General features: G+C 40.2%; 1 protein-coding gene and 1 long non-coding RNA gene across 2 annotated transcripts; one reads left to right on the top strand and one right to left on the bottom strand.

Moving 5' to 3' along the window:
- The first annotated feature begins 25,900 nt into the window (after window positions 1–25,900).
- On the top strand, window positions 25,901–26,419 carry LOC146639115 (uncharacterized). Its single transcript, XR_014906890.1, has 3 exons — window positions 25,901–25,957; window positions 26,051–26,228; window positions 26,315–26,419. It is a non-coding gene; the product is annotated as an uncharacterized LOC146639115 (long non-coding RNA).
- Window positions 26,420–34,860: 8,441 nt separating this feature from the next.
- On the bottom strand, window positions 34,861–83,421 carry pcdh19 (protocadherin 19). The gene is made up of 5 exons (XM_085373368.1): window positions 81,221–83,421; window positions 78,360–78,690; window positions 56,867–56,925; window positions 54,905–55,077; window positions 34,861–35,484 (listed from the first exon to the last, which is right to left on the bottom strand). Exons 1-5 carry the CDS (start codon window positions 83,365–83,367, stop codon window positions 34,925–34,927), a joined length of 3,270 nt encoding a protein of 1,089 aa, XP_085229494.1. The 5' UTR covers window positions 83,368–83,421; the 3' UTR covers window positions 34,861–34,924.
- Between the last annotated feature and the right edge of the window lie 60,758 nt (window positions 83,422–144,179).

Below are 144,179 nucleotides of genomic sequence, written 5' to 3'. Positions count from 1 at the left end.
TAAGTGTATGAAATAGCTGATCACTATAGCTTCTGGTACATATGTATGACATACAATCATTCAAGCTAACAGACAAAATAAGCATTTCCAGTTTCCAGTGTCGGTGCTCTGACTATTGACTTACATGTAAATTGCAGATTGAGGAAGTTACGAAAAGTTAAATTGTTCACTTTCTACTATTTAGTATTGATATTTAACTCTAAAACGTCAAATTAGCTAGAAAATTGGTTTTGGAACGAGTATGGGAATTGGTTAGCGCCCAACCATCTGAGTGTCAGTTTCTTTTTTTTTTGTCTTCAAGGAGGGAAAAAGATCACTGACAACAATAACCGAGAAGACACAATCCCACCCATCAGTCATTAAAAGCCATCGATTTGTAACAGCCGCTATGAACGGCTTCAGATGAAAATTGCTGCAGCAATTGATCCGTCAGCCTGCTGTTAACTACGTACAGAACATCAGTCCAATCAAGTACAATTGAGAGATGTTTAAGGATATAGCCTTCTCCCAGAGAGCCTCACAGACTATTACTATCAACACGTCTTCAGGTAGCTCTGCTAAATAAAGCTGAGAAATAATTCCCTGCTAAAACCTTTTTGAGTAAAAATTCATTGCACAGTATAATTAAAGATTATTATACAAATGATAATTGATTACGCTTCAGGCCACATTTTCAAGTATGATTTTTTTTAATTATTGTCATGTCATTGGTCATTTTAACAGAACATTTTAAAGTAAAATACTAAACTTTTCATGTTTCTCAATGATTAATATTTTATGTTTTAGTTCTAAAAGATAAAAAGCTTGACACAATAGCATCAAGCCTATTACATTAGCATTCTTGGTAAATATACTAATTGTAGAAGCAACCACGCATGATTTTATATGTTGAGCAGAGATGTACATGCAGGAGAAGCTAGTGATGATGGGACTCATAGGAATCTGAAAAAATAAACAGGTACCCTAAAGGCACACCAGTGTCAACTTATTCTGAGTTTGTTTCTGTGTAAAAGGCAGCATAAGCCAGCACAAGCACTCACTGATGTATTTGGGGATGCCAGCAGTTTTATGAGTGCACTACTTGTCAGTTTCTGTTTGTGTGACATAGACTATCAAAGTTATGAGAAAGAGAGAAACAGTGAGAGAAACAGATTAGGGTAGCCAACAGGGGTCCTAGGGAGAAACTGTGATTAGTGTATTAAGCATGCATCAGAGTCTGTCCCAGCTGTCTTTGCAGAGGCAGGACATCTAGATAAATAGGTTTAATAACCCTGTATTGCGATAGAGGAGCAACAGTTGTTTCCCATTGATGGCTTAGGGCTATGACAGACATACCCACCAACCTTTAGAAAGCAGTATGACGACCCCGTGTCCTTTCTATTCCAAAAGCTTGTGACCCATTGACGGCCTGGGGACAATGAACCAGCAGTACCGGTGGGAGAAGCCCATGTATGTTAAAGGAACAAAGCCCCGGCTAATGCATTGCCTTTTCTTTTCAAATCCTGGTGGGGATACTCTGACCTTCTGCCTGTTGTTCCAAGATGGTGAAAGCACCAGCGGTAAGACACTGACTTCTAGAGCCTTGTCTTGAGTGTCCCAACCCCCACCCCCATTCAACATGCAATTTAAACTTGAGAATTGTTGTCACCAAAGTATATGCAAAAAAATCTGATGATATTCCTGTATGACAAAGTACAAGGCAATTTCAATAAAGTATGATGTTTAAATAGCCTACATTCCGACGTTGTAAAGGAGACCATGCAAATTATTAATCAAAGCGCCCCGAGAGGCCCCTCTCTTTTGGGTACAAAGAATCCATCACAATCCAGCACACCTATATGGAATGCATCGATTCCACATGGTGGTATTTGTTCTCCAACACGTTTCATTAAACCTTTGAACGTAGATATAATCGACTTGAATAAGAACAGCTTGCTCTGTGATTTTAAAAATAAAACCTGCTCTTTGAAAGCCAATTTACATCACTGCTGGGTAACTGCGATTTTTCTCATGCCATCAAATGATTAATGGACAACTTAACAGACAAAATCAATTAAAAATAGATACATTTGAAGTAAGCAAAAAATAGCATTTAACACAGTGTCATTGGCAGTTTTTCTGACCTAAAAATAGGTTCATTTATCTTAATTACAAGAAATGAATCCTTTGAAAATATGTGCAAAGGAACAGTTTGAATATTAAGAAAAAAAATGTTTTATTTTAACACAATAGAAGTGTAAAAACATGTATTGTCCACTGACATCAAATAGATATGAAGTGTTCCAATCTTACTTTTCCAACTTCTCCAGATATTGACACTCAAAAAAAGCAAAAAGTAATCTCAGTCATCTTCCGCTTTCTATATACCCTCTATCTTTCCCCCCTTTTTCTTCACAAAAGACGGATTTGAGTTGTTCAAGTGATAGCTTGAGTGATGGCCATCTTGGGAAATGAAATATTTGCTGAAACTCTGTGCCCTTGAAAGTTAATTCACAAGAACACAGGAGGTATTGCAGAAACCGTGAAGGATGGAAGTAATGGGTTTTCTATCTTTGTCAACCTTTCTCTTGTTTCTTTGGCTTTACTTTAACATTCATTTAACGTTCTGAATACATATTCTGATTAAAAACGAACTTGAAACAAATATTTTTGACTAAACTTGGTTACACAATGCACACATATCGTTAAACAGCTATAGATTCTGCAGTTAATTGTAACTATTTTGAGGGACTCTTACTAAAAGTGTCATTCCTTTTTTTCCTGCATTAATGTGGCCCTAGAGCTAAAGCAATTAGCTGGTCAGTTACCAGAAAATCAGCAGATGATTTGCTACTGGATTTTTCCATACATTCCACAGTTATAGCTTCTCATTCTTAATCAAGTTGGACTTGAACTTATATTGGATGTTTCTCTGCTTACATAAATGGCTTTGACAGATATCGCCGACACATTATAATTAATTGTTATATGATAGGAGTAGTAGGATCTGTTGAATCGAATCATTGTGATGACATTATGCTTTCTTACAAAAAATGGAATTTACAGTATGCTGCCAGTGTTGGGGAGTAACGGAATACATGTACCGCCGTTACGTATTTAAAATACAAAATATGAGTAACTGTATTCCGTTACAGTTACCGTTTAAAAAGGTGGTATTCAGAATACAGTTACTTTGTTGAAATAAATGGATTACACGGCGGTACTTCCCTGTTTCATATTGTGGCGGGTCAGGACTGTTTGGGTTTGTTTGACAGCTACGTTCTGTTGTTCCAGGCGGCAGCGTTACGGTTGCCATGGTTACAGGGTGACGCTCTCTCTCTGCGTGTTTCCTGGGTGAGAGAGGCCTTTTTGTTGTTGTTGTTGTGCTAAGCTAACAGGCAGAATGCTACAGGCATAGCTCTAAAGAATGTAGCATCATGGGCAGTGTAGTCCGTGCTGCAGGGAGAATGGACTGCCATACACGTTATGTGTCTGTGAGCGAGGGAGGGAGAAAAAGAAAAAGTACGAGTTGTCATCGAGCAAAAACGGGAGCTGGAAACATGTAAATATAATAATAACCACTGCAGCCAAGAAGAGAGCCTGACGAGCCCAGCTGTAAGTAAGCTATTAAGACTCGACTGTACACTGTGTTCGTGTTTTCCTCCGAAAACAATAAGTTCCGTTGGAGCAGTCTTTCAACGCCTCTCTCTGTCTCTTGCTAGCAAAGTTGACCCACACAACAAAGTAGAGCTAGTTTTCAGCTACGAGCCGACAGGGACCCCGCCGTATTAGTCAGAGGTCCCTTTACTACAGTTCGGAGCCGCGGACCTTCAGTAATAGTAATAAATCACACAGCAATAGTACATTCACGTAGTTGTAAAAAGCATGATAATATATTAAGTATTCCATTACGTTACTGAGAGTAACGTAACGGAATACATTACAGAATACATTTTGGGGCATGTAATCTGTAATCTGTAATGGAATACATTTTAAAGGTAACCTTCCCAACACTGGCTGCTGGAAGTCAGTTTTTTTATGTTATGTGAAGGATGATGAACATTTCCTTTTTGCATGGTTCAGGTTTGGCCAAATGTGCAAGGTGATGGATCCGTGGTATTTGGAGATAATTTTGCTGATTGGTAAATCTAAATCTTTACTGGTGTCTGCTACGTTTGTTTACATAAGAATATTTTAAACATTACAACTTTATAAACAGTAAATCAACTCTATATGTGTTACAAATATGTTAGGAAAAAATGTGTCAACAACAGAGGCTTGTACAACATACTAGCTGCCATACAAACGAACTACCATCAGTGAGTCCATTCTATTCTATTTAAATGTAAGTTACAATTTTGAAGCCTCAATTCACCATGAGGGCAGCTGGCTATAACGCATCTAAGCTGAAAAAATGACTCTTTCCAGTTCTGTGCAGCATCACAATCAAAAAATTCACTCAAATGCACATCTCTTCTAATACCTCTCTCATACTAGCCAGTGTCGACTGTGCAGTTCTGCTTAGGCTTATGTTTTACTGTAAAAAACATGGATGCAAACCTGGCCAAAGAGTGCTGCTACCTGTACACAGCAATGCTTTTTAAGAGACTTAATAGGCAAAAGTCAATCTAAAAAACAAACAAAACCAAAACACAAAGAAGCTAGTGCAAATCTTGATGACAGTACAGGCGTTGTCACTTTCAAAAGGCACATGTTTGTTTGTTTTTAGTGTTTTATGGTATTCCACAGAGGGACATATCAACCATTTATCTAAAAATAATCTTCAATTCCAGGTTTATACTATAAAATCTTGAACAATTGTTTGTATGCACTAAAGGCATGGAGGAAAACAAAACAAAATTATATTTATTGTGGTTGGACCTCAATGATGTTTCACTTCAGACCCATTTTCTCTTTCCAGACAGCCAATTGTAGACCACAGACATGAGTAATTGGCCAAAAGTGTCAGTGGTACATCTAAACCAGCTCTTTGTTTACACTTACTCACTTTTTCAGCTCCTGCAGATGCAACAGCAGCACAGTGTTCTAGGATGTAATTGCAAAAGGTGAGAGGGCCAAGGCTCTCAGTGAGGCACATAGTTGACTCAGAGGTGACTGCAGTCCCTACAGTTTGAAGACCTGTCTGCTTGAAAGGGAAGTTGACCCAGACAAGACAGGAGCCTCTCTTTGCCTTGTGGAAAGCAAGTGGGAGGGCAAAGGTCACCTCTGTCTGCCCACATAGCATTACTAAGACCTAATAGCAAATTGTCACCATGGAACACACCTCAGCTGCAAAGAGATGTTTCAGGGACAAAGCCAAACACGAGCTCTCCAAGGCTGGACAGTCCTTGCCAATGGGGTTGATTCCAGTGGCATAGTTTGTGGTCTGGTTTTCAGTGGATAAAGGTGTGAAAGGTTCCCAAAGCACAGCCCTAGTTCTTTTTATACTGTACTGCATGTTCTTACAGGTCAGAAAAACTCCAAGCAAGAATTTTGGTTTAACTTGTGCATATTTGTTACATTTTATTACTGACTATAGTAATTACCATTCTCACTTTTCAAGGTCTTATCACCATTCCATATGACTAAACCTCATTTGGATTTGAGAGTCCTAGGACCATATTTGTTGTAAAAGTATATTTACTTCATTGTTTTATTTTGCAATTATTTTTCATGCAAAAGACAGATTTTATTGCAGATCCAGAACTATAATTATAGTCTATCTGAAGTGTATCTGATTATTGATGCAATAGAATTTTAACTAGTATGTTCTACAGATCTTTGTGGAGCTTGTAACGTGTACTGTTGCGCAGTACGCATTACAAGGTCATCACATTACAAGGCCTGTGACACAATTAGGGAAAAAAAGTAGATTGGAGACCTCCTGGGACTTTTCTAACTACTGGTCAATTGTAATGGGAGTTTCAGTGACCCAGGAGTAATTATTTTAACAGCACTATCATGTTGCTATTTACTTTATTTTGCATTTGATAAAGTACAGCAAAATGAAGACAAAATAGCGAAAATTAAAAAAAATATTTAACACAATTATGTGCAGTGGCCTTGTTAGACAATTTGCAGTCAATTATCTTAAAATGACATTTAATCATGCCAATTAGTTAATGTCAGATTTTGATGCACTGTATATTTTACTACAACAAATTAATTTCTCATGGAGGAGTAATGTCCACTCCCATTATTCTTGCAGTTTCATTTTCAACAAGTCAAGCACCCACAAAAGAAAAGTAGCTGAGTCTTACAGTGATCTCATGATATTCTGAAACTTGACTGAAGAAATATAAAGAATGAAGAATGCTCTTTTTTTCACATGACATTCATACCTGCACATAGAGCTGGGCGATAGAACGATAACGATATGTATCGCGATATAACTTTTACTCGATAGAGAAATTAAGCTATCGCGATAGACCTCGCCGCTCTTGTCCTCTTTAAAATAAATAAATAAATAAATAAAAAAATTAAAAAAAAAGGTCAGCCAATCCAAATTCAGTAGCGCAGAGCCGAACCAATCACAGCCGCAGCGTCACGTCGCGTGACTTGTTACATACAGCACAAGTGCCAAGCCGCACGTGTGTTTGTTTGGGAAGCAGCCAGCGCGTAATGGAGGAAATGAGTGTGCCGACTAGAAAAATCAACCGAGCGTGACCGAAGAGAAAACAGATGGTGGTTCCAATTAGGGCTGGGCCATATTATACCGTTCACGGTAATACCGGTATAATGTTAGGCAACGATAGGAAAATGAAATATCGCGATAGAATATGAGTAAAACGCGCATGCGCAGTGCCTTTGTTTTCATACGCACATGGCCGATTGTTGAGTGAAACAGATGAACCAGAATTGGTTTGTAAAAATGGTGCAACTTCCGTGATGTGGAACTGGTTTGGTGTTTGTCCGTCAGATACACGACAAAGCACGTTTTTTTGCAGAACATGCAAGCGGCCATCGTTATTGTCGTATTTGTCGGACTAAGATGCCCTTAAATCTGGGAGTAATCTGGGTCCTAAACTCCGTATACTTCAGGTCAAACGAACACTGCAGCATCACTAAGAGTTAAAAACTGTCTAAATTCTTTCATCTTTAATAAAACGATCAGCATTGCTGCTTTACCAGGTGTAACTATGAAGTTTAACTTCCAGGCATCCATGAAAACAAAATGTATTACATTTAACGGAGTTAGAAGTTAGCAGGAAGCTAGCGGAAGTTAGCTCGCTAGTTTCGCTAGTTACCTAAGCATGATATTGCATGTTCTGACTGAGAGATTTCTGAAAAAAATCAAACGTACAGCTCTGCTATCACTTCCAACATAAATGAAGACAGGAAACTAAACAGCAGTGACGTTTGTAGGGTTACTGAAGTTGGGCTAGCTGGTATATAATGATGTGCTACGTGATCGCTAGCGACACAGCTATGTTAGCATAACATAAACAGTGAAGCTGGAGGACGAACACTAACACTTTTCCACTTATAAAAGTTAACGTGAAGGTTCTTCATGGTTAGAGACAAATGCAATCGCATGGCAGGATGCTGTAAAAGGACCAATCTTCAGTCAGGAGAACAACTGAGATAATCCATCCACAATACGAGGTTAGTCATTAGTATACTGCAACAACATGGGAATAGAGCCGCTGCCAGAGAATTCAACATTAATGAATCAATGGTACAGAATTGGAGGAAGCAAGAAGAATGAGTTTAATAAAGTTTGATTTATCTGACAGCTTTGTTTCGCTTAATGTGCCTTATAATCCCGTGCACCTTATGGTCCGAAAAATACGTACTGCACACTGCAGTTTAATGTTGCAAAGCACCTATTTTTAACTTCAGTGGATATTATACATGGTTATGCTCAGGATATGTCAGCCCATTTCTACTGGAAATGCCTTTTGGTTAAACTTTCAGCAAGGAATTTGCATTTGCACTGTTACATTTTTATAAAGCTTTAATGTACATAAAAACCAGCTTCTTGTTTAAGTGAAAATAAATGGAAGGTTGTCTTTTTGCGCTAGTAATGTTGTGGAGTTGTATTTTGTCTCGCATCAATTATATCGTCAGTTATATCGTTATCGCAAATTTTCAAATATATATCGTGATAAATATTTTTGGCCATATCGCCCTGCTCTAGTTCCAATGCCGGAGAGATTGTCGAACGGAAGAGCCATAGAAGTTCCGTAGGGTGAAGGTATTTCGGCTATTTCAAGTCTGACAAAAAACAGAGTAGCGTGCACTGTAAATTGTGCCGAAAGCAAGTCTGGAAATACAATAAACTGGTGCATGCGTCACACTGCGCCACGTTATTGTTTCAGTGAAATGAATTTCTACAAGACTGTTACTGTTAATTCTACTCTCTGCAGTGTTTACTGTCCCTCCACACATACGACTCGGTTCTGCTTCTATGCCCCAGCTTTGTTTACTTTTTCCCACAGAGGCTTCTAGACTTCTGATTGGCCAACATTTCTGCACGGTTAGGAATCTAGCGCCACCTGCTGCTTTGGCATGTTCATAGCAGCGTTTTCCTTCATTTCTGCCTTTATGTGTGGACGGGATTATTTTTTTAAAACGAAAACGGAAAATCTCCGTTTTCAAAAATACCCGTGTACGTGTGGACGTAGCCTCAGTCTCTGACTGGAAGCGCTAATTCGTCATTCGGCTTTTGTCAGACTAAAGTAACTGTTAAAACTGTTTAAAAAGCTCAGCTATACAACAAGGAGAGATTGAGAATTTCCTTTTAGTTCTCAGTTTATTTGATATTGACAAAAGTTAGTCAGTTTTGTCTGTTCTTCTGTAAAACAAACTAAGATTTATTTTTAGAATTAATATTTTGTTTCTAAGTGGAATTGACAATTTAGTCTGTTTCGTTTGCTCTATTTTGAAACTTAAACGCTTTAGCGGCTGCCTTTTGTGTAGTTTGTAATATTTGCCTTTATTTATCTGAAAAAGTCTCATGTTCCTTAAGTACATCTACCCTGTTGAACTTATTATGGGAAATAAATATTTAAATAAAAACAAGCTGCTGATTATTTCACATTTTACTTGTGAGCAACGGCACATTTAAATCTTACAAATATAGTTATTTGGCTTATATCGTGATAGATATCGTTATCGCCTGAAATGAAAAAAACATATCGTGATATGAAAAAATCTCATATCGCCCAGCTCTACCTGCACATAAAAGAAACCTAAGGATGGCACCTTCTGCTGCTGAAAGAAATCAAGTTGAAAAAGCTAGTGTGGTATTACCACAAATTCCTGCACAAAATCTCAGAAAAAAGTAGCATCATGTTAATGGAAACCCCAGATAGCTTTACTCCATCAATACACTGGGAACAAGGTACACACTTAAGCAATATTAGGAAGTAATTTGGCTTTATGTAATTACACAAAGTTGATCAAGTACAGAAAAATACTTTTTCAGTAGCGAAAATAATCTTTTGTGCAACATTACACACACTTGTTGAAAAAAAAGTTACATGTGTTCAACTCGACCCTCGACCTGAATCCTCTGTATATTTGGTTAAATTCCCCTCCACAAAATATTTTGATTTTTCAGTATTTCAGATTCATAAATACCCCACTGTTTAATCAGATGATAACTGGAGACATAAATATCAAAAATAAAAACTAAATGGTAGAAATAGAAAATTAAATGTAACAGTTTAGAGTTTTTTATGAATGTAGTAAGTTTTGTCCTGTCCAGTTTACTGGATACTTACAGTAAAATATATATACTATCCCATACTTGCTGTGTGTGCTAACTACTATGGTTGACATTATGCATATTGTAACGTATTCTGCTGGAACTGCATTTTAGTTATATGTGTAGTCACATCACAGAATCTTTCTAGGTTTGACAGCCAACAAACAAAGAGGGAAACCAAGCATATCTTACTTACAGCATAATTAAAGAGAGTCTGTCTGAAAGACTGCTGCAATTCACAATCACCTGAGCTCTAAGCAGTGCTACTTCACTCATGCGAGCAAAGGTAAAAGATTTTCAAAGAGCAACCACAGAATCACTGAGCACAACAACAGACTGACGTGACAGTCTTGTGGAAACAATGTCACATTGAGAACAACCAATATAAATATGCAACACAGATTTCCCAGCACAGGCAGCCCCACGGACGGCTTTTGGGATTCTCTAGCTACCTGTATGGAAGTCATGAAACCCCTGTAGCACCCCCAATGATTTTCCATGATTCATTAATATAATTCTCATTTTTTTATTGTGTGAATACTATAATTAAAAAATAAAATAAAATAATATTTAGACTAAAACACAAAAATATTTCATTTAACCCATTGGCCAACTGGTGTAATAGGTGTTGAATTTTTGACCTACGCCCACTTAGTTTTTTGGTTTAGCAGGTGCGTGTGTCATAATGGATAATGTATGATGCCTCAGTTAAAACCTGGAAATGAGATTTTGCAGAGCTCTACCTGCTGCGTAAAAAAAGAATAACATGCACATGCTATCACCAGCCCTCAAGAGTTGCTCTCCCTAATGAAGCCCTACAAAGATGCATTTATAGGCTTGTACTGAATTGAAAAGAACATGTTTGAGACTTCCTATCACATCAGTAAGTGTGCCATTTGAAAAACTACTTGGAAAAAGAGCAGTGGGGACTCTTGAACCGGTAACCTAGCACTGCTGGCAGTAAACACTGCCCCTGGACTGTGACAAAATCATCAATGTCTTTGCATTTTCAAATGACAAATATATATTTTTTGTAGAGGTCTCATGGTAAGCCTTTTATTATTTTCTTTCTTTATACTGTTGCTTTTGGTGGTTGAGAGACAATTTCCTAGGGTCTGTTTATGTAGGTAGGGTCACAAATCTTATGTTTCCATGTCAGACAAAGAAAGAAAACCCTAATTACCACAGTCAGTACTGATATGTGAAGGTGTGTGCGCATCTATGTGTGTGTTATGGGTGTAGCAGTAGAGTGCCTAGCATATTAATGGTAAATCTTACATTTCATAACCCGCTCATTAAAAGTCAAGCAACCTCAGAGTACCAGTAAAAAGACCAACAAAAATAATCTGTGACATTGCCATTGCACACCACACAGAAACCAGTTATGCTGAGCATTGAATAAAGCACAAAAATTAAAAAGTATTTATTCCTTTTCCTTTTGCAAACATATCTATCCAGTCTTCAAAGTCATTATGTTTACACCAGTTTGAAACCGTGATAGCTCAGAACAAACTCTGCACTAATATAATCTGAGCGAGTCAAAGATGAGACTAGGAAAAAAAAAAAAAAAAAACCACAGACACACACAAAGAAAAAGAAATCCTTCTTTCTCTAACCTGCAACAGGTTAGAGATGAAATGGCTCCTCAAACAGCTATAAGGCTGCAGGGCCTTTTTTCAGAGTCTTTTTTCCTTGGTTAGAACTGATGAGATGCCATCACCATTTCTCCAGACTCCACCATCACTGTGTGCAAACAGCTTCTGCTGGCACAGTTCGTCTTGTGGCTTGTCCTGACTCTTGGCCCATTCTCTGATTTTTGCTTTATCTGACCCTCGAGAGCTGTCGTTTACAAACCTTGCCAAGCAAACACTACTTCCATTGCTGATGATAGCCCTGATGCTGGCAGTGGGACTAATGTGTCTGCTTCAACTCTACCTCTATCTTTACTACAGATGCCTGACTGTGACTATTGCTAGCAGCGACACTAACTGATGATGGCACCTGTTGCTCATTATGTGATTTCAGAAGTTCTCACTACTCTGCAGTGTTTCTAACTGAAAAGCTGAAGTTTGGGACTCATTTTTCATTTTAATCCACAGAATGATGTGAAATTACCTATTATCGCTCTCTAGATCAATTTTTCCACATATACCGAGTCAGATCACCAGCATCCACCATTGTATAGTTAAATAGCTTAGCAGAAGTCTAAGGAGCTTGGAAAGAAAAGCGTCTGGAGTTCTTTAAGTTTCCTTGAAGACGTTTCACCTCTCATCTGGGAAGCTTCTTCAGTTCTAAGAGCAATTGGTGGAGAGTCCCAGATTTTAAGCACTATGGGAGTGTCCCCAAGAGGGTCATGGACCTCCTATTGATCCTCTACCTAATCACACAAGCCAAGTGGTGAAAATGGGTCTGGGTCACGCACGATCTCATATTGTCGTGTTGGTGTTGTTCCCACATCAACATAGTAAATGTTGTTCCAGGATCAACATTGCAAGTGACCAATCAGAATGTTGTGACGTCATACTTTTGCGACTTTGGGAAAAACCGCCGTAAAACAAAAAACTGTACTTAAGCTGCGAGAAACCGCCTCTGTCTGCCGATCAATGGACCCTGACCCTAACCCTTTAATAAACGCTAAGCAGAATTGATATTGTCCTTGCAACATTGGAATTTCATAAATGCACGAATGGCTTGGCGCGCCAAAGAATAACGTCACAACAATGTGATTGGTCACTTGCAATGTTGTTCCTGGAACAACATTTACTATGTTGTTCCAGGAACAACACCAACACAACGATATCAGATCATCCCTGGGGCACAATCAGCCAAGGTTTCGGGTTAACCCATTGTGAAACCTAGCCCCACCCTATCATGTGATTTACTGAGGCCAAAGGCCCAGGATGTGAGTGGGTGTTAACGGCATCTGTGAAGGGATCTCAAAACTGGATTATAGATGGCAGACAGTTGGTGTTGTAAGCCACCACCTCTGTTCGAAGATGGTCGCTCACAGTGGACATAGATGGCTTCTTTCACTCCTCTTTCAAACAGTCTGTCCTCTCTGTCCAAATTGTGAACATTGGCATCCTCAAAAGAGTGACCTTTGACCTTTAGATGCAGGTCACTGAATGGATGAGCGGTGAAACATCTTCAAGGAACGTTAAAGAAGTCCAGATGCTTTTCTTTCCAAGCTCCTTAGTCTACAATGACCTGGGTAACTGAGAACCTTCACAGACATATAGCTTAGCAGAAGTGCAGTTGGATTCTCCTAGCGCTTGCATTTTCTTACTGCTTATGAATCCTCCTTAAAGTTTTTCCTTGACCCTATGACATTTCCACCGAGATCAAGGAAAAGAGTTAACTTCTTGTTAATGCAATTCCACAAGAAATGCCATTAATTCTCTAGAGGGCACAAGATACTGCTCAGTGAATAAAGGTGAATGAGGTAATTATTTTTTTACCCTTCACATCTCCTTTAGACAAAAAGACCCACTTTTTAGTTTCACTTTACAAATGTAATATTGATTTTATATTCATTCTATTTTAAAATTGAAATAGAATGATACTGATGTTCTACCTTTCATATAAAACACAAGCATTCTTCTCATAACTGGACATCGCCACTTTATTCATGTTTCTAAATGATAATTGCAACAGATCTTAGAAGCACAGTTCAATTAATATATAAGCTTGTATATGTATAAAAAGCAGCTGGATTTTGTGGTTCACAATGACCGCTGTCAGGTGGCTCTTACTAGTATTTTTCAGCTTCTGCATACAGTATTTGAAGTGTGAGATCAAACTGGTTAATGTCATAATTTGGCTTTGGTGCATAAAATCATTAATGCACTGAGAAACTCTCTCAACTTCCACTGTGTGTGTGTGTGTGTGTGTGTGTGTGTGTGTGTGTGTGTGTTTTGTTTGTTTCACCAGTCACCTTTGGTCTGAGTGTTGTCTTCCAGGATGGCTGCCCTTATTATACGCCACTGAATGGCATTCTGCCATCTGGAGAAATCTCAAGCAAAAACTTTGGACTTATCTGTTATTTTTATTTGTTTGTTATTTGTTCATTTATATATTTTCAGCATGTTCAAAATTTTCTCTTTTCAGTCGGTCTCAGTTCTTTAGCTTCGTTTATACTTACAGTGCAATTACCTATGGCTACCTTGCCATATAAATAAATTAATAATAATTTAAATAAATTATTGTCACTCAGTTTGTTATGTGCACCTTGTGTGCATCTTATAATTGTTCACACAAGGAATCATTTGGATTGGTTTAATATAAGTCTCTTGTGCTGTAACACCATAAGTGTTACATAAGTTAACACTACATGATGTAACTTAAGTATTTTTTTCCAGGAGATATAACGTGAAGCTGTAATTACCATCTTCTTTGTATGAGCTGTGACTAAGGATGTAACTCTAAAAACAACACTTCCTATCACATTCAGCTGTTTGATTCTCTGCAGTAACCTTGGCAATTGCCTCAATCACAGAAAATTAATTCCAGTCATGCCACTCCCTCCCCTGAGTTGTATGAGGCCCATGCATTGCACTACTGGCCTTGATTCACCCTGAATACCAGCCAAGCCCAACGATTTTCAGGTCCCCAGGCCCCTATTGGTATCTGTCTGCATCCGTTCTAGAAATGGGCCAGTCTTTTGTCTGCACACACTTCTTGGCTGCCAGATTGTGACAGATTCAGTCCTTTTTAATTTCCATATTATAAGACAATGTCAAAAATACTAGGATTTTCTTACAGTGTTCAAAATACGTTGTGGTTTAGAACTTTTATCAAGCCCAAGATGAATTTCAGCACAATGTAAAACAGAAAAAAATAGAAAGAATCTTCAGAAATTACAATGTGCAAGGAACAAATCACACTGGCAGTAGAGTGTTTCAGCAGTCCATCTCTCTATGGATAGGTCGCGGGGGCAGCAGTCTAAGCAGAGAGGGCACAATTCAAAAACCAGTAAGTGCAATGGGTGCATTTGTGCAAATGTCGTGGGAAACTCACTTTAAAGGCACAGATAATCCTGTGCGATATATACATATTTTGGAACTATATATACAGTGCATAAGGAAAGTATTCACAGCTTTTCATTCTGTGATTTTTTTCCTCATATCTTTTCTTTGACTTTTCATCAAGTCTGTCTTTGTACGGACCGGCATTGTTCTCCTTCGTTTTGTACATACCTTTTTTGGGGGGCAAAGAAAAAGCAAGAAGGTACTGGAACCGGAGAATGAACGTTTTGCGGTTCTGCAAATGTTTGCGTTTGATGCATTGCTTGGATTGTTTTGCCACGAGTACCCAGCATGCAATGCGTGAAAGACACGTGGTCTGTCAATCTCTATAGCCTTATTCCAAAATGGTCAATACCATCCCTGCAGTGAAGCGTAGTGGTGGCAGCATCATGCTGTGAGGATGTTTTTCAGCTGCAGGAATTACAGCAATGTACAAAGACATCCCTGATGATAACCTGCTACAAACTGCTCTGGACCTCAGAATGGGTGAAGGTTCACCTTCCAACAGAACAACAACCCTGAGCACATTGCCAAGATAACAAAGGAATAGCTTCAGGACCACCCAGTGAATGCTTTTAATTGACCCAGCCAGAGCCTAAACTTGAACCCAAACTAACATCTCTGTACAGATCTGAGCACCATCCAACCTGATGAGCTTGAGAGGTTGTGGAATGCATTTCCTGAATGGATTTTTGTCAGAGAGAAATGACATATGTATGCTCATGAAAAGGAATGGCGACTCGGGGTGGGGGTTGAATCTACAGTGGGAGGTTGTCTAAGACCAAAGGCATCTGTCTGGGAGTGGCTGTAATTGGCTGCAGTGTGGCATTGTCTCATTAATATGGAGCCCAGGGGAAGGAGACAGCCAACTTCCTCCCTCTGTGTTTGGTTGTTTGACTGTATCTCCATTAATGCTAAACGCAGTGCTCCCGAGGCACCCCATGCTTGTTGCCTGCTTCGTTAAAACCAAGAAAATGAATATTAATGTTATACAGACTGGAAGCTTCACTAGTAGAAGGGGTCGTCAGTCTAAAAGGCAGTTACTACTGAAGGGAATCAACTAATAAATGCACAGGACACGTCTGGTACAAATGGAAAATAATTAATAACACAAAATCTAAAATGAATGACACTAGAAATAGTTTTATGTTCCTATTATTAGTGGACTCCCATTATCTAAAAACAAATATTTGTAATATTTACTTGTATTCATGGTGCAGAATAAAGTAAAGTGAACAAACTCTAAACTGACAAAACATGGGCAGCAGGAGAAGCAAAACCTTGAACCGAAAAGGCTGCAAATAGCGTGTGGAACCACCACCCTAACATTTATGACAGCTACCACTGCCTGTTCTCAATTTACTTGACACCAGTAACACCAGCAAGCAGAAGTGTCAATTAATCCACAGATATTAGTAAACACCCACAGACAGCAGCATTATACACACTTTCTGCAGCTGACAAACTTGTGAGCACACACATCTGATCAGAAATTGTAGAATCTGTAATAAAAAGCTTTCAAAATTATGTGCACATGTTTGCAGGGGCATAGATCCTATTCTTTCATTCTGGGAAGACTCCTTTTGTTCCTTAACAAGCTTGGCTCTGTATACATAAAGCACTGTGCAAAAGTCTTAATCCACCCCTCATTTATTTATACTTTGTTTCCAAGGAGCCAGACTTTCTTGTACTTTTTTTTTTTTTTTAACAATCATCTTTGAATTATTCAAGAATAAAGGCACCCAACTCAGAGATGAACCTGTGTTGTGTCATTACATAACTGACAACTTAGCAAATAATTTAAAATTGTATCTTCAGGCACTTTGTTACTAGCAGTCTGTGACAAAAACACAGGATTTGTTCCCATTCATTTTGCTCAATCTATGAACGATGCCAGAGAAAATATAGTTTCTCAGGCATAAGATAGTATTTTGTTGCAGCAACAAAGTTATTGCTAAAGAGGTATCAAGCAACTTGGCATTGTGATCAGTGTGTGTTTAACAAACAAATACAGAAAACTAGACAAATGCAGGACAAAGAAGCATTTAGGGATGGGTATCGTTTAAGTTTTATCCGATACCAGTACCAAACCGGTACTTTTGAAACAGTGCTGGTGCTAAAACGGTGTTTGAACCGGTGCTTAAAGAATAGAGAACACAAACTTGTCCAAAAATCTCTCATGTTCAGCTAGTTTTTGTAAAAAGATAACAATGTTAGCCTTTTCTGCAGCTATGGGGCATATATGGCATCACTCTTGGCTGGAAGCAGTGCTTAAACAATGGAAAAAACACAAACTTTGTCCAAAAACCTCTCATGTTTAACTGTTTTCCACTTTTTCTTTGGTCATTTTAGCCTTTTTGGCCAGGGTGAAGGGAGCATCTGCCATCAAACAAGAAGACAGCCGCATGTAGCTATGATGATGTTTGCTAGTTCACCTTACATGCATTAATGTAATAACGTGGTTAGCCTACTCAACGTAAATTACACTCGAACAACATGAAGCTACTCACGCAGAGAAGAACGGCTGCTGCTGCATCATCATCCTCATCATTTCTGCTACACTGGCAGGGCTAGGGGCCAGGACTCTCCTCTTCGGGTTTTTGGGGGATGTTGCTAACTCCGGGTCCGATAACAGGCACCACACCCGCAGTAGATGTGCTCGGTCTTGCAGCAAGCTATCAAATACGGCGCATTTCTCGGCTTAAAACCCCCGCTATGCGTCGCCAGGTGTTTCATCAGATTTGAGGTGTTACCTCCTTTGACAGTATCACAGTATCAGCTTAAAGCACTTGTTGCTGCTGAGTTTGCATATTTTGCTGTGAAGTACAGCCAGACTTTGACCGCTTCGCCTTGGGCATTTTTAATCTGTAGCTCTGCTCTAAAAGAACGTACGTACCTGGGCCCGCCTACTATCCTCGGAAACGTAAAATGATTGGCTAGAATCCAAAGTGTATGACATCTCAGGAAAAAAAGCACCAAAATAAAGCACAGAAATGTGCGCTGCTTTTCAGTCTGGTTACTACCGTTTATGTCAGAACCGGGTACCCATCCCTAGAAGCAGTAGGACAAAAAAAAAAATGTTAGGTTTATCTAAAAGTCATATGCTTAAGAAAAGAAAAGTGTCAACCAATACTTAAAATGGGATACTATACCTGCTACCAGTGCAGTAAAAGCATACCTGGATAGAAAAGCATACAGTGGAATACTCAGTCATACATTGGCCTCCCCATTATTATTATTATTCCTAAAGACTACTTAAAAAATTCAAAGAAAGCTTACCTAAGGATTTTCAGGTTCAGGTTAAGGCTGTATATTGAGGAACTAGTGACTTTTGAGCTCACTAATAAAAACTGTACTGTATAAACTTTGTCCTTTGTGCTGTTTCATGTTTCAGTTCATCTTTCCACCAATTTTCCTGCAAAATGTAAAGAATGAGATGTAGCTTAAGACTTTTGCATGGCCAATCACATAGCTGATTAGATTTATACAAATGACACTTATAAAACACAGTAGTTGTTTCCTTGTTTTCTTGATATAAGTTTTATGTCCTAACTGTTTTGAATTCAACAGATCAGAATTTGAAAATGCAAATGTAGAACTCAGAAAATGGAATCCTTTGGTTTTGGGTAAAAGGTCCCTTTGACTAATCAGTTAAGGAAGTCTCAAAATTACCAATGTATTCTTCAAATCTACTGATGAATAAAATTTGTTATGTGAAAAGCATTCGAATATTATTAAAAAGTTAATCTGAAAAGAGAGGATCGTCTTTTATCACAGTTGTGAATCATTCTGACAGCAGTAGAATAGAAAAAGTCTGAATATACATAGTATTGTTACATAATCAACTATAAACACCTCATTGAGGCAGAGTGAAGAGACTGTCCCAACCTACTAATGTGTCAGTCTCTCAGTAGACTGCTATCTGTTAGCAATGATCTGATGAATTATTAATTATAGAATACATAGAATTCTCACCAGGGAGCTACTCAGTATCCTCACAGCAGACAACCACAGAGGGACATCCAAGGTCAAATAAAATAGGTTTCTTTGCCAAATGTATAAGGATAAAGACATTGGAAAATACCTGTAATTGGTTTAAAACACTGCAATGTGGAAGGCTCCCTGCCAGCCCTGCGGTCATATTGGCTGCTTTTCCAGTTGAATTTCAGTAGCATTAATAAAACTTCAATTAACCATCAGGGGTCCGTCTTCCAGCTCACCTTCCTAATCTAGTTTGATGGAAGCAGTTAAAGCATCAGTAGAGCCTATTTGTGCTTCTTCCACCTTAGCAGTGAGTAGCAGATACTTGTAGTTATATGGTCGACACTGCTTCCAAGCTTTCAAATGTGGAAGGCTGCATCATGTAGTGTCAAACTTTCTTAACCTTTATTCTCTTTAGCTTTTCTAAATAGTTTGGAGCTCTATAAAAACTGCCAGTGTAGACCTGGTGTCTGAAGGAAACGGTTTCCAGGGCCTAATCCGTGGATCGACTTCCTTCGAGGCGTGGACGTCTATCAGCAGAGAATGTACCTTCACCTATCAGCAGAGAATGTCCCTTAGTCTGTAACACAGTCAAATATATTCTCAAGTAATATTCAAGCATGCCATTCAGCGTGTTAGTACGAGCTCGGGAGCAGCTTGGGAGAACAAGAAAACAGAGACTGCTTCAGGTTGTCTTCCCAAATTGACTCAACTTTATTCACAAGTACAACAGTTTATATAGAGGGTAAAATTCATGAGACAGCAGATTATCAGTTTAAACCAGTACAGACCAAGATAAGGGAGCGTCTTCCTGCCCTTGGGTGAAGAAGCATCCTTTGTGTAATTTATTAGTTCAGCTACAATTGTGATTATCTCAGCGACATATTTTCAAGGCACAAAACAAAGAGTTCTTTCATTAGTGAAATCTGAAACAAACCATTTGGCCTTCAACAGGCGTCTAAAAGATTAAGAAACTAATGTAGCTGAGGGAGTGATCTCCGTGGTATTTCAACCTTGTACCAGCCTGTGATTCTCACACATCAATTCTTGGGTCAAAGAGAAAAATAACTAAAACAAAGGGGCCTTATTGAATGACAGAGTTTTCCTGCATAATGTCACTATAAAACAATATCCAGTAAATGCTACCATGGTACTAAAATACCTAACAGTGTCAAACTGGTTTATAGGATCTCACCCCTGATGGTTAAATTATTTAGGTGCTTTGAAGAGAGGAACCCAACAAGCCTCCCTAATTGATATACCCGCACACAAACACTGACACTGCTGTGAAAGGGTGTGCAGGTCCTCAGCACTGCAGATGCCTTTTGGGCCTATTTTCATTGTTCTTTCAGCAAATGGGAGGTTTTTAATGAGCGACCACCCTGTTTCTGCAACATTGTCTACAGAACAGCTACCCACAGCTGGACTTTGGAGTCTGGAAGACCTTCCATTATGCTTCCTCAGTAAATGAGATGAACTGCAGTAATAGGTTTTCTTTCTGTGCCAGATCAGTTCTCAATTATAGTTTCCTCGTAGTTCTTTTCACACACCATTTGCATCAGTAACAGCACTTTGCTACTCCGCAGTAATGTTTTGTGAAATTATCTTGAAAAAAAAAAAGCTAATTATATTTGTTAAAGAGTATATTATTGATTGCAGTATTAATTATTTTATTCATTTTTTTTCACTCTCTAGCCTTTCTGAGTTAACATTGCATTCAGCATTTTATTTCTTATTTTTGGTAAGAGAAGCAATTGCACTGGTCTCCTTGTTCAAATATAGAGCTGTGTTGAAGCCCAGCTGTGCCGAGTTTGAATCTTAACTCGACGAAAATACAGTTCATATACTGTTTATGTTTTCTTACTTTTCCATCATCATTACGATTTTAGCAAAATAAGAGTTGTACAGTTTCTCTAAAAGTAATTTTGGAAAAACAGGATGTTTACACGTTAGCAGTGGCTGGACAGCGCTATTCAACATATGAATATTAGCTACCTGTGTACACGCAATATAAGCATTTCAGCAGTCAAGAAAATTCAAAAGGAATATCTGTTAGTATTACAGTGTACCTGGTTCTGTTTTTTTCCTACATATTTTATATTTAACCCCAATTAGCTTTCCAGCAGACTCCCAGGAGTTAGCTTCTTTAACGTTTTAATGCTCTCCTTTAAACAAAGAGAAGCAAATTGCCACTTTGGGATCCAAATCACAAAGAGTAATTGATATAAGTTTTCAAACTTATCTCAGTATTTGCAGCACAAGTGAATGCATACAATATGATTAAATTTAAACCAATTATAAAGTAATTTATGTGGTTTGTTTAATGGTAAAAGCTATATCCATTTGCTAATGCTAACTACCAAGTCTATCATTACTTAGCAATAAAAGCTGCTGGTCAACACAGCACTCTAAATCTTGAGACTGGCTAAAAGAAGTTTAATTTATTGCTCTCGGTGGTAATTGTCATGTTTTTATGTCAGATAATTAATTAATTTTTTAATGGAAACACTCCCTGTCAGTATGTGCATGGAGATAGGAAGTGGGTCTTGCAGATGCCAGTTTGTCAAGTGAGGTAAGGCTGATTTAATGCTCCTTCCATATGCTTAATCATGTAAAACACACAAACACGGTGGTGATTTGTTGGCTGTCAGTCTTCCCCACATTTAGGGTGAGCCAGTGGATAGATCTAGCCAACTGGATGTTCCAACTCTGCGTTCCCTTTAAAGCTATTAATCCAGGCCAGTCTTCATGCCTTTGCTTTGCAGTTGTTGATGGTAATAATAATGATAATATTCCAGTTTTTCAATTATTTTTTAATTAATTTTGCAGTGTCCAAACTCTACATTTTAGTGTGTGTAATTACATAGATTAAATCAAATCAAATCAAATCAATATACACCATGTAATGTCCATGAATTGCAGTTTTGAATTTACAATTCTGGATCCCTAACAAGTGTAAATGTGTATGCGTTATGCACTCAAACTCCATTCTTGTTCACTTATGTAAAGTGCTGTGAAGAGCTGGGTTCAAGAGCCACATATATTCAAGGTATATTTAGAGACAGAGTATGGCCATGTGGGTGAACCTCTGTTTGTTGTATGTGTCCTAGCTGTCTCTCAGCGATGTATTTATGTCAAAATATATTTTAAAAAGAAACCCAAGCATAATGCACTGCTACTAACTACATTGTGAGCTTAATTAACATAATTCATGTGTGTGTGTGTGTGTGTGTGTGTGTGTGTGTGTGTGTGTGTGTGTGTGTGTGTGTTTAGACTGGAGAAGGAGTATTTAAGCCATTTATTCCAAGATTTGAAAAGGTTAAATTTTCTGGGATGTGGGTCTAACAAATATCAAACACAGGAAATGTCAAAGTTGGTACCCCTGATCAAATGAAATGTCAGAGACAATACCTCAGCTCAAGCCTTTCCTCACTTGGCCCATCATTCTCACATCATTATATTTTTAGTCAGGTATAAGAGGACTTTCTAAATAGGCTTTCTTTCAATGATCACACCTATTAGCACCATATTGTTTGTACTCCTGAATAAAACGGGCTGGGGTCCTTTAGCCCACAGCTAAGTTAAGGTCATAAAGTAAAATTCTCTTGTACTTTTCTCCGTCCTTTGGCTGCCAGCTCGGCTTTCTCCCGTTTCCTCTGCCTGGCACAGAGCCTTGATTCATCCCAGTGTGGACATTCTCCCATGCAGCAACTCTGACTATCAAAACAACAGTCATTAGGCAAATTTGCTTTGGTGCAGGATTACGTTAATTATCATGGAATTATCACTTCATTAAAGCAGGCAGAGATAAATTATCTCTGATGAAACGAATGCAAAATGAGGAAATAATGATCAGGCCCACCAAAAAAAGAGAAAAAAATTAAGAGACTACTTGTCGAAAGAAATCAAGTCGTTGTGTTGCAGAGCGTTGATCCCTAAGAGGAATTGCAGCACAGCACAACATCACAGAGAAAGTGGGGTTTCACAGAGAGGAGCAAGGACCACCCACCCCTTTACCCACTGCAGACACATTTCTCTGTTCAGACCTCAACAGAGCCTGCACTTTTCCTTGCAAATTTCAAGTATCATTAATCATGCCAAATACCAGTTTTAATGAATGCCTGCATAAACCCAGTAACATTCTTTGTTTCCGAGGAAAGTCTTTACTTTATTTTGCTGGAACAGGACCAAGATGTGATTTTACATTTATATATTTTATGTGATTTTATAAAATATAATGACTTTGGTTTTTCTTACATAGCATTTTCAACCCTGGTCAACCACTTTCATATCATTTATTTGCTCACAAAGCAAATTATAATGTTAGATTAAAAAATGTCTGTAATCTTCATTCTTTTTTTTAATACATTTTTTTTACCGATAGGTATTTTTTAAACCAGTCCCGAGTATTTTTCTTAAGAACCCTGTTTTTCCATTTTGCAAGACCAGAGTGGTAAACAAAAAGATAAATAAGATCTAAAGCATTGAATTGTCTTGTGTTAAATTGCGTTTGTAATATAGCCAATTACCTGCTTGTTTGAATTAAATTATTATTTCCACCATGCTCTTTGTAAATAGGAAAAAGCTGATTTTTTGTTATCCCAGTATTGATGTAAATCACTGCAGCACAAAGACACTGGTCTCTGATTTATAATCATGACAACAATCATATTTCTATGGCAGCGTTATGCAACAGCAGGAGCCCTGTCATTCCACTGCTTACCAATATCCACTGTGTAAGAAATAAAGTGTCCTATTAAAGCTGGTTGAGAGGAATAATGTGTGAGAATAATAAAAGAAAGCATTGCCTTAAATTATGTTTGACCTTTTATCTCTTGTTTAATTTATTTGTTCAGCCAGTCATTGTTATGCAGGTAAAACAATAGTGATTGCCATTTGTGATGCAGCAGATTTCATTATTCATTTGTTTCTGTGAGAGCATTTTGATTGATTGCTGCTCTACAAGGTGGTTTACTTGTTGTCAGGAGACAGAAAGAGCAAGACTTTCTTATAATCCTGCCACAGTTACTGTCTCTAAATGCACTGAAAAACATTCAATAGGCCATTTCCTTCAAAATGTCTGTGTTAGTGAATGTAGACCCTTGTATAAGAACAATGGCCTAACCTTTGGTTGTGTTTCAATAAACATTAGCTATATCCTAATTCCCACTTCCACTGCTCTCTTATATACTTTGCTGATCAAAGGTCTTGATGAACTGCACCACTTAAGCTGTGATATAGACTTCCCTTAATCCCTTAAGGAGTTCTTAGACTAGAAGTTCTTATAATGGTGGCACATTGTTCCATGAAAATGCTAGTTTGCGTTGGAAATTGGGGTCCAGGTTTATTAGAATCCATCCTGTTGAGTCTGAGAACAAGTTCCCAAGTGAGTTAGAGAGAGAGGCTAAAGGATCCAGATATTAAGGAGTGGAATTTCTAATACTCACACTTTGTCAAACTGAATCCCTGGAAGCCTTTACTGCCCTCACACTCCTGCAGTGTTATCACCCAGGCCTTCTATTGTTGAAGCATTTTGGGGGTAAAAACTCACACAGGCTACTTATTCTTCATGGGGTCACATTAAACAAAGACACATACTCCCTGGGGTTTTCTGTGACTTCTAAAAGCATTGCATTGAGCTGCATTGGTGAGATGAGGTTGAATAGCATTTTCCAAAATGGAAAGTGTGTAATGAACACTGAACTGTGAAAACTGAAGCTCATACACTTAAATGATGCTGCCATCAAGCATGGTGTTTGACAACAAATATATAACAAGTATAATACTGGACATGAACGAGTCTTACAAGAATATTAAACCCAAAGAGGGATCACAGGTGTTGATAAAGCTCCAGTTATTGTATGCGCTACCAGAGAATTGTACCAATACAATACAATCACAGCATGAGATATACACTCTGCTGTGCTGACTATCTTGGTGTCGAGTAGCAAATTACATAAACCACCCACAAGAAATCTGTGAAGATGTATTTGTGATGATACAGCCACAATGGCCAGATCAGAGCACACTTTTTCAAGTTTAATATTTCATTCCAGCCTATATTCTTCTTCTTCTTTAATGTTGAGGACAATTCTGCATCAGACAAATGTACAATAGGCAAAAAAAAAAAAAAAGGTCCAGTTTCTTCCAGCAGCTGCCTGGAAGCTGCACGTGTCTGTCGTTGAAGCTGCGAGCTATCCATTTACTTTTGTTGAGAGATTTAAGTAAAACAGAGAACAATAAGTAGCATGCACTCTACACACCGTTCCAATTTCAGCTCTCGGAGTAATCTCTCATTCTTCTCTTCAAAATGGTGAGATCCATTCAGCCATTTTTTGACTACCTAATGGCATTTATTTGCAGAAGCCCTGTGCAAATGTTATGCATATATGTTGTATGCATAACATTTGCATAGTAATAGTAATTCATGTGCATGTTTTTTATTTGTTAATAATTTCCTTTAATCTTTTAGTTGTTGTGAGAAAGACCATTATCGGCATTATCAGCCAGAAGTCCAACATTCTATATTTGCAATAAAAAGAATGAGTCACTCGTGTATCAGACTTGATATATTTTCATCCTTTAGTGGAACTCAGAAAGAAAAAAAAAGTCACAATGTGTGTTAAAGCAGAATTATTCAGGTGGTATATAATGCAAAACAGTGGTTCTTAAATTTCAGCTACCAGGCATTTATCTTTAGTGCTGTTTAATATGTCGCTTTATTTATTTATTAGCCAGAAACTTGGCATTTCTCATCATGGTGTACTGCGTGTCCTTAAAAATGTGAGGAAACTGGACAAGTGGAGGAGAAAAGAGTAAGTAGCTGCTTTTAAATAAGCTATCAACAGCAGCAAATTACAAATAAACTGGACTGAAAATATGTGGCACGAGGTCTGACAGAGTGATGTATCCAGATTTTTGGTTCAAATCGTCATCAATATGTACAGAGAAGGTCAGGAGAGTAGTCCAACAGTGAGTGCTTACACCCATCTGTAAAGCACAATAGCGACATGGTTTGAGACTGCATTTCAGCCAATGGTACTGAGGTTTGAAAAGGTTTTTGTTACATTGTTAATAAGTACAGATTGATTCTTGTCATGGTCCGGGTGTGTGCCAGTGTGTCTCCCTCCGAGCCGGCGTCTCCACCCCTGGGAGGGGCCTCAGTGTTTTTGCTGATCGCTTACATCTGTGGGTAATTAGCTGGGGACTCATAAGGCCAGCGTTCTCAATCTCTCTTCGCCAGATTCTCTGCTAAACATCAGTCAGTGCAGGCCACCACCATAAATTCCCTACGTGTTTTTTTGAATCACCTTGCCTCACTGTATGTTTGTTTTTTGTGCGCCTCCTTTTTCAGCTACACCTAACTGTCAACCCCTGGCGAAGAGCTTCTACTTGGATGCTGGACCTTCTGGCAGTCCCTCAGGCTATTACCAAAATTACCTACCTGCCTCTCTGCCTCCACGCCAGGAGTTTTTGGATTTACACACCCGGACTACTCACCCCTCTATGTCATCTCCGACCTCCGTTGGCAAGTACGCAGTACGAAGGAGGATTCTGAGCCAAACAACATATTCATATGCCTCCTTATCTATGTTTGAACATCTGCATTCTGTTACAGTGACCCCGACCTTTTCCTGGACCCTTTGTGACTTGCTTTCCAGTCCAATCCCCGGAATAGCTGTCCTCTCTGACCCGGACCAGATCGTTATTTAGTTTAACGTCTACGCTCACCTTTTGTTTATGAATATTTTGTGTAAACATTAAACATTATTCTTAAAATATACTTACGAGCTGTTCGGCGTCTTGCGTTTGAGTCCTGTCACTCGTCTGAAACGGTCTCGGCCGTAACAATTCTGAGAAATTTCATTTCTATCCGTCCATTCAAAAATTGTTATAATTCTCAAAAGCATATAATTGGTACAAAAGGAATAGTAGCTCACAAAAGAGATAAACAAGGTTATAGTAGAGGAAACAACAGCAACAAACAATAAAGGTTCTGCATTATAAAATATAATATTTGTCTTTATCCTTGAAAGATTTTATTCCCCATTAAGCAGCTCCAGTGTTTTGTTATGAAAGAAATAAGAGTGCATTCCATGCAGTGTCCATTCATTTAGAGTGATTTTCATTTTACCGCCGAGGAGGCCTTGAAATATATGTTATGTTAATTTCTAGACCTTCCAAAATTAAACTTCTTTGACCAAAGTTATTCAACTTGGGGCACTGATGTATTTTGATAATGGCCAATTTTAAGAGCTTTATTTAATCCCCAAAGATGCACGGGTCTAGTACACAACATGTGCATATACAACATGTTTATCTCCTGGCTGATAAAAAGAAATCTCTCTAATGAGTAAATCACAATTAAAAACTCACAGTGTCAAAGACAGAAATGAACGAACAGCTCCGCTTCGAAAAAGCGGAGCTGTTCGTTCTTGCCTTGTGCTCAAGAAATAACTGTCAGCTAAATGGTCAAGAAATCCCCACTGGGCTGGTTTTCAGAAAATAATTCTTTCCTTGTACCGACACAAAAGAAAAGGCAGAAGGACAAACACAGAGAAATGACACTGAATGAATGTTCAAGATCTTTTCAGCTCTCTTTCTCATCACCTGACACTTTAGTTTGCATTTTGTAACCAACCCAAAGGTGTCAGAAGAGCTCCAACTCAAAGTGTTGGGTATACTGCAAAACCTAATGTGCGTTCTCATAGTCATTCCCCTTTAGCTTGGTGACTGATAAAGAATACAGAGTTTTTCAGGCATGCCCGACGCAAAGATTTATGTGCACACAATGGATGCACTGTTTCCCCCAGTGATAAAACCATGCATTGTTTGTCTAATATGTGTTGCGCATTTGCTCAGGGAAAAAAAAAGTATAAAATCAATATGCCATCAGCTATTTAGTAAATTATCAATAAAACAATTCGAACAGCATTGCAATATGAGTCACAACAAGATAAAAAGAAAGTGCTGAAAACACTCATTTTATATTTTGTGTAGTTTGTTGTCAAAAGATCACAAGAAACACAGCACGTAAAATAACAAAGACCTTTTCACTCCTGCAGAGGTTTTTGAAGATATTGCATATATTTGAAAACTAATCTCTTGTCTGCAAGCAAGCAGACAAGAGAATAGTTTTAACCAGGGGAGCTGACATTTGAAGTGACATGCTCCTTTGGTTTTAGCTTTTCACAGCACATTTTGGTCTCACGCTGCACTGCAATCCATCTTTCTGAATTACAGCACCGGAACAATTGATCAAGTCTTTTTAGTTCCCAGTATATTCCTGTAAAAAGCATCACCACAGAGACAGAAAACAGATTGAGATGGACTAAAGAAATGGATTCTCAGTTCTTCTTTTAAAATGCGTACGGTGTTTATACCGCTTATGAGCCAATATTCAAAAAACCTGACATTTTCTGTCACTCCAAGAGGACAGAGAGGTCAGAGAATGTACCTGTGCCAGGGTAAAATAAATCATTGCCAAGCAGAGAGTTTAGGTCAAACAATCACCCCTCTGATAATGCATGTCCATGGAGAGGCTGGCGAGATTCATTGCTGTGCTCCCTCTGACAATAATAGAGGCTTTCAAAGGCCACAGTCTTTAATTTCTAGTCCCTGCTATCAGGGATTTTACCCTCTAGAGAGGGGGAGGTCAACTGCCCCAGTTCCACAGCCCTAGAGCCGACATCCTGGGCATTAAGGGCTGAGAGAGGTGACTAAGGTCAGGCTGTGATTGCTGCTGGAGATGGCATGCTGTCGGGTCCAGGGGCTCATTGGACCCTTTTTTTTGGGACAAAGAAGCTTTATAGAGCAGCTCCTTGGTCAGTCTTATCAGGCCATCACTAATGGTTATGATATGATCTGTCTAGCATCACTTCCAATTAAAGCTTGCTGGGGGAATGTGGCAGACACTGCTTCCCATGTCAGTGAGGGCTCAGTAGCGCTCTCTGACTGTAGACTATTGTTTGAGCCGCTCATTTCAGTGGTGATCAGAGTTTTGTTGTGACTACCACAAAAGGAAATGGCCACTGGCCAACCCTGTTAGATGTGGTTGTGGTGGGGAGATGGAGAGGGTAATCAGTCTTCTTATTGATACCATGACCAGCCGGCTTCTCATTACGACCAAGGCTAACCTCTCCTATACAATATGAAGCTATAGCAAGAGGTTGTTCTTTTTGTGCAGATAGCAGTACCTTCTGACTAGAAAAATACGTCTCTGAGACTACTTATAATTTCTAAAAACTTTCTGGCATCACACTATAGCCTCTGAGCTGATATCCCATTCTTGGAGCTTGCCACTTTCAAATGACTGTGACTGCAGCAATCCTTAACGGTGGCAAAGGCTGAACTTTAGATCCACAGTGCAGTGCAAGCCAGAATCCATCAAGGACCTCTTATCTACATCCAGGCCTAGGTTGGAAGTTGTGCAGACTTGGTGTGATGACACATATGAGGCTAGATGAACTCGGCTCTGTGCTGATATGAATTTGCTCAGGTGTGGACCTGGGAAACAAACCATCATCTGTTTGGCAAATGGCCTAGAGAGGATATAAAAATACCCAATTGAGAAAATGCCTAAATACTAATAAAAAAAAGTAGCACTTTCCTTATTATCCATTAATAGTTTTACATAAATTAAGGTGAAAAAGCTTTTTTTCTATCTTGTGACTAAAAAGTCTTAACCAGCTCACCTGCTTTTCAGTGGTAGAAACATTAGAGAAAAGATGTTAACCTTGTGATGTGAATTTTAGTTACATGCCTGATTTAGAAATCTCTTGGCACACTGCAGTGGACAAAAATGAGTGGATTTTCTAATATGCAGACACAATATTTGTGGATGAAGTTACTGAACTAACAAACAAATGGCACCAGTGTTTACATTTTAAGGCATTAAACATCACATTTGATTAATGTTTTCTTTCTATATATATATAGTTTTTTCATCAATTTTCTGGTGTTTAAAGATTGCAACAGGTTTCAATATGAGATTTAGCACGTTACCTCAAACATGTTGTCGGCTGTCACCTACTTCAATGGTGAACCTCCACCAGAGGTTAGTGAATGGAATAGATGGTCGTAATGAGGCAAGAGCAGCTGCGAGCCCTTTTGATAAAATGAGGTCACTAGAGCGTGAGCTATCAGTGAGCCTGAATGGGGGTTGGTCAGGGGTGTGTCTCACTCAAAAGAACCGGCGACAAACTATTTTGTATTGAAGGAATGTGAGGCTGCAGGCACTCCTTCTGCTCTTTTTCAACGGATGCCTGTGTTCAAAATAAATCATTTTAATTGATCTCAGATTCCCCCTCTCACCATTTTGCTAAATGATAATTGAAACATTAATAGGATGTTAATAGGATGTGTGTCCTAGTAACCTTTTATATAAATCTTACCCTAATGGAGAATATTCTCCATGACCACCATGACTCAAGAGTAATTAAATATGCATGGAAAAACACTAGTTTGGGAATTTCCTGCATTGCAAATAAGGTTTGACTGAGTGGGATAATGGATTGATGCAGGAGACAAACGTGCTACATGTATTTGTTAGAAAATAAAAAAGGATTACTGCAGTATTGTGGCACCGAGTCTGTTTTTCAGGTTAATGCTAATGAGACTGGGTTCTCTAATATGGATTTTAAAATGCATACTTTGCCCTTCAGTTGGAGGCAGGACTGTACCTTTGGTTCAGGCAAGTTTGTTATGGGGACCCAAGGGTCTAAACACTGCTGAAAGGGCATGAGTAATTCATATGAGTGAGGCAGGGCTAGAATAGTGGTTTTGCCCATGAGGAGAGACTTTAGCTGGAAGAAACAAGATCCTCCTTATAGACTAATGGATGTGTTAGCAAGTGTGCTTTCTGACCAGCTTTCATGTTGGCTCCACCAGGGGGTATAGAGGGAATGGCAAATTAATTATAGAAATGAAGCCAACCTCTTTTCTTATCATAGAGGGCAGCTGTGTGGCATGTGTGTTTCCTCTTGCTTGTTTGCTTCGTTCAGTCGCTACAGTGGCAAAAAGTGTCCTGCTCTGTATCTAATCTCTGCTTCCCTTTATCAATCCATACCGCCTTACTCGTGAGAAAGACCTGCTGTCTGCGAGGGAGGTGAAGAGTGGAGCCTTTATTGAGTGAAAATTTCATATAAAGTGTTTCAGACTTGCTGAGAAAGAATCCAGCTTTGTCTTGCTTTTCAACTTATTTCATAGCTTTTACAACCTTCCACTCAAAGTCGACTAATAAATCAATGTTTCAAGTGGGATCTAGTGTTTCAGTGACATCATACTGTTGGCTGTGAAAGCACATTACCCACCAGTGGAATGTGAGTCTCGATGACAGCCTTCGTGCTCCCGATCAGTGTCTACGTTGTAGTTTTTTTGAGAGACATTTACAGTGTTAAATCTCCTAAAAGTGGCATGTTTGACCTACTGTTGCGGATGAAGGCGCTCTGTCTGAAAGAGACACTAGCACACACACACACACACACACACACACACACACACACTAGCCTCACTTTCTGAAAGATTCCCAAAGGTCTGCTTTGGAAATAATGGGAAAGAACAACAGTGAATGCATGGAATATTAATGAAGGCTTTAAGCCAGCCTCAGCAAAAACTCTTAATATCAAACAGATATCACATATCAAGCAGAAAGGACATGTGCTGATGTGTTATCGTGCTGTTTTCAAGAACAGCGTGCTGAAATTCACTTTGTAATACAAAATGTTAATGTATTGTGGAAAGACTGAATTGTCTCATAATAAAGAGCCTGTTGCATTCTCCACTCACCTCCTACACCGGCTTACAACATCAGCGTCAAGGATGAACTGAAATTACAACAATTCCTGGCTGAGAAATATCTTCACATGTCTCCGTTTTTTGTTTCAGTCTGAATGTGAGAAAAGTGTTGCGCCACCACTCATTTGTTTGTATTTTGATTCCAAGGACACAGACTTCCTTTGAAATTTTTAAGTCATCTTGGGCAATAGTTTTCCAGGCTTTCCAAAAGAATTTTGTTTTTCTGTGGACACTGACCAGTTTGACATATGAATCATTCAAGCATAAAAAAGAAACCTAAATAGAAAAGACGACCAGTGGTATGTCCACACATTTCAGACTAACTAGCAAAGAACCTATTTTAAATAGATTCTTTAGGTCATTTGTTTCTATCAAACACTACTGCAAAAACAGAATTTCTTCTCATTTCTTCAGCTGAATCTATGAAAAATGCCAAAAATATCACAGTTTTACAAAAAGCTATTAGCTGAAAACTTGGCACATGTTGGCATGTCCAGTGTGTCCTTAAACCAACTGGGGAAACAGGGCAAGTGGATGACAAAAGAAGAAGTAGCAGGGCTAAAAAGTATCTACAGCAGTATCTGAGAGAGTGACACAGGCCCTGAGAAATGCATCTGGCTCTTCAGTCGAGAAGGGCCAGATGGTCTCGGAAATGGTCTCAGTGGAAGCGCGGCTGTCAAGAAGCCGTTCTTAAGAAAGGGAAACAGGAGAACAGGGCGCGGTACACGTACAGTGGAAGCTCTGTCATGGTATTGGGGATCTTGTCAAAATTGATGGAATTCTGAACATAAAGAAGTACTGTCAAATTTGGATCCACCATGCAATACCACCTGGAAAGTTTCTGATTGACAGTGGCTTCATTTTTCAGCATGACAATGATACTGAACACACTGCTGCCAGTGCAGTGAATGTATACCTGGATAGAAAAACACACAATGGAACACTATCAGTCACGGCCTGGCCTCAGAGCCTAGACCTCAACATTATTGAAGCGGTATGGTGTAATCTTGACACAGAAGGAAACAAAAGAAAAAACTATTCCCAAAGACGACCTAAAGAAGTAATGAGAAAGCTCAGCAAAATAAAAAAGGGGAAGTGGCTCAATCCTTTTGCACAGTACTATACTTATTTAGGCAGCACTGTGATGGATAAAGTTCAGCTGAGAACTTCTTTCAGTACACAAAGACACAATGGTTGTTAAGAAGCAGTGGATTCAAATTTCAGTTCAACCCGAAATTTCACCGGTGTCGAGTAAAAACAAGAAAACAAAGCAGAGAACATTTAATAGTTTAATTATAAGCTGCTGTATACATTCAGTGATTATTCCGATTTTCATGTTGCCAGAAGCCATGGGTGAGACCAGCAAAACATTCAGCTACAGAGATCTAGTTTGTTGTATGCAATTTGTCCATTTTCATTCATATTTTTCCACATTGTACAGTTTACTGCAAAGCAACATAAAACCACATTGCTGATGTGCAACACGGTTCTTCCAAGACCTTAGTTCCCTCTCGCATGATTCCACCCAGTCTGTTGTGTGGTGCTCATAGTAAGGGAGAGCCCTGCTTATGCCACTGTGGTCTCAACCTTAGCTTTGAGATCAGGAGAACACAGATGGTACAGGGTGACAGCAGTGCTGAGTAAAGCTAATCTGCACATCACAATGCCCTCATCTGAAGTTGGAAAAGTCTTTTTTTCCCCACGTGATTGGGCCATATAGGAAAGCCAACCTATTACACAGATAAAATAGGTGGAACCTCGTTGCAGCCTGGAGAACACTGGAAGCTGTTCTTCCTCCTTTGATACTGAGATGAAGCAACATCCTGCAATCATTAAGGTTGTGTTTGCATCTTTTTTGGTTTCTTTTGCTATCTCACTCTAAGCTCATTGAACTGACACACTAATGTTGGTGCTGAAATCGCTTTTTTTTTTGTCGTTGTTGTTTTATGTAATTTTTTTTGTCTTTTTACATTTTCTGGTAGCCCACACAGAAACTGGATGGCACAAGAACTGACCAATAAGAAACTCTTTACAACAAGGTAGACTGCAAGTCAACAGTTGCCAGGGATCACACAGTAAACAAAAAAAAAAATCCAAGTTTTGAACATAAACAACAAAAAAAAAAACCCCAAAACAAATCCGGTTCAATATAAAAGCAAAAGACAAATGAACGAAAAGCAAGTTAATTTCAAGTATAACTTACTGATAAAATAACTACACAGCATTAAATATTCTCATTATACATTTTAAATTATTTATAAAATATATTTTGGCATATATGTTTTTTTTTATTTTTGTGTTTGTGTAACAAACGCTACTGTAGCTTCAGTTGAACACCAATGTTTATTCATTTTTTTTCTCTTGAAACAAAACATTAAAGGGATTGTCACATAACAACAGGTTATTAAAAATGATAATAGTAAACCCTATACAGAGTTTCACATAGCAAGACATGAGTGACGATCCCTTCTATCCTAGCCCCATAGTCAAAAGTCAAAAAAAGTACAAGACCAAAGCACAAAGTTCTAATTTGTGCTCCACTGGCTACAATCAAGGTTGGGCACAGGAGATTTCAAAAGCAGAAAGTCTTTTTTTTGTTTCATACAACGCAATTTGATCACAAGTATCTGTCTGTCCCCACCTCCTGCAGTCAGAGCGGCTTGGCAGACAACGAGAGTTCAATCAGCTCCATCCGTGATAAAATATAAATACTGTAAGGACCTCACAGTCTGATGACACGAGGATGTCCTCAGGGACATGCAGAGAAAGTTTCTCTTATTTGTCAGGGACAGGAAGACATGAGACCGGGAGGCCTCACCTTCCTTCTCCTGAATGCACTGCAAACTTCTGAAGGAGTAAATTGATGATATTTTTGGATGAATCCTGTGTGTATTTGTTTTTGTTTATTACAGTGACAGAACTCTATACAAAGGAACAAAGAGCGATTTTGGCAGCTAAAACAGACTGCAAAACCAAAGAAGGCAAATATCAGTTCGTGATACAAAAGTAGTTCAAAAGGCATAACTGTACGTATGAACTGGCACCTCAGGTGTCCAAACATGTAAAGTCCTGCTTTGGGTCGAGGGCTGGAGAGCTCCACTGGCCGTGTCCATGCAGTCGGCAGTAACCTGCCTGTCCACTCATCGCAGGCTGATAGAAAGAAATCTGAACAAAAAACAAACAAGGAAAAAGTACTGCGACTACAACGAAGCCACATCCACTACCTGGGCCTGAGCACACAACTAGCTGCAGCATACGTCAGTTTATCTTCAGCCCAGGCTGGTTTTTCAATTTTGTATACTGCAAATGGGTGTGTCTCTCTACTGCCACAGCCAGATTTTCTTCTGTGTATACACAGCTATTGCGGGGTATATATATGTGAGTTTACACTGGATGTGTGTATACATGTTGGTGTGTGTCACAGAGAAGCTTGCTAAAGCACAATGTCCTTCAGGCGCTTGCTGCTGGGGGATTCCTTGTCTCGGCCGTCGTGGAGAAGCGTGTTGATCTCCCTTACAGCCGGCTCACTGTCCTTCCCCTCCGGCTGCCGCAGCAGGCTGTGGTTGGCGATTCGCTCTGCGTCACGGCATTTAAGCGTGTTGTAGGCAGATGACGGCTTGCACATTGGGCTCTTCAGGTGCACAGGGGAAGTGATGGGACTGGCCGCCTCCCGCCCATTGCCAGCTTCACGAACAGCCCCTCCATTGGCCTTGGGGCTACACACCTGAGACTCCTGAGTCCGCTTTCCCTTTATGTCTCCTCGTTCCACATCTTCAGACCCATCCTTGCCAAAGGTGGCAAAAGTCCTCTTTGTTGTGCCATCCTCATAGTGTGGCACGTCCACCGTGGTGGCCTCGATAGACAAAGCGATGACGTTGCGAGCGTGCTCGGGTGACTTGGCGCGTGCTGGGACTGTAACGCGAGGCATCCAGCAGCGGTCAGAGTGGCCTAGGATCCGACACTCATCCTGGCAGTGAAAGCCCTCGCTGGGATCTGTGGGGAAATAAAGAGACAACCTAATTGTTATATTTGTTCTTAAAGTTAATTGATTTTCGTCTTTATTCTGATAATCCCCTCACGATTTAAGTATGTCAGAATTGACTTGAAAAACACATGAAAACTCAGTTAAGCATTACTAAATGATTTTTTTGCAATCTACATGAGCGCAATATTGCACTCCCTTTAACACTACTCCATGATAACTAGGGCTGGATGTTAGGGGCACGTCTAATATGCCAATTAAATTATGAATTGTTAAATCAAAAGTCCATTTGCAGCTGTTGTATAAATGAGTTTTCTGTAGCAACATTAGATGAAAGGCAGGTTTAAACATTGCAATCAGATATCTCACAAAGACACCAGACGAGTTGCGGTGCCGCTGCACGGTTCATATCTCTCTCCCTCTTTGTTTCTGTCATCTGGCGCCGGGTTATAAATATGTAATGATGTTTAACTGAGTCCGTATAACTGCGTCTTCTGCATTTTGTTGTGTTGAGGGAAAAACATTTAAGAACATTTCTGCATCATTATAACAACAAAAGGAGCCGAAGTCTCTCAAACTCAAATGCTTTAATTCTTGTTTGTTCTTTAACAGTCCAAAGAGCAGTACTCAGAAATCTCATGTACACATAATTTTGTTTGTCCTCTGTCAATTTCATTTAGAAAATGTTCACGGTGTCACATTTCTAGCTTTAGCAGCAGAACGTTGATATTTTTTGGAAAATTTCAAACAAAACTCATTTTTCCTAAACCTCGATATGAAACCGAACCCCCCACCTGCTTCTTAGGAAGAAACCTGCCACACACATGCACAGTGACATATTTCTTTTCTCCCCTACTGCTTGTTTTACTCTAAGCAAGAGCCATCCTACTTTTCAGAGGCCCAAGGTGACAAGAAGGGATCGTGAGAGGGATTGCGATCGACCCAAATGCATACACTTACATCTGGCAATCGCAGCTTGACAGATCACCTAATTAAAATCACTAATGATCTGTTTTTCTCTCTTCTTTTCTGTACTCATGAGAGGCACCTCTGCTAAGGCCCCGGGGATCGATATTTAAAGACTGGAGACAGGCTTTTCAGGAGCAGATATGCCAGAGTTGTCTCTCATAAAGTATAATCTGATGAGACTGACAGATATGACCGGTTACCATGTCATGGAATAACTGAATGAGTATGTTAGGGATATCACGAGCTGTCTTAAAATTGTGAAGGAATCATCGCCTATGGGCACCGAAATCGCAAGCCATGAGTTACCAATGTCCATATGACAGAAGAGGATTTCTCTCATCATGTCTGTCTAATTGTGCACAGGCTGACATGCACTGACATGACATTCTCTCTCAAATGAATGTGGATGAAGAAATCCCGTTGTCTTTGAAGCATCTGAACTATACTTCACAGTAACAATTTAAGTACACACAATTTAATAATATGTAAAATGCATTTTTGAATTATTATCACCCAATACTATCCAAATTATACGTAACAGGCATAACGAGGCTGCTTTATTTAATTACCATACATTTAAGCTCATTTGATGAGGCCAAGAAGCAATAATGTGTGAAAACTGAATATTTCCCACTAGTTATAGTCCTGCATCTATGGAAATGACAATGAATGCTGATTGGTCCACGAAACTGCAATGGCAGCAATCAGGGAGACAAAAGGCATTGATTTGGGGGTTTTGTTTAAACATTTCCAATCAGGATGTAATAATGCAATCACAACAGAAAGTAATTTTTTCCAGGTACCAAGAACATAATAGAGGATGATGAATAGAAAAATAAATAAACATAAAAAAGCACAATTTCAAAGCCTTTTTAACCCCGCGTAACTGCTTTACCTGTAACGGCACTTTAAAACGCATTTTTTTAAATATATAAATATTTAAACTCGAAGAGGCAATGTAAAGATAATTGTTCACATGAGCATTTAGTGCTCTTATTGAAAACTTTTGTTTTACATTCATTCAAAAGTTGAGCTCTATATTTAGCAATCTGAAATCTCACCAAAATTCTGGTTTGGCATGTTTGACAAAGTAGATCTTTTGCTGCACTGATTAAAAATTTACAAGCATCTCGGTAATGAATTCAATTTCCTCTAAACACTTTGGCTTATTTCTATAGCCTAAGGCACTTTCTAAGGCGTGAAAAGCCTTGAGGCACAAAGAAACATACACAAGTTGTATGCTCTCTACTGCGCCGTGCGTGCAAATGCAGTGAATGCCATTTCTCTCCTTTCCTTTAGGGGTCTATGAGCGAGCAACTGGGTTGTAAATGACATTGTTATGAAAGCCAAGTGCTATTAACACTCACACATCCTGCCTTTCCTTGCAGCTTCATAAAACGCAGATGTTGCTCTAAAAGGCCCCAAAAACTGGAGGAGACAAAATTTAAATGAAAAAAGTGACAGGCCATCGACCTTTAACAAAACGTAATCTCCTCCCATTAAAAGATAAGAGAAAAACAAGCTTGTGTAAGGTAGGAGATGAATTAAAGGCTTTTACAGCACTGCTTAGATTTAGAAGTCAACAAGTACAGAATAGAAGACAGTAAAGGCCCTCCTGCTGTGCATGTGTATTCAAAGTTATCAGGAAAATAAGCTTGCCAATCAGCTCCAGGAACAGATTTAGAGTACGGAACAGAGAAGGATGTCATTGGGAGCATTTCCGATCCACAAAATTAATTACGAAGGGAGCTCCACCAGGAGGTACAGGCTGGGCTGCAGATTTTGTGTGTGTGTGTGTCTGATTTGTTCATTTAAAATATTGTGCAATATAATGGTAATAAAGTACAACTCTAATCATGTATCAAGATCACAACACTACTATTATATCAAACATGCTGCACTCTAATGTTGACTCCAAGGTAGTAGAAAGGATTTTATATATAGGATTGAAAATATGAAATTAAAAAAATAAAACATGTGCAAAAGCTAAAGTCTCCTGATAGGACTCCATGTTTTTTCTGTTTGTAGTTATAGCACCAATTTGCATCAACACAGGGTGAAAAACCCATGCTTCCTTCCATCTCATCTTGCATCTGTTACCTGCCGGCAGCCGATTCTGTCCTGTCTATTTGACTCAATCAGATGAAGGTGTCTGAACTTCAGCTTACAGCAGACAGATCTTCAGTTTCAGTGAGGGAATCCCACATCCTGACAAGCTCGTTGCTCAGTTTACCCTTGTGCACTGCGTATAATGATCCCTTCATGTTATGCAGCTGCAGGTGCTATTTGTTTGTTGCTAATGTAGCAAGAAAAGAAGAATCAGCAAAAAGACTAAAATCCACTGACACAAAAGGGAAGGGATGCGTTCACTGAGCGAGACGCCTCCCCGTATAATTCCCTGAGCTTTCGCCAGCTATTCTGCGTCCTGTTTGCCTGACTCGGAAAACGCAAACGCTTATCCCTCCAAAAGTAGCGCACACAGCCTGAAGGTAGAAAATGATGATGTAATCCTGTAAAATCAGCGTAAGCAGCGGCAAAACAGAGAATACCAGTTTGGAGGGGCAGAGACAGGGTTGAGTAGATATGAACCAGATTCAGGTGACAAAATCATAATTCTGTATGTCTTAGTTTGACTACCACAAGACAACTGGGAACTGCAGTATGACACGATGCAGTCAGTTTGGTTTTACAGGATGATAAACCCTAAAAAGAATTATGAACAGCAGTGCAGGAACAGCAGTACGGTATGATAAATCATCTTACTAAGAGTGCCACTTGTGGCTTAAACTACTTTTGTTTGTACTTCCTCTATATGTGACATTTTTGATGCAGAAGAAACAATGCATTTCAACTGATGGTCTTATGAAAACAGATGCTACTCAACAGACATCCAGACAGCATCACAGCTTCCTGTGATGGAACTGTTATGAAAGGAAATAATGTAGACTAATTTAAACCTCGCTATGCTTTACTTATGGCCTCCACAGACTTTACCAATTCCCTTTGATTTCTTTTGCTTGTTTTTCTGTTGTTACCTTATTGTCTTTGATATTAATCCCCATTAAATATTCAGTAACAACGCTACCAAATAGTCTGAAAAGATCAAACAGCACACAACAACACTGCCATTATGCTACGTGCCCCTTTTCATTGGTTGGGAGTACAGGTGTAAAATCCAAAAATCGACTCATAAGTTATAAACACGATCGAAGGCCTAAGGAGTCAAAATTTCTTGTCGTGTGTGTGTGTTTTCATTTAAAGCTTTTCATTTGCAGCTAAAATGTCCACTTTTCTGGTCTCATCTTGGTATGCCACAGTATCTTTAACAATGAGAGGGCTGTTTTCTAATTGCTACTCCATATTAATTTTCCATCCTGGCAGTCACATGGCAAAGCATGATTAAATCTAAATTGTTACTACAGAGTCTTGATGGAGCCTGTAATGCAAAAGCTGATGAAAGCGTCACAAGGGAGAGAAAAAATACTGCACGAACAGAAAAGACGGTGCCTGTCTGTGGTTGGTTAGAGTTCAAAATATGCTCAAGAACTAACAGGTTTGGTCCTCTCCGATCCTAACACAACAAATAGAGCTTAACATCTAGTCTGTCCTAACTACAGCAAAGGACAGTTCTACGGCCAGCTGAGGCTGAGGCTTGGCCAAGCAGCCTCCTACACTACTCACAAGGGAGAGTCCAAGCACTGCTGTCATCCCAGCCAGCCAATTCAGTCTGTGGGCCATAAATCAGCCTTGAGGCTTGGCTCCTGCGGGAGCAGCAAGATGGAGTGTGATGGTCTTGTTTTTACAAACAGTAGAGGGGCACCCTTACTGCGCCACGTAAGCCATCATTCTCTGCACAGCATCGAGTCCTCTCCTTCTCCCTACAGCATCTGGTTCAGTCACATCAAGCTATCCCCCCCACCCCCCGAAACGTCTAATTCATCCCTCACAGCTCCCTGCACAAGGCCATCCTTTATGCGTCCCCTCCTTTTGTCTTGCTCTTTCATCTAATCAGTTCTACTGTCTCATATACGTTGATGTAATTAAATGAATCCTTCACCCAAAAACCTTCTCTAATTTCTGCCTATCTGTTCAGAATTCCTTCAGTTCTGCCGGTCAAATATTAATTGTCAAGAAAATTAGACACACTGTGTGGCCTTGTTAGTACTGTCTTATGACTGTTAAAGCCGGGGGTTCATAGGGCCGTCGTTCTATTTCTGAGCATTAGTAGCAGTCAATTTATCAAGAACACATTCACTGCCTAATACATCCCGCGCTGCACTGAGTGTCTGACAGCTTGTCACTACTACCAGGCCTACTTATGTCTTTCCGAAAACCTGATGTAAGATGGCAAGTTAACTTCATTTTGAGCCAGTCTTACGCTTTCTGTTCTTTGGAAATGCTTGTCAATAATTGTTCTAAATGCTAGCAACAGTACGTGCCAAATTCTGCAAATTTTTACTTCCACCGTATGCTCGCTTCCCTTGCTGCTGGCCCATCCAGCAACGCTAGAGCTTTCTATAATGGGTCTGGGTATAAAGAATGAATTTCCAAAGTGGTGTTGACAAACAATGCACTTGCCTCTAAATTGGTACAAACGGCATCTGTTTAACAGCTGTGTAACAGCAGCGGGATGAAAAAAGTGATCGCTATGCTGTTTTATAAATCACTATGTCATCGCAGAGCAGTGTTTTGTTCAAAAGCAGGACCACTAGCCAATGGACTGCTTGATGTAGTGGAAACGATGTGAACTGGTTGTCATTATGACATACGTGGGTGGGCTGGTTTCCATGCCCTGGCAACACATGCTGTCTTGCTGAGAGAATTGTCTCACCTTATTGTGGCCTACTCCTACCATAGCTGGCTCCTAGAGGTTGCAGTGTCTCAGGAACAGTTTTAAAGGCTCTAAAAGTATTACCCTCGGCTCGGGTCATGACATAAAGAACATTTGAAGGGGCATGATTTACAGTGTTCAGGTCTTGTTTGAACAGACATCAGAATTTATGCCCTGGTTTTCATATAGTACATCAGCCAGTGACCATTTAACTCTCTCCACAGGCACTCTGGACTAGATTTAACCCAGACAGAAGCGCATAAAGAGCTAAGCCCAGTTGTACACAGCTGTACTGTGTTAAAGAGGCAGTAAAAAGGTTCTTAACACAGGCTCCATCACCAGAACAATACACTTACATGTTCACAGAATTCCATAAAAATAAGGCCAGGATCGTGTCTGGCAGAAAAGTACCCCACGCTTCAGCCACAGTGCCAATTCATACAACATGTGATGACACTAAGTGGACACTAAAATTCATATCATTATGATATCCATATCCCACAATTATTCTGTTCAGGTTTTGCTGTTGTAATCAAACCACCATCCTTAGGGCTAATTGGCATTATTGTTAAAGAACTATATAAATAAATAAATAAATACAGCACTTGGACTTTAAAATTCCAGTTGCATTTCAGATACTGAAAGGTTACTGAAAGCAGATTGGATTTTAATTATATATTTCCCTAATTCTGTACAGTGAATAGACGATAAAAAAATCTGTACTGTACACGTGGTTCTTCTTCTGCGAGATAATGATGCCAACCGCAACACTGTCATAGGAAAAAAGAAATCAGCTTAATAACTTTACTGAACTAAATTGGATAATTTTGTGGACATATAACTTTCCCGAGGAAAAAAAACAGAAAAACTAATCAGGGATATAATTTGGTGATGAATTTCATCAGATAAATTTCATCTCTGGATTGGAAGTGTTTTAAATGGATGATTATTTTAAAATATATAATATGCAATTAAAGTCGAAATTAATCTTAAACTTGGGCTCATCTCATTCACATAATTTGATGTATTTCCAATTGAAAAAGCATTTGGTGGCAGGGGGGAGCTCATGCATGAAGGAATCTTTCAAAGGTGCCAGCAACAAAACTGCAGTTTTCCTAATTGGAAAAGCACTGTAAAGCATTTAAAAAGCTTTGCTTTATTATTACCATATTTTTCTATTATCAAGACAAATTGTAAGAATTGTTAGTGTGTACTATTCTCAGTTCTCTTGGATCCCGACTTTCAAAAAGCAGGTAGCATGTTTCAGAATTACAATATTTGCGTTTGGTTTTTTTAACCTACAAACAAGAAGCAACACAATCCCAATGAGTGATTTAAAGATCTCTTTGTAAAGCGACTGCATCAGCAAGTGTATGCATTTAAATAGAGTGTTTTACCATGACGTGATGCACTTTGCAAAAATCGCACGGTGAATTTTGGCCTTGTAAAGTCTGAGCAGCTAAATTGCCCTTCTAATGACGAGCTTCAAATTAACCTGTACTCAGGCGCTGAATGCCCCCAACAACAATATAATACGCCCCTCAAACTCAGCACAGCAGGCTGCCGGCGTCCCTGTTGCAAACTGCCCACTCCACAATGCCAGCCAGCCAGACCGCCTGCCTGCCTGCCTCTGTCTGCTTGGCTCGTTTCCCCTACAATGCATCTGCAGAGGACATCTTTAAATACACTGGAACAAATGCAGCATTTCTGTGTTTAAGCTTGACCGAGCTAGCGAGCTAATTTGCTCCTAAACCCTTGAGTCTGGGAGAAGCAAAGGGGCACACTCTTAAATTACATCAATGAATGGGGTTGGAGCATAGATGAAAGCTACTGTACGTGGTGAGTGGGGATGGAGAGAAAAAGAGCCGGAGAGTCGGCTTAAGGATAGAAGCACTATGGACTATTGTTATATTTTGTCCAATCTGTAAGGTAAAAACAGATGTCACTGCGATCTATGGCTGACAATTAAATATTCTTCAAGGAAACCAAAATATAAGTCTAATAAAAAAGTAATGGTTCCACATAAGAGAAAAGATAAAGCGCTAATGTCAAGGTAATAGCACACTGCAACACAGAAAACATTGCTTTGTGTGCTATGGGGCTTTTAGTGAATAGGAAGTCCAATTCATTGCTTTATTCACAAATATCAAGGATTCTAACTCTATTTTTATTTATTTATTATTCTTATTCTTGGTGCAAACATTTCTCACAGTGAGAAAAGATTACTTTTTCACCTCTTAAGTGTTATTTCTTTTAGCCATCTGAAATGCCCACTATCCTTCAACACTTGTATCCAAACAACTGGGGATGGCACACCGGGCAGAAAACCAATATCTTGGATTTCCTCTCCCTCTGTGAGCTTCTGCTTTGCCTCAAAAGACTGGCCTTACATAATTAATATAAAGTGAACTTGACTGAATGTGAAGCCACATTATGCTAGCCAGGACTGTTTTATATTCCATTTTATCTTGTCATAGAAGTACCAGCATGACTCCTGCTCTCTCGTGTTCTTGTGTTTTCAAATTTTTCCTTCCTTTAAAAAAAAAAGGAAGAAAGAAAAGAAACACATTTTGCAAAATAGGACAGTATGCGTTATGGGCAGGTTATTAATACAGTAAGAGGAGGTGGGTCACCACGGAGAAAAGCGGGTCACGGCTTGGGAAAAAAAACAAACGAAAAAAATAATTACACAGTTTTCTCCACCTGAATAGTCAACATCACTTAGCAGCAAATAAAAGAAATCAGACAAACACAGCAAGGTCTCCACTGTGTTGAGATGCATTAGATTTCCACCTACTGGGTAGAAGAAACGCACGAAGGAGGCCTTCCAACACTTTCTAATGCTCTTCCATTTCTCTGTCACAAAGGCCAATCTGTTTGGCATCTGGGAGGCATTCTGATCCTCTCCCAGGTTCTCCATTATCCACCGCAGTGAGCTTTGCACCATGATACCACTTAATATAAGACAGTCAGAACCAATGTCTGTAGCATTAGCCACCCACCCAGTGCTACACTGTATAGAGGAGTGACACTGGTGAGGCTACAGCTTGTATCTAAGACACAGATCGAAATGGAGGTGGAAGACTGGCCTGAAGAAAAGAGAAAGAGCTAATAAGCACATCTTTTCTGATTTAAGGAACATGACTATAGCATACATAAGGATGATAGCAGGGGCCTGACACAGTGCTAGTAATTGGATTTCTCAGCCCCTGTGCCCACTCGTGATAACATGAAAAGTCCTTATGTGTGGCAAGAGAGCAAGGTGCAGCAGAGTGGAAGTGACAGGTGTCAAAGATCCAATTCCCCTGCTCCTCTCCATCTTTGAGTTCCCTTTCTCTAGAGACAGCTGAGGAACAACTTGCCCTGTGGTAAAGCCAAACACAAGCTTGACATTCAGTTGCAAATCCAAGGTAGTTAAACCTATGTAAAGTGGAACAGAGGGGGAGGAGGGGGAGGAAGGGTGGTATTAGTGGGGGGTCTCTAAGCACTGTGGGTATAAGAGGTCATGGCCTGATTGCTTGCTTTATTTATTTTCTGATGCTGATGTGAGCTGAATACAGACGAGCACTGGATTTCTAAGATGAGCTGGAGAACACACAAAGGCGCCTGAGACCCCCCGCTGCATCTCGGGGGGTCGTGCAGGATACGGCCGCGGTCCCCTCGCTGTCCTCTCCGTGCATTTGGAACTCATCCTTAACGAGGACTGCACGAGAAGAGGCACATCATTAAAAAAAGCCATTCTGGGACATTCCTGTCCGCCACGTAACAACCGACCTCTCTCATTATCTTTTATCCTCCCCTTTAAAGAGGTGGGGTACAGAGTGGTATAAAAACTCAAATTTGGCTGCCAAGATGCAGCGAATTCTCTCTCTCGTTCAATTATACATAAAAGGAACAACATAAAAAAACCTCCTGGAATTTATCACAAGCATTTTTCTTTATATTATAAACCCTATCTCTGAAACTAAGCAGATTAATGTTAACAGTTACTCCAGTATTTACATGTTTCGCGCTAACCTGATTTTACATAATATACTAATGTGAAATGATAATTAGGTTAATGCCCAGAAAGATATGTGGTAGCCTTAAGCAAATATCTTATTAGCGGCATAATACAAAAATAGAGGGCCTTTGTGAATATTCTTTTTTTAATGCTGATAAATTTACTTAATTTGATTATCCACCACCGCCAGATACACCACAACGGAGAAACACCGCTCTGAGTCAGTTCAGTTCTTGACCTTTCTCACCAGTGAACTAAGTCCAAGCAGAGTGAATCCAGGGTGTGCATGCCAGAGTAGCTCAGATTAAATTCAATGTGATGTTCAGGTTATGTGCTCTAAAATCTGATCCTCACTCAGCGCAGAAGACCCCTTTAAGATAAGCAGTAATATATGCTTTTTTAATCTGAACGACTAAAATTACTAAGGTGCGCATTAATTCACTAAGTCAGAAATAAACAGAGCACAGAGGATTATGAAGACGTGTCGAAAGACAAAATGCCTGCAAGGCATTGTGGAACCTGGTGGCCAAGAACGGGCTGGGGGATGCTATCTGCATCCACACATATCTCAGCAGCTTCCCCCTCTCCATTACTCTGATCTCCCTCTTTCATCAATAGTTTATATTCTGGGCTACTAGCAGCCGCACAGTACCTACCACTGTTGAGGCTGACTCAAAATGTTCAATTACAACACACTGAGCTCATCTCTGCAAGGTCATCTCGGGGACAGAGAGGGGAACACTGACACTAATTGGTAAATGAAAGATAGTAATGATAGTGCTGGTTTTCTATGACTTCCCTTTAACCTCTGCTTAACTACTTTTAGAGTACAAATCCAGTGCGCACAAGCTTCCGTGTTGTTTTACAGTATATGCAAAGTCTCGAGAAGAGAAATCCTGCATTTCTAAAAGTAAAATGTTACAGAATAAATCATTCTCGCTGAATATACATGAGGAGAGCAAACTATGGAAATATTATGGCACTCTGCCTGAGGTAGTAACCTTTTTGTTGCCACGACGGAGAAGGACGACATAACTTTACATATTACCGCTACATATTCCATCTGAGCTATAATGTTGTCAGGAGAAAGAAGGTGATGAGAACTAAGATAAAAATCAGGATGGAGAAGACAATGGCATCGGGGGTAGACAGTGAAATGAAAGGAAAAATAAAACAGATGAAATCTCAAATGGATTAAGGAGGATGGGAGTGCTGTGTTTTTTTCCCACAGAAAGGAAGTAATAGGGGTTAAAAAAAGAAATGCACATCGCTGCAGCACAGGAGACCCCCCCTCTTCCTCCCTTACCCCAGCTGCAGTGATAAATGTCTCTTTGTATTCTGGACAGAAAACTGCAGGCTACAATGTACTTGTCAAAAGACAGCTGATTTTCCCCTTAAACAGAGCAGAATATATTCTTAATCTTTCCTTTCACACGGGGAGAAGATAAAAGAAAGGCCTCGTGCCAAGACACTTAAAGCCCAGGAAATCTCCCTCCATTCACTACACGTTTGTGTGGCGCGCAGTTATGAATGTGTTCCTGTGTGTACAATATACGTGTTTGCAGCAGCAGGTGTAGATATAGCATGTGCAACTGCATGCTGTTTGTACTTTTCCTAAATTTCTCAGCATCCTTAATCCCCGCAGTGAAGCCATAGTTCCACTATGAGGGCTCCTAAATGGAAGTCAGTGCTACAGGTAATGGAGCTGATTATAGCTATCTGGGCTGTGGGCCAGCTGCCAGACTCTGCCCTGCCTGGAGGGAGCACAGGCCGCCTGGTGTCTGATATCCTGGGATCCCTGTAATACAAGCCTTGCTTTGGCAGTCACTCTGTGACTATCCTGCCCACTTCCAGCCACACATCAAGGCTCCTTTGAGTTTGTCTATGTGTATAGTATGTCCTCATCAGGCTGTTTACTCAACAAAGTATCAGACTGGAGTCGTACAATTTCAGCAGCAAAGCTGTGGTAAGTCATGCTTTCAAAGGACTTTTGTGGGCTCATGATAGGACCTCATGTTGTCAACAGAGGATCAGGCTCTGCTGCAGAATTATAGTATCAGCTGTTTTCTAAACAAAGTGTAGAATGCTTCTGGTGGCGAACTTACTCAAACAAACTGCATTCCCGACACAACACACAACAATGGCTAATCAGCTGGGAATGCATCCCCCCCCAACATAAACCTTTCAGCTGACCAGCAGCCAGTAGGGTTAACACAGTAATCCCCCGCCCTTATTTCCACTAAATTTCACAATAAGGATATTTACCGCAGTGCTGGGCATCAAGTGTTAAAACATGGTATGCTAGTCCCATTAATTTATCGTTGCAGGTGGGACAGCACGGTGCAACAGGTCCTTACATTTAAGTAAATGAAAAAAACATCAGTGATCACAACAAAAGACTAAAAATGCTTAAAGTCCCTTAAGTATAAAACATACTCTGTAATACTATGAGTGGTATAAACGGAGGTCCACTTCTATTTTATGACATGACAGCGCCATGATTAAGACTTGGTTAATCAAAAATGTGACTTGTGACAAATGCCTTGGTATTTCTTTGTGATGCTCTTTGTGATCTTTGTCTTGAAAGGTGCTGTAGAAATAAACTTTTACTTTACTTTACTAGGGGAGGTTTAGTCATGAAATCCCTGGGGGGCACTTTGTCGTAATGTCTTTACGTGTACCACAACAATCTTTTGGAATTTTTTTAAAAAAAGGCCTCTTTGTTAAATATTGATATTAACAGCTCTACTCTCTACAGATTTTGCTGCTCTAAATAAAATCGCTTATTTTCCTGACAAATTTCCATAACATCTCGAGAGCTTTGTCCGCGGTCAGTTGTTGAAATGTCACCGTCGCCCTTGTGAAGAAGTGACAATAACTTTTACTTTGCAGGTAACAAAAACACGCAGCAACCATGGAAATTGGAAACTGAGTACATTTAAAGGAGAAATTACATTTTGCATTTGCTGCATTATACTGTGGCGGGGGTTGTGGGTGAAACGTGCAAATAGGGCTCTTTGTTTTGCTGAGTCGACTTTACATGAAAATAAGGTGAGATAGTGATCTCCCAACCCCTCGGGAGAACATCACAAAAACGTGTCAAAATAAAGATACAACAATAAGCTAAAACATCAAAAAAGCTCCAAAGCCCTCTGTTTTTATGTAAAAATTAAATGCCTTTATTCTCAAGGCCTTAGAGGGTTTTTTTTATTTTAGCTCATGTGCCCCTTACAAAGAGCACCACAAATGGATGTTTTTTAAATCCAGGAAGGATTCAATTCAATTCTGAAGATACTGAAAAAGATAAATGAAAAAAAGGGTGTTATCTTAATTTTTAATATCATTATTACATCGTAGAAACAACAAAAAGTGAAGTAATGAGCGGCGTGCTGATGTCACCCTCCAGAAAGATCGAAGGTGTAAAATGTTTTAATTCTAGTTATATAATTACAAAATGATTCATCGTACTTAATAACATCAAATCGATCAATTGGCAATTGATTTTTTACAATTTCATTTTAGCACAAATGAGGCTGCAGTTGTTTAGTCATACAGCCCCTGTTTTAACACCGTGTTTAAAATGGCTTGCGGTGCAGGAGAGGTTATGGCATGTGGTGATCTCAGAGAATTATAAGGACAATATCGCGGCTGTAAAAATGGCTGCTGCCTCGGTTCCTCAAACGAGGACCAGAATCAGTCAGAGCCACAAAAAAGCAGGTAGACTGGAGACACGCACACCACAGCTCGGCATCTTGCAATTCACTCTATTTCCCCCAAACTTCTAGTATTTCACTCTTGTGCCATCTCTTTATCTTTCTCCCTCCTCTCCCTCTCTCTCGTTCCCATTCTTTCCCTGATTAACCTTTAAAGACACACACTTGCAGCATCACACACACTCAACACGCTGTGCACACACTCTCGAACAGGTTTAAAATTCAGGTACTCTCTCCTCTCTCTTTATTACACACTCGGCCCCCATCAACTTCTGCACATTACCTGTTCTTAATCTCCCTCCCTCTGTCTGGGATCATCCTGATCCCCCTGTTTTCCCATCTGCTGTCGATTGGGGCCCAGCTTTGCTAGGTGTTCAACAAACTTGGTTTCTGCGGAGATTATTAACACACCTAGCATGCCACAGCATCATGAATAAGCAATGGAGATCCGGAGCCCTATTTTCTCTCTGCCTCTGTGTTTCCTCCCTCTCTCTCCCCCCTCTCTCTCTTGCCCTGCCGCGTTGTGAACTGAATGCCAGGATTGTCTAGAAAATGAGCTGTCAGTGGAGGGCCTGCAATGAGATACATCAGGCTCATTGTGAGCCCTAGAAAATAATGAACTATTCCCATTTCTCTCTCTGATATGTTCAATACGCTATCCATGACAAGTGCAAAGAGATAAGCAGTCCCCTCTTGAGCTGATTAAATACACTGGGTATATTCAGGAGAGCTTTGGCAGAGTGTAGGTTCAGGGGATGCCATTATAGAATTATAACATTACTATATGTTTGCAGTTGATGGTGGAAATTAAGATCCTTTGCATGCCCTTTTTGTGTGTGTCTGCAGTAGCTGAGAAAGAGCAGCTAGAGGTAATGTTGCTCGCAGAAATTTAACAAAAAGCACCACGTTTTCTTAAATTCCTCTTTGGGTGTCTTTGCTGTTTGTATATAAATTGTTGGAGTGGTTTAGGCCTCAGGATTTCTTTTAAATTAGAGGACAAATAAGAGCAGTGTTTTCAGTACAGATTTAGACTCTTCTTCACAGTGTGACACAGAAAGAAAATCCTCAGACCTTTTTTTAACAACACGCAAAAATTAGGCAGCTGTTTTACATTATTAGGTGTAATTTCAATGTGACAGAGCCAAGACTTCACAGTCACCGAATTTTATTCAGCGACGTAAACAAGATTTAAAAAAAAAATAGAAAGAAATTTAAGCCCAGACGGACACAGCATGAAATTACATCTTTTTTCTTTAATTCTCCGCAGCTCGGAGGCAAAAATCTACATCCAGGTTGTTCATTACAGAGTTCACTACACCTGCTTGCAAGCACTCTCTGGTGTGCTTGAGCATGCAGTGTGTTTGTACTCTATCTTCCTTAATGCTTGTAATGCTCTGAGCTCTTTGTCACTGTCAGCCATTTTACCTCCACTGGTTCCACATTAGATTAGACAAATCCAAATCAAAATGGATGGTCCCAGTATAGAGTTTATATGTTAATCTGATCGTAAAGTATCATAACGCAACACGTGTCATTGCCAGCCTGAATTACAACAAGGATTTTGATGCTTAATTCAATCAAATGTTGTTTGAGAATCAGTCAAACCCTCTAGCACGTTACCTCTGAGTGAGAGAAAGGGAAAAAAATCATTCCCACCTGTCACAGAGATTGTTTCTTCTTTTCCTCTTTTTATTTTCTCTCGCTAAGACTGCTTACTAGACTCTCAGCTCATCTCTCAATCTCTGTCTCCCTCACACACAGACTCTGGCTCGCTCTCCCCTTCTCGTGTTGTCAGCACAGCCCTGTTCCTGTTGCCTTCCTGATTCTGACACCTGTCAGCATTTTCGTTAGTAGATCAGAGAACTGCAAACTAGAAATGTTCCCGTGGTGAATTTAGGGCAAGTTTGCAGCAGGAACATGTGAGATGCCTTTACTCTTTCTTTAATTCAACAGGGAAAGGGAACTGCTTGACTGGCACAAAGTTGGGAGATGTGGGCTGGAGATGTTTGCAGTCAGTAGATGGAAACAGAAGAGAAAATAAAGATGGAGAGACATATGGAGGGAGAGAGAAAAAGCGAAAGAAAATCAATTAGGAACAGTGAAACCCTGTGGATCTGCTGATGGAAGAAGGGAATACGGAGAATTTTGCAGCCCACGGAGGGGGCTTCCATTCCTGGGTTCCAGCTTCAGGCACACCCCCACAGGGAGCTAACAGATAGATGAGAGATATTCTCTGGAGGTGGAGGCCAAGGAATATGTCAGAAATAAAAGAGGCCTGTTCCCTGCTCTGGCTAATTGAGCAGTCTTAGATCCCTTTGAGTTTAATAAGCCAAGAGAAAGTGATTTTATTTGAAGAACACTTACACGTTGACCTGGATACAATTCCAAAAGTGAGATCACAAAAATCTAAAGCCACAGATCGGACACTGTAAAATGACATCGTGCCCCCACCATTCCCCCCCGCAGAGATAACTCGAGCGATTTAGCGTTACATGAATCTTAATCCTTGAAATCCACGGCTCATCCATATCCATGTGAATTAAAATGTGAGCTATGACAATCAAAGGATGTCAAAAAAATAGATTAAGCCCCCTTTCTCACAGCTCCTTTAGAGTCGTCTCCTTTGCTTCTCCCTTGACACTAATAGTTCTACAGAGCTAAAGCTAGCATGTCGCACATTTCAACCAAATCCCCCCAACTTCACAGACATGCCTATAAAGATAACGAAGAATTCATTTTATATAGCTGCTCTTCTCAATTTATAGTTGCAGCGATATCATTCATTTCTATTCTGTTGGCAGATACGAGGGGGGCCATTACATGTTAAAGATATCTCTTCCTTTATAGATTTTAAGAGATTTAATGTCATTTGTTCTTCAGATACTTCCTTAATCTAATCCACTGGGTGAGGATAGTTAAGGTCAGGTTTTCAAAAAGAGTACATACACACGTCTTTTTAGATTCTTGGCAGCGATTCAGCAAATTCACTCAGATTTAAGTTGAAAGTCTCTTCACAAGCACTTTGCTCAAAGTTACCTTGGTATTTGCTCGTGCAGGAACAATGTTGTTGAAAAGGCATTACTGACAAAAAAGGCATACAACAGATGGACAAAAGCCAAATATGAAACTCCTAAATTGCTTTAGGTGGGGAAAATGCCCGCGTTGATATGGTGCCGGGCTAGTTAGCAGCTGAATCTCATCACGCGAATGGATTCCCGCATGAAAGTCAACAAGATGACATGGATGCAGGGCCGTTGTGTAACCGTAACAGATTGTCTCCTGGGCAAACAACATCTTTACATGACACTGGGAATAGTAAACATTTGCACTGTAAAAGCCCGAGAGTTTAACCCTACCTCCCTTCCTTTTGTTCTCAGCGCTTATCAACACAAGAAAACAGAACAATAAAAAACACACAAAAAACAAGCTTCTTCTCTCCTCAGCTTGTGCGTGTTGTTGTCCTTTGGCAATTGTAGTCTCTCAACATGTTTTGTGCTTTTGCTGGCAGGAGAGGTGCACTATACAACACAGTTACTCCCAGAAGACATCTAAACAGCAGGGTGTTTAGTGAACATGCCTATTTGTTTTCTGAAAATTCCCTCCACTCACTCACCAGAACTGGCAGATAGTGTCCATTTTTGAGCTCAACTACTTCTATATTGTAGAAACCTTTCTGCCTTTGTACTCAAGACACTTTAAGCAGAAGGGGAGAAAAAAAGCGTGAAAATGAAAAAGCTGGCCTTCTCCTGAGAAACAACAACAACAAAAAAGAAGAGGATATTGTCAAATCCTGATACGCCAGGAGACAGGACCATGCATCATGGCGAACCAGCCCATAATGTCATCCTACCATGCCCTTTACCCGTGTAATTAGACCGTTGAGATTGCAATAGAAAGATGATTTCATTTGGAATGTCATTATATTTCCGCATGCGATCTTTGCCCAATTTATTTAATAGTTATAACCGCCCTCTCATTACTTTGTGGTGTGACCACTGCTGCAGAATGACTACCAAAAGCAATGGGAAAATAGATTCCACTGAGGTATTTTGTTGTCGCTAAAGAAAAATCAGAGGCCAAACGTGAGTCTGGAGCTAAAAGCGATTAAATTAATAATAAAATAAAGAAAAACCAAACCATCAAATTGTAATTCCAAACAGCAACCTCATTATCATCTATTTGTTCTGGTCAAAGGAAAGGACAGACACTGTGAAATAGCCTGTTGTTCTGTTTACCGGCTATGTGGTGCTGCATTACAAATTCAGGAGGCATGCATCCATTTGGCTGAAACAGATACAATCATTGGTGGTGTTAATGAAAAAAGATCTGCCTCAGAGAGCTCTCCCCACTCGTAATATTCTTCATGTACATTACTTCTAATTGTCTCCAATAATGAGATCCCACTACTAGAAGCATTTTTTAGAGACCCAGGAATTTTTTGCAGGTTCTGAAGTAATTACAGCTGACAACCACTAGTCAGCAGATTCGCTTTTCACTGTTCATTATCGTCTGATGCCACCAGGGTAACACCCAGCACAAGCTGATTCTCTGGTCGTCATACTTCCTGACCCTATGTATTTCTCGGCTAAGTCATTACAAGGTGTGAACTACCAGCCAGGAAGGCATATCCACATGCACGACTCCATTCTTGAACAACGTAAAATGTGGGCTGACTAATGTTATTATTACCCAGTCGAACAATATCAACAGTGAAACTCGTTAGTTAGATATGCCAGGAACCGACAGGAAAGAGCCTACAGATATCCATTGCCGCCTTTTCAACCACACACTTCACAGTCCACTGACAAAAATAGACAGAATAGATAAAGAATTTATTAAAAAAAATCACATAATCTTCATTTCTTTGCGCTTTTTTTTTTTTTATAAAGTCGTATTCCTTTTCGTTATCTCTTGCTCATTAAAATTTTTTCACTATATGAAGCTACGAAAGAAGAAAGTAGAGTAGTGAGAAAGTACACAGCCTTAGTAGGACAGTGTTAGAAAAAAAAGGAACTAAAAACATGTCAACGTTAAATGAGGAAGGAAAACCTAAATTTGGCATCAGTTTCCAAATTGGGGCAAACGTAAAGTTCCGATGCAAAGGATATCCATAAGAGTGTCCTCAAACGTCCACGCTTTCCTCCTCACTATGAATGAAATTCCTAATGGGGCTATCCTAAAATATCTGCAGCGTTTCACACACTGACTCTTGCGCTGCCATTGCACCTGTGCGTGTAGTGCTTCCTTTAGGACTTAAATACCCTCAGGTGCATATAGTAACATCCTGGACTCCCAGACAGCTATATCCTGCTTTTTTCCCCTCTATCTCCCTCTAACTGACCCACTCTCTACTTCAGTCTGACTGGCAGTAGTTAAGAATGAACATGACCCTTACACTGACTTCTGCCAACCAAGCGGATGTCTTTTTAAATGGGGAGTCAGAAATGAAACATCAACATTAATTCCCTGCTAAATGATCCAATTGAATAATGGATGAGGGCACATGGAGATATGTAGATTTCCACCTTCTACCTTTATGAGCCTAATTGCTGCCATTCAAGCACATCTGAAGTCAGCTCATCCTCAACAGCAGACATGGCTACTATCAGTCAATAACGTTGGCTAAGCCTGTATCAAAGGGTAGCCTTTGCCGTCACAGATCCCTCATATTAGCTGTACTAACATCAAAGACAAAAAAACCTGTGATGTTATTCATATACTTGCACATTTGGGACTTCCAATGGGTAAATGCATCTTAAAAGATGCTCCGGTAGCATAAAAACAGTCTCAGTGGCACACAAAAATACACATTGGTCTTATCTTGAAACTTGAAACACATCCCAAACGATGTAGCGATCCTCTAAACACACACAGTGCGCACACACATAAACACAAACAGACACAGATTTTCTTACCTTGGTCTGGCAGCTGGCAAACATTAGGAGGAACAGTCATGTTCAGCACGTCATTGACAGCCGTGTCAACATAGTGTCCCCTCTGGACATCATGTTCGCTGTCGGTCTGGTCGCTCTCCTCATGGCCGCTGTCCTTCAGACTGTTCCCCTCCAGGTCCTTGAATGTCGATGTGCTACATGGGGGCCAGGAGGGAGGAAAGGGAAATGTTGATTAACTGTCACCTCACCTAAAAACATGCTCTTTTTCATCCATCTCTAATGTGATGGTTTGTGACGACTTGTCTATCTTTCGCTTCGTGTCCCTTTTTGTGCTTTTTGTTGCTTTCTTTAACCTGGTGCATTTCCATCAATTTAAAGTGGATGAATACTAATTTACACTGGCTCTAAGTCTAAGTTAAGCACCACACCTTTTCAAAGAACAAAACCTCTTTCCAGCTTCTGTTTGCACTTCCATGTAATAAGAAGGGCGTTTAAATCTCCTGACAGCCTTCTTGGATTAAGTGGACATTTTTCAACTTCATAGATAGCAAACCAGCCACAGGATGTTTCAGCCAGGGACATTTTGGATGGATGCACTGACTTCAAGGACATCGCATTGAACAAACAGGAGGCACTCACTCACTACAATCAAACAAATACTGCAGTAATCAGGAATTCCTGGAAGGAAGATGGATGTAGAAAATGCTGGAAGCATACAAACTGAGCATCTGCCTTGTTTGGGGCTCACAGTCAATAAAGAGGGTGGGGTGTGGGGGCACAATCAACAGCTGCACAGTAACAGCGTGATTTCCCTTCACTTGATTTCCATCCCACTGGAACAAATTCTGCTTTACAAACAACACTAAATAGGGGTGAATATATGAACACGTGTTCATGCACGAGAGAGAGAGACAGAGGGGAAAAAACATGAATGAGTTTATGTAAAGACAGACGAGGGTGTTAGAGGTTAGAGGGGAGGAAGAAGACAGACTGAGGAGAAAATGAAAGTAAACAAATGTGCACAAAAAGTGTAAAGGAAGCAAAGGACAGTGCAAGGTAGCTGCATTCCATAGTGCGAGCCTCACATTCTCCAGTGTGGGAGAGAGGACTGCAGTGGAGGTAATGCTGGCTCTCTGATGTTATCACTGTAATTGCACCTGTCCCAGACCAGAGGCTCCCTGGCTCCTGAGGGGATTTCTTTGTAGTATGCTGCAGAGGCCCACACTTGAATGCTCTTTGTTTACATTAATGCAGGGATTCTTTTGGGGAGAAATTGCCATAATGGGTTTTCAAAAGGCTGGGATGGCCTCAAACAAAAGGAAGCCTGGAATGTTCTATAGCTGCAGGTAAGAAGGGAGAACTATAGTTTACAAAGTGAGACTGCTTACAAAACCCTCTTTGGCTTGAGGGAATTATGAAACCCATCCCAGTCTCCAGTCCTGAATTCCTCAAACCCTAGCCAAGATCTTGGTTTGGGTGAGCTGAATATCAATGCACAATGAAAACATTTATCCTTCTTTCCCTGACAAACGGGAAAAAAGGAGGCAATTATGGTCCATTCGTGACTGTTTTCTTTAAAAAAAAATATTTTAAACATAATATGACGATTAGGTAGTAGTTTCTTTTTTCCGTTTACCTGATAAAATTCAAGTTTATGTGTAATTAATGAAGCAAAGTGCATAAGTGTATCACACTTATCTGCAAATATGAAAATCATTACTTGCAGATTCTGCTGCCCTGTGTAATTTAATAATCCGAAAGTATGACTTTGTGCCTCATCCCAACAAGTGTCTACTAAACGCATTATTTTAGAGTAATACTATTTATCCTAAAATCTTATCCTCCCCTTGCAATTATACAGAATGAAGAACATGCAGGAACACATGAAAACTACTGCAACGGTAGCTGTGCACTCATTAGATAAAACAATTACAGATAACAATGGTAATGAGGTGCTGGTAACAATTCCTAATCAAGACATACCTTTTAATGAGGTGGGCTCTGCTGTTCACGTAACTGGAGTCAATGGAATAATTCTCCGTCTGTAAGAGAGTGATGGCGGAGCAGGTGGGGTGGGGGTTGTGGTGGAGGGATGATGGGGGCAACAGAGAGAGGTACTTTTAATAATGGAAGCAACCAAAATAATGTTACCAGTAATTGGCTTTCAGTAGAGATGTTATTTTACACAAAGGCCCTGGTGAGCAGCCTCGGCTTTCAAAGGGCTGAATCCTATTCTCTTTCAAAGCACACACACAGAGGGGCTGACTGGGAGTTGAGAGCTGAGGAGAGTGCTGCAGTGAGCGCAGCCTCTCTTCTCCTGTTCACCCTCCCTGCTCTCGATCCCTTGCTCCCTCCCTCCACTGCCGGTCAGCCCACTGTCTTTAAAATGGAGTCATAAGGGAGGACAGACTATCATGCAGACAGAGGGAGAAGAAAAGTTTCCCTCTGAACTCTTCACTTTTACCATGTTTGAGAAGACATTAATGTGGATATATTAAATAAATAACTGCGAGAGAAGTAGATGAAATTAAGAATGTACCAGGGGAATCTTAACTTTGCAATTGCAGATGAAAAGGCTTTCAGAATATGCATGCGATAGATCTCTGACCCACATTAGAGAATGCAGTTCAAAGAGATCTTACATTCATTTTTTTTCTTCCCAACATTTATTTAGCAAGGATAATGTCTGACGAGAAGAGCACACGGGCAGAGAAACTAGTGTAAACTAAGCAAGTAGACCCTCCCTGCATCTGCCAAGCGTCTACTTACACAAGGTAAGATGCCCGAAGGCCATAGGATATCAAATCCTCTCAAAGGACACGCTCAGTCCTGCAAAAAGCCGGGACGTGACCCTTTTGACAAGGTTTGATAAGATGCAGGTATTTTCTCCTAAAAGAAAGCGAGGCCCTTCACTTAAAATTCCATTGTGCAGATACTGTATCCTGATAACAGCTGAGTCCATGGCTGGCTTCCGAGGAAAGTCTACAGTGTACCGATATCAAAGCCCCGTTGAAAAAAGTCACCCTGATGGTAAGAAAGGTTAATGCTGGCACCGGAGCGGAGTTGCTTATTATCAAGTGAGCTGCACATTTGACAGAAGCCTGCTGTTGAGGTAGCAGTGGCCCTGCAGCTGTCATACGTGGTGACCAGACAGATTTGGATTAAAACTCAGTGTGCAACTGTGCGAACACTCTCCTTATTAGATGTTAATGGGGTTGAACATTTTGAACTTTTTCAACGTCTGAGTGGAAGTGAAACCCCAATGCAGATGAGTCTGTGCGGTGAGGTTGGGAGGGGCAGAGGAAATGTCAAACATCAGTCCCAGTTTTCTTGGATTTTTTTTTTCTCCCAATAAATAAATAAAAATAAATAAATAAAAGCGATGCTGGAAGATCACAGCGTTTACCCCTGGCGAACGGCTCCTGTGACCTATTTGCAGTTAATGTTAATTTGTTCAGATTGATGCCATTCTCACCTGGCTTTAATTACAAAGTGTGCCGTCGTTATTTGTCAGAGTCTGACACACGTCGTGTCCCTACAGTGGATAAAAACGTTTCTATAGCACAAGCCTGTTTATCTTTAAATAGTCTGACGTGCACTACGTCTGTCTTAAATAAGCACAAGAGCTCCTGCTTGCCTTCTCACCTCCTTTATGCCTCATTATTTTTTTTTTTGCAGGAAAAATGCATGATAATAAGCAACAGTGCAACGTGGGCTTCTGATTGGGGTTTGTTAAATTATGATGCAATATATTTATGCGCTGAAGGTTAACATCATTCCTTTTCCCTTTTACCATTTACCCCTAATTAAACTTTAACTCATTAAAATGGGGAAGATAATTCATTAAAAAAAGGAATTTAATTAACATTTTATTATTATCCCATAATTTGAAGCACGCAGTGTTTGTTCCTTTGTATTACCCCTGACTCCTTTTGTTCCTGATCAGCTTGAGTCTTTTTTATATCAAAGGTAACCTGTAAACCAAATAAATCAATAATTAAAGATTTTAAAGTATGCTATTTTTCACGGATATCTGCGTAGTGCTCTATCAGATTGTCTCTGCGCATTGCTGTAACGATTCCAGTGCAGATACTTGATCTGCTACTGCGTTACATTATTACCTACGCTGCATTTTGATCGCAGTGTACACGCATTAAACTGCTTCATCTGCTATAGCGGCTGTGCATCCAGGAAAACAGAAATGAAAATGCAAGGCGTGAGTAACAAGGAGAAAACTTAATTTAAACGACAAGATAGAAAATTTTCTTGTAAATGTCACCCTGGCTGCCGCCTGTAATTGGTGTGGTTAACATGTTCTATGTGAGCATGCCTTAGAGAGGAGTGTATGCCGCTGCTCTCACGCTGTCCCTGTACTGAAAATGAACTGTATTTTTGATAATGCAAATATCAGATAATGATTTTACATCAAGCTCTTTCAAGAGTGTACAACGCAAAGAGATTCCTCATAATATTCTAGTCGATAGTGTTGCATCACCATCTCTTCCACATCAGCTCTTCATCCACTTTACAGCTCCCCATTAACCAAGAATGTGGTTTATTTTCTCCACTTATCAAATTGTTAGTGGAATTAGGCGAACGCCTATCATGTGAAGGCTTATTCTTGTCCACTGATGAGTCAGTCGGTAGTGCCTATTCTGAGGAATAATAGCTTGGACTTCCTGTAAAGAAATGTAATGTCTTCCCCCACATTTCTAACCACCCTCAAATTGGAGGACATGTCAATATATCTTGCTGGGAGGTCAGGTTTCAGGCAAGAGGATGAGGACTGCTTAACTACAGCGAGGATGCCACAAATGGCTACTTAATCAGGTTGGACAATGTGTTGTTGTGATTTGAGCGGCCCCAGTTTGGCGGCCAGAGCCACTCTATCCCCATAATTATTGTTCCGTTTCATCTGGAGGGCTGGAGGCAGGAATGTAGTCCCTGGTGTCGCCGGGTGACTGATAGGTAGTGTCAGCATGAGTGGGGAGCGGAGTGAAAAGAGAGTAGAGAGGAGCGAGAGACGGTGAAGATGGGAGGAAATGGGTGAGACTTGACCTCTGGGAGACTTGCTGTCCAGTTGCTGCAGCCCAATAGCTTTCCCCTTTTCACCCCTTGCTTCTTTCTCTCCAGCAAAACCCGAAGCACAGGGACGGTGGACTTGCTTCTCTGCAGCTGAGAGGAAAAGCAATCTCCTCGCCTAGTTGCTGCCGTAAGATTTGATTTGCCTTCCTCCCAGCGTGACAATTGGTTCTGCAGTCTGGATGCAAGTGTATTCATTGTGTGGGGGCATGGGAAGCACCAGAGAGAAGAGGAGGAGTGGGGGAGTGAAGACACCAGTTGTTACACCAGTAAACACCCGACAAGTTCAGCAGATGTCACACAGATAGGAGAGAAAAAGAGAGAAAAAAAATGTCACACAGCTGCCCTACTGTATGTATTATTGAGGCTGATATGGCACAGAGTAACATTTAAACAAGGAAAAAACATCATGCACTAATGACATGCTATTTAAAAAAGATGCTGCTAACAGCTATTTGCTTTATACTTAAATTGGTTTTCCATTACAATCTAAAGAAAACAAGTGGAATGAAACATGATATATATCATATATATATACATATCATATATATATGTGTGTGTGTTAAAAATTAAAAATGCAAAAGATTAAGTTTCACTTTAATACCAGAGCAATCAACCTTTTTCTGAAATACAGCAAGAATGACACATGTCCTTGAAGACATTTGGGTGACGGGGGCTTTAAAAAGGCTACGCATCTAAAAGTAAGACAACATGGTTACAGATATGAGCGATTCGCATCTGTCATGGATGCAACTCTAAAATGTCATCAATTTAGCTGACAAAAAACATCCAGCCGTACTCCATGTGGACACAAAATGCTCTTACTGCCACACTGAAATGCACAGTTTAAAGATAAAGAAAAACAGACCAGAGAGAATCTATTACAACTGTCAGATTAAATTTTGCATTTGAGCAGACCTCCACTTTGTGTTTGAGCAGTCTGTGGTTGTGCCTCAGTCTTTGTTTATCAAGGACTCCCTTTGGCCTCACAAGGAAATGTTAAACATAATGTTCCCTGTTATTGATATCCCATTGCTAAAGCAAGGGATGAGAGGGAAGCAATCCGGGCAGGTTAAAGGAAAAACCAGCTGCAATTAGGGAAGAAAGAATGGGTTCATTATCCCTCTAGGTTCAACTAAAAGAGTTGAAAAAAGTAAGAAAGCGAGGAAATTAAAGAAAAGAATAAAAGTTTATGAAAGTGACTGTTAACACATATATAAATTTGGGTTTTTTTTAAGTTTATTTATAAAACCCAATATATTTCATATTGACACCAACAGTTTCATATTCCTTTTTTATTTCTTAATACTCTTTTCTAAATGTACACTGCGAATATGAGCTTTCATCCTCTCGCACATACACACCCTCTATCTGCACTTCCCTACAAAAGCACTGCTCCAGCAATCCCTGACTTGCAGGTCTGTGCTGGCGCCCGCTGTCCTCGTCTTTAGGTCTGCACCCAGGAACGTCTCTAAGCAGCTCAGACTCAGTCTGCTTCTTATATTGTTTACCGTGTAAGAAAAAAAAGGAAAGTTTTTCGGCTCCTGAGATGCAATAACCCTCACTAGCTTCCAAACCTTTGCCCTCTAACCCAGTGACCACCATCACCACTTTCTTCCTGATTATAAAATTTCCCATAGACCCTCTGCCATCTGCTAGATTATAGATTTCCCTCTTCCTTTAGAGAGGCCCCGGCCCCTGAGGGAGGATCAGCGGTAAAAAGGGTGAAAGAGTGCCTGAGGCACAGCCGTGGTCCTGGATGAGATTACGTTTTCTATTTCTGCCTGCTTAAAGGGGTCTGCTGTGATGAATACAGAGAGTTGTTACTATTTAATATTAACTGACTCTCCTGTAAACTCAAATTATACACAATCAATTGTGATAGAGGGGAGCACGTGTGACAAATAACCTGCCACATTGTCTGCATCATTTCACTTCATCAGCCATCAATTCACCCCAAACCCAGAAGCCCATTTGAAAATCAATCATGTCACGAAACTGAGTGATTCTGTGGAGAAAGGTTTTTAAGACTTCCTCTCGCCCAGCTGTAGTTCGTGCATGTCTACACTCTCTGTAACTGGAAAAAAAAGGGTGAAATAAATGCTGTTGCGAGGTCACTTGTATCCATCAACACATTTGTTAAGTGTTCATTATTGTCACAGCAAACTAAATAACAGCTTTTCTGAAAAACAATGACACAGATACGTAACTACGACAGCCCTTCCTGCCTGTGTTTCCTCGTCTTCCCGTGTGAAATTGAGCAAATATTTGCCCATTCAAAACAACACAATCCCCGTCAACCCGTCCGCGTAAAGGACGGGGAAAACGGCCAGAGTCCAATTCTATTGCTTCCTCCACCTGTGTATATAACATCTAAAGAAAACTGCAGACCGCGTGGCCGTCTTCTATTCTGAAACAGAGACAATAGCCCAGACCAGTCTCCATGTCACTCAGGACTACAGGCTCCACACAAGTCCAGTTAGTAGAGATGTGATTAATTATACATACATTGATAGAAACAGCATTCATTATTCATGAGCTGCTCAACGTCAAAGATATTTCCCTCCCTTTCAGCATGATGAAAAGATTTTAAATAATAGCCCCCATTTGCAGATGTCTGCATTCCAGCGGAGTCGGCTGACGCTAAAGAGGCTTAAGTCAGAGCTGTTGTCTTACAGGGAATCACTGCTTGGGCCCAACATGTTTCAAACTGTTGGTGGCTGTTTGGTTTCCTGGGGGGGTGCTTTTGTTTTGCTTTTGTCTGCTGCTTTTAAGGCTTTCCGATGGAATTATAGCTTCCAATTAGAGCGAATAGGTGTCTACTGCCTCAACCAGCCACATAAAAGTGGATAAGGTTTCATTCAACACCTGTTCAGCGTTCAGGGCTGTTCAAGCTACGTGCATGTCACAAAGAAAACCTGTGCTTCTCCATGACATTAGGATCCATGGTTTTACATAGTAAATAAGGGGGAGGAAAGAAAAAGCCTCGACTATCAATGCTGTTTCCTCAAAGAAATCGGCTTACTTTTCTTAAAGCCTGTGGAGCCCAATCAAACTCAATTGGCAGGAACTTCCCCTTTAGGCAAGTCTTGAGGGATTTTCTTTAATTTGGATGTCAGACTGAAAAGTTTTCTCACTCCTCTCATCCCAAAATCCGTTAATGTGTGTATGGCGCCGCATGAGAAAGGTAGGTGGTGATTTTCTGAATAGACTCCGCGAACATCAATGAGAACATCTAATCCAGGTAGACTTTATGGTTTCCGGCCCTCTAGGAATAAGCATTACAAACACATGTTTTAAGCAGTCATTTAGTTTCTCTGAGAGAATTACTAGATAGCAATTTCACTGCTCAGTTGTGGCCTACATTAGCCAGTGTTGAGTTAGTTTGGGTGGAGGGGAGGCGGCTGAATTAGAGCACAAGATATCCCCAAAGGTTCTCCCCACCTCCCCTGGGCTGGGCCTTAAAAAGAAACACTCAGAAACACTGCAGATTATGTAAACACATTCTGCTTAAATGCTTACGTGAGAGCAGTGACTGAATAAACAGCATAACTTTCAGTCACTTTCAAAATCAGTAAACTTGGAATTCATTTTTGAATAACTTGATGCACATGACGACAGAAGTCTATCAATGTGCGTGGCGAGCGGATCAACTTGAACTCTTGTACAATCTCACTTAGCGGCATAAAGGCGGCTGCCAGTCACATCGGTGCTGCTGTAGCCTCTCTTGTTCGTGTTCTCGCTCTCTCTTTTTTTTGTCTTGCTCACTGTGACAAGGCATCTTTGCAGACATTTTAGTTGGATGGAGATTTGCAGCAGCTCATTACAGACTGGGAGGCTCTGTGAGCGGATGCAGTCACTCGGAGATGGATTGAGTGGGTCTGTTTATTGACATGCCTTAATCTGACACTGGGTAAAGGGAATGAGTCACCGCCTCCAGACACACTACCACATCACAGCCACTCCAGCAAATAGGGAGGCAGCACCTAGGATACAAGTGGAACTTCATTGGTGCTCATTAATCCAACAACCCCAGGCCACTCGCTCAAACAAACCATGTTTACACTGCATGTTGGCTGGATGGAGGGGTGATGGAGCTTTTCAAAGGGCATGTGTGCAGGTGCTGAGAACTGCACACACAAATGCGCATACTGTTGCTACACGTACACATATGCACAAACACACGTACAAACAGGTACTCTAGCCTCAAGCTCATGAAAAACGTTCCCGCCCTCATAACCCACAAGCCCCCAAACACATTATCTGTGTAGACCAGCTGCTAAAACTCACTTGATGCACTTTGTCTCGCACATCAGAGCTGGCGCTCAGATCAGGGGTTACTGATTGGGCTTGATGCCAAAGTATGTAGAGCAAAAAGGGGCTTTTATTTAACGGATCTTTTAGCTTTTGTCAGAGATGGGCCACTCCTATCAGCGATTCGGCCACGGAGGCCTAGTTAGCATTTTGATCCTATTTGCTGGTGCTCCAGTGTGACTCACATCTGGTGATAATATTTGGGATGAATCCTTCTAGACAGCTATCGGTGCTGGGATTGACAGCAGAGTATTAGCCGCACGCACATCTCCGCTGCATCTGTAAATCCAGCTTGTTAACAGGACTGTGACAGACTGCCATCAGGACGGAGACGGAACAAAAACAACAACTAATGCTTTGTGACGACACCAGTGCTTGTTTTCCATTTCACCACTAATGTTCAGTACAATGTCTAAATGTGAATTCTTTGTCTTTTATATTTGAATATAAATTTATGAAAAAAGTTTAAAAAGGAGTAAACAAGGAGCGCGTGTGAAACGCATAAGCTAGTAACTAAAATAAACCTTTTTTTGAAGAAACACACAGGCGCACAGGGAAAGCAGGCAAAGGGGAATAAATACTATGTGAGTCAGAAAGAGAATTGCACGACATGGATTTACATTAAAACACTTTGTTTTTCATGCAGAAACACACACACTCACACGCACACAGAGTCGCAGTGGGGCAGAAAGTCTGAGCGGGGCCTGATGTCTGCTCCACCGGGGACTGGGAGCGCAGCAGCTTGAGAGCAGGGCCAGTGGATAGGAGTCCAGATGTAGCAGCCTTGACCCACTCATTTGTAAGGGAGGGGTAGAGTTAGGATGGGGGGTATTTCAGCAGCTGAAACACACAGGGATTAGCCACAGTGACTTCATTTAATTTAATTTGTATTAGGGCCGTCTTTGGGGGCAAACATCGTTTTTAACTGCGAGGGGACATACGGGGTCATGGAAAACAGCAACAGACGGTGGATCTCTGCCTCCTACCCCCGCAGTGCATCAACAGGGGAACGGGACGCACTGTATTCTCAGACGTACACACACACACACACACACACACACACACACACACACACACACACACACACACACACACACACACACACACGATTACACACACATGCACAAATAAATACACCTGAGCAAATGACTTGTTTCCCTCAAATTATGACTATATTATCAAGTCAAATCTCTCAAACTGACATGCATCTTAAACCTTGCATCAACCTTTCCATAGCTCAATTTCTTGAAATGAAGGCCTTTAATCCTTTTGTTCTGCCACCATGAACAACATGTAGTAATTTTCGTTGCTTATCAAAGCTCCGCTCTGTGCAGTTCTGTGCTTGTGTTTGTGTGTGTTGCAAACACTAAGCTGTTATCTACCAAGAACATATCTTAGGGGTGGATGTTTATCTGTGCTGATGCAGATTGGAGGAGTTCTCTTTGTCTCAGTGCAGTGGTACATAATATTATTTGTCTTTTGTTTTTTCATCGTTTATTTCTCCAAGGCTGATATAGTTTGATGTCCTATAGTGGAGAAATCCTTTTAGTTACCCCCAGGCATCTAATGTGCTTTTACTTGTAATCTGGGAAAGGCTGAGGGGGAAAATCTGTGCACAATCAAATAATTTAACTCCCTTTTGTATTCAGTGCAACATGACTTACAATGCAAAGTAGAAGAGGAAAACAAATCCAGTAAGTGAGTGAGTACCCAAGATTCCTCCTTACAATTTACACTAGCTCTGTGGAAAAATATGGCACCGATCAGCTATCAAGTCTGCTGTAGCCAAAGCCTGCGGTCATGCAAAAGCTTCCTCTCAGTCTTGCGCAGGTGATGTAGTCAGAGAAAAAGCTAATGTACCATGCACTGGGAGAAGAAATTTTATTACAAACACCGTCAAAAGAAAGAAAGAAAGTATATCGCCTTGTCTGTGTGAGACAGAAAGGACTGTACTGCTGGAGTACAGACTATCAGGCACTCGTTTTTCCTCTCTCCCCCAGCCCCTATCAAAAGATGTTACTGTGTAAAATGTCAAAGAAAAAAGAAGCAAGAGAAGTAATCTCCTTCTCCTTTTTGATCGCAAGTGGAATAATTGGAACCCTCTTAGGCTCATTACAAGAGTTGCCCGCCAGCCAAAAGACGGCTCCAACTGCCCCTCTTCATTCATGTTAGAGCTTTGAAAAATATTGCTTCCTCTAGTAACAACTCTTTATGAGATGCAATGACTAGAGGTCCTGGTACCTACATTAACGAATAATCCCACAATGCCTTTGAAAATATATCTTTCAACTTCTACTGTCAAACATCAATTCTGAGCAATGGGAGGGAAACAGCAACAATCTGGCTCTGTAATAATGTCATTATGCATATTGCACAGCACTTCTCACCATTACCCTTTTTTTTTTGGCAGTGCTGTTCTTCTCAATTACATAAGTTATTCCATATGTATCCCTATAACTGATAGGCTGGTCTTCATTGTTATTACAACTATGCTTGTAATTATCGTGACTCTAATTACTATTACTGTATTACCCAAATTAACCTTATTCTGGGTTTAGATCACCCGCGCTGACGCTAGCCAAGACATGCCTATGAAGAATGGCACCAATGCCCCTTCAGATAAATCCAGTATAATTAGCTGTGTGCCTTACAGGGCCTGTGTGATGGTAATAATTAGAGCTACTGTAGCAAAGGTCATGCAAAACAATTTAGAGAGGATGCTGGCTGCTTGTGTAATGGGAGGAGGAAGGCGGAGCTCCTATTCTGTCTTTCAGAGATCGAAAACGTATAGCTGTTACTTTACCTCTGCATTTGCTCCGTTTTTAACCAATGCTCTCAAAATAATAAAAATTGAAACCCCATTTTAATGGCAAGTAGACTTCCAGCTAACACAGTTTAAATGGATCCATGATTAGATTCGAGGAAAGTGCTACAGGGTGTATCTGTTAACTGGTATCAGCGGAAATCGATTCGCTGCCTTAGAGGTGTGATAGCCGCCCCATCGCACTGTTGTTGCATCTGTTCATTAGTTTGAGTTTAATGTGTTTATGCTTACCCTTAGTTATCACTATTAATTGTGGAAGAGAGGGAGACGGCGAGAGATGTTCTGATCTACCCAAGTGCACAGGTTAATGAGCTGAGTCAAAAATGTTGACACAGAGGTAAACAAGTACTCACACCGAAGGTTCTTCTATTTCTATGCTCCCCCCATGTGGCTTGGCTCTCTCTGCAATTCCCAGATTGCTCCTAAGCTGAGAGCTCAGGGTTCTCAGTCTTGATCCATCAGGAATTCACTCTGCTCCCTCACCTCGCCACCATCACACCCCGATGAGATAAGTAACAGCCTCGTACTCAAAAATAGCATCTCAAACAACACATATGCTTGTGTGTGCTAGATTGGTCTCCATCCCCTGCTGCAAAACACACACCTCCTCGTACTCCCACAAGTCTCAACAACACTTCTTTAGCAAAGAGGGATGCAAAACAGCCCTAAAGTGGTAGTATAAGACTTTTGCTGCAGCTACTGTCTGTCACCTGAACTATCACTGTTTTGCATGTTGAAGTTGATTTATTACAGCAAAGTGCCTCACATTACTGTCGACAAAACTGGGATGTTTTTAAATTTTGGCATGCTTTACCTAGCTTTTTAAGAGCTCGTGATTTGCATTAATTTGCACACAGCACTTAGCTAATAGTTCAGAATTTTGAAAATTACCCTAATTTGCTTTCTAGATAAATTAGATGATTTGAAAACTACACTCGCTCGATAAGCATGAAGCTCAAGTAGAAGACAGGTAGCTAAGCTTGCCATTAAGACTGCAAACAATAGGATCTGTCCAAAGGGAAGCCACACACGCTTCGAAAACATACAAATCAACATCTTCGTGTTTGCTTCTACAGGAAGTTGTGAGCTCATATTTTTCCTTCACACATTGCCTTACTTCCTAGCTTTCCTCTATGTATGCCAATCAGATATATAGTGATATCAAAACAAATAATTTAATTAATAATAAATGCAGAAAAAAAACGAATCCATCAATAAATATTATTACAGGAGCAAATATTAAACACTATACACCAGGTGGGAGAATTAAAGCTTTCTGCAATCAAGTACCATTTTAAATTAATAGTGAAACTACAGGAAAACTCACACAATCCTTTTATTTGTCACCTCGATCATTTTATCCTGATATACGTTCGGATGATTTCTGAGGCAGTCTTGAATCCACATTTTTCAGCAACAGCGACTGAAGCCATTGTGTCATATAGTTAATAAATGTGTGTGTAAAAGTACTTGACTGCAATACAAACTGCACTCATCAACTGTTGTTGGATGTCGAATTAATTATTATTATTATTTTTAGTTTTTTATATATTTTTTTAAATTAGAGTCCACACACTAATGGAATTCATGCAGTGGAAGAAGAGGCATACACCAGGATCCATATGTCTTTGTGACAGCAGGGATTTAAAAACTGTAAATTGTGATTATCATTGATCTCATTCATCAGATGCCTAATCTCTATGACTCACATCCACACTGGCCCCACTGGGTGACGATGAACTGTCCACCCCCACATCTGAAGTCCAAAAAAAAAAGTGTTGAGGAAAGCAGCGATAAGCGGGGCCTTATCCTTTTAAAGACACTCCCGTAATCCATCAGCGGTGGGAGGAGGGGGAGGGAGGCTTCAGCTTTAAGGGACTTAGTCTGGATTATAGCTAGTCCTCCAAATTAAACCAAAAGTCAGCTTTCTGCAGTTGCTCATGCAAGCTGGCAACTGGCTTGTTACCAGCTCTACAAACATGGCAAATGATGAAGGTCTATAATTAGAACATTTTCTCACTTAGCCACCAGATAAACTAACAAAAGTAGCACAGCAACAAAGCCTGACCCATTCCCCACTAAAGTGACTATTCTATCTTTCTGTCTCTGACCTCCTGTGATTTGACTCGTACCTGACTCTGGTTGCCGGCCAGCTTAACTACAGACAAGCTTCTCAACCAGGGCAGGGCTGTTACGTCCCCATTGATGCCACTTCCCACAGCAAAACAAGGCCAAATCTGAGGCTTAGAGGCTAAAATAATCATTACTGGGTTGCAAACAAATGAAAAGTCAGAACACTACTCCCATGTCTGCCTCCCTCTGACATTCTTTTGGATTGATTTTTGTCAGATATACAAATTCATGCTGCAGTAATTTATAGGAATATTTTAACATGTTGGGAAATATGCTCATATGTTTTTTTTACTGGGACTCAAGATCATCGATACCATTCTCATGCTAGTGCTTCCCAGATGAAGTTAAAGCAAGCAACTGATATGCTACCTGGAAACAGGGAGCCTAGTTCTATGCAAATGTAATAAAATGTGTATGCCACCAATGACAAACCTCAGAAAGCAATGTGTTATATCTTGTTAGGTCCATTTACTGAAGGAAAAAATGCAAGCAGCCTTTGGCTAAATCTTAACATGGAGCAAATATATATTAGAGTAGTTTTTCTTTATTTTCAAAGATCCAACAGTCAATTTTGTCAAAAGATTTTGCAAACTGATTCTTTTAAGGAGACTATTTCACCAAACTGGGAGGACAAATGTTTCCCTCTGTTTACAGAGCGAACATGTTGTGTTCATCTCTGTGCATGCACGTACATGCATTGTGTTGATACATCAGAGTCTGCTTTGATGTAATAGTCCCCAAACTTGATAAGAGCACTTGAATTTACCTCCACGGTGACCTTCCTGCTTTATTCCCCCAAGGAGGAGTCAGTCTGTCATTAAAGCACAGAAATTATAAACAATCTTTAATTTAACAAGTGCAGACATGCTGGCTTCTCCGTTCACTAGCTTCCCATAAAACTGAACTAGGAACAGCTAATCTTGAACTAAGGAGGTTACTGGGGAACGCGCTGCTCTCGGAGCAGTCTGACAGAGGCCAAGTGCTTTTCATTCATCTACTTGGCTGCCTGTGCTGTGGTATGTCAAATCATGGACGTGAGGGGAAAGTCAAAACTGTTGTCCTATTGTGCTCCACGGCCAGACGGCTGAACCCTGAACATTGTTTTATAATGCCAAAAGAGAGACCCGAGATGGGGGTAAAGTTGTTACCAACTCCCATGGAAGACAATAATAAATATCAGTGGTACTGTTTTCATCTTCCACACTCAGCCCAGAGTAGATATCTAATTTATTCCCAAGCATTTTTGCCTTTATAACTTGACCTAATCTCACTCAAGCAAAGAAATGGATTCCCATCTTCTCTAGAAAATGGATATGGGTGTAAACAATATGCCTGGACACTTTCTGAAAAGCCTTAATCCCAAGAAAACAAACCTGATTGAAGCAGGCCCACCTGATTTGTGTTCAGGAAAACTAGATAATCAAAATGCAAAACAGCCTTTGATAGAAAAATTAGCCAAGTTCTAACATCAAATCCCCTACAAACAACATCAGCATATTCGCCTCCTGAACTTTTATTTGTATTCAGTGTTTGGGTTTTTAATGTAATCACAGTGCATTCGGGGCTCCATCAATGAGCTATTCTGATTTGCGTCAGGCTGAATCACACTAACTGCTTAGAGGTCTGCAGACATCATGAATGAGAAAAGGACCCACACACTGAACACATTAGGGGTCCTACCATCGCCTTAGACAGAGGTACAATGGGTAAGGGAGGCGAGATAAAGGAAGGGGATAACAGGGGTGAATGAATTGCTGACGTTGATCAGGCAGAGAAGAAGGGCAGAGTGGGAGAAAAGAAAAGAGGAGGCCCAAGACACTGGCCACACAGGGCATGAGGGAATGGGGGGCTTTGAGAGGCCTACACTCGGTCATAGCCCATTAGCCCGGTTGGGTGAAAATGCTACAGCTCATTACATGCTCTGCCTCTGTTGTGTGGATGAACAATGCACAATTACGCTACCCTGCTGCTTCTCTAGCCATACTGCTGCATGCCTCTGAGGCGGCTGATATTGCTGCTATAGCGGCTCGCTTGCCAACAGCCCCCGTGCTCATCAAACATCCCATACATGGACTCCCTAACGCAAATTCAGGTTTATGTGTAGAAACAAAAGTGCTGTTTGAATGTGCTAAAATAAAAAGGGGAGAAGCAGGAAGGTCTACTCACCATCGGTGTGCACAAAACAATGGCACAATGCAGCATTTGTGTGAGTAATATAATGACTAATGTCTAATCCACCTTCCTTAAATTGTATTAAATGCCAGACAAGCGACAAATGGATAATTCTTTTCTTTTCTTTTCACAAAGTGTAAGACTTATCGCGAATCCAGGTGCAGTCTGAAAATATAGATCCAAGTGTAAGAAAACTAGAGTCCCTGAAACTGCTGTGACAATATCTGCAATGCAGTGAATAAGTGAGCCCAGGATTCATCTATCCACCAGCAAATTGGTTCACTTCAAGTCTTGCTCCTTTCCACTCTACAATTATGCATGCAGAAGTTGACATTTAATCTGATGGGGGAAATGCTACATAAGATCCTCCTGCTCCCTCTTTGTTTTAGGCAAAAAACAAGACACTTGGAAAGGTCATTCTTCCCTGGTGTCAGAGCTGGCTGCTTGGAAAAGTTTCTGTTCACAGCGACTATTGTTATGTTTCACAGAATCCCTCCCCCATTTCCCTGTCATTCAAAAGGCACAACATCAGCACTCAAGAGAAAGCCCTGGGAACTCTTTTAACAATGTGGTAACAAGTCTGACAACCCACAGTTAAACTAAAACAGGACAAGGGGAAAATTAGAAGCCCGATATCTATGAATTTTAATTAATACCTTTTCTCTGTGCATTTGGATAAAATTAGTTTTTGGCACACGTAACGGTCATTACAGGAGAATTGTAATTACTTTTTTCTCACTTCGTTTACTTTCCCAAAAACATTGTGCTTTTGTTGTTCAATAACACATCTGGAAAGAAAACAATTATTTTTCCAAATATGGATGGCAAGCCCTTTGCTATTCTTATCTGCAAGAGGGAGCAAATATATTGAAGCAGTGTCTATGTTTTCTTCCAGTGCATGCCAGTAGACATTGTAAATATGCTTCTGTTTTAATATTCTTAAGCCACAGGGATGGCAATCGGCACATTCCTCTTGACACACACTGAATGCAACAAAGAAAATAATATTGTGAGCAAATAGATTTCACTTCTGGCCATAACAAGTCTTAGGGTTTGTATTTTTTTAAATATGTAAGCTGACCTTTCCTATCCTATATTAATGTAAATACAGACATTTCCACAAAAGGCAGCAAAATCTGAATTAACGAGAGAAAGTTTTTTTTTTTAATAATATTTTTTTATTATTCTTGTGCTCCCGAAGCTGTGTGAAAAGTTACCTCAGACTTGTATTACTTGATTTCCATGTTTATTTCTGAAAAACCTCACCCCCGCTTTGTTTCACACTCGAGAACAGCCAGACTTGGCACATAAACTTTGCTAAAAAAATTTTTTTTTAAAGTGTGACCTGCTGGAATGACCACTTTAAACGTCTCAGTAAATCACTGGTGATGGTACATTTGCACACCTCTGTTGTCCTCCTCGTGTTGCAGGATTTCCACTTGAGAAAACAAAATGTGGCATATTTGTGTCAGAGAGCATAATTTGAAAAATACAAAAAAACAACAACACCAGAGGAAACTCATTTAAATGGGTAATTACGTCCACGAAGCATCGCTTGCAGGACTTAACAAGGTGCGTAATGAGGGTCCCCTTCCCCAGCGATAAACGTCATCGCCTTGTCCATTTTCTTCATTTTGCCATTTCTCATTTAGGGGTGGACCCATCAATGTACGAACCCAGTGCTGTCATACCTCTTTTAGCTGACTGAAATTAGCATATGACTACAACCATTACCTAAATATTTTTGTTTCACAAAAACCCCTTTGGTTAAAGGATTTAGGGGGAAAAAAGCTAAATTAAAGTGTATCTTCCTCAAATTAAGTAAAATCATCTCAAAAGATTGAGGAACAATTACGTAGATATGCTTTTACTTTTCTAGCTCAGAGTAACTGTGTGCGTGCAATCTTCTGACACGTGCCTCTTGCGGTACGCGGTTATTTGACTCGAGATTTTTAACTGCTGAACGAATCTGACACGCCTCAAAGGATTGATTTTAAAAGACCGTCGAGATTTAAAGGAAAGATATCGAGTGGTGCAAAACTCAAAACACCGTCGTTCGTCTGTGCCACGGAGCACATTCACGAGTCCACAAATGTAATCATAATATTTGTGTTTTCAAGGGGGAAGAGCATCTTGTACATGCAATAAAGAAGCGACATGATTGCTATCTGTATCGCGGTTAATACGATTTGGGCAATAAAATCTCTTCCTCATCCCAATGCAGTATTTTAGACAGAAAAATAACATGTTTCAGGCTGCAGCAGTACAGGTTGAAGAAAATCATTGACATCCTATAAATAGATATCACCCCCTTTTCCCTCCCACTCTGTCTCGACTCGATTTTTCAGGCCTTGCCATTTTTCTGCAGCATAACTCCCTCTGTACAATCTTTGCAAGTCACATGTGGTTAAGGATACATGCAGTGACATGTGTACATCAGATGCTGTCACTTGTGTGTTTTGACTCTTAAACTCTTTTGGCTGGATGCTCTGATCCTGACGATAGGGCGGCAACCCGGCGGGGCTGGATGCTTCTGACTGGCTGCCTGGGGTTGTTATGTCATTTCATTGTAGCTTTGCGACATCGAGAATGACACGCGGTGATGGGGTGTTGCGGGTTAGGGTCAAGGCTATAAAAACCTAACCAAGCGTAAAACTAGCACTAGTTGTACATGAACTGAAAACCATCTTGCTGAGTAACGCTGCTCTGTCAGCTACAGCTTGACCAGTTTGGCGAATTAATTACAATCAGATATAAGAGGCCACTAAGCACATCACATCACACTTTTAATTTTCTTTGACAGATGCTGCTTTATTTCACTTTATAAACACTGACACTTGAAAAGCACAAGATTTCTGAAGTCTCTACCTTACAAATAACCTCTCTAAATAATTAACAGATTCAACTGCCACTCAATCAGTGAGCTTCTGAGGCTTTTGTAGATGAAACGATTCTTTTTCAAACGGTCTGAAAATAGGAGACGTTAAAGAATGTAACATAACCCACCCAAGTCTTCCAACGCATCAAAAAATAAATAAATAAATGAAATAAAATGCAAGATCAAGGTGTTATGTATCCCTCCCCTTATTGCACGACATCTGTATAACTGTCATTTTCTCTTTCCTAACACGATTAGTCTTTGACAAACTATTCAGAGTTGCAGAGGTATATCTGTGACCAGAACTAGACACCAGTAAATTTGTGACACCAGAACTGTCCTGTGAGATCAAACACTAAACATGACACTAAAATAAAAACATTTTAGCAACATTTCCACGCGCCGGCAGTACACGACACTAAAAGTGTACTTTAAATGCAAAATTCACAGCATTGTTTGATTATTGAAAATATGAAATATGCTTCTCACTCCTCCTTCTCTGAGATTTCTGAGTCAGTCATAATGATGTAAATGATAATGTCACAGCCCATATTTCAAATAAATGTGACACTCCATAAGAAATATTGTGTGTGCCTGTGTATTCACGAGTACATGTGTGGGGGGAGATTGGCAGTTTCAACAGATGTGTAGTATGCACTGACAGCATGACATCTATTTTGCATGCTCAATATGATACGTCTGAATGCTCCCATGCATATTGTCCCGATGTGAAGTGATAGCAAGGGATGTGCATCCTCGCTGGAACCACTCCCTGTTGTCTTTCCTACATCAATATCAAAATGTCTTCGTTACTAACGGGAAAAACAGCAAGACAGATACGCAGATCTCTTTCTTTTTTTTTCTTATTTAGCATACTTTGATTGACTGCGAGTGCAAACACAAAAGGTACTTTTTTTTCTTGTTATATAACTAAAACTTGGACAGTGTATTTGAAGGGGTGTGGTGGGCATATGGATTGCTGGGTTGTTGGATGACTGCTTCTGTTATCAATCAATTTATCCTGTAAAACATACTTTTGACCGAATGCATTTTACACTGTGTAACACAATGTCAAATCGCTTTTTTCTTCAATTTTACACATCACCTTGTTCTGATAAATCCTCCCTACAAAAAAAAAAGATCTCTTACCTGAATAAGGCTAATCGATGAAGTAAGACAACTCATTTTCCTGCTATACTCATTATCTGGAATCACAGGTGTGAGGAGCCTTAGTACACATTACAAATTCAAAAACACATTCTAGCCAAAGGCTATTTCTTTACTGTATAATTGTCTCCCCCACCAAGTGATTCACTATAATTAAGCCATGGAAGACAGCTCTATTCTCTTGTGAGCATTCATATTAGTGCTACTACAGGCAGGTCTAACAAACATCTCACAGCTGATGCTTTTCCAAACAATGGACAGTAATGTATATGGATGATATACTGGTCCACATTCTCACGAGGGAGAATGCAATATACACAATGCAACTACAGGTATGAGGCCTTTGGGGAGACCTGTCACTGTTATCTTGGCAAAGACTGCTGTAGGTGTGTGTGTGTGTGTGTGTGTGTGTGTGTGTGTGTGTGTGTGTGTGTGTGTGTGTGTGTGCCAGCATGCTTTGTCTAACGCAGGAAAAGCTCGACTCCAGCTGCTCTGACATAAGCAGGATTCTCGCTGCCCCACATGAACTAACAATAGAGGAGAACTTTCTATTGATCAAAAGCATAAATTACAAACAGATACAAGCCCATATCCTGTTTCCCTCCATTAACAAACCAAATCTGACAAGGTTCTGATGGCTGATAATTTTAAACTACACGTTTGGAAAATAAACAAATGCAGCGACATCACTGTGCCGTGGTGTAAAAACAAAGGATAAATGAATCATGGATAATTACGAGGTTGCCCTCAGGATGAAAACAATTTTTGGGGACAAAGCAGCCTTAGTAATCACAACAGTGCAGCCACTCGTGTGTCCTAGCCAGTCAATGGGATATGGGTTGAGGACTTGTGGAGTCAAGTGGTTTCAAGCCCAAGCTTTCTCATTGTAACAAAGCAATTAACAGTCATCCCACTGCTGTTTGTTTGTGCTATAAATGGCATTGTAATTATACCAAAACATTCTTTTTTTAATTTAAGAGTAACATTTGTACATCCTGTATAGCCTCTGTCTCTTGCAAGTGTCACAATGAGGAGCCAAGAAAACAGTGACAATGTCATTGTGCTGGGTTATCTGCTGGGGGACAAGGCATGCTCTTGATACTGTTTTCTTTACTTAGTGAATCTCACACACACACACTCTCTTTTCTCGGTCCAGAAAATGTGCAAATGTCGGGTCAAAGAGATGTTTGTCAACATCTAGTGGAAGAAGGAGAGAGAGGGAAGCTGCATGCTAAACAGCCCCAGCCTCTATTAGGCCAACCAACTGCCTCCAAGAAAATGAGAAAACGTGGTCGAGGCTCAGACACCTGGCACTAAGACTCAATATTCACCCTGGCTCACTCCTTATCTCTTTATCTGGCCTCACACAGCTCTATCAAGACAACTCTAAGCTTTGCATATGGAATCATCAAAATCAATCTTTCTCCTTACTTGCTCCCTCTCCCCTTTTTCATTAGGTGAAACAAATAAAGGGTGTCCTGATCCTGCGGCAAACGGGCTTTTATTGGATGCTTCAGCCAAAGAGACAGGATGCTGTTCAAGTTTTTGTTTTTTTACCAGGTTAGTGGATATCTTGTAGATTTTTTTTTGAGAGAGAGAGAGAGAGAGAGGGTTGTGTTGACCTGCATAGCACTGCCTACCAGCTGCCACAATCACAGAAAACTGGTCACTTCATGTACCTGCTGAATCCCACACCTCTGCCTCCACTGACACAACTACATTTTTCATTTTTTCCACCTGTGTTATTCACACACAGTCACTTGGAACCAGCTCAGACAGGCTCAGTAAATCAGCATGCCTGTAAGTAGGTCTCATTGACCTCTCACAATCCATTGGTGCCTGGATCTTTCAGGATCATCCAGTCAATATATCAATATCCATCTTGTGTTCCTTGTTTTAAGACCCCCTACCCCCACCTTCTCCTCACTGGAATGTCAAATGGAGACTGTAACCATCCTTTACAAGGGTGTGTGTGTATATGTGGAGCTTGCCACTAATATGAGTGGGTGTGGTAAATACTCTGATACAAGTACACACACATACAAATCTAAATGTCCCCCTCTCCCATGGGATTGAGGAGAAGTGGGTCATGAAGAAAAAAAGAAAGGTTGACGACAGAATCCAATAGATGAGTTCATACATACAAAAAGATCTATAAACTAAGGATCAGCTGGTCGGCATACACCTGTCAGCTTGAATAGCCTTTCAAGTCAGACCTTCACTGCTCTGCTGGAGCCATGCATGGTGTGTCAGGGTAATTCAATGGCTGGCTGTGCAGAGCAGCCATGCGGTAATGCTGTAGCCAAATGGACGACATACTGATTTAAGCAATGATTATTCTTTCTGTTAGCACCTGAAATGCTGTGAGGTAGAGGTGATTAGCCAGGTCAATACATCTGGCAGGTGGACAAACTCCTGGTTTTTTTTGCAATTGCTCAGCACATAGAAATAAAAAAAAACAAGTGGAGTAAGAGATGCCAAATAATCCACTTTGTTAGGCCTCCAACTTCTGCTTGGCAAAGCACTCTCATCAAAGGACAGCTTCAGTGCCTCAGCACCTTAAAATGCCTTGAAGGATTCCTCTCAGATCGACTGACATATTGCCATTTCAGTGGCTCAGCTTTTCCATCAATAATAGACCAACATTTCACTGGCACTGTGTTCTTTGGTACAGTGGAATGCTACATATCCCTGGACCCTTTTTTTTTTTAGATATTTTTGCCCACATATACCTGTTATTTATTATCAAGCAAACTAAATGCTAAAATTACAAAAGTAACAATTTCTTTGTTTCTCCTAAACCATTGCATTTAATCACAGGAATCAGTTTCAAATTTAAAATGTATTCTAAAGCCAAAGCAGCCCAGCCAAGGATCAAGGACAGAGCACAGTGGATTTTATCTCACCTCTGGCAGTGGCATGCCGTTGATGATGAGGTCTGGCTGCTGCTGGTGACCCTGCCCTGTGAACGGGTGCTGATAGCCATGGTTGGGAGCTGCATTGCGTGAGTTCTGGTTCTCCACGTTGAGGAAGGTGCTCTCAGAGCGCCTGCAGCCCAGCGGCAGGGTCTGCTGGTGGTAGTCGAAGTAGTTGAGCGAGGAGGTGAGAGATGAGCAACTCACCACATTCATCTTGTCTGTCTCTTCAACGTCTCGGGGCACCAGGCGGATGTCGTTCTTGCTCAGCTTCTTCTTTTTGCTGGACTTCTTCTGGTTGCCGTATGAGTACTCCGCGACCCTGCGCAAGTAGAAGAAACTGAACAGACTCAATAAAGCAGTGTTCTGCCTTCCCCCTCCCCTGCCCATATGGTCAAAAAGTTTCCCCACCATGCCAGCTAGGACACTGTTCAACCATGGGATAATTGCCCTTTTCCAAAGGTGGAGCAGCGCACGTAAGTGACCTTCCACTCGAAGCTTGCAGTGGAGCTGTTATCCCTTGTTTGTTTGCATTTGCATGCTCAACAATTGACATGTCACAAACAGGCAGACAATATGCAAACATGCCAAAACCACAGAAGCACAGCAAAAAGAGCACACTGATACCGAGCAGCATCGGCAGTATATGCAATCACATTCAAAGCACACATCCCACACTAATTCCATTTTTTCTTTCATTATCAAGGGAGCCCACTAGCAACACGGAGTGCAGGAGAACTGCAGATTCAAATTCATTTAGCTGCTCTCAGTGGCTGCTGCAAACTTGAACTGAGTATTTTGACTTTAACGAGAGCAAATGAGCAACACAGCCATGTTTTATCAAAGGATTCTCAGACTGGGGGAAATATCCATTCTTCACACAGCCCTGCAGTTTTCCACAGGAGAACAGATGCTAAATACTCTGCAGTGATCAGTGCAACCCTCACTAGACATATTCAAGAAAATATGTGATCCTTTTTACCACCTGCATTACCTCAAACGACTGGAAAGGGTCATTTTTAACCTTATGGCATGGGGGATATGGTTTGTTTCCCACAATAATTTGATAACAAAACTATAGCTGCCAAGGAAATTGAATTACCTGAATGTATCCGATCCTTTCTGATGTCAAACATGTCTCTGCTTTACTAGGCCTCACTGACCTCTGTTCTTCTCTGAAAGGCAGCGCTTATCCTCTATCATTCCTAAAATCACACTGACTAAGAAGGTGCACCACTGTAGTTTGTCTTTTTCCTTTTTTCCTTTTTGTCTTTCAGATTGCATCTTGAAACAACCCCCATTCTGCTCCTCCTTGATTCAGAGGAAAGAAAATGGGCAGCTGCAAGGGTAGAAAATGCTTCATCGCTGTTTCATTTATCATTTTAACATGTTTTCTTTCTACTTTGTGCCCACAATGAAATCTGGGAGGGAAAATCTTCAGAGTCAGAAAGACTGACAGAGGACAAGCAATAAATTGGAGACAACTGCTCCTCATATTCGAGGTGGCGACTGAGAAGCAGAGCACATCAGTGCTGATTAAAGCACCCAGCAGGGATAGTGTCGCACACTCGGAGAGCAAAGTACTGGGAGCAGTTCTGAATTTTGAATTTGTTGTTGTCTATCATTGGGGTTTTTTTCTCTGAAGAAAATGCACAACTGACATTAAAAAAAATGTGAGAAATGTTTCTGTCGAGATGTCAATAAATAGATTTCCCTGTATTTCCAAACAGGCTCAAATAAAAACACGTTTATAACATTTTTCCAGGAGATATTAGTGTCTCTTGTTAACAATTAAAAAAAGGGGTCGACTGTGATGGAGACATAGTTTGTGATTATGTTTTCCTCTTAGAACTCTCTAGTCCAAGTCCAATCTTTGCAATTAAGAGTGTTGAAACACGCCTGTGATAATTTCAAGGGAACATTTTTTATACATATATGTACATCATTTGTAATTAATGGTGAAAAAAACAACAACAATTATTCTTAAGTCAGTTCTCACGTTTTCATGACCACCACTGCTTAAAAAAAATTAAGTAACTTTAAATCAACAAAATAATGTTTGGAGCAAAATATGATTATAGCTTCAGGTTAAATTCTCAAATCCAATCTATATGTAAATTTAGTGGTAATGTGGCACGGGGAAATCAAAGCCAGAACTGATGTTCAGACTGATGAACACAACAGAATATCCGCTATGCAAGTTCAGGAACACAATAATCTGCTCCTTTCCATGAAGCAGTCTTCATAGTTAATGAGTGGGATATGACTTACATACTCTCATAGAATCTAAACTCTTTTTCTTTTTATGTTATATTTATATTTACATTATTATACTTTTTGTAGAGAAAGGCAGAGGGGAGCCTGAATGATCCTTGAGGACTATCCATAATCACACTAGATTAAAGCTGATAACAGCCAATCAGCCACGGTGGAGGTTAAATAATAAATGTCTGGTTCTGCTATTGAGCCAGTGGGGCGTTAATTGTCCGGCAACACATCCGCAAATTGAACATGACAGTTGAACCGTCATATTTATGAGTCAATTGGTTACAATGAAAGAATTAAATCCATCAATCATGTTCCGCTAACACGGAACAGTGGGCCTTAGCGAATGTTTCTGATTTAATGCAGTAGAGATTATTTAGATATAACTCAATTTCAGCTGTGGAAAGAAATCTGCTGTCCTCAGATTAGAAGCCTTTACATGCTGCATAACAAAAGCAATGCACTGACAACTGACAGGTTCAAGCGTGACTGCGAACACACAAAATGTCTCTCTCTCTCTCTCTCCCTCTTGCATACACAAATCTATACATCCATACACACAAGCACGCACGGGCTTTAGTCAGTACCTGCAGTTGTACGTCCGGATCTCCTTGTTATCCCTCTTGCACTTGACCGCCACAAAAATCATGGTGATAAACAGGATAGCTGCGATAGAGCCCAAGGCGATGATGAAGATGAGAGACAAGTTGACAGGTCCTATAGACTCCTGCGCGCTGAGGTCTGGAGAGAGGTACACCACTATATAGGCCGAAGAGGACAGGGAGGGCTTGCCGTGATCCCTCGCCACAACTGTGATTTCGTAGGTGGATTTGGCGTTTTCCCCAAACATTTTGGTGGAGCGTATCTCTCCGTTCACCTGGTCGATTTCAAAGAAAGTCCTGTCTCCCTCTGAGATAGTGTAGGTCAGCCGCCCGTTCTCCCCCTCATCATAGTCGTCAGCTTTAATTTGGGTCACCATGTAACCCTTCGCAGCGTTTCTTGGGATAGAAACTTCCGCTGTGCCATTAACCAGCGGAGGGTTTGTCATAACAGGTGTGTTGTCGTTGACATCCAACACGACGATGCGCACTGTTGCGTTACTTGATAAAGACGGATTGCCGTTGTCTCTGGCCAGCACTTTGAAATCAAAAGTCCTAGTGTATTCATGATCAAACGACCTCATTGAATAAATGCGGCCTGATGGGTTTATGCTGACATATGTGTTTACATCCATGTGCTTAATCTCACCAGGGACTATTGAGTATGAAACGGTGCCATTCATCCCCAGATCAGGGTCTTCAGCTGATACTGTTAGCAGGCATGAGCCAGGGAGGTTGTTTTCCATCACCATCTCTTGATAGTGTGGCTTAAGAAAGTGGGGAGGGTTGTCGTTTTCATCTGTGACTTTTACTACCAACGACTTTGTGGCGCGTAAAGGGGGGATGCCACTGTCCTCTGCTTGGATGGTCAGGTTGTATGTGTCCTTTTGCTCTCTGTCCAGCCTGCCATCAACAAGTATAGTGGAAAAGCTCTCATATTCTTGTAGTCTGAACGGAACATTACCCTGCAGCCTGCACTGCACTTTGCCGTTTGCCCCAGAATCCTTATCTGACACCCTCACCAGCGCAATGACATATCCACGCTGCGCGTTTTCACTAACTTCCACCATCTCTGTGTTCAGTGAGAGTAAACTGATGACAGGTGGGTTATCGTTAGTATCCATCACATTCACGGTGACTTTGCAGTGAGCTGGGATAGAGTTTGGACCTAGATCTTTGGCTTGGACGTCGATTTCATATATTTGCGTCGTTTCATAATCCAAATCACCAATGACAGTGATAACCCCGGTTCTGGGGTCAATTTTGAAAGCATCCCTCGTTTTCTCGGTGACGTAACTGTTGAACGAGTACAAGACCTCTCCATTAGTGCCTTCGTCGGGATCCGTTGCATTCAAGTCTATGACTAATGAATTACGGGGGGAATTCTCCATCACATTAACTGTATACACTGGCTCGTCAAAAACGGGGTTGTTATCATTAGAATCAATTACTTTAATATTTAACTGGACCGCACCTATCTTTGGTGGGTCTCCTCCATCTTCTGCGCTGATTTCATATGTATAGTGGGACTGAGTTTCCCTGTCTAACGATTTTTGCACAACAAGCTCAGCAATTTTCGACCCATCCCCTCTGGTCTTTATTTCTAGTCCGAAAAGCTCATTTGGAGTGATAGAATATGATTGCACTCCAAAGACCCCCGAGTCCGGATCGCTTGCCCCCTCTAGGGGAAACCTGGTACCAGGGGAAGCATTCTCAGAAATTTCTATGTCAATGTGGCTCGTAGGGAATCTGGGTGCGTTATCGTTCAAATCCTCAATTTCAACTTTGATGACACAGATCTCCATAGAGTTTGACATCACTTCTAGGGATATAATGCACTTTGGGTTTTGTCGACAAAATACGTCCCGATCTATTTTCTGTTGGGCTGTAAGAATTCCTGCCGGACTCAGTTCAACATATCCAGGATGTGAATTGGATATGACCCTCAAGTACGGGGGCTGCGGTGCAATCTGAAATCCTTGCTTTAGTGCGTCGTTTGTCACGTTTCCTATCACTGACCCGGCCCTCATTTCCTCGTTTATTCCATACTTTAAATTGATAACAGCTTCAGTCCCGACCCAAAAAAGGAGGAACACAGCAGTTAATTGTATTAATTCCATCTCCTTCGTTTGCATTGTACCTGTTGACTTTTCCTGTGCCTAACAAAGACCTTGATAATTACGCACAGAGGTACACGTCAGAGACAACTGGAAAAATTATGCAAATTAACCATCTCATTAAAATGTCCAAAAAGTATCTGAGTGATGAAAATCTCGTATGTATGAAAATTATATCTAGGTGTGAAAGCTAAAATTCTAACAAGTGCCTTAGCCTATTTCACTCTCCACAGGCAGGGAACATCCTCTGGTCTACTGCAGCGGACGAAACACTGGGGACGACAGATCTGTGAAAACATGCTGAATCTTCTCACAGTACTGATTTAGTCGAATAAATCCGTGCTGCTCTTATCAAGCGGCAAAGTGGTCTTACACAGAACTCGTGCGATGAATCGTCCATTTTCAAGTGGGCTGGAACTAGAAATAAATGTTCGGACTGCATAGACACAAAATTCCTTTGAGTAAGTCCACAATTAAAAAAAAAAACTTCTTTGTTGATAAAGTAAAGGAGCTTAAAAGTCCGTGTTAGATTTTCAGCCTTTATCCCAGTCAATATTTAAGTCGCATTTTGAATAAACATCTTGTTTTGTGCAATTTAATACAGGCAGTGGTCAAATTTCCTTATCGATAGACAGCTATAGGCTTTTAAACTGCACAATTGATGAAAAAAATAAAATAAAATAAAGAATCAGCAGTCGCAAAATTATTCAACAGCCTAAGTCCGGATAGCTTTGCTTAAAAAAAGAGGGTGCAATTGCAGGAATGTCTCATCACATCACTCAAGTCCCGATTACCTTTTTATTTCCAGCAGATTTAGTCTTTCGTCCCCTCCGTAAGTCTTCAAGCTTTTACTTACTAATTGATTTCCTTCTGTGTCAGTTGGAAAAGGCTTCACATATCCCGATTATTAGTCCATGCAACACAGAAAAAAAGAAAAAAAAATCCGATGAAAATGTAGCCAAAAGCCTGTGGGAGGAAACCTTGTCAGAGCACTACTGTATGTTCAAAACGCATTTCATGTTTAGCTGCAGCAAACTGAAGCACAGTCGCCTATATCCAGCCTGGTTGAGGCAGAAAAAAAGAAATCACTACTCGTTGCCAGAAGGCTGTCTAGTTGACTCCAACAAGCGCTCCTCTCGCTTCACTGGTGCACACTGGCGAACTCTCAGCTCCGAGGCGAGCGCTCGGTCTGAGGACCCGCAATCCCCTCAGCCAATCAGGGGTTACACAGGAGGGCTGGAGCTGCTGGTGGGTGGGGCAAAGTACAGCAATGAAACGCGGCCAACTACCTGTTCTCCTGCAGATGGATGACTTGACGGGCAATTACGTCGTACACGCCGAAACACGAAGCTGAGTATTAGATGATCGTTAGAATGCGGTTCCAAATGTAGGGTCTGGGGACCCATGGGGGTCTTTGAAAAGACTCCCACGAATGCCACAGACAAGAGTAACAGACTAATTTCTTCCAGCAGAAGCGGAGAAGCGAACCCACGGATAAGTTTTCACAGATTTGCCCCTGCGTTCCTTTCTACTGTTGTGCTCCATTAAATGTAACAAGTCATATTTTACTATACAGATCTTCAACAGGAGAATACTCGCTCTTGTTTTTGACTTTTGTTAGAGACAAGAGGTGATACGTCAAGGTGTGGTCACCTCCGTGCCAGAGCAGACATCGAAACTACTCGACAGTGTTTACTGTTGGCTTATGCTGCATATTTTAGAGTCAGCCACGGCCTGCTGATCTATAGCCCACAACCGTTGCAAGTGCACGCATCGTGTTGCATCATTTAGACCCTAGACGTGGCTGTCATGCATCTAATGTTCTGAACTTCAGCAACACGGTGAGGCAATTTCCAATAATGAACAAATATTATAGGCCTAGATGATGGCTTCCATGTAACAACAAGCTGGGGGGGGGGGGGGAATCAATAGTAACTCAGATTTATATAAAATAAAAAGAAATTCTCAAGCTTTTACCCCACGAACGGTCACAGCCAGTTGTCTGTTTCATACCTCCTTGATGCTAGCGTTGTTGTATTTTTTTTTATCGCTATTAGTTCATTATTTTGTTAAATACTTTGTAATGAACACGAGAACCATAGAAAGCCTACAACAGAGTGTTTTTAATTATAGAGATAATGATTTTTATTACGCCATTTAATGGCTGTAAATATTAAACCTTTTGTTAATAAGGCCAGTAATGAGTTGGGTTCACCGTGACCTTCATCCTACCTACAGCTAATGGTCATAATGGAACAACACATTCAAGGCGCCCGTTGTGCTATCTCCACAATGGGTAATTGACATTATGGCTCCATCTAATGTGACCAGTTTACCACCATTAAATCTCAGCCAACACAAGCAGGAAACTATGGCAAGAAAAAAAGGATTGAATATGAAGTTTAGTCGTTCTGCACATATTGCAGACTGTCATCGCCCTCCTTGAAATCTCACTCTTTTCATTCAGATGGAAGCGACACTCGCTTACAGCCGGCCCTTTGCACGCAGACACGCACGCACACCTCCTCCCATGCAGCCAGGCTGCTTGCCTGACTCTAACCGGCGCTCAGCCGCCATCACATCCTGTCTATGGCTGGCAGATTTCAAAGTCACAAGGGTGACACCTAGCGTCCGCAGCCTCCGCTCGATTCTGTTATTCCAGCTTGTCCATTTTACCCCCAGACTGTTTCACCCCCACGAAAAACAAATAGCGTGCCACAAGAATAACAATGAAGCACATCGGCAAATCAATTCCCTGTATTTATTGGAACAGAAGTCTAGAGTTTGACCACAATTAATATTCTGACCAGGAGGAGAATTAGTTCTGAGCCATATCCAATCATTGTTATCGATATAGGGTTGTTGAACTGTATGTGGAAAGGAGAATGCGGTCGTTGTTTTGCAATGTAAAGATGTAATTTACTAAATTCATTTATGTTTCTATTCACAACAAAAGCTTCAGCTGTGTCCGTTTAATAAAAAATCAAGCTACAGCAGCTTCACTGAGCCTGATTTTGTGTACTCTCTTGACCAAAAACCCTTCAGAATACATGGATATGAAAGAGTACATTACTGTATCTCCCGCACCAGAACAGAACAAATTTTTGTCCTTAGAAGTTTAGAATTACTATCAGCTCCATACTCTTTAAATGTTGAGATTAAGAAAAAAAAAAAAAAAGAACCACTTAATGTTTAAGCGATTCAGATGCCCTAATGTCTTAATGGACGTCTAAACTTCTCTTGCACAAAGAAATCACATTTTGACAAAAAAATCAAGTGTGACCAACTTGTTTGCTTTGCTGCAACATCTTTAAGACGTGTTGCAATTGTACAAAGACGGTGCCAGTAGAATCTTTAAGCTCATACATTGTTAATGTTGAGTTAAACAACCTTAGGCAATGGCAAGGGACTTCTTTTCTCCTCCGGGCTTTCTGATCACTGTATGTGCAAAACAGTGGAGAGGACGCTTTGTATTTCTGTCAGTCTGAGGTTATGATGCAGAGGCTTGTATTGTTTGCTTGATTGTAAGTAAAAAAGAGAGAAAAGTTCTTCACAAAAACTGTCAATTAAAGTAATGAGCAACTTAAAACTGCTGCTTTGATTGTGCTCATATATGGTGGAAAGTGGGTGAGCAACAGTTTGCAATTAGTGAAGATGGACTTATTGTTTCTTGTGTGTTTTTTAGGTGTTAAGAGATTGACTTACTAATTGCAAAAGGGCTTGAGTTCTGCCATCAACCCAGTACAGTAAGGTTAAAGAGAAAACCTTAAGTATGAAAATTTTCTGATTGAAGAGCTGCAGTATGTGGCGAGGGCTAAGAGGTTAAAAATGTTGGAGATGTTTCTCACCCTTCAGTTGAGTGCTGTGTGAATAAACGCAACAGCACTGCCTGGAGCAGCAGGGTAGATCATAAACTACAGCAGTAATTTAGCCACAATGTATTTCTTTCTCTCAGAAAGCGATGGCATGTTTCATTTATGAGCTACAATCTACCTCAATATACTTCCTGCTGTTGACGTACCTTTGTGTCTTTTATTGATTTTACAGCTACATTAAAATCCTTAAATTTTCTGTTGTGGGTGAGTGATGATGCATTGTCTGCTTTAACATTAGTGTTTGGTTTTTCTTTAACCACAACGATTACTTGTTCTGTAAAAAAAAAAAGAAAAAGAGGAGAACTTATTGCGAGAAAGTAAAGTAATGTGTTTACTTGTCCACCGATTCATTAAACTGTCAGTCAGGCTCAGGAGCACACATAATATTCCAGCCTCAGTTCTCTTTTACACCACGTTACAGTCTTTTTAACTCTGAAACAACATATGATAGATTTACCATAAAAATATATATTATACATCAAAATAGGAAAGTGATAATCAGTACATTTCAACACCTAACAGAAAAGATAGAAAACTATGCCCTTATTTGAGTCGTGACACATCTGTGTCACAGTTTAAACTCACGCAGCATTTATTCTTGATAGAAACTATTCACCACGAGCTGCACTGAGTGTTTCATTTTATACTGGCTATTAATAGGTTTGTGATTCGGAAGAAAATTCAGTCTTTTTAACCAAAATATCATTTTCTTTTTTTTTAAATGTAACATACATTTATTTCCTCACATGTATGTAGCGCCGTGTTGTGTGTGAATTAAAGCTGGGTGGAGATTAATTCTTTAACCTGAAGTCTGAAGGCAGAGCAGTCTTAAATCCAAGGGAATTTCACAACCTCACATCACTTTTGAGTTTATTTGAAGCATTTGTGGTGGGAAGCTTGAACCAGTCCACACAGAGAATGACTGATTTTATTTGATAACCTTTTTTTCTCCTCTGCTGCCAAGGAATGGCACAGATCTATAGTCTGTCCCTGCTGCTTGCTGGGAAAGGAATATCTAAGCTTCTCTGACAGATGCTGGCATTATCACCTCGATGTCCTGCCCAGCATTGGATCTTGGCCCATGCACAGCAATGGACTTACAGGAGCGACCATAGGACAGCAGAGACAGTGGTACATCGATTCAGACTGGGCAAGATGGCCGTGCTTATTTTGGCTGGAGCTGAGGATGATGTTATTATTATGGTCCTCACCCATACGGCTTCTCAAAAAAATTGATTCCTCCTGAGCACCCCTTGCCAGAGGCATAAAAAGGAAGGGGAACTGACAAGCTTAATCTATGGACCTCTCGTCAATGACGATACGCCCTCCACTCCATTCCACACTGTGCCTGTCCATGATACATCAATTAGTATCAACTCTCACCATCCATCTGAGTGTTCACACAGTCCCTTGGGCACACCAACATGGCTGTGTGCACAATGCAACGGCAAAATTGACGGGTTTTCTGCTTTTCAGCAACTTTGTTTTGTCTGAAATGCTGGTGGCTGATGTGAGACTTTTAATTGAATCGCATTTTGAATCCGGAGTTTACCAAAGCATTGGTATGGGACCCAAAAGTGGCAGATTACAGTGGCTGCAGCTTTGTTTTATGTCATTCATCCTGTTACCACTCGATACCATTTCCCTCCCTCCCAGTCACTTCTCTGCAAATCAGTGAGTGGATATAAAATGCAAGTATTTCTATGGCATCATACTTTCCTCTCTTATTTGCTGGAGTGTTGTCATATAGCTGAAAAAAAAACCTTGGATTTGTGACTTTCACTGACAAACATTTCAGGCACAAACATTATCTCATTCTTTAAGAGCTGGTGTTCACAGATCTGATCTTATGCCTTCCTGTGAATGTCCAAGGCTTCCTTGAATAGCCTCCATCAGGTTTAATGGAAATACAGCTGTTTCCTTGCTTTGCTCATTACAAGCAGAAAATGGATTCAGATGGCCGTGCATTAGAATGGATACGGTCCTTGTTATATACAGATGCAAATGAATGAAAGGATTGTTGAATGTGGCTGTTTGAAGTTGTAGGGTTGGTTGGTGGGGCTCCGGATCATCAAAAGCGGCATCATTTTAATATGCAGTTTGTTGATGTTTAAACAATTAATAATTTGTAACCCAATGACCCATTTGCTTCTGAATGAAACATATTTAAGAGAAGCTTATTCTATTTATGCATAATTGGTTTAGCTATTTATGCTGTTAGATGGCAATTAACAGACTTTGTGTAGAATCCTCTCATGTTCTCTCGTGGTTTCTATTTGAACGTCTGTATGATAAATAACAGTTTAAATGCTTTTTTGTTCAAGTGGAATTACAGTTTTAGAACATCAGCAATTCGTTGTATTAAATTATGTTTGAGTCTGTTCTTATTGTAAAATTACTGTATAGTCCGATGAAGTGAAATATAAACAATTTGTTGTCATTCTAGTTTACTTGATCATTTTTTCCTCTTTTAAAATTTTGAATGTAGCCCAACAGGTTGGATAATAAAGGAATATGCTTGTGTAAACTTTAGAACAGTTAATGAGATGAAGGATAAAATCTGAAAAATATAAAGTACAGGGCATATAGTTATTTTTTTTCCATCTATTGATTTTCTCATTTCTGCCTGATGGAAATCCATTTAGAAAAAAGCAGGATATACTTTACCGACCATTTTTAGCCTTACATCAGTCATATCTGCCATTATAGTAGCATTCCTCCAAAATCAACAAAATGCTTCTTTTTAACATTTTTCTTTTTCCCTTGACAAGCATTGACCTCTACCTATTCTTTAAAACATTTCTGTATTGGGAAATCAAGTATTTTAGAGCTATGAATGCTTTAGGCAACCTGAGCCGGTAAAGAAATACTCTTTCGTCAGTGTGCTTTGGACCAAATCTGCCTTATTGATTAAAAATTCTAGAGCTTCATGTTTTTGAATCCTTGATCATTTGAATCATGATATTTAGCATCTCTTTCCTGTTTCCATAGCATGAAGCACAATAGGCGCAATCATGGGCACAATACCAAAAGATTTCCTTTTGATCTGATTACCACAGCATGCAAAATCAGTTGTCTTTGTTAGGTCTAGGCCTTTTCAAGGAGCAAAATACACACACATCTATCTATCTATCTATCTATCTATCTATCTATCTATCTATCTATCTATCTATCTATCTATCTATCTATCTATCTATCTATCTATCTATCTATCTATCTATCTATCTAAAACAACAAAGACACACAAACCTAAGGCTTTGAATGGACAATAGACAGGATCTGTGAACATGTGTTCACGTGGTGTATGGTCAATTAGCTTTGTGCTACTGTGTCTATTCAGTGTCAGCTCTGATTAATAGGCACAACATGGTGGATAGAACACCTGAAAATAGTGTGTGGTGCCTGGGTGGGACGTTGTCGCCATCTGATACCATCTCAACAACATGGCACTTATCTCGTCGCCCCCCCTCTTGGGGGTGTTTACAGCTGTTTTCTCGTCAAGACAAATTAGTTTGGCTGCGTACCTTTTTTCACCCCCTCAGAGTGAAGCAGTGAACGGAGACGTCATGGTCACTAGGGTCTGGCTGTGATTCTGAATTGATGCATGTGTGGCCGTGATTAGCTGCGTTTAATAGGTGGTGACATATGCCAGTGTTAAGTAAATGTGTTGATTGATCTTTGCATTCACTGCCTGGGAAGCCAAGAAGGGAAAAACATATTGTTGGGCTTTAAATTCCTCTCTAATCTGTCCATCTAATCTAATATCCAAAAATGTTTTGAGCTGCTGTGCCTGACTTAGCCGTGGTAATGCGTTAAATCCCGACTAGCCTTACTGGACTGCATGCTCTAAAATGCGACAATAAGGTTATATTCACAGATGAACACTTCCCTCCACAGCATGGCCACACTAACAAATAATCCTCTCTGCCTACCATTGCCTTGCTCTATCTTCTGCAGTGGTTTTCACTTAAGACAGAAACTTCTCACTTAAACAATTGCTGACTTCCTTTTGACAAAAAAGTATTCATTTATTTTTTTTCATCAAATTACATTTCCTTTTTTAGTGACCATGACAGTGCTGTTAGCAAACCCCAGTGGGTAAGCACAGTCACCCCTGCAGGCACCCATATGTTGTCTGTGTGATAGATGCAGTAGCACGCAGGAGGGTCATGTTTATTGCTTCTCGTAATGTGCCACCAGAGGACTTTGCCCTATCATTGTGCCAGTTTAACATGTTACACTTCAGCACCCTAATACTGGGTTTGAGGAACATTTGATGGCACAGGGTACAGAAGGCTAGCCGCAAATTAGTAGGTTTGTTATTTCAACATTAGCTTGTCAACACCTCATCTTAATTTCACAGCTGAACCATATAAATGGAGACCTTGAACGCTTTGGCTGCTTGTGTCGAGGGGAGATAGGAGGTGAGAGTGCGTGTGGGTGTAACCGCACAGGCGCATTTGTGTCTATGCCACTATGTATGGATGTGAGTGTGTGTGCGTGCCAGCATGTGTCGAAAAGGCATTCTCCTCCTCAGAGACATGTGAATTCAAAATAACAGACACAGAGATAGAAATAGAGGAAGAGAGACAGCGAGAGGGAGCGAGAGAGAGAAAAAAATAATCTCATGCTATGTTATCCTGCAAAACCTGACAAACCACCCCCGAGACTGATCTGGCTTAGCATTCAGTGTGGTTAGGAGCTTGTTTGTGCTCCTATGATTGGAGCAGGCTGGCTAAGTTGGCTTCATAACAGTCCAGTCACAGTGGAGCCCCAGTGGAGTCATGCTGCCTGAGGATGGCGGGCCTGTCTCTATCTGACCACAGATATCAATAAAGGCAGCAGTGCAGTCCTCTGGGAGGCTGGACAGTCCAAAATTTCTTCCCTGAAGGAGGGTTACTAATTGTCTCGATGTTGTATGTGGTCTGCTTGCACAACATGCTTTTTTTGTTGAACATTTTGAATTCCAGGCATGTATCCCAGAATGCAATTAGTCCCCACCATTAGATCAAGCAACACATGTCTTCTTGCCTCGTGCCTGGTCTGGAATTATGGTGAGGGGGGTGGGGAGAAAAGAAAGAAATTAGTATGGAAATTAGCTGTCTTCAAAGCCTTTGGCGTTAAAGGTGGTGTAAGGTGCTACAGGAAGGTGGCAGTTCCCTTTGCAGATATCTGGGTAACAGAAAATGTAGGGATACAGAAGGATTGGCTTCCGTGGGAGACTCATCCCCCTGTGCAAAGTGCGATTACTGAGATGGCACATGAAAGGCAGTTCATGCTGTTTAGTATACTTTAATTGTGCATTCAGTACAGAGTGGTCTGGGGTAGCAGATTGTATTTTAGCATCACACACCGACTTTTGATCCATAGAGGGTTGGAGCTCCTGAACGTTTGTAATGTTTACCTAATGGAACCAAGCCCAGGCCTGAGAAATGAGTCTGGTTTGCATTCGCATCCTTCGCTCACTTTTTTTCTTGGTGTTATCGTTGGTGATAAACTAGCACAAATTCAAAATGCACTGCAGTAAACTGTGGGGTCTCCAGAGCATCAGAAGATTTATTTAATTTTTTTTTTTAAATCCAATGGATTTAAACCATAAAATCAACACAGCAATTTATAAGTTTGAAAAAAAAATCTGACAGCATCTCTGACATTTTAATTTGGTGCGTTAAATATGAGGTTGACACTTACAGAACACACACGGGAATAAATGGACATAGTTGATGAAAAAGTAAAACATTAAGCCATTAAGCTTGACATCCTTCTGGGGAGTGCAAAAAGGAGAGAAATGGCAATAAATAAATAAAAAATAAACAGAACCCCCAATAGTTTCAAGGGAACATTAAAACTTTATTTAGAAAAATAAAGAAAATTGGCAAAACAGTTTTTCGGCAATCAATTAATGAAGTCATTGTAGTTTAGACTTTTATGCATATTACTAAAACAGGGTTGGTGCCAGTTAATGCTGGAGATTGGACATATTATTGTCTTTTTAATGTTACTATTGTATTACATTGTTGCTTTTTAATACCATTTTTATATTGTTAAGCACTTTGTGCAGCATCGGCTGTTTGAAATGTGCTATATAAATAAATTTGACCTTGACCTTGAGATCAGTGTGGTTTTGAGATGTGATATAGTCTGTACTGAGCATTTTACTACAGTGAGGTAATGTGTTAAAAGTGTAATAGTGGCCCATCATTTGAAGCATGGGATGTTATGATTCAGATATACGATAATTGTATGCTGTGCTTCAGCAACATTTTATAGTTTTATGGAGTAATGCTTGGTTGTTGACTTGTTTTCACAACCTCTTAGTAGCTTATAATGGAGATAATGTTTGGGGTCATATGCTTATTTACACAAATTGAACTGAAGTGGATACAAATTTTTACTCTTATGTAGACAGTCAGTTCATTTGAGCAATAAAAGGTTGATCCCGCATGTTGTTTTTTAACAGCATCCAGCGTCACATTTGGATGCGCGCACATACACACTCAGACAAGCCCATGTAATAATGCACACCTTACAGTAAATACTGTAAACAAAGGGTCTATCAGCCTGAGACCTGAATTCAATTTTTTTTTTTTTTTGAAAATATTTTTATTGAAAAAAGAAAACAGTACTTGCAGTTACCGAAATACAATCAACCTTTCTTAATTTTCCTAAGTAAATTAACATATATATATATATGAAAAAAACAACAAAAAAAACCAAAACACAACGCCCCCCCCCCCCCCCCCCCCCCCCAGTCCCACACAGATCAACACAACCATCAAACATATTAGAGGAATATAACAGTAACAAAAGTAGATTTAAACAGGCAATACCTCTAGACTAGCAAAATAAGAGATAAAGGGTTGCCACTTGTGAAAAAATTTGGCTGTGCAACCTCTCAACGTATATTTAATTTTTTCAAGTTTTAAAAAAAACATGACATCTTTAAGCCACCGGGAAATAGTAGGATACTTAGCAGACTTCCAATGCAACAATATTAGACGTCTCGCTAATAGGGATGTGAAGGCTATAATATCCCTTTGTGTGGAATCAAGTGTAAGTGAGCGAGCAGGAATCCCAAACACAGCAATCAGAGGACAAGGATGAAGAGTTACCCCAAGAACAGTTGACATAATAGCAAAATACCTTGTCCAGAAACCTTGTAGCTCAGGGCACAGAAAAAACATGTGGCTAAGGTGACAAGGAGAACCATGGCATTTATCACATTTATTTTCCACTTCTGGATACAATTCAGAAAGTCTAGACTTAGAGAAATGCACCCTGTGTATGACCTTAAATTGAATAAGTCCAAGACGAGCACAGGAGGTGGAAGATCGTATCCTCGTTATAGCCCGTTCCCAAGACTCCTCATGTATTCGAAATCCCAGTTCTTCTTCCCATGTACGCTTAAGCTTAACATTAGAGTGGTTACTAAAAGACAGAATAGCATCATAGAGTTTCGAAATGGTTCCTCTGTGATGAGGAACAAATGATAACGTAGTTTCCCACTGCTGTTCTGGAGGTAAAGAGGGGAAATTTGGGAAACACTTAGCAACAAAATTTCGAATTTGAAAATAGCGAAACAAATGGGTAACAGGGAGATTGTAACGAGAAGACAAGTTGGGAAAACTATCGAAAACACCATCCACATATAAATGTTTGAACTGTTTTATACCCTTGTCACACCACACTGAAAATGTCGAGTCCAAAAGTGAAGGGGGAAACAAATGGTTTTCGCTTAGAGGACCCGAGGAAGACGGCATTACAAAATTAAAGTGACGTCTAAACTGAAACCAGATTTTGAGTGTGTTAAGAACCACCTGATTATCAGTGTACAGAGAGGGTCTCACGGGTAAAGAGGAATAGAGCAAAGCCGGTAAAGAAGAGCCCTTACATGATGATAGCTCCAATTTACACCACGAGGAACCAGAAGATTTTAGCCAGTAGCAAAGTTTATGGATGTGAGCGGCCCAGTAATAGACTAAAAAATTAGGTAATGCAAGTCCTCCACTAAATCTGCATCGCTGCAGCAAAGTTTTAGAGACCCTAGGTGGCTTCCCTCCCCAAATGAAAGAACCAATAATCTTGTCCAGTGAAACAAAAAAATGTTTCGGCAAAAATAAGGGAATTGACTGAAATAAAAATAAAAATTTTGGTAAGATGTTCATTTTAACAACGTTAATCTTACCGATTAAAGAAAGGGGGAGATTACCCCATCTTTGAATATCAGATGTGACCCTAGATATAAGAGGAGACAAATTTGCTGATTTAAGGCCAGCTAGAGAGCGAGTCACGTTAATCCCTAAGTACTTAAACCCAGACGGACTGAGACGAAAGGGTAGATCGGACTGTTGAAGTTGACGTGCTGCCGTATTAACAGGAAAACACTCACTTTTCCCCAAATTCAATTTATAACCTGAAAACGAACTGAAGTTCTCCAGAATACTTAAAACAGCAGGGATGGAGCATGCGGGGTCAGTCATATATAATAACAAGTCATCCGCATACAATGATACTTTATGTGTAATTCCATTACGGATGATTCCCCTGAATACAGAAGAAGATCGCAATGTAATAGACAGAGGCTCGATGGCAATGGCAAAGAGTAAGGGAGACAAAGGGCAACCTTGACGACAACCACGACCCAGCGCAAAATAATCAGAGTAAACATCATTAGTATGAACACTGGCTTTAGGGGACGAATAAAGAAGCCGAATCCAGGAAATAAATTTATCACCAAAACCAAATTTCTCTAAAACTGCAAACAAGTACTCCCACTCCACCCTATCGAAAGCCTTTTCAGCATCTAAAGAAATCACAAGTTCAGGAAGTTCAGATAGACGCTTTGAGTAAATAACATTAAAGAGTGTACGGGTATTAAAAAACAATTGCCGTCCCTTTATAAAGCCATTCTGCTCTTCAGATATAATTCGAGGAAGCACATCCTCAAGGCGAGATGAAATTACTTTAGCCAATACCTTTGCATCGGCATTAAGCAGAGATAATGGCCTGTAGGAACCACAGGAGGTTGGGTCCTTGTCATTTTTGAGAAGGAGCGCTATGGTTGCTTGTGTGAAAGTAGGTGGTAATGAACCGGTTTCCAAGGACTCGTTAAACACAGACAAAAGCAATGGTGCCAATTTACCAATAAATGTTTTATAGAATTCAATTGGAAACCCATCCGGGCCCGGGGCTTTATTAGACTGCATAGCTGTAATAGCTTTTAATACTTCTTCAACAGATAATGGGGAGTCCAATTGCCCCACATCATTAGCACCAATAACAGGGTTTGAAAGATTATGAAGAAATGCATTCATTTTAGCTTTATCCGTGGGAAATTCGGACCTGTACAACAAAGAGTAAAATGTTTTAAAGGTAGAATTAATTTCCAAGGGATCTGTAGTAATATTGTCATCAGAGTGTTTAATAATGGGGATCACACGCGAGGAGGCCTGACGTCGTAACTGATGTGCCAACAAGCGACTAGCCTTGTCACCATATTCGTAATATGAGCCACGACTGCGTAGTAATAAGTGCTCAGCCTCTTTGGTTGACATAAGATCAAATTCTGCTTGCAAATCAAGGCGCTGCTTCAGTAATTCTGGAGAAGGGTTCAGTGTATAACTTTGATCAAGGTTACTAATTGCAGCTATAAGTTCTTTAAGCCTGGCATTAATCTTTTTATTAGCACGGACAGAGTAAGAAATAACTTGACCTCTCAGGTAGCATTTAAGAGTCTCCCATAGCAGAGAATATGAGACAGAATCATCCTGATTGAAGGACAAGAACTCCTCAATAGAGCCTGAAATAAATTCACAAAATTCTTTATCCGCCAGAAGGAGAGAGTTAAATCTCCAAAGTGGAGGGCTACGTTTATGGGTAGAAAGATGAACATCCAATAGCAGAGGAGAATGATCAGATATTACAATACCAGAATAGTCGGAAGAATTAACACATGAATTAAGAGTTCTGTCGATGAAAAAATAATCAATCCTGGAATAAGACTGGTGGACCTGAGAGAAGAATGAAAATTTTTTGATTGAAGGGTTGCGAAATCTCCATGGATCAACAAGATCATTCTGTTTCATAAAATCTGAGAATGTTTTAGACATAGATGATTGAGTCAAATTACGAGGACTAGATCGATCCAAAATTGGATCAAAAACACAATTCAGATCACCACCAAGGATAAGCAAATGTGTATTCAGAAAGGGGATGTTACTCAGCAATCTATTAGCGAATTCAGCATCATCAAAATTCGGGGCATATACATTTACCAACAAAACCTTTTTCTGCATTAGGGTACCAGCAACAATGATGTATCTACCGTTCCTATCAGCGACAACATTGGTCAAAGTGAATTGAACTTTCTTATTAATGAGAATGGCCACTCCTCTAGCCTTCGAATTAAAATTTGAGTGAAAGACCTGACCTACCCAAGGGCAATATAACCTATAATGATCCTTAATGCGAAGATGAGTCTCCTGTAAAAATGCTATGTCAGAATTTAGACGTTTCAAGTGAGTAAAAACCTTAGATCTCTTAACAGGGTTACCCATACCTCTGATATTCCAACTAATGAATCTAAGAGGCATACCTGACCCAGCAATGCTGGGGTCTATATTTCCATTAACCATTTACAAAAAGGAAGAGGAAAAAGACCAAACCAAAATGCCAGTGGCCATGAAGAGCCGAAATGGGACAGCCCCCCCCCCCAACCCAACCCTGAACACAAATACACCCCCAAGTCTCCACAGAACAGAACAAAGGAGACAGCAGTGTACCCCCAAAGTAGCAAAAATGATTCACCGAAGTGACTGGACTAATTGTTGTCTAAATAAAAATAAAAGCGAGAGAGGGAAAAATAACCTCTCACCAACTTCTCTACAGCATAACAGTGTGCGCGTAACAGTAAACATGTTTTTTTTTAAAAAGGGAAAAAATAAAAAGGAAACCAACCAACCAAAAAAAGATCTCACAGTACAAAATATGACTTCCTCAGAAGGAGAACTTTCCAACAAATCACCGAAAGTGCATAAAATTTAAAAAAACAAAAAACAAAAACAACATACATAAATAGATAAACAATTAAAACAAAAACAACCAAACAAAAAAATAAATAAATAAAAATTTAACAGAAACGAAAAACAACTCAGTCCTATGCAAATCAATGCAGCAAGCTTGGAGAAGATTGTGCCGGACTGGTCCGAAGTTCAAGAGTATATTATATGATCCAGTTTCAATAAATAACAATGAAAATAAAAGGAACCAGCACACCAACAGTACAATAACCAGCACAATGGCCTAAGAAAACAATGCACAGGTGGCGTTAAACCTAAGGAGACCGTGAACCCTTAGCAGCATTACAGTATCAAACTGAGGAGCTAACGAGGCTCACCCAGAAATCAAAGTTTTGACATAATCACTGGCCTCCTCTGCCGAAACAAAGTCCTTCTCGACACCCTTATATGTGATGCGGAGTCGCGCTGGATGAAGCAGGCCATACCGAACACCGTCAATGCCACGGAGTTGCTGCCTGACCGTGTTGAATGCAGCACGAGCCCGTGCCACCCTGGCGGTGTAGTCGGGGAAGACTGAGATGGTCCGATCTCCAACTTTAATCTGTCGGCGTTCTCTAGCACGTCGTAAAATGTCGACACAGTCAGTGTGGTAATGAAACCTGCATACAATGGCTCGTGGACGGTCGCCAGGCTTAGGTGCGGGTTGGAGGGTCCTGTGCGAACGATCCAAAAGCGGCTCCTTCCCCAGATCAAATGCTTCTTTTAGCAAGGAAGCTACGGCGGCAGTGGTGCACGTGTCAGGGCCCTCCGGTACTCCCACTATCCTAACATTGTTGCGCCGCGATCTGGACTCCAAATCTTCACACTTACTTTCCAGCTTGGCTACATGAGCTGTGAGACCCTTGATAGTGTTTTTCATCTCAGCTATATCATCAGAGCAGACAGTAAGTGCGTGCTCCATCTCCTTCACCGTACCTTTTAGCTCAGACATGGTAGCGTCATTTGCAGCTTTATCGATCGCCAGCTGCGTCTTCACCGCCTGCAGGTCGAACTTAATGGTAGACAAAGCATCACCCAGAGTATCCTGAAGTTCCTTTTTAAAGATGTCGGCGATATCTTTCCTCAGCGAAGCCAGCAACTCGACCTTGAGAGCCTCAATATCAGGATTAGCTTGACATGTGGGGGGCTTTGCAGGAGACGACGGCTCACTCGAGGGTGTGGTCGCGGTTTGCAAACTAGGCCTCAGTTGTGTCTGAATAGTACTGCGGGTTTTAACATTTTTTGCTGCCATTTTACGCCGGCCCGAGTAAAACTTCTCAACAAGACAATCCACAAACCAAAACAGGACTGAAAATACGGCCAAAACGCGCGAATAAATAACAATTTAATCGAAATCGGCGGGAGCTCCCAGACTCGCGTCCTACTCCATCAAAGCTCAACCGGAAGTCCCTGAATTCAATTTTAACACTGCCCCCAGCTGAACTAGATCTCACACAGTTGAAATCAATCAGTTTCTTGCAAAAGTTAATGAAACATATGAGAACACAGGAGTCAAATCAATGAAAGTGTTTTCATGGAGGTGTCTTTCAGCGATTCTCATTTCACAGCAGCGTTACAGTATGCCCGTATGCTAAACTTACTGGCATAATTAACCATAGACTAAGTTAATTAGTGAGTTAGGTTTAGGTTCAGTGGCCAGCAGCTAAGCTCTGTGCAGTGAAGTATTTCAACTTGTCAGCAACACTAAAGGTGATGAGGTGCACTTTTCAAAACATTCCCGCACTACTCAAAAACAGCAAATCGCTTTATCAACCCAATAATTGAAAGAAATAAAAAAACCCTCATATATTAGCATTTCTACTTAAATGATTTTTTTAATAGACTAAATCCACTGCTGCTTTTTCAATTACTGAAATTAGCTAAAACTTTAATATTTAATTCTAACAATTCTAGAGTGGGTTTACAAAAGTGTCGGTATTTGTTTATTGTGTACTTACTTTCGGGCAAACAGGAGATATTGCAGCTGTCAGAAAAATTCTCACTCTTGCACTAACCACTGGGAGGCTGATGCCGGTATTTTTCTCCCTATCAAATGCTCGCTTTTATTGCCAGTATAATAAACACATGCAGTACTACGAGAATAAAACTAGTACAGGTGAGTGATGTTCACAAATGGTGCTGCGTGTTTGTAATGTTTTCTTATTGTTTTCTGCTTTCTTGTTATTGCTTTAATATTTCATTTCCCCCTTTATTATTTCGCCATATTTGCTATTTATGGAACAGGGGTGGTAATTCCACTGTTTTCATTTTCTTGCCGTCACTTGTTCTTTTCTCATTATGTATATTTGCGCTGGTTGAACAAGAAACTATTGAATACAGACTTCTGCCAGTGCAGCAGTCAACCAACAAAACACTATCAGTTACCTATTCATAGTGATACAATGCTAAACAATTCACCTTTGACTCAAAGTGCACAGTCTGCCCGGAATACTCATGTGCTATGCCCGCAACGCAGTGCACTTTCATATCAGCATAGAGAAGGGACCAGTTAATCCAGAGGGTTATGATAGGAAAGTTCTTCTTTATCCACCTTAAGATGATCCTGCTTTTGCAGTCCTGCGTGGCCCCGATAACAGGGAAAAGCTGAGGAGAGAAAAAGTACGCGGGTATGCGTTGAATGTACATGCTGCAAAGGGCCGTGATGGCTCGCCCACAAAAAACATGGGGTTTTGTTACCTTTGTGTTCACTGAGGAACATAGCAGATGAGCACCAGGTTGTAGTTGTGACAGCAGTATAAACACATACTGATGGGGGAAGTTTAACAGTTTGACTACAGGAGATGTTTGAAGAAGTTGTTTTAGCCGCTCTGTTGTCGGGCAAGACTTAATAAGGTGGGCAGCAATAAGAAAAATGGCTGGTGTGTGACAGTTGCAGAGTGCATAATTTAAAAGTACCCTGCAGTATCGCACAGGATCTTAGCAATGAACTGGAGGCTAGGAAGCAGAAAGGTGCAATCAAATGATCGAAGATGTAAACAATACACTATTTTTAAAAGTTTGAAAAACAGCAAAAGCATAAAACATTTCTGTTAGATGTCAAGCACAAACAAACTGAATATTTACAGACAGTGTTTGGGAGTGACTGGTTACATGTTGAGCTGCAAAATAAATGTCACTGTAATCAGTGTCAAATATACGTCATTTAGTTGCCCCTTTTTTTGCTTCAGCCTATTAATGTTAAGAGGGATTACAAGGAGCTGTCTCTGTTCACTCCTAAGCACGAGGTCAAATTTTGAGTGATGTTTTTTTCCCTCTCTGAATTTGCACTGCCTCTTATTTGCTAATCAAATCATTTATCTAAGCAACCACAGTCGGCTACGCCAGTGAAAAGTCAGCCACACCAACATGTTGTTGGATAAAGATGCCTTTGAGTGCTAAAGATTCCACAATATTTTCCTTCTGAAATCACAAAAGCTCTAAAATTACTGTAAAGTGTAAGTCTTCTAATCGAAACACCTGAATAGCACTGCTACTATAATTAGAAAATAAACGAGCATCAAAGAGGGTGCGCTGCTGCTCTGCAACATACAAAATATTGTATTTCCAACATTTCACTTGCACAGTCAACGCTCAGGTCCCAGCGAGTTTTACCTCCACTGCTGCCATTCAGCGTTCACTCCCACAGTGCATTGATCCTCTTGGAACATAGCCAGAGTCCAAAGAGCAAGAAGAAAACTGTTGAGTAGCAATTCCAGAGATGTCCCTCCTTTCTTTAAGAACTGCTGACATCATCTGCATCTCGTGACTTATATAGCTCTCATAAATTCAAATACATAGTTGGTTAAAACACATGAATAAGACGAAACAACTCAGGTGGAATACAAACAGCGAGGCTTCACAACCAAATCATGAAGCAGCTCCTGGGGAAGCAGGACACTTGAGTGCGGACATCTCTCTTGCTATCTCCTCCCTCTCTCCCTCCATTTCTTTTCTCCTTTCTATCCCTGTCTCTGGCTATGGGGAAATTACCCATGAATGAAACAACTGTTGACACAAAGAGAATTATTTTTTTGCCCTTGCTCCACTGTACGGGCAGTGGATTATGAAATCCTGTGATCCAACCTCAGTCCTCAGGCCTCAGTAAACATTAGCTGACACATGGGGGAAAGGAATCCCCATAGCCTCGGGGCAGGACTGCCTCTTGCCAAAGTAAGCACCACCATCCGACTACATAGTAAAAGAAACAATGAAGGCAAGAGGTTCTTAAGAGCAATTATCTTAACTATTTGGGTATTAATGGCCTTAATGTGCTGAATAGAAAAAACGTGAACATGTGGCAGAGGTAGAGACTCACATTTTATGTGACCTTATATTAATGAATGTATGTAATCTAGGGGAACTGCTCATCCACAAGAAAAACAAACAAAATGTTTGGAAATACATTAACATGACAAAAATACACAATCATAAACAACAACATGCATGTTTTGAAAACATCACAACTGGTTAATAGATATTAAAAATATTTACGTTTAATATGGAAACACAACTATGTCTTGAGCTGATCTGGTGATATTTCACTTTCAAAGAATTAGAATTTCTAATAATTTTTAAAGTGTGTCTGAAGGTCTTTCAAAGTTTTTGTTTGGACATCGGCTGCTTTTCCATTCATTTCGGTCCTGATGAATGTTTATTTTTCTTTGCTTGCGTTTTTCACGAGTCTTAAAAATGACCCATGAATCATTCAAGCATTGAAAAAAAACTCTTAGATCTTACACATAACAGAAAACTTAGCAAAGAACCAATATTACATTTTAGGCACATTGTTATTAGCGGCCTGTTGCATAATTCGCTCCCATTTCATTAGTTGAATCGATATAAAATTCCAAGGATAACACCGTTTGTCAGGCGTTAAATAGTATTTTTGCATCAAAAAATATGCTGTGCACTGTGTCCTTCAAAATACTTGAGAAAACTGGACAAGTGGTGGACAAAAGAAGAACTAACAGGCTTTAAAACACTACCTCAGAAGAACAGCATCTGAAAGTCATGTGCTGAAGAAATATGGGGAAAGAAATCCAGCAAAGACCTGACACAGGACGTGAGAGATGCATCTGACCCTTCAGATTATCCATCTACTGTTTGCTGAACGCTCATCAGAAATGGTTCTATAGACGCATCGCTGAGAGGAAGTCAGTCTTAAGGATGAGAAAAAGGTAGAAAAGGCTGGGATATGCTGAGTTATCGAGGTCAGGTCATATGGAAGTGAGGGGAGAGGTAAAACAGTGAGTGTCTATCATACGCTATCTGTATAACATGGTGGAGGCTCTGTCATGGTTTGATACTGGCAGTGGTGTTGAGGATCTTGTTGAAACTGATGCACAGTACTCTGCAGAGGCTAAGAGCAAGACATGGCTTGACCTTCGTCACCTGCTTCACCAAAAGTATGTGCCACTTCCTGCCACTGCCTTTGTGAAAAGACGTGACTTCTGATGTTACACTTTAAACAAAACAGACCACAAGCTTAGCAGAATAGCAGAGCAAATGAGACAATGATAGACCAATCAACTAATTCACACCGCGTTAACAATAAAACTTTAATTTTGCATTTTTACAAGGAGTAGTGAGGCCAATCAGCACATTGACTACCCAGCCTCATTGAAAGCTCACTACTCCAGTGATAGATAAGGTTGTAATAAGATATAGTGAAAGCCAAGCAACTAATCTGATATTTCACCTCAGTGAAAGATAGGAAAGATATAAAAACGTATTAGGAGTGGGCACTAAGAGGATTAGTGTATGGAAACGGATGTGTGCTGCCGTTTTAATCCACTCATGCTTAACCCTTTGAAGCTGCCCAATCTGCTTCACCCAAACAATGATTATTTAGTCTTGCTTTTTATGGAACCGTTGCTCTTGTTTCAGACCAGCAGCTCTCCAGACACACACAAATCCCTCCCACTCATTTAATTTGATTTTGTATGAACGAAGGGAAAAAAAAACAGGTGAGCGGTGGACTGACAGAGCTCAGGTTTGATTAAGATTCTCTGTCCTGTGACAACGCCGCACGGGACTGTCTCCAGTGAATTACTCTGGATTGATGATTGACATTTAGTGGTTTTGCAGCTGTGTGTGTGTGTGTATGTGTGTGTTTGGCTGTGTGTTGATCTATGTTGATCCTGTGTGTGCCACTGTCCTTGTGTGTGTATTCATGCGCATGTGTGTGTGTGTTTAACATATGTGTGTGTATCTAAATATGTCCCTCTCTGTATACCAAATGCTTGGTGGCTTAGTGCAACCTAATCTAACATAGCCACACTTTGAGGACACAAGATTAAGTACAACCTGACTGTGGAGGGCAATTAATCTTCCTTCCACATACAGGCAGCAGCTTAAATTTGGTGTGGGCATGAAAGGTAAAAACACACAAGGTTGACCTTTCCAAGTATGTTAAAGCTGGTATTAGTTTAAGGGGGGGCAGTGCCGCTGAGGAACCTTTCAGGGCGATCATCTCTGTCAAACTGAAGGCCTCACTCTGAGAGAGACAGATGTTACACAGGATATGAGGAGTTGAGCCCAAAAGCGATCCTGTTCAGTCACAAAGGTCTGCCCTTAAGGGTGGCTCCCAGCAGCCCACCTATCGTCACTGTCTGTTGGGACATGACCCTGGTGACTGCGAGCTCTGAGGAACTGCATGTATGTTACAAAAGGGCACGGCCATTATTAAATCATAGTCAGTGGTGGGTGGCGGAGACTGGGAGAAATAACAGGTGTCGATCTTCATTAAATGTGATCTGCCACCTCTCCAAATTCCAAATTATTCCCCTATTAAGAAGAAAAATGAAAGCAAAGATGCTCCCTGAATTTGACATCCTAATTAATTACTTCCTTCACACTCATACTTCATGTCACCTTGGAGCCCTCGTGTGTTTTGAATTGCAAAATTAGTAAAGAGAGTTCACTATAAAATAAAACTTTGGAAATAGCAGAGGGTTATGAAAAGGCAATACTTTTAATTAGTATATTCAGTTTAATTATCTGTATTTTCACATCACGTCGTTGAAGCGCAAACATGCTGGTTTCGAGCATGCCACCGAGTTGATTGTGAGGCATAAAACTCCAACACCCGTGATGGCAGAGCTCACTGACGACGTAATTGGCTATACTGTGAAATAGGCTCGAGTTTTATTATCAAATCAGTTGTGGTGAATTAAAGTAGTGTCTTTCATCCTGTCCTCTCACTTGTTATTTAGTCCCAGCACCACCACCAGCACCACCACCGCCACCACCACCAACCCTCCGGCAATTCCATCCCCAATTGTAACAGGCAATTTCATTCTTACAATCAATTACAGGTTGATTGTGAATGGTCCACAATGAGAGGAAAAATGTGAAAAGATTAGAAATATGATTTGACTTCCATGGCTAACTGAAAAAATGGGGTGAGAAGCGGTTTTATGACCGTCTCTTGCTGTCCCTCTCTTCCTGTCAGACACACAAATCACCACAGTATAAACTTCTTTACAAGCCCAAGAACAGATTTTTGCATAAATTTCACTTTCCAGAGTAACCAGTGTCCTTGTGAATGGCACAGTGATAGTTTTGCAGCATTACAGATGGCTTGATATGATGAACTCAAAAAAATCCCCACTTCCTTCATAATCATGTCTGCAACATGACAAGTGAAGAATGCCGAGCATCATTGCAAGACTTGGCTCCCTCCACGTACAGTTGTACATCAACTGAAGCCTCTCATGCATGCTAAATGTATGTCATTCTAGCTTACAGCCAACATACTCCTTTGGTGCAAATTTTACACTTGGCAGGGTGATTAACGCTTGTGATGCACTGAATCGGGTTGCCCAGAAAGCATCAGAGCTTGATAGAGCGGGACTCAAAATCCTTTTCTTCTTTTGCCTTTTAGGACGTTATTTTCTTCTGATGATCACCAAAAATATATTTCCTCTGTGAGATAACAGTGATATTATATTATCAGCTATTAAAACTGTTATATTAGTTATTTGAGACAAAATATCATTGGACACTCAGTGAAAGGATGCACTCCCACGGGAAATCTGTGAATTTATGTTCCATGCAATTTGTGAAATTTTGAAGTTAAAGGGTCCCTATAACCTTGGAGAACTGTCTGTAGAACCTCTTATTCAGGAAACGCTCTGGAAGCTACTGCACTTCTCACTCTTCTTGTGTCCCCGACTCAACTGCTTAGCAAATTGTCAGACAACCTACAAAGAGAATTATGGGCCCTGAGGGGTCTTGGGGAAATTGCACCACTGGCAGTTTTATCTGGGGGAGCTGCAGGGCCTAGACAATGCTCCACTTAAGTATGATGACAGACTAGAGGGGATGTACCCAGGCCCTTTCTATAAACTTCACAAAACCCCCACAGCTGAAAACTAAAAATCCTGCCATCCCCTGCTGAAGCTGTCGCTATAGGGCAAAAGTCAACTATAATAAATTTTAGCTTATCAGGCAACTTGAAAACAGAAAACATATATTATTTCTGGATGTATTCCATTAGCAAAGTAAAGTCAAGTTTTGCCAATCTATAGTTTCATAGCATTAAACAAATAGTTTCTTTAACCATTCATTTGGATGGTGTCAAGCCTTGATGAATTCTGCATGTGAAAATCATCCATTATAAGTGTGGGCTCTTGCAGGAAAACAAATCAAAATCAAAGCCCAAACCGCTGACTTACTCGATGACAGACTGCAGCCACGGGTCAGCATGCAGCGTCTGATATGTTTACATGAAGTGTGCAGTGGGGATTCGTAACAGAGCACGACAACCTCTAAATGAACGTGAGTCACATTAAAGGGAGCATATTTATTTGAAGTGATTATTATCACGCAGACTGAAGGTTTCTGCTGGTATCAGGAGGAGACACCAGAAAGACACAGTATTATTCTGGTAAGTTAACATATTGGTTTGACATTTCTGATGCTGCTGTGTGATGTTGGTTTAAAAACTGCACATGACAACAGATATGAATGAATTTCCATCGAACTGTTTCTTTTATAATGACTTGTTTATGAAGGTGTTCCTTACATGGCTAATCTCCTTTCACATTTGTGAGAAAACTCCACCCACAGCTCCTACTAAATGCATATTCGTCTTATCTGAAATGGGCGCTCCCTGTGTGCTTTGTGCGGTGTATGCAGAAGTTTCTCATTAAACAAAGTAATGAACAAGTGTATCAGTAGCAGGTTAGTTTTGTTTTGTTTTGTTTTTAATCAAAACCAGGAGTGGAGAAGTAAACCAAACAAGCTTAATATCTGTCTGACACAGAGAGCTAAGTAAGAGAACACTGGACTTTTCCCTTATTACAATAGAGTGAGAGAGATAAATAGTGGAGCGAGGCTGACTGTGTATGTGGTGCTAGTGCAGCCTCTAGCTGCCTGACCCGTCCGTGGTGATGAATAATAAATGAGCAGGACAGAAGCAGTTACCATTTGGAGACAGTTTCCTGATGAATGATTACTGGCTCCATTGGGTCTGTATTTGCATAGGAGATGAAAATGTCGAGGGGAAGACACATGGCTGTTACTGTAGTGGAGCTATAATACTTTTGACTGCTGAGAAGGCAACTCTTCTAATGTTATAATCAGCTACCATGGCTGGTCATAAGAGACCACACATAAAACAGACTAAGTGAAGATGGGTGAGGGGCACATGAGATGACATTTCAAATGAGATGTATTTATCTGTTGTGCTCTTAAATTGGTTGTCTGCTCCAGCAGAAATTCCGATTTATGTTTATACTATTCTGTACAGCTGTTCCTTTAATAACCCCATTCATTACCATTGTGACAGTGATTAACACAGTGAAAAAAAATATGCATGTATATCTATATCTATCTCTCTCTCTATATATATATATACACACATACATATATCAAAAACACTAATGAGGTTTTGCAGAAAATGAAACAAAACCAGTTGATTCATCCTTTTGCAGACAGATAAAGCCTGACTGCCACTTATTGTACTACAGCAGCTATGCCACTGTGCAGCAATATCTACTAGCGCTGAAGTGAGCGAGATAAGGATTTCATGGTCATCGCGTCAGCTCACAAGGCAGTTGTGGTGCTGCAAGGGAGGGTATGGCTTCTGGCTGTTCCTGCAGGGCAAGATGAGAAGTGTCCCTGTCAATGTCAGAACTCTGTTTACACCTCAGAGCAGCCACCTATGCCACCACTTCTCGCCTCACCACGCAGAATCTTGCTTGGTTTGATCATCTTTTTGAGTCAGCTTAATCTTGTCAGGCTTGACAATGAAGGCTGATCTCCTCTGTTCTTCTTAGCAGTGGAATCAGCCTACAGCTCACCCTATTCAAACAGGGCCCAAGATTCCCCCAGAATCCATAATCATTTCTACGAGGGATTTTTGGATGTATCAAACATTCTCATGTAAAAGCACTGATCTGCATTCATTCCTACCATAAGCCGGCCTGGCTGAATACTAAACGTCCCTGCTAAATTCTGAAGGCCCCCTTTTAACAGTGCCTAAGATATGCATAAGGGGGGAGAATAAGAGACAGAAGTCATCTTCTTTTCTTTGTCGTTGAAAGGAGATGAAGAGACAAGTGTCTTTTAGTGCTCTCAGGGTCGGTTGGTGCTAAGAAAAAGATAGAGAGGAGAGGAAAAGCGCTAGAGAGTAAGAGAGAAAGCAGAGAGAGAAGGTGGGAGCCATCATTACCACAAGGCTACTTAAAAATCCTCCACTGAGGGCACTTAATAGAACCATTTGTAATAGAGGCTTCCTTTCACGATACACTATGTCTGCAAAGTATGGAGACGCTCTACATGTGGGTGGATGAGTGTAGAGAGTACAGAGTGGATGTTCTGCCCCCCAGATGTTTGCCTTCTTTGATAGAAAAGAAAGTCAAATGTATTCGGAATGGTGTGTGAATGTAATTAGCATTAGTTGTCTAGGCCACAGCACGGACGGCTCTCCTGCTCTAGCATTTAGCTGCACCTGTAAAGCTCTTTTCATACATGAACTGAAATATTGTGAACCTTACCCTTGAAACGATATGTTGTATGATGTACCCTTCACAGTTCGATTCGGCTGGTTTGGAAATTAAACAGACTTTACCTTGCCAGCAGTGTGCATGCATAAACTGATTGAGGGCAAGAATAGAACCAGCAATTGTTTGCTGCATGTGGCCAATCACGTATGAAAACAGCCACAATGAAGCCACCCTAATAATTACATGTATAATTTGTTTTTCACTTATGATATGATATGTTTCTAAATATATCATATCATGTCTGTCTCGTTTTATAATGTCTTGCTATCACTCAATCTCTAAATCTTGTCACGAGGATTTTGTTGTCTCTTGACTCTTTGATTAGTCTTCTGATAATTAATTATTTCAGTATTTATTTAAGGACAAATGACAAAAACAAAATGGTTTTGATTATGTTAGAATATTTTCTGTGACAGATTTTGAATCGCTGATTGGAAAAGAGTGTGTGCGTGGGCTCTCTCCGGGTACTCCGGCTTCCTCTCACAGTCCAAAGACATGCAGTTAGTGGGGCTAGGTTAACTGGAAACTCTAAAGTGTCTATGTGACGTGACAGACTGGCAACCTGTTCAGGGTGTACCCTGCCTCTCGCTCTAAGACAGCTGGGATAGGCTCCTGCCCCCTGGCGACCCTGAAAAAAGGATAAGAGGAGGTGAATGGATAAATGGATGGATGATTGGAAAAGACAATAAAATTTGTCAAAGTGGGTTGTGAAAAGTTATAATGGGCAATTCTAAAATCCTAGATCACAAATAAGGAAAATAACAAGTCGAAGGAATTTTATTGCAATCATATCTTTCATGCAACACTCCAAGCAACGCCCCTTTTATTGCCTTTACACCTAACAAATTTATAGCTTCTGTTTAAGCAAAGACTTCATCATAGTGGTACTGTGTTACTTGGAAGCACATGATTTCAAGCTTAATCTGATTCATGGATTCATGGTGGACACTTGCCAGCAGTTAGTGGAAACAACTGAAATATTTGCTGAGGCAACTCTTTTAAAAACCATATCAAATTGAAAAAGAAATGAATAACTGTGGCACAAACACAGCTTAAGCCAAAAAAAGAATTCAGAGGAATTATGTTCAGTGTACACCGGTGCTGAAACAAGCCACACTGTATCTCCACTCTTCTCTAAAACATGTAAGATTTGGTGAATTATTTCTGAGCACGCATTAATCAGTCTTGCTGTATGCACACTTAATACATCACCAGCATGCACACATTTGTACTGCATAAATAGTATGTTCCAGCAATTATATTTCTAATTATAAGCATGGATTTTTTTTTCCCCTTGTGAAAACAGCCCATGCAATAAAGACAAATAGTAAAACTTTGTTCCCAGTAATTTTAGGCTTGCCTGTACTGGTTAACATTAGCACTGCAGGTGAAGACTGTTCTGTTTTTCCCCACTGCTATCACTCAGATAGAAACAGAAAAACAGAACAGTCTTCACCTGCAAAGGTAACATTGTGAACAGTTCAATAACTATTTCTCTAGATGTAATAAACTAATCTGTTAGCAAGTGGTCCCTATTCACTTTTTTAATGCTGACTCTGTGGTTATCAGGCTTCCCTAGTCAGACTAAATCATGCTACAATAACACCACATAGTTGATTGACTTCATTTGTTCCGTGCAACCGTCAAAACCCCCGATGGAGTATCTTAGCACACTAATGTTAGCAGGCTAAGCAGTGTTCACTAATGTTACCTGTTTCACTGTGTTAAAACTGTCCCCTCTAACCCTGAACAAAACCTTCTGTGTGTCCATTTCTGACATCTCAGGAAACCTGTGTTAATTAAGGTTAAGGTTCTCTTCATGAATTCAAGGTTTTCTTAGTCTGCAAACAGTTTGTTTCCAGGTTTGAGATTTGACACCACTGCTGGAGCTGCAATTGCACAGATCCTCCCCAATTGTTGCATTAAAAGCAAACTGAAATGAGAAAATTGTACTCCCTTCCTTCCATTCAGACATGCACAAATTGTAGGAAGATACTTTTGCAATTTGGCTTCTACTATTTATCGTATTTTTCCAGCTTTTTCTTAGCACATACAATCCACTGTATAAATAGTGAACTAAGTAGATCCTTCAAATCACATAAACATTGTGCTAGACCTTTAAAAAAGAGAACAACTTGACTGATGATAGAAAAGCTGCAGCTGCTGGAAAATGCTTGTGCTGTTTCAGTACAGGGTTAAGATATTTAAAAGGATGTTCTCGAAAATAATTTCAGCAACCTTTAACCATAAAACTTACAATTAAACGCTTGGTTTGTTAACAAGAAGAGCATTTTCTTACTCAGAAGGTGGTTTGAAGTGTTGCACTATTAGGTGGCTGTTGGAAATTTGGGGTCCTTAGGGACTAATAAAGCGCTCTACAAATACAGGCCATTTTTTTACCATAAAACCGTCCTGATTTAAAATTAAATTTCAAATAAATAATGAAATTAAAGTAAACAATTTTTCAGAGTGAATATCATTTTATGAACAACCATCCTTGACAATACATCTTTTTTTGTTCACATAACCATGACTGAAAGTAATGTGCTCAATAAAGATGACCAAAAAAACAAAGCAATAAATCAAAACAGAGCATAAAAGGCTTAAATGGGAATGCAGCCCTAGAATCTGACGAGGCGCCTCAACTACAGGATAAATGAATTCCTCTCAATCTGGTGGCATTTTGTTCGTCTTTGGAGCCGTATTTGACTTACCAAGGAGTGACTCATGGTTATGGGCTGTCACCTTTCTTGTTCATTCTCAACTCCAGCACTTTGAGATCCAGCTAAGGAAAATGCCACCTCCAGAAAAGTCTTCTCCATTCTCACTGTTGGAATACAGCTGTGAAGGTAAGTATAAAAGACAGCATGTATGTAAAGGAGAGCTTTGTTGGGTGGTGGAAGAAGAAAAATGTTCTGCTTAGTGTCTGAGGTACAAGTTAATAAGATATATTCAATGCAACTGTGTAGTTAAGATTCTATACTTGATTGTGGCGAGCTAGCCTGTCCAAATAAGTCTAATTTATTCACAAATGCTCAAAAAAATGTAATAGTATTACTTAATACCATTAAGTTGACAAGACAGAACATGCAGAAGCATATTCTTAGGTAGCATTACAAGAGTAAAGACTGAAAAATTTGAATGGTTCATCTATGTTTACACATTTACCCGTTGTACTCTGTTTCATTATTTTTATGCATCAAACCAACTCATTTATGGTACTGCTGATGCTAATGTTGTGATTCCAACCCTAAGTTACAAGAGTAAAGATTTATTGAGGCCCTACATGCAAATTTTGTCTCCAACCGTACAAAATGGACAATCATGGGGCCGTGGCATACATACTGAACTGCTCAGCGCCAACACGAGATTGCAGGGTAGCCATTGTGTAGTGACGTAAAAGTTTTCTTTTCCAGCAGATCTCCAAGCCATTCTGAATTGAAAGAAAAATCGAATAATATTCAAAGTTATCGAGTAGATTAGCAGAGTTTATCAATTAGTCCCACCAATCCTACTTTCAATGGCTACATCATTTAAAAAAAACAAATGTAGACTGAAATGAGAAGATTCAGATAAACTAATATTTGCAACTGAAAACTAGACAATTAAAGTTGGTTGTCAGTGGTAGATGGTAGTTATTTTTAGCAATAACTATAGCTATAGCTATCTATTTAGGGTTTTTTTTCACTTAACTCCAAAAAGTAAATACAAAAGGTCCAAAGAATAAAGATAAAAGTATAAAAGTAACTCGAGTGCTCATAATATCCATCGGTAAAAAAGTGAAATATTAGTTGGCTTTGTTTCAGTTTAAAATATGAGTACATTCCCACTTGGTATTCAACACATTTTGTCAAAATGTGCTTTGCTGCGCTTATGGTTGTAAAACGGCTTATCTTCAGGCTAAAACTGATTCACACAGGCAGCAGAAAAAAGGAGTATATGCCACAGGTGATTACTGGAGCTAAGGGGTGTGTCAGCTTCTCTCCTTCAACTTTGGCCCTTGTTCTGAAGCAGGCAGTTAAAGCAACGAGCGGGAGTTGGCGCCACAGGTTGAGCACTGAGGTTAGATGTCGGAAGCGCTGGTCTCTTCTGGCTTAGAGGCGTAGGTCTGTGCAAGCATGCAAAATTGGCTGTGAGTTCAAAGAGAATCAGTGAGAGCGGGGAGTTGAGGTGAAACCTGATATTTCTCTCTCTCTCTTTTCTCCCCCTCTCTCTGTTTGATTCCAACTCCCTCTCTCAAGCCTTTTCTAATGATGACTCTATCTGCCTCCCACTGGAAGGCAGAAGAGCAGCGGCCTCAGGGCCTGCAGCACTAACGTATCAGCATCGCAACTCATGCTTTCCTCTATCCGTTCTTTTCATATCAACCCTCATTGAGCTATTTAGCCTTGAATATGAGCAAGTGGAATAATTTAAGGATGTCAAGAATTTTTTAAAAAATCCTGTCTTAAACTCACCCGCGATTATCTTTTTTTTTTTTCCGCCTTTTTCGAAAGCTGTCAAATAGATATGGATATGAATGTTAGATATTTGGAGTATAGTTGATGGATCAAATTTAAGCAGCAGAAAAACATTTGATCTTGAAAATGTGGTGGTTTATTAACAGGAAAAAACTGGGGAAAGACAAACCCGCTGATTCATGGAATATTCTTGCAAGAGAGAAAAAGAAAATCCTGATGCCTTTCACCATAGGCATATAACACAGCCTAATTATGCTTCTTCTTTGTAAAACCGAATGCATTTAGTGTTTCAAAATTATGTTTTTTCTCCATCTGCTGCCAATTAGCTCCACTACAACAGTGTAACGGGCAGATCCCATCCTACTCAGTGCAGGTGCTCCTATCAACCAGCACAACTCACAAGGGCAACAACAAAGATGAGAGCCCTTAGTGGCTTTCAACCCCTAAGTACTGCCTGTTATGTCTGTTTGAACAAATGACCAAGCCAAAATTTATCAAACCATGCATTAGTGATAGCAACACAAACTAAATAATGGTCAGTCAAAGAATGAGACCATTTTAAAGTTTATTTGTTTTATTTGTTTTATTTCAAGAGCTTGGTGCTTTTGCAATCAAGGAAATGGTGCAATGGAGTTGACATAGTGTATCTCCTCTGTTCAAGTTTTTTGCCAGGCTAATCCCATCTATATCCAACTGGATGAAGGTATGATACGTGATGAATGATGTAGTCTGTTTATTTTGTGTCCCTTGAAAATCAAAACTGAACTGAAACCAATTTGTTTTTGCACATTTGTGTGACAATGCCACTATCTCCAGCCTTCAAAACAATTCTGAGCTGTTGAAGCATGCACTGTAATGTGATAGAGAGCATCAAGATGTTAGCAGGAGATCCTTTAGGTCCTTTCCGTGAGCTGCAAGGTACGGCATAAATGGACTAGACGTGTTTCTTTTCCACAGACGCCACAGATGCTCGACTGAACTGAGATCTGCAGAATTTTAATTCCTCAAACACTTTGTCATGCTCCTCAAACCATTCTTTATCATTCTCTACCACAGCCATCAGGGAATACAGTTGCCTTGAAGGGGAACATAGTTTGCAATAATATTTGGGTAGCCGGAACAACAAAAGCAATATTCATATGAATACTAGGACACAATTCTTCCCATAGGATATAGTGCCGACATTGCTTCCTGAGGTAAATGGCCCACAGGGCTGTCCACATGATGTGAAAGAACAGCTGATTCATCAGAACGCCTACATCTTTCCTTGCTCCCCTGTGTGGCTTCGATGCTCATGTGACCATTGCAGGTGCTTTACTGTAGGTGGTGTACAGGGGTCAGCATGGGCACTCTGACTAATTTGCTATGCGGCCCTACCAGCAGCATGCTGTGAAGCACTGTGTGTTATGACAGTATATTAAACATAACATCAAGATTTTCAGCTTTTTATGCTTCAGAAACCATTCTATGATGGACAGGATTAGGATTTTCAGTAATTTGTTGTACAGTCTATGTTCTCCATGAGCCATGGTTAACCACGAAGCTATCACATCTGGCCCTTCTTTGGAGACATGTCCATTTGGGACAAACTACTGTAAACCAAGAGAACTCCAATATCTTTAATCAAATGATTATGATGATGTACATCTTCTCTTCACCCATTATTGGTTTTACTGTCGTGGATAATTGGTAGACTATCAGTCTACTTTATAAGGACAATGGCAGAAGTGGACTAGAGCAAGTACAAGACTGAGAAAACAGTGTTAGATAACACATAATAAATCTGTTGATTATCTAATCCTAATTATACAGAATGGTTTTCTAAGAATCACTTCTATTAGGTTACAGCAGATTTGTAGACTTGTGCCAGAAAAAGACAAATTGTAGAATTACTACAGAACAATTTTAACATGAAATTATAACATTAATCAAGTAAATCCAGGTACCTAACAGTTACTAGCTTGGTCCATGAATACATAAATCCATGCAAACACATAAAATGTCTAAAACCTGCTGATGGCAAAACAACTTTACCTTGTGCTCATCTTTAAGGTCCAAAGCAATATTGAGTCATTTTATACCTTGAAAAAATAAAATAGTGTAACACAACGCTACTTAAAACGTGTTGTTTATAAATGTAATCTGTGGTGCAGATTAACAAATGCTTTGCAGTATTTGAGAAAAGTTGATAAAGTAGCTGATATTGCTCACCATCGGGGGATTTTAGAGCAGTGGTAAAGAGAGAGGAGCTGGATTCTATATTCTGTCTGCTTGTCACCCATTATAATGCTACTTTAAAAAACTTCACAAGAGGTCCTAAACTCAATTAATTGTTCTCTTTGTAAGTACTGCATTACTGTGAAGAGTGCAAAAAAAAAATTTCACCAAGACACAGGAATGTGTTTGTATGTGTGTCCTTGCACCATTCTTACCCAAGAAGTGCTTTAGCCTATTACTTACAATGTTTGGAAAATGCTTGTGGGTCTGAATTTAATTGAAACCCAATTAAAATCACAGCATGAAAACTCTAATAATAGTCAAGGGCTTGTCGTTAAGAATTGAAGTTCATAGAAAATGCCTCATTTCCTTCACACTTCCAATTTAGTCTAAATTTTGAACAGGGGCTAGGTGTACAAAAGCCAGAAGAGAATGCAATAGCAAAAAGACACCCAAAACAAATACCCTGTTGCTTAGAACAACTCAAACTGCAAAACCTCAATTCATCCAGAACCCTTTGTCAAATGACCTTGCCAGACTCAAAGGCAATATGAGTAGCAGGTTCTTGGCTGTGATATCTGAGTGCTTACAAGAAAAAGTACTTGTGTTCTCATTTCCACCGTGACCATAGCCTTTTTGGTCCAGCAAACAAGAGTTCTTTTAAAGGTTGCACTCAATTAAGGACTCCCAGTTGGGCAGTGACCTGACAGCTGGGCAAAGTATGCACTCATTTTACTCTACACTTCTCACTTGCGCACACCTACAATAAAAAAACAACAAAAATAAAAAACAGAAAACCTACAAAGAAAATGCCAGCTCTCTCTGATTCAGTAGTAAATGTATAAAAACTGTGAGGGGAAACATTTGAATTCCAGATACCTGATGTTTGATCAAATACTTATTCCTTAAATCTTGCATGTCCAGTTTTTGTTACATTAAAGTATAAGTGCATACTGGTCAAGTCTGTCTTATAGCATCCTCCCCACTGTAAATACAGTTTTTGGCTCCTGCTTGATAAGATGTTACATGTTAATAGAGCTACAAAGAAGAGATGAAAAACAAAATTCTCAGTGTTGGGAAACTCATTCAAAATCTGAGTCAAACATAACCTGAGGCTTTTGGGTAATTTAAATCCAGTGGGAGTCTTTAAAAACTTCTCTCTTTTCATTCTAAAATTCCCTCTATGTGTTTCCCAGGACAGTCCTTGCTGAGGTGCAGTGGGGGGACTGTCAACTAAAATATTTTGTGTGCTTTAAAATGTGTGATAAAGGGTAGAGTTAATGATATTATAAAGGCATTATACATGCCCATTTTGGTGAATACATTTTTAAATTATGGGAAAAGCTTAAAACCAACAATTAGTTCATTTGTAATTATTTATTTCTTTGCATGTTATAAGCTTTGCAAGCTATTTAAGTATAAAAATGGCGGGTTTTGATAACAATTGCACCTCACACGTGAAAGGAAAACTATGTGTCATAAAAGGCATCACCTTTCAAACAGGGTAACCCCAGAGGTTGTATTTGCCACCAGGCAAGGCAGACAACAGATTAGGGCCCCAGGCCAGTGGGATACCTGACAAGCTTTAAACTACAGCAGTGGCCATGTGCAAAGTTTGTGAAGGCAGTAAGAGAGGCCTGACCGCCCTTAGGGTGCCCCACCAGACTCTCCATTCTGTTTAAACAACCCTAATGGCAACAACAAAAACCACTCAGTAGAAACAAAGAAGAGTTATTTTTCTTGGAGTGGAGGTAAAAAAAAAAAGGGAAGAGGAGGAAAAAAGCAAGACGGTGGTGAGTGGAGCAGATAATAATGATTAACTTTAATGGTAAATAACTCAATACTACCAGTCAAGCTTTAACTGTGGGAGAGCGAGAAAGAGACATGAATAATGTAACTTCCATGTGCACCACATTATTTTTAGTTTACTTTGACATTTAACATTATTAACCTAGAGAGCAGATGAGTCTAGAGTGTCCAGCTCTGCTGAACATACAACTCAGACTCGGGACCCTGCCGTTCGACTTGTTAGCACAGCTAGCAGGGAAAAGGAATCTAAAAGCTAATACTTTTAGCTTTTTTGTACTAAAACTGTTAACATATCATAGCCGACAGCTTGATCGCTGGCATTGCTAGTGAAATAAACACGGTATCTGACATTTACAGAGTAAATGTTTTACCTGTTGTTTTATAAAACAGATTCATGACCTGCACTTTGCAGCACTGTTTTTTGTTTTCTTTGTTTTTAATGTAGCTCAGCTGCCCAGTTCATTATCAAACCACTTTCTTTTTTTCTGTGTGTCCTTTGGGCAACACAGCAGTGATGTAATCAGCCTGGTGTTTAAATAATACTGATAAATGATTAGATTAAATTTAAGTGGAATAAGCCGTATCTGATGAATACTATGAATGGTATAGGCTTTGGATTATTTGGATGTGAACATCATTATTTTTACTAGTAAACCTTCAAGCGATGCGCAGGTCAGTATTCAGCTCTCAAATGAACTGTCAAATGTACAAATATATACAATTGTGGGATTTTTATAAAATATTTATATATATCACAGGTGTCGGCACTCACAGTGTCCTATACAATGACTGGGCCACGCAATCTAAGAAGAGCCAGGCGATATACAAGCATACATATATATGCTACGATCATTATACAGTATGATTCTTCTTAGCAGTTACAGAAAAGCGCACTTATTGCATTTCATATATTCAGAGTTCATTCAGTTTTATTGAGCAGCACAAAGACTTCAACCAGCTTTCCACTTTGACAAAAACTCTTCCCTTCTTTAACTCTATAAGGAGTAACGTGGCTGCAGGCGACTGATAACCTAAATAGGCCAATTCTCTCCAGGTCAGCAAACAACAGTATCATCTACAGGTGACAAAGTCAGTCCCGTTGCACCCACTTGTTCTACTGTAAGTACTGTGTTTTGTTTTTTTAATTTGATGGTTGTAATGTTGCCTAACTTCACAGTTTCCATCGGATGCAAACTCAATAATCTTATATGTTTAAAGATGCTGCAGCATTTCCTTATCAAAGAAACTTCAGTGTGCATGGTTCCACACACACTGTTGGCTTTTTCCACAACCTTAATACTAATTATTAGAATCACAGAACAAAGCAAAACATATAGAATTTTTTTTAACCCCATTCATTCATCTGTACATCCATTTTTTCTACATATCCAAGTCAGGGTTGTGGCAGAGCTGAAGCCTTTTTCAGCTGCCACAGGTCAAAAGTCAGGGTCCATCCTGAGCAGGTGACCAGTCTATCATAGGGCTAACACAGAGAGATGGGAAATTAATCACGTTCAGAATCACTGCTTAACCTAACCCCTTTGACTGTGATAGTACGCAGAGAGAACCCACACAAGCACATTGAGAACATGCACACTCTGCAGAGAAAGGCCCCTGACATCCAGTGGATTTGAACTCAGGACCTTCTTGCTGTGAAACTACATTTTCCCCCACAGTAATAGATTAAGTTCTAGTGCAGTAAATGAATGTGCAGTAACGCCATAGAAGGAATGATGATTATGCCAGGCTTTTACATGTGATGAAGGAAAGATAAGTCATAACTTTCCTGTGTAAATGAACATATGACTAATTGCAGGGGCCATTCTAGCTTTAAAGAGTGTGATATCACACACTTGAAGGTTTTGTGTATCACCAAACATTATAGGCAGTAATAAATGTAGCAGTAGCAATACATGTATCTTCTTTACGGTGAATATTTCGAAAGCAGTGCAACCCCCTTTAGCAATACATATAGCACATGGTGAAGTACTGTATTTGCTGCTGTTTGATGGAGAAGGCCAGCCACTACCATATCTCACTTGCACCGGCACCCTGGGAATCTAACAGTATTTCAGGCTCCACTACAAGATGCTTCTAGCAATGTACCAAACAGAGAATGTATGGTTTATGAACAATGTGTCTGTGTACTTGATTTCCTATACCACACTGGCCCCTCACTTCTTACCATCTCACTGGCCTGCCACACATCCACACACAAAACAAAAAAGAAGCCACTAAGATTCTTCCAAGTCATGGAAGTACAATGTGGTATTCACTTCTAAAGTGACTCATAGTTTTAACAAACAACAGTATTGCTACAGTTTGAAGTTTATTGTGGATGGAATAAAGTGGAGTTGGGCTGGCTGCCATCCATAAGTGCTAGTACTAGAGTGAATAGAGCGGATGTGTTGCTTTAAAGCAGAGTCACTCATGGATGGGGTTGTTCCTATCCACAGACTATTAGAGACCTGTTTATCAGTGCAGCTGCCAATCAGGCGAGGTTCTGGTTTACCCATTTTATTGTGACTTTGTAAATGCTACATAGTGTATAGTGCATTATGTACTTCATTATGCGTGGCATGTACTCCCTGATCCCACTCTCACTGTGTTTCTAGAGAAGCAGTGGGTAAACTGAATGCTACAAGATTTCAGTACTCTGTGCAGATGGTTGCAAGTGTGTGTGCGCGCAGGTGTGTGTGTGTGTGCATCAGTGGAAGGAAGAAAAGACAGACACAAAATAACCCGTCTGATATACAGCAATAATATATCATAGGCTTACTGATAGCATTAACACATTTTGTCAATGCATATACTATTGGACGATTTGCTAAGCAGATGTCCAGTCGCAACTTGCTATAGACTGAAGAGCTTGGATTTTTCTACCCTCTCTAAACTCTTTTTCTGGCAAATAAACTTACTGCCTGCAATAATATTCAGAAGATGGAAGTAGTCACCATGCTGCCGCCCACTGGTTAGAGGAGTCCCATTGGAGTTTTTTGGCCGTCACAGTCTTGTTTTGCCAATCTACAATTGTTGTGATGGGGAAATAGATAACAAATAACTCTGCCACCTTAAATCACAGACTACTTGTCACATGATCCAGTCATGCAGATCCAACTGACATTCATCTTTGCATAGATGTAACACATGGCCAATGTAATGCTGTGCATCCTATTGTCACAACAGTGTGCATCTGCACAGAACTACAACTATGCCTTATGATCATAGTGCTCTAAAAAATTAAAATAAGAACAAAAAACCCCTAAAAGTGCACTAAGAAAATAATACGAGAAATGATTTTCACCCCCAATGCCTCCTCAATGATTTATTCTGTCCAGTGACATTTTTATTGTTATCCCCTTTCTTTTTAATAAATAAACAGACAGGGGCACATACTTTCTCATTCTTCAATAAGAATAAGCAATAGATAGAAAGGTGTGGTGGAAACTCTACAGTGAAATAACACAAGGTTAACACAACTAACCTTGAAATGGGCAGTTTTTGATTTTAATGCAGTTGCATAAAGTTAAACTGAACTCAGCATTCGCTTGTTGACAGGTGACAGATTTCACTGTCTGTCGCGATGCTTACACTGTTGTATAAAATGAACATTTTATCTCTTGTTGTCACTCTATTTGTAAGGCTTGCAAGCACAAAATGAAACGTGCTTGGACCATAAATATAAAATGTTATTTTTTTATCTCATTCTTATAACAAACGACTTACTCATTTAAAGTGTGTGTCTGTGTGTGTGAGCCGGCATGCGTGTGGATTGTCACTGCTGTAGTTAGTGCGTTCTGTTGCACAGTGTATAATTACATCAGGGATTTCTCATATTTCAAATTCATTTGTTTCTCAACACTGTGAATGCAGGCCTATAATGTAATCTCAGTAGGAATTTGGACCAGGCTTGCAGTGGTTAATAATTCAGCTCAGAGCTGGAGGCTTGCATTGAGGTGAACCATGCAGCAGTCTTGTTAAACATTCATGTTCTCAGCTGTGCCTCGGTCCTAGAAGGCATTTGACCGCTAGAGCGATAACTCAAAAGGTAAAGGCTTCTCATAGATATTAATATCAATTCGATGTCTGTGGTGTCTGCCCCTACTCAACAATAGGGCTGAGCAAGTGTGGTTGTTATTGTTATTATTAGTATGTAGCAATGCCCAAGTTCTGTCAGTTTTCTTGGAGAGTAACAGCAGTTTAAGAATCACAGGACATCTGCCAAATGACTCCAAAGCATTCACAAAAAAAAAAAAAAAGAAATAATTACATGGTGTGACAACAAGCAAGGCTAATGCACTCCATGCTCATTATCATTAGGACATGTTCTCAGTTGGAGGCGCTTTTTGTTTCTGGCAGGTATTATTTAAAACGGGAAATGAAGAAGTTTGTCATTCATTATAGTCGGCAACAATAAAGATTCAACAAGGCTACACTAAAAATGGGACTGGAATAAATTTAGACTGTACCATCCTAAGTGACAGCTGCTACACATCCTTTCAAGATGTAGCATTCGCCTTTTTTGGAAGTGGGATGGGGGGGAGGCGGGGTGTTAAACAAGAACAAGGAAGGCAATAATTGTTTTGGCTTTTGCTGGGGAGCAATTTTGTTTATATGTAAAAGTACTGGTGTATCAATATCAATAATGGATGTTGGTTAAAGAGATTAAAGACTGGATTTTTTTTTCCTTCAGACTGAGATATAGTACAGCATCGTTGAACTGTGTCTCCTTTACTGCAACCCAATGCGTACTCATCAATCATGCTCACAGTACAACAACACAAATTAGTTCTTTTTGGGTGGCAGTGATTTATTAGAACGGCAGCTGGATATGCAAGACTAAATTGTTTTTCTTCACTTTCATAATTCATTTAATTCTCCAAACAACAATTTTCTGGCAGGTCAGTGTTGTGGTAGCTGATGTAATTGTTTTGTTTTTTTTTACTCCCATACAAAGTGAACTGAGCCTGTGGCCACTAGTAACAACTTGTATGTGATGCAGGCAATTTGACAGATTCCTTTTTATCAACTTTTCTTTATATGTACCTTTACAGGCATCATGGACTATGTTCACCTCCAGAGTACAGACAACTAATTATAACCCAAACCAGATAAACAACATACATGGCTGCAAACAGCAGGTAGCGACCCAGTTCTGGTCTTTTGGTAGATCAAAACAAATATATACATGACACATCACATTAATATTGTATAAACAAGATAAAAAGCATTTGCTTGTCATATGCTTCCCAGTTTCCCATTTGCACTGTGTGCATTTTGCCAAAGTCAGTGTCACTCAAAAAACCCCCACAAAGAACCATAAAACAAAAGGATGTCAGGATGGGGGAGTTAATTACAGAAATAATGGTGTGCAATGCATGATGGGTTAATTTAACTTAAATTGATATTAACAAATCACAGACAAATTCTAACAATTCTTCAAGTCACATTTAAACTTGTAACCAACATTCCTGTCTTTCTCATAAGTTCTAAACATAACAAAACCTACATTTATATGATAGAATTGTTGGTTGTATTGCAAGAGTCGATATTACAAAGAAAAGAGACCAGATAGAATTTTGATAATCATTTAGCAGATACAGTGGGACTCTCTCCCTCTGAGTTTGAGATCTGTGGACTCAGTGATCTCTTAACTAAACCTCATCTTTTTAGACTTGTCTTAGTTGGCTGTTATTTTGCTGTGAAGCACTTTTTGATCCTTGTCTTGAAAGGTGCTATATAAATAAAATTTCACTTACTTACTTACTTACAAACATTTGCAAACTTAAATATTAAAGCGTTTGATAGTTACCGGTATGTCTTCTCAGAGATACGGTTAGGCAGGAAGGCAATCACTGAAAGTGTGGATATGAGCTGCAGGATTCTGCCACTTGTCCAGATGATCTTTCAAACTCAAACCACATCTCCAAGTCCTTACAGCAACCCCAGCTGACTCTTAAGCTGAAATTATTATTTGCTTGCAGCCACTACAGATAACAATCTGGCTATGTTCATACATTAAGGGTTTATCTGAAATGTATTTAGGTGCAGATCATTTAGATGTAGTAAACACTATATATTTCTTAGTAGATCAAAACGTAATAAACCACCAATGCTTTTGCTGCTAACACATGTTGCTGATGCAACCAAAGCCTGTATCGTTTTATATTCTCTCGTCTTTCTCCTAGATTAAAACAATACACATGAAATGTGTAAACATGAATACAATAAATGTAAGCACGCTACTATATCAGGACATTAAATGCTTGTAATGATGAACTGAAACCATCATCTTTTGCTAACCCAGTAATTTCAATGCTTAAATCTATCTGTTCAATCTTGTTTGAACTTTGTCACTCATTCATAAGATCTTTGCTGTCAGCAGAGGCCATGGCCAGCGTATGAAGATGCCACTGTCATCTCTGCTGCTATTGATCTGAGTAGATTCCAAGTAAACTATAAGGTTGTTGAATATACTTGTAAGCACTTCAGTTCCATGACTGCTGAAAATATTTAGACACAAACAGATGTAGCAGTCTTCAAACATGGGTGCTGCATTTATTAGCATATTAGAACTGAAAAATGTATGCATGACTGCCTGAGCCACTGGTCTGGCTACAGTTATGTTAAATAAGGTTGCCTTTAATATATAATTTACACATCCAGCCCTCATATCTCAAATGTATATTCTTAACATGCTGGTTCACATTAGGCTTATAGCAGAATAAGAGCCAGTACATTTCACTAATTTATCTTTTAGATCCCTATTAATAAATATTCTAAACAATGAGGAAATGAATATGTTGCATGCATGGTCATGAGTTGAACTGGTTTATTATGTGGTATCACATATGCTGGCCACCAGTAGCATAATTTTACACAGAATATTCAAAGACACACGTTCTCTGGCGCTTTGAGCTGCCCAGCAGCCTGCATTTTCACTTCAAGCCTGTCAAATCTAGATATGTAAACACACGAGACTTTACACAGCAACAAGGGCACGGGGAGAGATATCTATCACATAGATGACACCCCAGGATTGTCTTTAAGCTTTCTTGGCGTTGCACACATAAATTAGCCTGTGCCAAACTAGGATCAGTCAATTATGCTGGGGGTGGTGATTAGTGTTTGAACACAACCGTTTTGGAGGTGGGGATTATCCCTGTCAGGCAAGAGAGGACCCCAACCTTCACCTTTACAAGGTGAAACTCTTGACTTTAGCGAAACGTAGAAGTGAGACAGACATTTGAGTTTTGCGAGACCACTAAATACAATAATAAACTTTAGCATTTTTACATTTGCTTTTTTTGTTAGATGTAATCACCTACAGTGGTGATTCAAGGTGAGTCCACAGAACTAGAATTCTTTATACCTATAAAGTGCTGTGAAACAAGTAAAAATTGACTTAAATTCAATATAATGCTGTAAACAACAGTTTATTGCAGCTACAAACTAATACATGTCCAACACGTCACTTCACAAATCAGAAGGTTTTGTTTTGGGTTTTTTTTCTTTTTATGTAATTTTCTTTGGACTGAAAATCAAATTGGTTGAACAAAACCAAATGTGTTTTTGTGAGGGGGTTCTAATCTTTTAACTATAAATATGGTTGATGAATTAATTAGTTGCTGCATCTACAATGATTAAGTCTAATAAAATATTGCTTCTTTTGATTGCTTACTCTTGGGCTTATGAAAAATAGGGATATATTTTAATAGGAATTGCATTTATTTGGTACTAATATGCAACAGCAAATATATTGTGTGAAAAGCTTTATATACAATGTTACATTCACAGGGACAACAGTGGTGGTGATGATGGCATGACCAAAATTATTTCACTCTGTTCACTTTGACTTGGTTGCTTTGCAGGCAGGGAACAGTGACAACTGATTCGGTCAGCTGCTGCTTTTAAAGTATGACATGGTAATAAAATGGCAATAAGACAGAGTCAGTCTGCTATTAGTTTGAGATTGAGTGGAGTCGAGATGGCAATACTATGGAATCTATTTGTGAAAACGCAGAGATAAGCTTTGATAAATCAGCAAAATTTGCCATCTGTTGCATCTGTTGTAAAACAGAAACATTAACTACCTGTCACGGTATGGCATGGCACACCGTGGAAGGAGTGGGGAAGGAGGACCCAGGCGCGGTGCTCTACGTATAGACAGTGTTTATTTACAGAGGGTGATATTAAACAACAATAAATCCCCGTGTTTCTCCCAGACTCCCGTGTCGTGTCTCTGCGTGAATAGTTCGTGTCTCTGTGCTCTCCGCTCCCGTGTCAGCACCCCCCGGTGCTCGCTGCTCTTCGTGCCTTCCACGCTCCTCCTGCGGGAAACAATAGACGCAGCCGTCAGGACACAAATAACCGCGGGCATACACTTACACACATTAACTCAATTCAATGGGGCGACTAACGTGGAGTCTCAAGGAAATGATCCCGCGTCGGTGGGAGCTCCAACTCTCTCCTAAGTAGCTCCCCCGACGAGGCCTGATCAGCAGCAGGTGTGTGACTTCGGGTGTGGCCAGTCCTTCCGCAGGGCCACACCCCTCAGGCCTGCAGGTGGCTGAGCTCCATCCTCCAAGCATACCCGCAGACACACACACACACACACACTCACATCTACAAGCATGGAGAAGAGCAGCAGCAACACCAAAAATACATATAATAATAATAATATAATTCATAACTGCTCAGGGATCCTGGGTTGCTCAGACCCAGGACCCTGACACTACCTACATTCAGAGTCCAGCCAAAACTTTAAAAATTTAAACAGAAATTCAGAAATTCCTCCACATGGTGATGTGGTTGCAATAGGGCAGCAATTTCAAAGAGGACCGCGAAAGGGCATAGAAGTGCAGCAACCTTGGTCTGAATATAACCAAAAAACAAGCATTTGCATCGAGTCAAATCACCCCAGACAAGTTGCATCCACTGGCACAAACGGACTCATATTGACTGCAACGTGATGGCAACCTGTCTGCAGTACCACATGAAAATTATTTGCTAATTTTTGCCAATCTATGATTGATTGCAGTGATTGCAGTCAAGTCAAGTATGAGTGAGGCATAACGTGTGACTAAATAAAAACACTGCCTCCACATATGACTTCTGTGTAGTACAGGAACTATACAACACTGAGTGATTATGTTTCTTTCATAGCAAAGTAACATAATCACTTAACATAATTTAAATGTCTATTTTTTACAATAACGTGTTTTCATTTTTATTTGTTATGATGTATCCATTTTCAAGTTTCTGTGCACTTGTGTATCTGCACTGTTGTGATTAAGCAGCTTGCCTTGTTTGTTTAATTTTGTTGGATTTTAAAAAAAAATCTGCAACAGTGCTTGCATTATTTTACAGTACACATCAGCGCTGAATTGGTAGGCTTGCCAGGTTTTCATAAGACCTGCTGTTGTGAAACTGGGGGAGATTGCTGGGTTTACACATCCTCTGCGCAGTGTCATTTTTTGCCATTTGGTGAATGTGGGTAGTGTAAATTTCGCTCCTTCACTCATTTCTTAGCTCTGTTTTACAGAATCTGCCCTACAGTGCTCGCTCTCCACATGTATTATAGTACTTCTTTGTTTAGTATAAGTCATGGAATTATAGATTATTAAAAGGTTTAGTTTCCGTGGCAGGTGGTGCAATAAGACAAATTTATTCACCCATACAATTCTCCATTACAACATCTCTCTCTATCTCACTTTCATTTATGTGCACTCTTTCCTCATCCCATCTCACACTTATCTTCCTGTTCCTTCCTCACTTACAGTCATCTAATGCTGTTTATCTTTCTTAATCTACTGTATCTGTTCTTCGATCGTCGTGCTCATTCACCCGCATCCACCAACTGATGCAAGGCAAGGTAACTCACGGGGGAATTAACAGGTGAAATGTATGCTCTATATTTCAAGCACTGCTGTGCTGCATTACTCCTTTTCCTGTACACACCAAACCAGTATCGTTCTCACATTGATCACACCAGAAGTTTATATAATCAACATTTGACATTTTTTAAAACAACTTTACATTATAGAGGAGAAAGAGAGCTAAGCGCCTTTCCCCCATAACTGCAGGAGATTAAGGTAATGACACAGGAAGACAGGAGGAGACAGGTGGCCTCCAAGAAGTCTCCTCCTATTTTATACAGTAATGAAATTGAATTATAAACCTCTACTAATCTCTCCCACAAAGGTCTAGAAGATATTTTCTACCTGCAAGCATGTCAGTAGCCTGCAATCAGCACATGGTTTAAATTAAGAAGTATTTCCTGCTCCAAATACTGTGATTTATCATGTTCTATGTGAATTTTGCTTTTCATTGAATGCTATTTATCTAATCTTACATGTGACATTTTACACTAAATCCCAAAATCAAGCATTTGTTCTTTATATTAAATCACAGTTTGACCTTTATATGAATTTAAAAATACTCAATGCTCTAATCGAACTGTCCTTCCTAAGCTAAAACCATGAATTTTTTGGCTTCATTATGACAGCTTGACATCTCAGTGGCAGCTCGATTATATCCCCTAGCAACAGGTGATGGGGCTGTACTCACATACAATAGCCTTTTCTCCACACAGTGATAACCATTGTACTCACACACACACACACACACACGCAAAGCATTTTGTACAGTGCACAACGTATACTTTTAGCTCCATATGATTCTACAGGGGGGTGAGTGTCAAGCTCCATGATTCTCTAAATTTAGTTCAAGGCCATGCCAGTCAAGGAGGTGAGCTCATAACTGTCAAAGCCTGTGAAAAAGAAGTGGAAAGAGACAAGGGAGCACACACCAGCCTGCAGATGCCGGCTGTATTATTCTGTATGGAGGAGCCCCTCAGCATGTTTATACTCATTCAGTGAGACAGCTGTGGGCATCTCAAGCCTGCCTATGCCTATGCTTCTCCTAGACTCTCTAAGCCAGCCCCATTCATCATCCTCCAACAGCCCTGCTCTAATTGGGCTGCGTCCCCACCTGCTGTCACTCACCACCTCCTCCACAATGTGCCAGAAGAGATACAGATGTACCTGGTCCGGTACAGCCCTGTCGCAGCTCACCAGTCTCTACGTTTGAATCAGAATAGGGGCAGTTGTGCCCCAGCAGCTACGCTGAGCTGATCCCAGGCACTGCTCTTTCCTTTTCACCCAGTCAGTACCTGACTTTCCCTCTATCCACAGTGGTGTGGAAGCCCAGTAATGATGTGGCCTATCATTTTAACAGGAGACAGGGCCACAACACTCTGGAGGCATTGTCATAGGTACCTCTGTCCTCCAGAATGGGAAGGGTATTAGATATTTCTCTTCATTGACATGACTCTTAAAGTTTGGCAAGGACTAGTTTCATAATAGCTCTTGTCTTATTTGAGTGGTGCCTGCCACTTCAGATAAGACTTGGAGATACCCTTTAGCTACCCAGCACAGCCAGAAGACATCTAATGAGCCTTTGAGATTTCCATGCTAAACCTACCATAAAATGTCCAGTGTGTGTCAAGACGTGGCTTCAATTTGTTTGAAAGAAACTCCACGGTTTGAAGTTTCAGCATAATAGACAAGACAGCAACCCAAAGTCTCATTTGTTCAATTTGATTTTATTAATAAATAAAGGATTACACTTTTGCTCAACGGAAGATTGGTTTAAGATTTGTAAGGGCTTGAATTGGTCTAGTTGGACTAACCATGAGGGAGATTTGCATTTGTTCACTCTGCGTCTTCCTTGATCCTGTATTCTGTATACTTTAACCTCCTGTCAAGCATTGGAAATGTCCTTGCCTATTTCCATTAGTAGCCAACAGAAATAAGAGGAGGAACTTTATGTGAGTACAAAATGACACTGGCTGATATCTAATGTTTGGACATGCTCAAAGGAATTTTGTATGTTCATTAACCCTGTGACCCTATTTGCATACAAAAAAATGTAAAGAAGAAAAAAAAGAGTGTAAAATGGTTCTTCTGCTACTGTGTGACATTAAGGGTTTGCTGTATATCAATGTAACCAACAAAAAAGGAAGATGCATTTGTTGTGAAAATGTATTTGTCGATTCCACCATATGCCACTCATGGAGACACGAGCATGATATATGGTAAAGATAGAAAATACAAACTGTGACTGTGGAGTCCACGGTTGGCATTAAGGTCCCGTGTGTGGATTTTAGCAACAGAATCACTTTGTTCATGCTAAGGAAAGTTTTTTCTGGATTAAAAGTCAACCTTTTAACAACTAATGTAAATGCCTGCATTTGACTACCATCAATCATTATCAAAAATTGCATTTGGTACCATTTTTGATAGGTCTGAAGTAGAGCTGGGCGATATGAGATTTTTTCTATGTTTTTTTCATTTCAGGCGATAACGATATCTATCACGATATAAGCCAAATAACTATATTTGTAAGATTTAAATGTGCCGTTGCTCACAAGTAAAATGTGAAATAATCAGCAGCTTGTTTTTAAATATTTATTTCCCATAATAAGTTCAACAGGGTAGATGTACTTAAGGAACATGAGACTTTTTCAGCTAAATAAAGGCAAATATTGCAAACTACACAAAAGGCAGCCACTAAAGCGTTTAAGTTTCAAAATAGAACAAATGAAACAGACTAAATTGTCAATTCCACTTAGAAACAAAATATTAATTCTAAAAATAAATCTTAGTTTGTTTTACAGAAGAACAGACAAAACTGACTAACCTTTGTCAATATCAAATAAACTGAGAACTAAAAGGAAATTCTCAATCTCTCCTTGTTGTATAGCTGAGCTTTTCAAACAGTTTTAACAGTTACTTTAGTCTGACAAAAGCCGAATGACGAATTAGCGCTTCCAGTCAGAGACTGAGGCTACGTCCACACGTACACGGGTATTTTTGAAAACGGAGATTTTCCGTTTTCGTTTTGAAAAATAATCCCGTCCACACATAAAGGCAGAAATGAAGGAAAACGCTGCTATGAACATGCCAAAGCAGCAGGTGGCGCTAGATTCCTAACCGTGCAGAAATGTTGGCCAATCAGAAGTCTAGAAGCCTCGGTGGGAAAAAGTAAACAAAGCTGGGGCATAGAAGCAGAACCGAGTCGTATGTGTGGAGGGACAGTAAACACTGCAGAGAGTAGAATTAACAGTAACAGTATTGTAGAAATTCATTTCACCGAAACAATAACGTGGCGCACAGTGTGACGCATGCACCAGTTTATTGTATTTCCAGACTTGCTTTCGGCACAATTTACAGTGCACGCTACTCTGTTTTTTGTCAGACTTGAAATAGCCGAAATACCTTCACCCTACGGAACTTCTATGGCTCTTCCGTTCGACAATCTCTCCGGCATTGGAACCATCATCTGTTTTCTCTTCGGTCACGCTCGGTTGATTTTTCTAGTCGGCACACTCATTTCCTCCATTACCCGCTGGCTGCTTCCCAAACAAACACACGTGCGGCTTGGCACTTGTGCTGTACGTAACAAGTCACGCGACGTGACGCTGCGGCTGTGATTGGTTCGGCTCTGCGCTACTGAATTTGGATCGGCTGACCTTTTTTTTTTTTTTTTAATTTTTTTTTTTTTTTAAGAGGACAAGAGCGGCGAGGTCTATCGCGATAGCTTAATTTCTCTATCGAGTAAAAGTTATATCGCGATACATATCGTTATCGTTCTATCGCCCAGCTCTAGTCTGAAGCCGACAGAACTGCAGTGAAGAAACTCGTGTATCCTTCTTACTATTAATTGAATATGTTCTTTCGATGTGACCATATGCTACTGCCATATCCTGTCTCCCAACTTTTGAGACAGGAAAGTTTGAAATGTCAATTTTTATGTTTCAGGCTACATAAACATGAATACTTGGCTGCTTCCTGCAGACAACATTACGGTTTAAGTGATCTAACCCTAATGAGGCGTCAGCCGTACAGACAAAACACAGGATGTTGACTTTGATTGTAAAAACACCAGAGCATCATTTCAAGTTGCTTTGATGCAGAGTGCTCTGCAGGCAGCGATTATGTGATGAATCACTCAGTAAACTAAGAGTCCCAGGGTCTGTAAAATATAGCACTCTTGTGAAACATGGATTTCCAGCTAATCAACTCCTTGTTTGACGTATATCTGTTAATTGTCAGCGGTGCACAAGTATCTGTTAAGTAAGTGAATAATTTTGAGGGCACACTTTTTTAACGAGGTCAACAACCTACTCGAGTAGAAATAACTGAATAAATATTAGTAATCAAGCTCACTGACATGATTTCATTTATTTTAAAACAATAGAAAACCACATGCAAACATTATCATTGCATTTTTAATTGATATGTCTTTTTCCCTTTTTTTAGTATGTCCTAAACAGTCTTGCAGAAGACTGTTAGTTTTATCAGTATTGGCTGAAGCAGATCACTAAGAAAGACTGTATTAATTTGCAATGACCTTTACCTCAAAGGGACAAGTTAATCCAGGCTATGCCAGCAACAGGGCCCCGTACCACCACACAGCCAGCGGATCAACTCACCACTGGGTTCAGTAGTTCCTTTTTTTTGTTTAAGTGACTAAACGTGAATAAAATGCACACTGATTAGGTTAATGTTCTTATCTTTAAGTTAGATGATAATGGTTGTTGGGTGCATTACCAGAAGCAATCAAAAGCTGCTGTACGTGCTGCATCTATATCTTATCTGAAAATATGATAATGGAGCATTATCATCATCATTAAAGCCAATACTGGTTAACTATATTTTGCCATTATTCTTCTTTGTACAAGGTGGCATGCTTTATTCTGATAGAATGAAGCTAGGATTCATGTTTGTAAAGTGATCAAACACCATAAGGCTACTTCCTTTGCACCGATCTACATAATTTTCATGTAATTACGGCCTTCAATCAAAACTGCTTATGTGTGTCAGACAGAAGCTGAAAGAAAGAAGGTATTTCCTACATTCCTCATCAACTGTCTTGTTTATTTATTTATTTAGGTTCTCTGCAGATGTCTAAATACATACAATATAATTTATCACGATTATGTTACTTAACATGTGTGGTACCCTTACGGATGGTATACTATATAATCGAGTCAAGTTTAAGTCTATTATGCATGTAGGAATCTCATTTGGTCAGTGTAGTAATGTACACAAAGACAGTAAACAGAACGGATAATGGCAAAGACAGTACACAAAACAATGCATCATCCGAAGATGATACCTCCTCATCATCTGCTTCTACCCTTCAGTAAACACATAAACAGACTCACATACACAGGAAAGAAAAACAGCTGTGCAAGTCTACTCCCCACGAACAACACACACATACAAATAATCACATAAATAAAGGAACATGTGACAATAAGGCATATGCAAGGATATTCTATTCCAACAATACACATGGTGCAGTCAGCAGCAGCTGACTAACATGCTAATAGAGGAATGAAAGATTGCCTAAAGAGGACATGAAAAACTACACATACGCTAATTTACATATGACAATAGACTTACATTAGTTTATGTTAGCTAACTAGTGACAGAATCGATAACTCAGAGGAAAATAACAACACTAAAACTAAAAATCAGTTTAAGGAGATCACTTTTGGGCTGCACCTGGCTGCAACAATGAGTTTTATGTTAATAAACCAAGGTTATACTGTCCATTTTCACTGTCTGTCTATTTAGCAGTAAGTGGCTCTATGTTGTTTGGCTAGCTGCACTTAAGTGAGAAAATCCATCTTTTAACCATAATGCTTGGGTCTGTAAAGCACTTTGTGAATTAGAACACAAGAAGAGTATGTTTGAATCACCAGACTCCTCACCTGGCCGGATGTACCAGAGCAGATGTTTGCATGATCAGCAGTCATGCAGTCAGTGCTATTTTATGCAATAAAATATTATCCCTTTTCCCAACACAACCAAGCAGTTTACTACATAAAAGGGCTACTACAAAAACATGAACTGATTTTTAGTTTTAGTGTTTTTGGTTTCTGGGTCAGTAAAGTTAGCTAACTTAAACTAATTCAGCCTATTAGCCACAACAAACCAACATGAGGTCATGTACCATACTGACAGAAGATGTAAAGATCTGCAAAGTGTGGTGCACTCGGCCAAACGCATCATTCAATCAGAGCTCCCTGACCTGCTGTCCATCTACACCAAGCGGTGCAAGTCCAAAGCTAGGAAGATTATGATGGACCTCTCCCATCCCAACAATCACTCACTGTTGAGGTCTGGGAAGCGCTTCCACTCCCTTAAGGCCAAAACAGAGAGAATGAGGAGGAGCTCCTTCCCCCAGGCTATTCGGGCCCTGAACCAGGTGTAGGACTGGACTCTCCCACACATCACATCACCACACGCACCACCACACATTTCCTATAATTTATAATCTTTATAATCTCTTTCTGCTATTTGCACATTTTTTACTGTAAATTTCTAAGTTAATTTGTAAATTTTGTAGTAACCTGTAAATTGTAAATACAGTAAAACTTTTTTCTGTCATTTAATGGTCGGGCATTGTACAGCTACAAGCATTTCACCCCCATATGGTTGTGTGTGTGTGACAAATAAAATTTGAATTTGAGATGGTGCTTAACATGTTTTTAAAATGTTAACTTTAAGCATTTATTTCTTAAATCCAACTTCACAGACTGTGTTACATCTATGTCAGTTTTTGAGAGCAGGGCTCCATGATGTAGCCTTTATATGTTTAGTGCTTCATGACCTCTTTGATTTGTTTTCATTTCCATTATTCTAGACCTCTGAAACAGCTCCACAATAGTGGTTCACAGAACACCTTTTATCTGAACTACTGGTCAAGTTTTAGAACACCTGCAGTTGTAACTGAAATTGACATACATTTATATCTACATACATTTGTATACTGCCATATATTTATGTATTTTTATATGCCCCTTTGGCTGTGATGCCCTATTTACATATGCGCCACTGACACATCCCTTTTAACATGTCAATGGGGCATTTCTGCGTGGAGTTTGCATGTTATTCCTTTGTCTGTGTGATCCAGGTTTCTCATTGGTGTTCGAAATTTACAATTGTTTTTCGGTCATTGAACATGCCATGGCGATGTTGTGGTGTAGCACAGCGGTCCCCAACCCCCGGGCCTCGGACCGGTACCGGTCCGTGAGTCGTTTGGTACCGGGCCGCGAGAGTTGAGGCTCAGGTGTGAAATGTCTGGTTTTCAGGCCTATAAATTCTGTGATTCTCCAAACTGCTTAAAGGACAATTTACAAACAAACAACACAACAAACTGAACTGATTAAAGTGATAACTCAAATTGTGCTTATGTAATATCTGATGTATTGTGTAATGATTTGTTGTTTTGTGCTGTAAGTCTTTTTTTTAATATGTTTTCTGTTCTTAAGTGAGTGTGGTGTTAACTGTGAGCTGGAGGTCTAATACTATTATGGTGGAGCAGCTACTGCCAACGTCCTTTGAGAATCTAATTTCTGATGAGATATAGATATTTAGAATTCTTTGTAACCTCTTGCCAATAAGACTGTATGAGTTTAGTTGTAGTGAATATGAGAGTATAGATTAGTGAACTGCCCAAGGTCAGCAGTCCTGACTACCAAGCATTAAAGTTTGGTGTAAGTACAGATGCATTACATCTATATGTGTTGTCTCTATTCCTCCCATAGTCTAAGAACAGACATGGGGTTAACTGGCAATTCTAAAATTACGGTGGCACCTCACATTAGTTGATGATGCCTGATAGCAACTGGTCTCTATAATTATATAAGCATTCCCTGATCAGATGCAAGTGGTTACCAGTCGCTCTGAAAGTGATTAAGACCCAGTCAGAGGCATATGGCGCTCCACCGAAAACTTCCTTCCAATTGTCTTGGTCGCTAGCAGATTGAATTTAATTCATTTTTATACAAATAGTGCCGAGTTACAATAATAGTTGCCTCAAAGCACTTTATATGTTAAGGTAAACACCTTACAATAATAGAAAGAAAACCCCAACAATCAAACAAGCCCTTTTAGGAAGCACTTAGTAGCTTTGTGCAAGCACTTCATTCAAAACCCACAAACAAACTTGGTTTGTATTTTGGGTTTTTTTGCATGAAAAATTTTCAGTGAGTAGCTGCCATCCAGAAACCACTCACCAACTGGTTAGGGAATAGCAACTGGAAGTTCCTAGGGCCTTCTGACATTGGTGATAACCTTAATCTTAGCCTCTGAGGTCATCAGGCTCATACTGCAATTTGCAGAAGAGTTTGGAGAGTTTTGGAGAGGCAAGAAGGAGAATTGGCACCTTCAAGTTTGCGGCTGTAATTCTCAGCTGAAAAAAGGTGAAATATCTTCCACTTGGGGAGCAGTTGTTTCCCTTAGTGGAGGAGTTAAAGTACTTAAGAGCCTTGTTCACAAGTGAGGGAGAGTGGAGCAGGAGATTGACAGATGATGAACTGCTGCAGCATCAGCAGTGATCTGGATGGTGTACTGGTCTGGTGTAGTGAAGAGAGCTGAGGATAAAAGTGAAGCTGTGAATCTATTTTCCTTTCCCCACCTATGGCCACAAGCTTAAGGTAGTGACCCAAAGAATGATATGTGGATATAAGTGGCGGAAGTGAGCTTCCTCAGTAGGGTCTGGGCTTAGTGTTACAGACTGAGGAGCTCAGTCATTTGGGAGGGGCTAAGAGTAGAGCAGCAACGCCTTTACATCAAAGGGAACCAATTGAGGTGGTTCAGGCATTTGGCTAGCATGCCTCCTGGGGTGCCTCCTAGATGAGGTATTTTGAGCATGTCCTAACAGAAGGAAACCCCAGGGCAGATCTTGGACACACTGGAGAGATTATATCTCTCAGCTGGGTTGTGAAATGCCTTGGCATCTCCCCTGGGAGCTGGAGAAGGTGGCCAGGAAGAAAGGCGTCTGTTTAGACTGTTGTAATGGAAGATGGATGGATGGATAGTTCCATTATGGTTAGGGCTACAGCCATCACCAATGACGACTTAGTCCTCACAATTGAGTCTTTTCTTCTAATTATCTTGCTGTTGGATGAGCCCCAACCCACCAGTCTCTCTCCCTTATTTTATTATCTACTTTGTCCTTTTACCTGAGTTTGATTACATTATTAAATAGATTTTTTTTTCTTATGTAGTTTTCTGAATGAATGATTGGGCGTAGTATCACAGTTTGCTCTGTAACAGCTTTGTGCAGCTGTTTTCCCATATGCAATGAAGCCCTCAACCTTTCGAGGCATTACCCAGCGGAGATGTATGTGAGAACACACATGTCCTTATTAGTCAAATCAGGCGTTTAATAAGCCTATACTACCAGGTTTTTTTACTGAGCCCATTTGAGAATAGATCCGTTAATTGTCTTGAGTATTCATAACGAGTGAGTAGGCGTCATGTATACTGCCTCCTGAATGTCTACCCAGGCACCACCCCTTGCCTGACCAACCAGAGCATTTCCCACAATGAGAATGCATCTGACACAGCCTCGTTTTGTGTGTCATATGTCATTTTGAATAGGCCCAGACCTTATTTTCTGATTCTAATTGAATTAATGTGTCAAAATGCTTATGGGATCTACAAAACGGTAACATTTTTCTTTAACCTAAGCAAAAATTAGCCGGAAAGCTGTAAGAGAACTGATTTTTTTTTTTTTTTTTTTAATGCAGAAAAAGGCTTGTTTTTTATGGATTTGGATGTGTTTTAGATTTTGGTGACCTCCACCTTGGATAACTTGTGTTCTTCCTCTATACTGGAGTTATTCAACAGACTTCAACTTGAAAAATTTAACTTTTTCAAATATTTTTTGAGCAATTTCAGTCTCCCAGTGCCAAAAACTCTAAAAAAACAAACAAAACTGAGACAAAATAATATTTTTTTTGCACTTTATATTAAAACAGCTGTTTTGTTGTTAGCTATAAAATTATATTTTTCTATTTAAAAGGCTTTTGTTGATGTTAGTGTTTTTTTGTGTTGTCTCTTCTGTAATTACCAGTTTGTTTTGGTTTATTGACTTTACAAATAAAAGGGTCTGGTCTTCGCTGGAAGGAAAAAACCCTTATGCTTTAAGTGCTGCTCACTCTGAGGGCTAGTGTTGCACATGGAGATATGCTAATGAGGACATGCTTTGATTGGGCCACCCACGTCAGTGACTCCGGCTGACAAAGGTGCACAAGGCTGCATCCGCCAGCCTCATTAAAGCCCTGTCCAATTATAGAATAGTAATTGATCGTCTGCTTTGTGTGTTTCTGCCCTCTCTCCTTGTCTCCAAAGTATGCTCGAGGTCAATTTAAAATGCATCAAAGCTGTAACATGGTTAAATCCCCACAGACAGTTGCTGGCCTTCCTTGGCTTTTTGTTAAGCTCATGGGGCGATCGTGGCTCAAGAGTTGGGAGGTCGCCTTGTAATCGGAAGGTTGCCGGTTCGAGCCCCGGCTTGGACAGTCTCGGTCGTTGTGTCCTTGGGCAAGACACTTCACCCGTTGCCTACTGGTGGTGGTCAGAGGGCCCGGTGGCGCCAGTGTCCGGCAGCCTCGCCTCTGTCAGTGCGCCCCAGGGTGGCTGTGGCTACAATGTAGCTTGCCATCACCAGTGTGTGAATGTGTGTGTGAATGGGTGGATGACTGGATATGTAAAGCGCTTTGGGGTCCTTAGGGACTAGTAAAGCGCTATATAAATACAGGCCATTTACCATTTCATACAAGCACCTGCGTACTAAGTGTTGTCCTGTTTTCCAGTTTATCACTGCCTCCCTTCGCATCGGCAACACGAACTGTCATACTCTGGGGACGGTGAGGGTGAAATATGAAGGGCTGCTATTTCAGTGCATGCAGTATAATGCATCTGGATCATTATTTTTTCTGTAAATAAGGCTAAAGTTTAAATAGGTTTTACCTGTGCTAGGAATAAAAGTGTGAATGAATAACAAATGGTACGGCAAATTAAAGTAATGGCTTTTATTTCGTTCATGTTTTTGTCTTGTGGTTGGAGTATGATGAAGTACAGGGACCTGTAAGAGTGACTGTGTCAGTCAACCATGCTGAAATCATACTTTGAGCAAATATTCCCCACCCTACCCATCCCTCTGCTGATCTGTTGTTTCAAACTGGGAGAAATGATTTGTTGTTTTCTTTTAGATGAGATGAGACAAGGTGGCGTGGGATCCTGAACTCTCCAGCACAAATAGAGAGAAATAAACATAAACGAAGCGTACTTGTCACAGCCACCGACAACCATCAGGATGTCGAAACAACACAGGCACAAACACAGCGATGCCTTCAGATCTCCATATTTAGACACAGGAGTTGTGTGTAAGCAGAGAAGCAGCAACTTTCAGCAGATTCACAGAGCCTAGGCTCTCATACTGACAGGGACTCAGTTCAGCTGATTCTCGAGTCAACCAGTATCAGAGGTCTGATTTATCTCTCAATTAGATCTCTCCTGCTATATTGCCTTGGTTCTTCATGATTTGTATGCCAACCAAGATGGCTCCACTGCTGCCCCATTATGAATAGAGACACTGTCTTGTGTGGTCTCATTATTAAATAAGTAAGGGGATGGAGGAGGCAGACAAACGTTTTTAAGCCTTGTCGGAGAAGACGCCATGGCCATTAGAGCCTGAGCATTAACAACAGCGAGAAAGAACATAAACCAGATGAGGGATGAGGGGTGGAGTTTGGGGGGTTGGAAGGAGGTGGAGAGGCAATGAACTGGCTGGACAAGAAGGAAGAAGCTGTAATTATGGTAATATTGCCACCTTGTTATTATTGTCTGTATTGCATGAGGTCTCGTTGTGAAAATAGCTCAGTAAAGACAGAGTCAGTGATAGTCATTTTATTTTGTTGAGGCCTTACCTAGTTCTCTGTTGTTTATGCAGCTCTTTCTGCAACATTTCTCAATGAGGATTAATCAAATTCTTCACCGCATCAAAACAAAGGAATGATAAATGAGAGATAAAAATCATCTCTTGGCTTCATAACAGCCTGGGCATCCTCAATGGCAGGACCGAATGCATTAAATGCAACATGAATTGTCCCTTTATTGATGCCATTCATTACAATGATGAAACCTCTTGGTAATTATCAATTTTGTTTAAGCACATCTGAGAGCTTTGTGTGGCACTCTAATGGATGCCACCGGTGAAGCCAGTCATTCAGATTTGTGTCACCGAGTCATTAAGCCGCCTTTGAGGGAAGTCAGCAATCTGATCCATCATGACAATAATGAGACAAAGATGAACTCATCAATTTCACTCTCCCAAGTACTACGCATTGCTTATGGATAACAGTCGCTCTCCCCTCTTCCGTGACTCAGTCTTCTTGCCACCATCTTTTCACCCTCTTTTAACTTCTCCACCTCTCCACGAGTGTTTCCGTCACCCTTTAACTCTTTCACAAAACACTTTGTGAAAGAGAGATAAAAAAGATCCAAGAAACACAGAGGACCATAGTAACAGAGGAAACAGATGGATACATCTCCAGCCAATATGGCTCCAAAGCTGGCAGAATGATTGTGTGCTTTATTTGTGTGGCTTATTTGCTAGCACCTTATTCCTTGTGCATCACAATAAAAGTTTTTAGTAAAGGAAAAAAAAAATGTGTGCATAAATAAAAACTTTTGTCTTTGATGTTCTCCTGAGAAGATTTTTGATTTTTAATAAACAAAGGTTTGAAACTCGAAACTGTGCTGTGCTTTCTCTGCACAGGAACAGGGTGAAGACAAGACACAAGGATAAGAGTGGTTTGACAAAGTTAATTTGTTTTTCTGTGTTCATCTTCATCTCAGGGGATTTTGTGGATCTAAAAATGCAATAAACTGCCTTAAATTGCTTTGTTTTGATATGAATTTTCTTTGTACGGTCACACGGTTCTTGATTCTTCATACTCCATATAATACCTCATCTCAGAAGACTACCTTAATATGCAATTGTTCATTTAGCCTTAGCATATTGTATCCACCTATGACCTCAGGCTGCTCCACCAGTTTCCATTTCCTCAATCCGCAGTTCCTTATGAAGCTGGCTGATCATAACCAGCACTTAATGATTCATGAACAGAGAAACTAATGGAGTACTTTACACGTTGTAATCGAATGAGGCCATTATAGTGAAGCTAGCTGCTTACTGGGGACTTTGATCAAAGAGAGAGTCAGGATATGATCATGAGATGCATCAGATGTGGATAGATGGCACAGACTGACATCAAGCTTTTGGAATGAGGTCTACATTAGCATGTCTTTGAAAAAGAGGGAGCGTGCCGGTCCATATTTACTCCCAGGGCTATGTCTCATGAAAATGATGTCTTCCCAAAAACAGACTCTTGAAGTGGCTAAAAGCATCTTAAAATCTAGAGAAAGATACATGACTATAAAAACAAACCAAAGAACAGATAGGACTATTTCTCATAATGCTTGGGTAGGCTTCTTTTACAAAACACGAAGCAGAAACCATATGAGAGCTATAAAAATGACATAGGAATAAAAACTGCTTAGTAAGGAAAGAAGAGACTTAAAGAAGTGTGTGAGCGTCAGACCTCCTGCCCCAAATCCACACAGAACTGCATCCTATTTTTACCTTTATGTGGTATTATAGGAACAAAGCATGTCTTTGCGTCAGAATGTAAACAACCAGTTAAAGAAAAAAGTAGTGTCAGTTTTCTTGGTAAAGATGTACATTATTCACAGAAACAATAGGTTAAAGAAGGCCCAACAGCGTCTCCACTTTCTGAGAATCCTCAGAAAAATGGACCTGAAGAAGGAGCTGCTGACCGTCTTCTACCGCTGCTCCATTGAAAGTGTGCTGACATATTGCATCGGTGTGTGGTTCTCCAGCTGCACCACAGCACACAGAAAGGCACTCCAGAGGGTCATCAACATGGCCCAAAAAACCATTGGACATCCTCTTCCCTCCCTGAAGGACCTGTACAGCACTCGCTGTCTCAAGAGGGCACGCAGCATCCTACGGGACTGCACACACCCAGGACACCGGGTGTTTAAGCTGCTGCCGTCTGGCAGGAGGTTCAGGCTGCTGAGGTCCCGAACAAATAGACTCAAGGACAGCTTTTACAACAGGGCAATAGCCCTGATCAATGTAAATAGCTGACCTGACTGTATACCTCCCTGGACTTTTTAGGGGGAGGTAACAATGTTTAAAACGATAACAATAATATTTATATTTATAACAAGGTGCAATAATAATTAATGTGCAATAATAACAGTGTGCAATACACATACACTTATTCTTCTTTTTTATACTAAGTTAATATACTGTGTTGTGTTGTTTGTTACGTTGTGATGTGTCATATCGTGTCGTGTTGTGTTATATGTAGTGCCGACGTAGGACAGTTTTTCCAATTTCATTGTACTACTGTACTATGTATGACTGTGCAATGACAATAAAGAGTTATCTTATCTTATCTTATCTTATCTTAGGTTGCTTGTCATGAAAATGTGACCATAGCTTATTTTTATAGAAGCTGTTCAAAATTCTGGAAATTTATTTCGCTGTCTTTCTATGTCTACCTAATAAAGTCTTGGTAAATTGAAGAGTCTCTTTAAGCGTTTAAGCACATCACAGCTGTTGTTATTTTATTTTCTGGTTCGAAAAATAAGATAAAAATGTGAGATTTTTTTCCTCTTTTGTTTGCAAATTTTACACCTACAAACCAGCTTACCGGTAAGTCTGTGTTCATTCCAGCCACCAGCCTTTTGGAAGAGCTGTGAAAGAAATTAAAATTTCACAGCATTTTAATTTTGATTATTTTCTGTAACGGTCAGGATATGTTTATGTGCGATTCTGGACAGCCTGACATGTCTGCACTTGCATGTTATGGACTTTCTCCACTTATACTGTGGGAGTAATTACATGCACACATGTGAGCTATGCACAGAACACCCAATAAATGTCAGACACCTTTCATACATTTACCTTATAAAGCTTAAACCAGTTCTCACGTCTGTATTCATGCGCGAATATACACACTAACACACATTCACCTCTCCTCCTCTCTCCCTGTCTCTTGCTCTGTGAGCGACATCTCTTAGCTTTGCACCCACTTCTTGGGTGCCAGCACTTGTTGGAAGGAAAGAAGTGTTGACAATTGTCTTCTCCTGCCTTGTCACCAAACAACTTTGTCACACTTCACTGCCAGATTAATTCTAAGACATCCCTGTCAAGAAATGACATTTAATTTTCACACCTCTTCTCTCTGCTATTCTTTCTTTTATGAATTTTATTTTCAAGCACACCCCCAGTGCATTAACTGTCTGGGAGTATCGATATTCTGACAGTATGGAAGTCTTTAACTCAAATGAACACTCCCACTTTCTTTGTCTTTCTTCCACTAACAATGTATTATGACAAAGGTAGGTTAGCTTTAAAATCTAATGTCACCGTGACACTGCGTAGCTACGGTAAAACCTAAAGATGCTGCATTATTTGGTCTTTAGAGTTAGCTGACTATACGTTAATCCTTTTGTTCTATTTAGCTTTGAAACTTTAGCCCCTTTTTAATTTTTTTTCTTTTGAATTAAAAGCAATAAGGACGAAGGAGTGAATTACCAGTACTTGTTTTTTTTAGGTGAAAAGATTCATGTTCCAGTCTTCTGTGCTAAAGCGGTTCATTTGTTGCTGTTTTCTGTCGTTGAAAGAGCAAGGAATAAACATTTTCCCATTTCTTTCTCAGCCCTTTAAATTAAAATGCTGCTCCACTTCTTAGTTTTCATAAGATTAGGACAGAGTGCATGCCCCAGTCTATCTAGTTTTATCCTTCCCATTACATGTAGGATGAGAGCTTAACTTCCTAAGGGGTTCCATTTTAGACAGGATCAATAGCCAAGTGCTCGCTGGCCAAAGTGACTTCGGTCCTTAAGCATTCAGTCTTCTGAGTGTCCACATGAGCAGAAAATACAGCTGCGCTATCTCGACTCCATCTCCTCTCCACAACTTTCATGCTGTTATGACAGGTCTTTTTCATGGTATAAGTAGGTGACTGGAGGGAACAGATCCAAATGGCCAAAACATCCCCTGGTTCATTATCAAGAGGCCTAGAATTTGAGATTATAGGTGATTACACTCATCCATCCCCTTTTCTGAAAAAAAAAAGAGAAATCTGTTTAATCCCCCTCTCTGGTCCAGCTTCGAAGGGCGCCCAGGGACGGCTGGCATCCATCACAGCCCTAAAAAAAGCGCAGAACATACGGAACCAGGAGGAGCCCTGGCCCCGGCTTGCAGGGAAGAAGGCCAGTTGGCGAGCGAACAAGAGGTGCTGGGTCTGATTGGGCAGAGGGAGACGCCACTTGGCCACAGATCACAGCGGTCAGTGGGGACATCATTGGCCTGCCGGCTTGTGTGGGGAGCTCTCATGGAAAATGGAAGGGCTGAGCAGGGAGTTCAGTGTTGACCTTAGAGTCTGAACTGCAGTCACAACACATTGGCTCTCTCCTTCCAACCACGGCTCCA

Source organism: Diplotaxodon limnothrissa, linkage group LG2 (genome assembly GCF_057381915.1).
Source record: "Diplotaxodon limnothrissa isolate DT_005_m linkage group LG2, D_limnothrissa_male_GT1.1, whole genome shotgun sequence".
Classification (NCBI taxonomy): domain Eukaryota; kingdom Metazoa; phylum Chordata; class Actinopteri; order Cichliformes; family Cichlidae; genus Diplotaxodon; species Diplotaxodon limnothrissa.
Note: the sequence above shows the minus strand (reverse complement) of the source record. Positions and strands in the feature narration are given on the sequence as shown.

Bases quoted from the DNA above. Each gene is read 5' to 3' on its own strand.
- pcdh19 (XM_085373368.1), bottom strand. From the start codon at position 83,367: ATGCAAACGAAGGAGATGGAATTAATACAATTAACTGCTGTGTTCCTC. The intron at 56,926-78,359 runs GTGAGATAAAAT...ACTCTCTTACAG, and splicing joins ACGGCATGCCACTGCCAGAG to ACGGAGAATTATTCCATTGA. The intron at 35,485-54,904 runs GTAAGAAAATCT...ATTTCCCCACAG, and splicing joins TTGCCAGCTGCCAGACCAAG to ATCCCAGCGAGGGCTTTCAC.